Raw genomic sequence first — 144,179 nt, 5'->3', positions numbered from 1 at the left:
GCCATCTTGTTTCTGAAATGGAGCCTCAGCATAGATTTTTATGGCCCAGGATGTCACAGATGACCATAATGCCACTGAAGCACAGTAGCAAGGAAGACTGGTGCAATTGATGTCAATCCCTTACACAGGGTAACAAATGCTGTCCCATTTCTGAAAGAGGCAGATGTCATCTGCATAATGACAGTGCCACAGCCATGTTATATTCACTCCTATTCACATCTTTCTGCTGAGACTGTAAACCAACACCCTGTCTATCCTCTCAATTGGATGTAAAAGATACTACTGCACTTCAAAGAAGAGCAGGGGGCACTCCCCCCCCGGTTTTCTGGCCAAATATTTATCCCTCAACCCAGGTGATTAAATCAGGTTCTCTAATCATTATCTCTCTCTTATTTAGGAGGCCTTTTCATGTACAAATTGGCTCCCATGCTTCCATGTCAACAGTGATCACACTTCAGTAAGATACCTTTGTAAAGTGCTTTGAAGTGTCCTGACACTATGAAAGGTGCCATATAAATGCTGGTCACTGAACTTCCTAAACATTCAGTTCTTCAGGTGCCAACTCTTGGCATCTTTGATGTTGACCTGATTGTGGACAGGGCACTGTTTGCTTCAATTTATGAATGAGAGTAGTTTGAGTGCACATGTACAGCCTTTAATCATAGAATCACTACAGTACAGAAGGAGGCCATTCGGCCTATCGCGTCTGCACCGACCACAATCCCACTCAGGCTCTATCCCCTTACATATTTACCCTGCTAATCCCCTGAGAATAGAACATAGAACAGTACAGCACAGAACAGGCCCTTCAGCCCACGATGTTGTGCCGAGCTTTATCTGAAACCAAGATCAAGCTATCCCACTCCCTATCATCCTGGTGTGCTCCATGTGCCTATCCAATAACCGCTTAAATGTTCCTAAAGTGTCTGACTCCACTATCACTGCAGGCAGTCCATTCCACACCCCAACCACTTTCTGCGTAAAGAACCTACCTCAGACATCCTTCCTATATCTCCCAAAATGAACCCTATCGTTATGCCCCCTTGTAATAGCTCCATCCACCCGAGGAAATAGTCTTTCAACGTTCACTCTATCTATCCCCTTCATCATTTTATAAACCTCTATTAAGTCTCCCCTCAACCTCCTCCGCTCCAGAGAGAACAGCCCTAGCTCCCTCAACCTTTCCTCATAAGACCTACCCTCCAAACCAGGCAGCATCCTGGTAAATCTCCTTTGCACTCTTTCCAGCGCTTCCACATCCTTCTCATAGTGAGGTGACCAGAACTGCACACAATATTCCAAATGTGGTCTCACCAAGGTCCTGTACAGTTGCAGCATAACCCCACGGCTCTTAAACTCCAACCCCCTGTTAATAAAAGCTAACACACTATAGGCCTTCTTCACAGCTCTATCCATTTGAGTGGCAACCTTCAGAGATCTGTGGATATGGACCCCAAGATCTCTCTGTTCCTCCACAGTCTTCAGAACCCTACCTTTGACCCTGTAATCCACATTTAAATTAGTTCTACCAAAATGAATCACCTCACATTTATCAGGGTTAAACTCCATCTGCAATTTTTCAGCCCAGCTTTGCATCCTATCTATGTCTCTTTGCAGTTACAACAGCCCTCCACTTCATCCACTACTCCACCAATCTTGGTGTCATCAGCAAATTTACTGATCCACCCTTCAGCCCCCTCCTCTAAGTCATAAATCACAAATCATAAATAATCACAAAAATCACAAATAGCAGAGGACCAAGCACTGATGCTTGTGGCACTCCGCTAGCAACCTGCCTCCAGTCCGAAAATTTTCCATCCACCACCACCCTCTGTCTTCGATCAGATAGCCAGTTACCAATCCAATCGGCCAACTTTCCCTCTATCCCACACCTCCTTACTTTCATCATAAGCCGACCACAGGGGACCATATCAAACGCCTTACTAAAATCCATGAATATGACATCAACTGCCCTACCTTCATCAACACACTTAGTTACCTCCTCAAAAAATTCTATCAAATTTGTGAGGCATGACTTGCCCTTCACGAATCCGTGCTAACTATCCCGGATTAATCCGCATCTTTCTAAATGGTCGTAAATCCCATCTCTAAGGACCTTTTCCATCAATTTACCAACCACCGAAGTAAGACTAACCGGCCTATAATTACCAGGGTCATTTCTATTCCCTTTCTTAAACAGAGGAACAACATTCACCACTCTCCAGTCCTCTGGCACCATCCCCGTGGACAGTGAGGACCCAAAGATCAAAGCCAAAGGCTCTGCAATCTCATCCCTTGCCTCCCAAAGAATCCTAGGATATATTTCATCAGGCCCAGGGGACTTATTGACATTCAGTTTATTCAAAACTGCCAGGACATCCTCCCTCTGAACATCTACTTCCTCCAGTCTATTAGCCTGTAACACCTTCTCTTCCTCAAAATCATGGCCCCTCTCCTTGGTGAACACTGAAGAAAAGTATTCATTCATCACCTCGCCTATCTCTACTGACTCCATACACAAGTTCCCACTACTGTCCTTGACCGACCCTAACCTCACCCTGGTCATTCTTTTATTACTCACATAAGAGTAAAAAGCCTTGGGGTTTTCCTTGATCCGACCCGCCAAGGACTTTTCATGTCCCCTCCTAGCTCTCCTAAGCCCCGTTTTCAGCTCATTCCTTGCTAACTTGTAACCCTCAATCGAGCCATCTGAACCTTGTTTCCTCATCCCTACATAAGCTTCCCTCTTCCTTTTCACAAGACATTCCACCTCTTTTGGGAACCATGGTTCCCTCACTCGGCCATTTCCTCCCTGCCTGACAGGGACATACCTATCAAGGACACACAGTATTTGTTCCTTGAAAAAGTTCCACTTTTCATTTGTGCCTTTCCCTGATAGTTTCTGTTCCCATCTTATGCCCCCTAATTCTTGTCTAATCACATCATAATTACCTCTCCCCCAATTATAAACCTTGCCATGCCGTACGGCCCTATCCATCTCCATTGCAATAACAAAAGACACCGAATTGTGGTCACTATCTCCAAAGTGCTCTCCCACAACCAAATCTAACACTTGGCCCGGTTCATTTCCCAGTACCAAATCCAATGTGGCCCCATTGTTGGCCTATCCACATATTGTGTCAGGAAACCCTTCTGCACACACTGCACAAAAACTGCCCCATCCGAACTATTCGAACTACAAAGGTTCCAATCAATAATTGGAAAGTTAAAGTCCCCCATGACAACTACCCTGTGACCCCCACACATATCCATAATCTGCTTAGCAATTTCTTCCTCCACATCTCTATTACTAGTTGGGGGCCTATAGTAAACTCCTAACAACATGACTGCTCCTTTCCTATTTCTAACTTCAGCCCATATTACCTCAGTATGCAGATCCCCCTCGAAGTGCCTTTCCGCAACCGTTAAACTATCCTTGATTAACAATGCTACTCCTCCACCTCTTTTACCAGCTTCCCTACACTTAGTGAAATATCTATACCCCGGAATGTCCAACAACCATTCCTGTCCTTGTTCTACCCCACGTCTCCGTAATGGCCACAACATCGTAGTCCCAAGTACCAATCCACGCCCCAAGTTCATCTACCTTGTTCCGGATGCTTCTTGCATTGAAGTAGACACACTCCATCCCACCTTCCTGTCTACTGGTACCCACCCTTGACCTTGATACCTTCCCCAATACCTCACTACCCTCAACACTGGCTTCCAGACTACAACTCCTTTTCCCACCCCCCTGACAAATTAGTTTCAACCCCCCTGAAGAATAAGGACAATTCCTTATGTCCAATAAACCTAACCCACATATCTTTGGACTGTGGGAGTAAACCAGAGCATCCAGAGGAAACCCAGGCAGACACGGGGAGAACATGCAAACTCCACACAGACAATGACCCGAGGCCGGAATTGAACCCAGATCCCTGGTGCTGAGAGGCAGCAGTGCTAACCACTGTGCCACCACATCGCCCCAATGTTTGTATTTTGCTTACCTCTTCCACATTGCATTCGAGTTTCACATTCATGTTAAAGGAGTACGTTAGCCAGCTGTTTGGGATTCCAGTATCACTGGATTTCTCCCTGATCCAACCTGTTTTCTTTCTCTCACCAGCAATATCCAACTCACAACAATTCGAAGAATAATCACCTAGCTTCATCTCTCCAATGTTATAACTCTCTTTCGTGTTTCTCCCCCTATTGTAAGTGGTCTTGCCTCATCTCAAGTTGTCAGCAGTGCAAATCCATGCAGTCTTTTCTGCCTTTGGCTTCCACTGCCAGCCCATGGACAACAAAATAAGGAAAGGTGGGGCTTGAAACACTGCTGAGAAGTTCCGTGTACAGTGCATTCCTGAAGGAAGTGGAAGCAGAATCTTTGAATATTTTTAAGGCTGAGCTGGATTGATTTTTGATTAACAAGGGGCTGAAAGAACCATCGAATCATAGAATCTTAGAATGCTACAGTGCAGAAGGAGGCCATTCGGCCCATCGAGTCTGCACAGATCACAATCCCACTCAGGCCCTATACCCATAACCCCATCTATTTACCCTATCTAGTTCCTCTGACATGAAGAGGCAATTTAGCATGGCCAATCCACCTAACCAACACATCTTTGGACTGTGGGAGGAAACCGGAGCATCCGGAGGAAACTCACGCTGACATGGGGAGAATGTGCAAACTCCTCATCGACAGTGACCCAAGGCTGGGAATCAAACCCGGGTCCCTGGCGCTGTGAGGCAGCAGTGCTAATCACTGTGCCACCGTGTCGATTATCAGGGGTAGGAAGGAATGTGGGATTGGTGTTACAATCAGATCAACCATGATCTTATTGAATGGTGGAGCAGGTTCGAGGGAACAAGTGACCTACTCCTGCTCCCAATTCATTTGTTCATATGTTTGTATACACCAAAGGAATTGGTGAAGGCTACAAAAGATCAGTTTTCCACTGAATGATTCTTCTGTGATTTGTGAAGATCCTCCCTGACACATAAAGCCAGGAATTATAGACTCCCAACAGTGCAGGAGGAGACCATTCAGCCCATCAGGCCTGCACTGACCTCAATCCCAGCCCATAACCCCACGTATTTACCATGCTACCCCCTTGACACTAAGGGCAATTTAGCATGGCCAATCAACCTAACCTGCACATCTTTGGCATGTTGGAGGAAACTGGAGCACCCGGAGGGAACCCAGGCAGACAGAGAGAATGTGCAAACTCCATTCAGACAGTGATCCGAGCCAGGAATTGAACCCAGGTCCCTGGCACTGAGAGGCAACAGTGCTAACCGTTTTGTCACCGTGCCGCCCACCTCAATCATATTAGTGGTAGGTCCAATTATGGCGACAAATTTGGGAATGAGAATTTTATACATGAGTACATGTAGATATCAACTTATCACGTAAGAGAAACTAAGGCCCCATTTATCATCTCAGTGTATGATAAAGATCCCTGGACCCTATTTGGCAGAAGAGTAGGGAAGTTCTAACTGTTGCCCTGGTCAAGGTTCCCCTTCAAATAACACCACACAACGATCATTTGGTTATCATCACATTGTTGTTTGTCGGACATTGTTGTGCACAATTTTGTCACAATGTTCCCCACATTACAATGATAATTATGCTTCAAAAATACATCATTGGCTGTAAAGTGCTTTGGGATGTCCTGATGACATAAAAAATGTGATCTAAATGCAAGTCTTTCCCTTTCACACTGGCAACGTTTTGGATGGAAACAGGCCCGTGTTTGGACGTGCCGTGGAAAAGCCATGTTAAATACAAAGGGGACGGGAGAAGGTACAATTCAGCTTGCAGCTAAAGTCGGGGATTAGTGCTGCTCAGTTCTCACTTGCTGGCTTACTCTGTGGGAGAGATTTCCCAAAGTTGACTGAAAATTGCAACAATGTGAGTAAGCCAGTCGGAATGGGTTCTTGCAGAAACTTACTGCAATCTGCTGTTTATAGCTGAATAGTACACTGGCAGTTATTTCTCGGTTGCCGCGGATGGTTTCTTTCCAAACAAGTGATAAAGTTGAAAGACAAGGTTCGCGATTCAGCTTGAATGCCTAATTAAAATCATTGTTGGCGCTCCTCCATCTGCTGTTTTATTGCCTCCCACTTTGGAAATGTCCATTCTTTGAACCTTGCTTTTCTGCATAAGTATTACTCTTCTGTGTCTCCAAGGCAACAAGTAACTTCCCCAGACTGATCACCTTAGCTGTGCTCCAAGTGATGACACCTTCCCAAGGCAACAGCCCCTATTAATTAAGCAATCTGTTCATTATTTAAAAAAAAGTCTAAAAGCTTCAGCTTAGCAATTCATGAGATGGCTTCCTTAGAAAGCTGCTTCAATAAGAATGTCTTATTAGTACACATCATGCATGCACTGTCAATTATTGTGGCATCTGAGAGAGCATTTGTGTTTCCATTATGAACGAAGGAAGCACAACAATAAAGGATTCCTTAAGGAAAATAAATGCACTGGAGTAAGCCAGAACACAGTAATAGGATCTATTGATGCAAGATGTAGCGTACTGTGGAATGTGCCTTTTGAAAATGTATGTACCAATACCTCTTCAATGAGTTTGACGCCTTTGTTAAATAATGGACAGAGGAATCTCATTCAAATGCACTGACGCATTCATTCATATTGTCCCACACATGTACCCATTTGCAAGTTCATTTGTACATTCTTATAGACACATCCTTCAGTAAATCCCTTGGGAGATTGGGCAGACAGGATCTTCCCCTCTAAATCCTTGTCAAAAGCTGTTTCTTAAGTTTTTTGTCATAAAGAACAATTCATAAAATCCCTACAGTTCAGAAGGAGGCTAATCGGCTTATCCTCCTACACTGGCAACAATCCACCCAGACTCTATCCCTTTGACCCTTCATATTCACCTTGGTAGTCCCCCTAACACTAAGGGGCAATTTAGCATTACCAATCCACCTAATCTGTACATCTCTGAAGTGCAAGAGGAAACTGGAGGACACAGAGGAAACCCAAATAGACACTGGGTGAACGTGCAGACTCCACACAGTCACTCAAGGCTGGAATTGAACCCAGTTCCCTGGCACTGTGAAGCAGCAGTGCTAACCACTGTGCCATCATGCCACCCACAAACATTTGTGGTAATCAATCCTATCATTTCACAAGGAAGTGGGCCAGGGCTGCGTTTTTCTGTGCCTGCTCTGTTCTGCAGGTCGACATTTTGTCAGCCTGTTTCCAATTTAACTATAACTTTTTTGTATCCTGCGTCTCCCTGATAATGATTGGCACCATTTCAAAAAGCTCATCCCTGTTTTCTGGTGCTTCAGCTCAGCTCAAATCACTGCCTTGGTTGGTGATAACCTTCAAGTTGTCAATGGGCTGGATTAGTGTTGAGTCTTGTGGCTGAACTGAGACAGTAATAAAGGCGAAGCCAGGATTATGATCTGGTTTATGACGGTTCTTGTGTTTCAGAGGATATCGTTGCATTAGTAAAAGATAAAAGTGGTCACTATGCATTCTGACCCATTTTCAGGCCCAGAATAAACATCACGATTTCTCAGCAGAAAGTTTATCAGCAGGCAATAGAACATTTGACGCAGTGGCACAGTGGTTAGCACTGCTGCCTCACATGCCAGGTTTCCTCCCACAGTCCAAAGATGTGTGGATTAGGTGGATTGGCCATGCTGAATTGCCCCTTAGTGTCCTGAGATGTGTAGGTTAGAGGGATTAGCAGGGTAAATATGTGGGTTTACGGCTTGGGTGGGATTGTTGTCAGTGCAGACTCGATGAGAGGAATGGCCTCCTTCGGCATTGTAGGGATTCTATGAACATATTTTTGCTTGTTTGTAATTGATAAAAGTTATTGTTAATTTTCCTTAGTCTATGTTAACTGTATTCTTAAATAAAGTTTATTTGATAAAAGCTCCTTAGTGGGTTATTTGAATCGTACCTGAAGTCAAACATCTCATGCTCACCGTAGGCAAATTCAAATTGCAAAACGTATGCTCCAGGCGCACTTCATAAAACACTTTGGAGTTTCCGAGCTGGATTATGACAGTCCCTGGAAAGATGGAAAACAAAAGTGCTTCTGTTTATAGAAAATCTCAGTGAGATCATGCTTTTACATCCAGGCGCAGTCTGAAAGGAGCCAGACACTCAAACAGTAGGAGCGTACGGCCCCATTTGCAATCTCATACAATGCTCTCCTTGGTGAGCTTTGAGGTTGGAGTTGTGACTGCATCAATTGAGGAGTTGTTCCCCAATTATTCCCTGGCCAGAAATGGCATTTCTGTCGACAATCCTTCCTCCCCCCGCTTCCAGCACCTTCTCTTACTCTGCATGGCCTCCCTTCATTCTCCCAGTCGTGCTCGATTTTGAAATTGAAACTCTACCAACCTTTCATGCCTTGGAAGCAGTTTCTTTCAGTGCAATTCTACAAGAACAGAGAAATACTTCAAGCTGCTGGGAGTGGGTGGAGAGTGGGGTTGTGTTACACCTGGTCCTGGGTAAGATACTCTTAAGGAAAATTGTGCAGATTCGATGGGCCAAATGGCCTCCTTCTGCAATGTCGGAATTCTATGGTTCCTCTGTGCTCTATATGCAAATCTTTAAAACAATGTTCTTGTTATAAGTTGAAACTGAGTGTTTTATTCAGATTAAACATCGTGGTTTACCATTGTCTTGAGGGCTTTTACATAATTATAGCAGACAAACATTAGTCAGCTTATTAAATAGTAAATATAAAGTTTAAAAGATGTGTCTGGATTGTCTGGAAATAAATTGATTTCTGCACATTGATATACTTGTACAGATTTCAATTAAAACCGCACGATCTATAGAGTAGCCATGGTCCTCACCTTCCTGTATGCATCAGAAACATGGACAGTGTACAGCAGACATATCAAATCCCTGGAGAGGTTTCACCAACGTTGCCTTTGCAACATCCTGCAAATCTACCGGTAGGGTAGGAGTACTGATGTGCGCGTCCTCTTCCAGGCCAATATCCCCAGTATCGAGGCCCCGGTCACATTCAACCAGCTGCGATGAGCGGGCCATATTGTACACATGACACAAAACTTCCAAAACAAGTGCTCTACTCTGAGGTCCGCAACAGGAAGCAATCATGAGGAGGACAGAGGAAATGCTATAAGGACATTCCCTAAATAAATGCAACATCCCCATCAACACATAGGAATTGTTTGCCTTAGAATGCACAAACTGGAGAAGAAGCATCTTCGAAGGCGCCAATCATCTCAAGCATCACCAGGTAGAGCGCGCAGAGGCCAAGCCTAAAGAGTGGAAAGAGAGCACAGAATTCACCCACCCACCTCACCAAACACCCCCTGCCAGACCTGTGGCAGAGTCTGCGGCTCCAGGATTGGACTATGCAGCCACGGCAGAACCCATGTCCCCAGAGTGGAAGCAAGTCATCCTGGACCCTGAGGCACTGTCAAAGAAAAAGAAAACAGAGGGTGTGACATCAGAGAAGAATATCCCTGTTGTACAAATCACCAGTCGAAGTGGAATGATGAGCACATTGGGGCAAATCCAAAGTGAATTTTATATGTCGTGAAAGATACACAATCCGTATAGAATAATCAAATTTGGATTTATAGTGTGGTCAAGGCATTGTTTTGTTAAGTGTTGCATATTTTATTGTCCAAAATTACAGTTACACCAGCAATCAAGAAGTGTTACTGTAACTCATAAAAGGTCATGATTCCTCCAGTTGTGGGAGGCTAACACAGGGCATTGGCTGGAGTGTGCAATTGGAAAATTGGTCTCAAATCTACATTGCACATGAACTTTGAACATTACCTCACTGATTCTGCATGCCGTCATAACTTTGCATAGTGACCTTGTACCTCAAACCCCATTTTCGAGCATTAGGTAGGTCCCTCACCTCGAGAGAATGGATGCTATGAGGCCCAGTTTAGCTGCCATAGTTTACTGCCAAACCACATTTACCGAAATCCTTTATTTCTACTGTTATAATTCTGTCTTTTCGCAATGTGACTACTGATTCTCCTTTCTCAGTGTTCCTCTACTTTTTTAAAGAGCCTGAAGACTGGAATATGTTATTTCCAGTCAGACCCACCTTGTAGCCCGGTTGCTGCATCATACAATTCAGTTAAATTTGTGCTTCTGAGTCACTTCCTATGCCATGTGTGCTTGTGAGTTGACTCTACCCTGTCCTATATTCTCTTGGATCTCTGCTGCCCCCCTCCTCTTCCCACCAGGTGTCAAAGTTGGGGGGCTTTGTGAAGACTTGCTTGGTACCCGAGAAGATGGTGCTTCCATTATTCCCTCGTGGGGAGGCTTCTCTGCAGGCCCGCAAGGTAGTCAAAGAGGCAAGGCAAGGGCACTGATTCTTACACGGTCATCATTACCCCTGTACAGTCTGTCTCCTTCTACTGCCAACATTTCTCAAGCTGCTTTCAAAAGTTTCTTCAATCTGAGATTCCTTCGATAACACCAATGTGCCCTTTCCATCACTGTCTCCATTGCTGCCACATGTTCTGCGATGGGTGCTGCTGTTTTGGACTACTTTGTTTTTTGACAGACTTTAGACATACTCTGGTATTTGCTTAACACCTTGTTAATCAGTACTGCTCCTAAGTAGCTTATAGGGTAGGCACGTAGCTCTTTAATATGATTTCAACCTCTCCCTTGAGAGTCTAATACATGATCGACTAGTGTCAGTGGTACATCATCATCGACATTACACATTAGCATTGCTAGCCTTTTCTACAATAGCTGCTGATGGCTTATCCTCTTCAGCTAGAATGGTCATATATAGTTGATGCCAGTAATTCATTTTTGGCCTCCTCCTCATCACTAGAGACATGCCACACCTCAGTGCATGGATTCATCTCGTCTGTGTATGGTGATAAAGCTCAGCTCTAACTTGCTGCCACCTACAATGGCCTGATGCCATTTTCACATGGCCAAATTTATGTCTGCGATCAAAACTGAATGAGACAAACTTTCCTTTAGATGATCGTTGGCTAAACTCAATGGTCTAAGTTTTGCTTGGGTGCAGGTGATCAATGTTCAATGTCCTAAATGTCCTTTATTTTTCCATAGGTCCAGACCTCATCAGTGCCTTATGGTGGACAACAGGGGCAGCAAACTTTATTTAGAGGTTGTGAGGTGACATTGAGGCGATGGCATTGTATTGTCAGAAATGTGTGTGAAGGAGATGGTGCCCTGGGACTGAGATGGAAGCTGAGCCTTGCAAGTGTAGCTAAAGGAGTGTTGAACCAAGGCCTTCCAGGTGTCCCTGCCTCCCTGAAGGTTCATCACATCTGCCAGCTCGTCTTCATCCTCTGCCTGCCTGGGCTCCTCATCAGATCCATCTGAGGAGTCTTCCTCTGCACTTGGAGGCAATCACACTGATTGTATCTCTCTTCTGTCTCCGTCCCAGGGTGCTGGAGTGATGTCATGAGGTACCTTTTCAAGGGATACCCTTTGTCACCCAGGAACCAACTATCCAGCCAAGCTGGAACCACGCACAGCCTTGGCACCTGGAAGTGTCACAGACCGTATGCATCATGGGAGCTGAAATGCAGATGATCAGGTGATGGGGGGAGGGTCTATAATTGACCCGGGGGCCTGTTAAGGAAGAATGCCCCTTGCTTGTTACTAACCCGCTCAGGGAATCTGCCAGGCTAGCAGTATGAGGTGGGCCTCCCCTGCTGCCGGTTGAATTCCAGCAGCAGTGGATGAGGTCCTTAAGTGGTCATTAATTGCCCAGATAGGGGCCTCACTTGGCCCACTGGCAGGTGGGTCAGACCCACCACTGGTAAAATTGCAGTCAGGACAGGGCAGGTGGGAAGACAGCAAGATAGATCACTTGCTGCATATAACAAACTCCCACTGCCTTCAAACGTGCTGGCGGGCAGACTGGGAGGAGTGCTTGAAGAGATAAATTTGCAAATCTTTGCCCACAGCAAGTTATCCGATTTGGCTGTTGTGAGGTCATCTGTTAATTGCTGTTGTTCTTCCTTTCAGATACAATTTGAATTAAACTGCATTTATGAATCCTCAAGGGCTGTGCCGGGTTGATACATATTTGAAAAACAAGCAAAGAGCACCACATGAAGAAAATTGGTGATCACTACCAAAGGTTTATTTGACCATCTGTAAACATAAGCATTTGTCAGCGACATGTGTATTGTTCTAAGTGTATATGAGGTTTTAATAGGGAAGGCGGTATCCTAGTGTTATTATCAGTAGACTATTAATCCAGAAACTCAGCTCATGTTCTGGGGACCCGGGTTCAAATCCCACCACAGCAGGTGGTGGAATTTGATTTCAATAAAAAAAATAGCTGGAATTAAGAATCTACTGATGACCACGAAACCATTGTCGATTGTCAGAAAAATGCATCTGATTTATTAATCTGTTTTAGGGAAGGAAATGTGCCATCCTTACCTGGCCTACATGTGACTCCAGAGCCACAGCAATGTGGTTGACTCTCAACTGCCCTCCAAGGACAACTAGCGGGGCAGCACGGTGGCACAATGGTTAGCACTGTTGCCTCACAGCGCAGGGACCCGGGTTTGATTCCCGGCTTGGGTCACTATGTGTGGAGTTTGCACATTCTCCCCGTGGCAGAGTCATCAGGAGTATTATACAATAAATGGCAGAGTCATCAGGAGTATAGAAACACAGAGGGACCTAGCTGTGTGATGTGCATCAATTGGACACGAGGCTCGAAGCTTCAGTAAAAGAAGGCTTTCATTAACTAACAATGGAACTATCAGAGCTTTAACACACTATTCCAGACTGAAGGGGTCCCGTCCGAGCAGGGAGTGTTATACCTCTCCCAGGAGGCGGAGCCCGACTGGGATGTGCCACAACAGTAACAAACACAGGTGTAACAATCCCACCCTAACCCAACAGCAACATTAGTACAATCCCACAGTAACCTATATACATCCCTGTAGTACTGGCCAGCCCTGGCTCAGTACTATCCAGTGGGAACCAACGATGGTTCACCACAGTGTGCAAGTCCACAAATCCTTGAAGGTGGCAACACAGGTGGAGAAGGTGGCGAAGAAGGCATATGGTATGCTTGCCTTTATAGGACAGGGTATGGAGTATAAAAGCTGGAGTCTGATGATGCAGCTGTATAGAACGCTGGTTAGGCCACATTTGGAGTACTGCGTCCAGTTCTGGTCGCCGCACTACCAGAAGGACGTGGAGGCGTTAGAGAGAGTGCAGAGAAGGTTTACCAGGATGTTGCCTGGTATGGAGGGTCTTAGCGATGTGGAGAGATTGGGTAGACTGGGGTTGTTCTCCTTGGAAAGACGGAGAATGAGGGGAGATCTAATAGAGGTGTACAAGATTATGAAGGGTATAGATAGGGTGAACAGTGGGAAGCTTTTCCCCAGGTCGGAGGTGACGATCTCGAGAGGTCACGGGCTCAAGGTGAGAGGGGCGAAGTATAACTCAGATATCAGAGGGACGATTTTTTTTTTTACACAGAGGGTGGTGGGGGCCTGGAATGCGCTGCCAAGTAGGGTGGTGGAGGCAGGCACGCTGACATCGTTTAAGACTTACCTGGATAGTCACATGAGCAGCCTGGGAATGGAGGGATACAAACGATTGGTCTAGTTGGACCGAGGAGCGGCACAGGCTTGGAGGGCCGAAGGGCCTGTTTCCTGTGCTGTACTGTTCTTTGTTCTTTGTCTGCGTGGGTTTCCTCCGGGTGCTCCGGTTTCCTTCCATAGATCAAAGATGTGCAGGTCAGGTGCATTGGCCATGCTAAATTCTCCCTCAATGTACAGGCGCTGGAGTGTGGCGACTCAGGGATTTTCACAGTAACTTCATTACAGTGTTAATGCAAGCCTATTTGTGATGAATAAATAAACTTTAATTTTGCTTTGCTAGGGATGGACAATAAATGCTGGCCAGCCAGCGCGCCCATGTCCCATAAATGAATTAAAAAAAAATCTCAACTTGTGTTTCAGAAAATACTTCATCTCCTCCACCCCCTCTTGTGCTCGAGTTGCTGTCCCACAATTCTTAAATGGACAGCAGTTGCATTGATGTTTATAACAAGCCACTGTGGCAATGTCAGAGCCGAAAGTTTCTTGGCAGGCTACCCTTGTATATATTGCAGCCTTTCAGAAAGAACAACATGATGGGAGCCATGGTTTCATTATTCATACCTGCCAGCTGAGCGCATAAAAACTTTACTGTCCTCGCTCGCAAAATAACCATGATGAGTCAAAGGCGACTGAAGGAACAATTCCACTCTTGGTACAAGCTGTGCTCTGTGTTGATAAATTACCACTTGTGAAAAATATCGAAGGTTAAAAGGTTACTGGGAGCTTGGAAGAAAAAAAAAAGTTGGAGCCCTGAACTGACATTGCAAAAACATCAGTCATGACACTCCGCTAACTAGCCTTGGAGTTAATTCAGCCCAAGTCGCGAGAGACTATTTTTAATATAACTTACCAGGAAATGCATTGAACGGAGCGTAAAAACGTGTCAGATTTTCAAGTTCCTTTTTGTTTACCATAACAAGGTCATTCTTTGTCTCCCCACTTCAGTCCCAGCTGAATACATGAAAAGTACACAGCTGCTAGTAAATTACAAAATCACTGAAAGGTCTTCATCGTGAACCATGACTAAAAAGGATGCTGACTCAATGGAGTTACTCACCGATGTAACCTATTAATTGATGTCAGTTGAGTGACTCTCCTGACCCGACTGTCAGATCTGAAGGAGACCATGAGGAGGTATTAAAAGATTTATCTGTCCCAGCAAATAGAGGATTTTAAAAGTTGAATTGGTAGAATAAAGAGAAGCATTACATGCTGAAAGTACACGGCTTAGCAGTTGCAGTCGGATTCTGTTTGCAGGATCCTATCTCACACCGGTTCCCACTCATACGCCACTTTTGTCCTCATCGATTTATCTTAACTCCCAGCGCCCTACATCTCCAATTGAAAGTTCTCTTCTTCGTGCTTAAATCCCTTCACGGCCTCATCCCTGCATATCTATTGTACCGCGAGTTAGCACCGCTGCCTCACAGTGCCACAGATCCGGGTTCAATTCCAGCCTTGGGTAATGTCTGTGTGGAGTTTGCACATTCCCCGTGTTTGTGTGGATTTCATTTGAGTGTTCTGGTTTCCTCCCACATTTCAAAGATCTGCAGGTTAGGTTGATTGGCCGTGCAAAATTGCCCCGAGTGTCAGGGGGGCTAGCAGGGTAAATATGTGGGATTACGGGGATAGGGTTGGATTGTCGTCGATACAGGCTTGATGGGCTAAACGGCCTCCTTCTACACTGTAGGGATTTTAGCCTATGAGCTTCTCCAACCCTGCAAACCAACCCCCTTACCCCAGCCATTATCTCTGTTAATCTGACTGAACTCCGATAGATTTTCCTCTTCCTTCACCTCTCCCCTCTTAAATTCGCCACATTTTTCCAATGCCCTGTCTTCCTTTAAGACTCTTTCAACCCCAACTCTTCAACCATGTGTTTAGTTGCCCGTCCTAACATTTCCTCTTTTGGCCGGGTATTCATTTTTGTTTCCTTATCACCCCGTGAAGCGTTGAAGAAGTTTTCTTTTCAGTGAGACGGCAATAAATGCTGTGGTCAAACTTGACCAGGAGTATCCAGGTTAGGTCTGGATTAAGTCAGCTGTATTTTGTGTTCTTTGCTTGAAGTTGGACTGTAAAGCTAGGCTTTGCGCCTAATGTCTTCACAGAATACCACATCATGCTATGGAGCAGAAAGAGGCCATTCAGTCCATTGTGTCTGCAAGTGTTCTCAGAATGAGCAATTCATTTTAGTCTATGTTTGAAGTTGCATTTCACCAAGTCTCTTGATTGTATGTCAAGCATAAACCTCTGTATCTCATCTTGGCAAAGAAATGAGAACTAGCTAGTGGTAAAGTGTGTCAAATCCAGCTATCTGAAAACCAAACATGACAGCTGCCGTGTATTGCCATTAAGTGAGTAAAATAACTTACCAGCTTGTTTGTCTCGGTGACGCACTGGCATGGTGGCATGCGTGGACTAATTACCAGCTTTGTGCACCGGCCTTTAGTGGTCTGAGTGATCCCTAATCCTACCTGACTGGTACCACACAATATGGTTCAGTTCAGAAAACAAGCTTGAGGATGGAATTCTGCGAACAGTTAACAAAAAGGATGATTGGGCCCTGGATTTCAATGTAACAGTCTGCTGAGTTAAAGACTGAGAATAAGGGGGAAAAAAACACCAGGGTTGAGTTCTGATAATACTAAGATGGACAAATTCTGCTGGTCTTGTTACATTTATTGACTTAAATCTTTGTAAAGATGCAATATGACAAATATAGTTGTGAAGCAAGGTGAAAAGTCGATGTGTATGATTTTATTTTAAAAAGTTTACTAATTTATTTTTATCACAAAGTAGGCTTACATTAACACTGCAATGATGTTACTGTGAAAATCCTGTAATTCAACACTCCGGCATCTGTTCGGGTACACAGAGGGAGAATTCAGCATGGCCAATGTATCTAACCAGCACACCTTCTGGATTGTGGGAGGAAACTAGAACACCTGGAGGAAACCCACACAGACACAGGGAGAATATACAAATTCCACACAGACAGTGACCCAAGCCGGAATCACAGTATTAGCCATTGTGCCACCATGCCGCCCGGTGATGTAATAAATTATTTTGTTAAGCATTCATGACGTTAAGTTGGTGTAAAATGGATGTAAAGCCATTGTAAAGAAATCTTCAAAGTTGTGAAGTTTTCTTTTTTTCCCAAAATGATAGTTGTTAGGTAATAGATGTAGTTTAAGATAATTTATGTTTCTATTTGTATATATTGGGCATAAGCTATAACTTTAAGTTGAAGCTTTACATTTGAGTTAATTTATATTTCTGCAGTTGCATATTAAGGAAACTTGAATTTTAGTCTCACTTTTAAAAATACCATATTTCAATGAGGTTTCATGACATTAAAGTGGGGAAAAACTATGCTGTTATCCCCTAAAAAGGGGCACACAAAGACAGCAAAAGCAGTTTCAGTTCAGTTGGTGACTATGCTCTGAAGTGGAGGCAACAGTTTAAGTCTCTCTCTAACCAATTGCTGAGGAACGCAAGGCTAGGAATCTTAGATGAGTTGCTCTAAGGTTAAAGTAACAGTTAATGTCAAGTGAGTTCTGGATCTCAAGGGAGATACCAAGATCTCAGTAGTCCACTGGGAGAGCAAACTGCAGGGAACAGGTCCAAAAGGCAGAGACTTATGTCCACGAACAAGAACAGGAATCTGGAACAGATTCTGTTCAGTGAAGTTAAGAGGGAGGAGCAAAGGAAGACTCCAGTTTAAAAGATAGGGCTGCAATGAATTGGACTTGCTAGAAACCAGTGATCCAGGGAGACCAAAAGGTTGGTAACTCCTTACTACAGGCCTGTGAAACAGTGGTGTTCTGTTGACGTGGTTGGGTATCTGAGAGATTGTATGGAAGACAAAGCTTGAATGCACTTCGCGCTTCAGTGCAGAGGAACAGCAGAAGAAGAGGCTGAAACACTGGAGGTGGATTCTTGGTGAAGACATCTGAGAGAAAGCATCATTTGAGAGGAGGTTTCAAGGTGTGTTGTTCAAGAGTAGAGATTGGAATCTCTTGTGTGAAAGACAGAGTTCCAGTGAGACCAGTTGGCTCATGTTGTGACAAGCATCTGGGGTGGGGGCAGTTGATGGGAGATCCACGGAAATTGTTTTGGGTGACATATGTCACTTGGTTTCACAGTGTGAGGTGTCTGACCACAGGTCACCTATTGGTTTACATGGACTGTGCACTGACTGAGAATATGATAGATTTTGTTACTTGTATACCTCTGTAAAAGGTATAGTCGAGATTGAAGGAGTAACATGTTATTTTTCAGCTTTACTTGTTCAGTAAATGTTTTATTATTTCATTAAAAGTTCCTTAGCAGACTTCTCTGACTCTGTTAAGTAGCTGCTTCCCACATTTCTAAGCAAAATATAAAAATTAGGATCTATTAAGTCAGGTTCCCTTCTGGGATTTCAGTTATCCAGCTGTAACATCAGCTGGGATCGCAACAATGAACATTAGAAATCTAAAATAAAAACAAAAATGCTGCAAATACTCAGCAGCTTAGGCAATATCTGTGGTGAGAAAAACAGAATTAATGTTTCAGGTTGGTGGCCTAGGAACAGAATTGCAAAAAACAAAATAGAAGGTAAATGGTCTGAAACATGAATGTTGTTTCTCTATCCACAGGTGTGCCTCACCTGCTGAGTATTTCCAGCATCTTCTGTTTTTAATATTGAAAACTACAAGTTATTTAGAGAAGCATCTCAAACTAAGCATGCAATTAAATGTTCTGTCTCAATTTAATATCATTACAGAGAAATTGAGAGCCTGGAACATTTTTGATCCATATAGAAAATGTTTTATGAGTTAAGTATTTGTTTAGATTCAATTTCAATTCAAACCCTAAAGAAACAAAAATAATCTATCAATGCTATGAAACATGTATCCAATATGTACCTGCAATAACTATGAACCATTCTCATGCAATGTCATTCTTATGCCATGCCTGTTTTATATATTCATTTACCTATCCGTGTACTTTTAGGAGGGAGCTCTTCTGGCACAGTGGTTAGCGTCCATACTTCTGAGCCAGAAGCTTCAGGTTTGAGTCCCACCCCAGGACTCAGACATTCATAACGTGGCCAAACAAGTTGATTACCAGCCTGTACATCCTTCTGATACGACTAAGACAGGCAGTAAAAGTGGGTGAATTTCCTGATCAGCCATCTGCAGAAGGCAACAAACCACTGCACTACTTATCAAGCATGACTAAGGTCGTGGACCTATATAGAGGCCGATGCTGAGCAATGTTCTTGTCAAGCATGATGCATGATCCATGATCATGCACCAGCGTGGAGGTCCATGCTGATGAATGCCCTTCAGGACATGGTATGTGAAGCGAGAGAAAAGGTAGATTTTTCCCGTCCCACCCACCAGGGGTATGGTAGCGGGTGGGACATGGTCCATGCAAACGTCCGTTGACCTTGGGCAGGGTTTTCCGACCGTGTTCGCCCAAGACCAGAAAATCCCACCCAGAGAGAGAGTATTCTTCGGAAGCGCATCCCTAATCAGAATGGTGCGGGCAATGGAATGTAGCTGAGGTTCCATTCGGAACATTTCTATTGAGGACAGAGAGCAAAGAGCATGCTTAACCTCTTCCGATTGCTGCCCCGTGCCACATGTTGTACATAATCTCCTGCAAGAACAGGAACGTGAGGTGTTTTAGAAATGTGCTTGTCATTGTTGAAGAATGCCGATATTGTGTGAAAGGTGTCCAGTGTGGGGAACAGTGGTGGGAGCAGAAGATGCTGTGTGGGAGTAGGGGGAGAAAGAGAAGTAGCAAATTGTAGCAGAAAAGAAAAATGGAGGAATATTCAAAATATTGCAGCTGCAGCTGTGTGGTGACAGCTATTTAGATGATAGGCAAGATTATTATCTTTGAAAATGATCAGTTCATTAAACATGTCTTCTGCATTGCAGCCATATCCGAGAAACTAAGCTCCTGGCACTGGATTCCTCAGAATCCTCTTTCCAGCGGCAGAGGATGTGTTGTCTGGGAGGTTTTTGGTCCCTTGAAAGAACAAGATCTCTCTCCCCCTTCTATCGACAGCATTAATGAGGGCCAAGAAGGACATATTCAAAAATCTGAATGCTCTCGTAGAATTGTAGAACCCCTACAGTGCAGAAGGAGGCCATTTGGCCAATTAAACCTGCCACGACAACAATCCCACCCAGGCCCTATCCTCAGGGTGGCACAGTGGTTAGTATCACTGCTTGACAATGCCAGGGACCCGGGTTCGATTCCCAGCTTGGGTTACTGACTGTGTGGAGTTTGTACATTCTCCCTGTATCTGCGTGGGTTTCCTCCAAGTGCTCCGGTTTCCTCCCATAGCCCAAAGGTGTGGAGGTTAGGTGCATTGGCCGTGCTAAATTCTCCCTCAGTGTACCCGAACAGGTGCCGGAGTGTGGCAACTAGGGGGATTTTCACAGTAACTTCATTGCAGTGTGAATGTAAGCCTACTTGTGATTAATAAATAAATAAACTCATGTATTTACTCTGCTAATCTTCCTGATACTAACGGGCAATTTAGCATGGCCCAATCAACCTAATCTACACATCTTTGGAGTGTGGGAGAAAACCAGAGCACCCAAAGGAAACACACACAGTCACAGCGAGAATGTGGAAATTCCATAAAGACAGTCACATTCTCCCCGTGTCTGCGTGGGTTTTCTCTGGGTGCTCTGGTTTCCTCCCACATTCTGAAAGACATGCTGGTTAGGTGCATTGACCTGAACAGGCACCGGAGTGTGGCGACAAGAGGAATTTCACAGTGACTTCATTGCAGTGTTAATGCAAGCTTCACTTGTGACTAATAAATGAACTTTGCTTCACCCGAGCCCAGAATTGAACCTAGGTCCCTGGTGCTGTGAGGTAGCAGTGCCAACTACTGTGCCACTCTTATACCTTTTCTGCCCCTTTTGTCCTTTCGAGGATATTTCCCAGCAGTCTACAGCCAGAGTGCACCTTCCCTTTAATAGGTTGTCTAGAAGTGTTAAAAAACTGAAAATCCAGCATCACATGAACATACTTGTTTTGTGCTAATTCTGAAAAAGGGTGTATGTCTATGGGGTATCACTTTAAATTGGAATAACAGAGATAGCTAGCTGTTAAGAAAGATACCATGTCATGTTTAAGTCTTATAATTGGTAAAAGTTATAGTGATTATTTTTGTTATATTCTAACTCTGTTCTTAAATAAACGTTGTTTGATAAAAGTGTCCTTGTGGGTCACTTGAGTCATACCTGGAGTGAAACATTTTATGCTCACCCATGCCAAATTCAAATGTAGAAATTTAGGGTCTAGGCTAACTTCATAAAACACCTTGGAGTTTCTGACTTCAGTCTTAACATGTCAATAAAGTTGAAAAGCTGACATTGCATTTTGAACCTAGGGGTTACTTGCTTATTAAAGCATAAGTTTTTAAACCAATGCAAAACTGGAGTGAAATTGGTCTCAGTAGTCACTCAAAATTGTCCATAGAGAATTAATAGCCTGTCCTTAAATCCCATTGACTTTTTTTGACATTGCCTTGCCACCTATGCCATTTTCCATCAATATCCATTGCACTTTATCATATCTAATTCACAGTATCATGAAGAATTTTAGGTTGGGGATTCATAATTCACTGTTTCACCAAGGATTTTAGCTTTGGAATTGCTGATGGATTGCCAATCATGGGTTAACTGAACATTTGTTCAGCTTTTTTGAGAAGTATAAACGAAGCTCTTTAATTCTTGATCATACTAATTTCAATAAGTACTACGCAAGATCTTTGAAACCCACACAGTGAGACACAATGAGACATTCAATGAAGAAGCGCATTAATTATTACAATGTAAAGTACATTGAGCATCCTCTTAGCCCCTTGAAACAGCAGAAGAGGAGAGCAGTTAATAATGGAAAAGCTCCTCCACAATGTTATGTTCCAAACAAAGGACAGTAAGCTTCAACAATTAGACTCTGGAGGCCGAAGAGCAGGCACTGATAGCCACCTCTCTAGTCCAACCCCATTGTACCCTGAGTACTTAATTGTAGCTGGAATGACAAAAAATAAGAAAGAAAAGGTGTCTGCTATATATGCAGAATCTGGAATAGTGCCAAGAAGAAGATCATAACAAGTTTGAAGAGAATATCTGTCATGAATAAACATATGACGTGTAATCTTCATTTACATGTTTCTCTTTTCATGCTGATGCTAATGATTTTTAATGGAAGTTTACCAGATGCAATACTGGGATAATTGATCCAGGTGCATTGGCTATGCTAAATTCCTGCTCAGTGTACCCGAACAGGCGCCGGAGTGTGGTGACTAGGGGATTTTCACAGTAACTTCATTGCAATGTTAATGTAAGCCTACTAGCGACACTAATGAATAAACTTTAAATAAAGCCAAACAACTGTTATCGATGATTGGAGTTATTTGGGAATGTGTTTTGATGTCCAGGCGCATTGAACATGTTGGGGGGTGGTTATGGGGGTGTCCAATACTCCGTGGGAAACCCAGAATCACAATAAGCACATCTGTCAGTGGTTTTCTCACTCAGCCACCTCATTATCCTTTTCCTTCTGGGGTTTATACCCAATTAACAGCAGTGAGCATGTTGTGGACCTGCATGGTGTGATCCCAGCTCCAATATTTAAAGTCGTAATCCAGGGATGCACCTTGAAGGAGAATAGAATTGGCCATCAGAGAACACCAGGAGAGCAAGGAAACTGGAGCGACTTTTACAGATCATGCAACTGGCAGCAAAGAAGAAGCACTGGAGATCAGTGGAGGTATAGGCCGGAATTTTACCGTCATGTTCGCAATGAGAATTGGACCAGGCGAGGAGTGGACCATGGAAAGATCCGTTGACCTTGGGTGGGATTTTACGGTTTTGGGATGAGTAAAATCCTGCCCATAGTGTCCCTGGCTGCCAGACATTGGGTGATGGGGAGCTCCCAACCCCTTGGTGACAGAATTAAATAAAAGACACCACATGACACTGCTGTAGTACACACTCAGCGCAATGGAGAAACGAGTTCCAGGATTTAGATGGCATTACAGTGAAGAAATAGTCCCATAATTCCAAGTCAAAATGGTCTGTTGTCGTGAAGGATATGGTGGATATAGTGCTGCCATGTGTTGCTGACAGCTGAGCCAAGGACATTGCCTTGAGGAACCCCTACAGCGATGTCCTGGAACTGTGATGATTGACCTCCAACAACCTAAACAACCTTCCTCTCTGTCTGACTCTGTTGTATGACTCCAACTCATGGCAAAATTTCCCTCTGTTTCCCATTAACTTTATTTTTGCTAGGCTTCCTTGATTCCACACACAGGTAACAGCTGAATTGATGTCAAGAGCTGTTTGGTTTTATTTATTATTAGTGTCACGAGTAGGCTTACATGAAGTTACTGTGAAAATCCCCTAGTTACTGTCACCAGTCCTTACCCATTGATTGTAATTTTATTTTCCACGTTTGGACCAGGACCGTAATGAGATCAGGAGCCAATTGGCCCTGGCAGAACCCAAGGCACATGATGAAATAATTGGCAAAGGAAATGGGGACAACTCTGTTGCTTGACATCTTCAAAACCACTTTCAATTATTTCCAACTAAAAGTTTTCATTATCAAGGGTAATATTTCAGTTGGTCATGCCTGCTTTAACTGGCACTACTCATAAAATGTTCATGAATATGTACGTTAGCCTGTGATGCCTACACAATTATGGCACAACTGAGCATTAGTGAGCAGGTCATTTCTGTGCAAGTGCAACTTGAAAGCTCTGTCGATGACACCTTCCATCACTTTGCTGATGACCAAGAGGAGCCTCACGGGGTGAAATCACAGAATCAAATGGAATTATGGAATTTTTACAGCACAGGAGGACATTCAGCCTATCTTTTCTGCCCCTGCCCTCTGAATTAGCAATGCAGCAAGACACACACGTAGACAATTTAGCACGGCTGATCCACCTAACCTTCACATCTTTGGACTGTGGGATGAAACTGGAACACCCAGAGGAAACTCACACAGACACGGGGATAATGTGCAAACTCGATGCAGACAGACACCCAAGGCTGGATTTCAACCTGGATCCCTGACACCTTGAGGCAGCAGTGCTAACCACTGCACCGCCATGCCATCCCCATTTAACTGAAGCATAACTTGCTGACTTTGTAACAGATCGCCTTGGTGTCCAAAATCTCCCACATTCCACAGCTACAACATAACACCTATCCTGCCATTTTAACTTACGTTATTTAGTTAACTTAATTCAATTACTTACTTAATTAACTTACAATAATTTCAATGTATACCACACCTCTCCTCCCATCACCCCGCCCCCGGCACAAAGTACCCAATTTCCATGTGAACCTAATTTAGTCTCCGTCTCCGTCTCACTCTGGTGTACTCACCTATTTCCCTACATGCCCCTTACTGAGCGTGAGCTTTGAAAAGTCTATCTCTTTTAAATAGGCTCTGGTGAGGCATTAGCTAGTTTAGCATCCCAATAAAGTAATTAACATCAGACAAACCAACTGCATTCAGGTGATTGATAGATAACTGCCACTCTGGGCATTTTTCTGTTTAACAAGCTAACTTACTTGAAGGTTAGTACTCTGTCAGATCTTGATTCCTAATTTATAATTAAACCTGAAAAAGACGAACCAGAACTTATTAGGCAAATCTATTACTGGTCTCATGATCTCTGTTTCACTCAAGTGTTGTGAACTGTGACCTCGCACACTCCTTATTCTATTCTATAGGCTATTATTTTCTCCCCCATGCACTTCACTTTAAATCATGTTCTACCCATTCCGATGTAAAGACATTTCTCCTAAATGTCTGGATTTATTGATGCCATTTTCCAGCCTCTTGCTTTTTGCTCTACGACCAGTGAAAACATCAACTTTGTACCTACCTTATCAAAGCCCTGCATACTTTCCAAAATGTCAATTAGATCACCCATCAGCCTTCTGGAGAAAAGCACTCAAGTCTCCTTCTTCACTTCCTTGCAATTATAGCTTATTTTTTTCCTGGTCTCACCCTTATAAATTTTCGTTGCACCTTCTGTATTTTTTTAATGCCTTTTTGGAGACCAGAACAGAACGTAACATTCCAATTCTGGTCTAACCAAGGTTCTATTCAGGTTTAACATAGCTTCCCAGTTTACTAAATCTATTCCTGTCGGATTGAAACCCATTGTTTTGTTTGCAATCTTATCGCAACAGCATCTGCTCTTCAACTGTACTTGTTTGACTTTGAAGAGCTTTGGGGCATCCTGAGTTTGAGAAAGGTGTTATAGAAGATAAAGCCTTTTCTTTTATATCAAGCTGCATTTTGATATTTTGTTCTCTTATGCTGTTTCGGAATGGAACAACAGACCCTTGCCATAGTTAATGCCCCCCAGACATTACAGAATCTGTTCTGCCACCTCTTCATCTGCCAAACGCCGGTGCAGCTACAGACACCTTGAAGGATGAAGAAACCGTGCTGAGGAAACAGCTGAAGATGAGCCATACTGCACGGGTTTCGACAAGCAAATAGTGATGGCTACTGAAGAATGGGCACCTGCTGTCATAGGTCCAGGACAGTACTGATCTCTGTTACCTTCTAATACCTCCTAATTAAGACCTCATGTTGACTGTATAGAATTAGAGATTGCTGTCCAAGCAAGGTCGTCTGTCAGGGTTACTTGTGTCAATGTAAATGGTCCATCAAGGGCAAGGTTGGGGTCTGCTACTGGACCTGTGGAGTCAAGAGTGAGTGTTGTTTCTTGCCCCCACTGCAAAGTGTGCAGGGGAAGCTCTACAAATCTGCAGCAGAGCCCCCTCAGTGGCAACGGACATAGACATAAGTGGGAGCATCTGTCACAAATGCTCACAGTGCTGTTATAAAGACGTTGGGCTCTAATCGTAAAGGCACTCTCTGGACTGGTTCTAATGTGTTTGGATATTGAATAGAGACAATAATGAGGCAGGGATGAATCCCATAATTGTCCAAAATCTGCCTATTAGACAAATCAGTGGAATTATCCAGGGAGTGCTCAGCAGCAGGGCACGCACACAATAATAATGCCATATTCATCTCATCAAGCAGTCCAGCACAAGTAACGGAAGTGCCAGGAAGTAAGCAGCACCAACAAGTTCCAAAAACACTGAACAAAATTGACAGATGCAGTGTATTGCAAATGCACATTTTTTTATCCATCAGTGTCACAAGTAGGCCTGCATTAACACTTCAATTAAGTTACAGTGAAAATCCCCTAGTCGCCACACTCCAGCACCTGTTCAGGTACACTGAGGGAGAATTTTGCATGGCCAATGCACCCGATCAGCATGATTTTCAGACTGTGGGAGGAAACTGGAGCGCCTTGAGGAAACCCATGCAGACACAAGGAGAACGTACAGACTCCGCACAGACAGTGACCCAAGACTAGAATCGATCCCAGGTCCCTGGTGCTGTGAGGTAGCAATGCTAACCACTTTGACACCGTGCCGTGTTAGCATCAAAATTAAGTGGCAATAAGCTAGAATGAAAAACTCTGTGGTCAACCATCGTACCATCACTTTCAAATATGGATTCTCTTGGGATAAGCAAGAGATTTGATATTGTACTTTGCAAATAAACCATAAGCAAAAAGAAAATGCTCAACAGAAGATTAATTATTCAGATTCATCTCTTCAGACTGTTGTGAAGTTAGTGTTTGTAAAATTGAAAAAGGTATTTTTTTCTGTACTGGAGAGATGCAAGAGCATGCCGTACACAGACTGAAACACTGTATTGAGAGACTAGGCAGTAGTGTTGCAAGGCAACAGGCCGCTTTTGAAGTTTGCACAATCAGTTTAAACTAGGCATTTGAATAACAGCATCCTATCAGATTTGAATTTGATGTTTTGGTAACCTGTAAACCAGTCCTATTGTGGGGATTTTGGTGTGTCTTCAGGGGTGTATCAGCCAGCTCCCAGCTCCAGAGGGCCAGACAGCAACTGCCTCTGCCAGCAACTGCCTCTGCCACAGCACACTTATGTCTTAAAAGAAAGCCTAATCTTGATAGTGAAGACAGAAGAAATCAGCAAAGAAGATAGAAGATTCCGGAAGATAAAAACCTGGTTGTATTTTGAGAGTGACTAAAAATTCTATTCTTCTTGTTAATAAGTGGGAATTGTATTTGTCTAGAGAGCATTCCATTAAAATAGTGTTTTGTTCAGTTTGTTAATAGTTTAACCTGGTCACTGTTAGATAAAATAAAGTGTTACTTGTTGCTTTTACAGAGAGTGTCTCAGGTAGTTATTTTGATTTAACCACTAAAAGTTGCTGAAGCACAGATATTGCCCCTTCTCACACACTCTTTAACAGATTATGAAGGGAGGTACTCCTCTCTGAGTGGTTAAGTATCAGTTCTCAGAGAGGGGATCAACCTTCCCCTTCGGAACAAGACCAACAAGTAAAATTCCAACCTCTGCTGCAACATGCAACTGATATCGCCAGTTGAAAAGCACTTCATGCCTTAGTGTCGCGACGTGGTTTAATTGGCTGGCAATAATAAGCTAAACTCACCTAATACGAGTGTGTACTGACACTGAGCAGCATTCAGTGTATGATTAGAAAATGTGCACCGCTCCACACTCCTGATATCACTGCTCATAACACTCAAATAACTCTGTAATGGCAAAAGTCATTTGGAGATAATATGCCATCAGGATGAAATATATTATAGTGTATTTTCTCATGTGCTTCTCTCCCACAAATTGTTGTGATTCTCTTGCCCATCTTAAAATTAGAAGTAAATTAGATTTTTTTTAATAGTAAATTACGCTGATGACAACTTTAGATATTAACTCTATTAAATAATTTGGAAAGATAGAGTCATGGTGCTTATAGTGGACGTTATTACTTCCCTTTTAGCAACATTTAAAAATTAATTGCTACGGAAATCAATTTTGAAAATATCTTTAATTATAATTGGCCTCTTTTCATGTTACAGTATCTGTGACTTGCTGGCGATTCCATTTTCTTTGTCACACTTATTTTGTGGCTCAGTGCCTGTGGTGTATTTCACCAATGAGGAGCAATTTTCTTTTCATAACTTAGAAATGCTGATGGAAGCATTTGGGGGGATACTCACCACTGCGTCAGCAGACATTGACCCAGTGTACTGTGAAACTAGTCTCATTCGTCCTGTGTCATGGAAAAATTGAGAGGAAGGGCGGCATGAAGGATGTGTAATGAAAGTATAAAGTAACACCAGATTACACTATTGTAAGTGACTGAACTGTATGCCTCTTGAACCTGGGGACACAGAGCGGAATATTCTGGCCGCGCTCACCCCAAAACCGGAAAATCCCGTCTGAGGTCAACGGACTTTTGCATGGTCCGCCCTCCACCCGCTACAATTCCCGTGGCAGGCGGAACAGGAGAATTCCCCTCACAGCCTCAGAATAAGGGGCAAGCCACTTAGAACTGAGCTGATGAGTCCAAATATGTGTGGGTTGGGTGGATTGGCCATGCTAAATTTCCCCTTAGTGTCAGGGGCACTAGCAGGGTAAATATGGAGGGGTTACAGGGTTAGGGCCTGAGTGGGATTGTTGTCGGTGAAAACTTGATGGGCCGAATGGCCTCCTTCTGTGCTATATGATTCTATGATTCTTCACTCAGAAGGCAGTGAATCTTTGGAATTCTCTACCTCAGAGAGCTGTGGAAGCTCAGTCATTGAGTACGTTCAAGATAGGGATTTACTGTTCCTCCGTAGGATAAAGATAACAGATATGCTAAATATGTTTTAATGTCTCCTAACTTTGTAAGTTAGCAGGAAAATAATGTTGACTAACATTTGGCCTCAAATCTAAAAGTCCTCCCCTACATATTCGGGGGGTTTGGTGTATGAATTTTGATGGTTTTGCTCATACTTGCCTTCCAGTAGGCTTTTTATTGTGCACACATATCACATTGAAGGTGTCAGCCATATCGGTAGTAAAGCAAAGGAGAGAGAGTCAAGAGGTCGAGCAAGGGTCAAAACAGGAAATAGTTTCAGTTCATACTGCAACATAAATACAACATCAAGTTTCACCATGCTGGATGTTGGATGTTGGAGAGGAGTGTCATCTGAAGAAGGAGGACCACTAGAACCTCTTCCCAGGCATTGTGTTTACCACAGATAAGGAAGCTAGTTAGATCTCATCAATGGGTGTGGCATAATGAGTCCACATGGGAATTGCCTTGTGGGAGAGTCAAGGAGCAGAGGGGGCTTAATCTGAGTGTAAGGAGTCATCCATTTAAGACGGAGGTGAGGAATCTGTGGAATTCTTTACCACAGAGGGCTGTAGAGACTGGGTAATTAAGTGTGTTTAAGGCTGAGATAGACAGATTTTTAATCAGTAAGGGAATCAAGGGTTATGGGGATAAGGTGGGAAATTGGAGTTGAGGATTATCATAAGAGATCAGTCAAGATGTGATTGAATGGCAGAACAGTCTCAAAGGGCCAAATGGCCGCCTTCTGCTCCTCCATCTTATTGTCTTCCTTGAGCATTGTCCTTCTCAACAGGAGTAACTACAATGTAAGGTTGACAGAAACTCTGTTCATACATTGCCTCCATTATTTTGCCAAGGAATCGGTTCTGATTGGGACAACTACTATACATCCTGAAATATGAGTCAGGAAGGAAGCCACAGATTAATTATCTCATCTGCTAGCGCCAAACCTGTATCCAAATACAGGGGCGGCACGGTAGCACAGTGGTTAGCACTGCTGCTTCACAGCTCCAGGGACCTGGGTTCGATTCCCGGCTTGCATCACTGTCTGTGTGGAGTTTGCACATTCTCCTCGTGTCTGCGTGGGTTTCCTCCGTGTGCTCCGGTTTCCTCCCACAGTCCAAAGATGTGCAGATTAGGTTGATTGGCCATGCTAAAATTGCCCCTTTGTGTGCTGAGATGTATAGGTTAGAGGGATTAGTGGGTAAAATATGTAGGGATATGGGGGTAGGGTCTGGGTGGGATTGTGGTCAGTGCAGACTCGATGGGCCGAATGGCCTCTTTCTGTACTGTAGGGTTTCTATGGTTTCTATGAAAGAACAACAGCAGCACTGGCCTGTGAGTTAAAGTACAAGTGTTAAGATCACATGAAATTCAAGATCAAGGCTGGTGAATATGTTTCACCTTTCCAAGGAACATGAAACCTACCGACTACATTCACGTGGCCATTCTGACATTTGTGCAACATGTCAGGTCATTCATCAATATAAATGCGTTCGATGAATGGATCAATATTAGTTGTGGAACTGCTAATAATGAATTCTACATATCAAAGGTAAACTTTTTAGGGAATGCTCACATGGAAACATAGGAACAAAAGTAGGCCATTCAGCCCCTCGAACCTGTTCCACCATTCAACTCGTTAATGGCCAATCATCTACCTCAATGCCACTTTCCCATGCAAATCCAGTAACCCTTGATGTCAAGTGTACCTAGAAATCTATCAATCTCTGTCTTGAACATACTCAGTGATGGAGCTTCGCAGCCCTCTGAGGTAGAGAATTCCAATGATTCACTACCTTCTGAGTGAAGAAATTCTGCCTCAACTCAGTCCGGATCGGCTTGCCTCTTATTATGAGACAGTGTCCTCAGGTTCTAGAGGCAACAAACTCATATATTAAAGGGTTCATGGATTCCCAATTTATTCAGTTAACAGACTGACATTATTGGGCACTTGGCTCCTCAGACATCAGGGATCATCAGACCTCCTTTACCCTACAGCAAAACAGCCAACAATTATATACATGCAAGAAGCAGAAATCACATTGAACAGGCATTTACATATTCAGACAAAGATTGGGAATTTGGGATCAAATTGGGTGCATTGCAATATGCCTTAGAGAGAATTAATGCAAAGAGGAATATGTATCTTTGTTAATGAGAAGTAACAGTAATTCTCAATAGAGGAGGAAGAGGAGGACATCAAGGAGATTCCAAAGACAGAGTAGCTTCTGCAGGCTACATTGCTCTGATTGCAATGTTCTCCTTTTAATGAATGCCTCGAGGTTATACTCAACTTTCTGTTCCTTTCCATGAAGAGATCCTTATTACAATAATTTATTGTCGCTTCATAGTAAATTATAAAAAATTATATTGTAAAATCTATGCCTAAAAGATCCAGTTTCATTTTAGAGCCTGCTTGAAGGTCACAAATGGGTGTGATTAGCAGAAACTTGCAATGCTGATGAATGCTGGGTGGCATGGTGGCACAGTGGTTAGCACTGCTGCCTCACAGCGCCAAGGACCCGGGCTCAATTCCGGCCTCGGGTCACTGTCGGTATGGAATTTATACATTCTCCCCATCGGGATTCTATGAATTGCACTGTAGGGATTCTATGAATTGATCTGAGGACGTGGACAGTTCTGGGTGGTGAGGCCACCTTCTTGAGCAATGTCTTTTAAAGCAATGTGATAAAGATTGCAGAAACTCAATTTGTGATGAGCGTAACTTGAACTTAAAATTCTGTAACTTTTTGTGTGGGTTAAGCTGATTTTGATCAATTGTGACAAAATAACAAAGCAATCAAGCACAAACTCCAGCCTTCTGTAACTATGCTTCTCATTTACATGACTGATGTCTTACTTACAAATTAATGATGCTGTATTGTATTGTATCCACATTATTGCTTTTGACAAAGTCTCACATGGCAAATTATCATGTAAAGTTAAAGCGCATGGGATTGCAGGTAGTGTCTTGAGATGGATAGAAAGCTAGTTAGCAGACAAGAAGCAAAGAATCCAATTGGAAAAATTCAAAGCAATCAGACAGAGTCAACATGGATTTGTGCAAGGGAAATCATGTTTAACCAATTTATTGGAGTTCTTTGAAGGAGTTGCATGTACCATGGATAAAAGAGAACCTGTGGATCTACTGTACTTAGATTTCCAGAAGGTATTTGATAAGGTGCCACATTAAGGTTACTGCAGAAGATAAAAGCTTGTGCTGTAGGAGTAACATATTGGCATGATTGAAGACTGGCTAGCTAACAGGAAAGAGCAAAGTGGCATAAATGGTTATTTTTCTGGTTGGCAAGGTGTGATTAGCGAACATAAGAACATAAGAACTAAGAGCAGGAGTAGGCCATCTGGCCCCTGGAGCCTGCTCCGCCATTCAATAAGATCATGGCTGATCATCTCATCGACTCAGCTCCACTTACCCGCCCACTCACCATAACTCTTAATTCCTTTACAGTTCAAAAATTTATCTATCCGAGCCTTAAAAACATTTAATGAGGTAGCCTCAACTGCTTCACTGAGCAGGGAATTCCACAGATCACAACCCTTTGTGTAAAGAAGTTCCTCCTCAACTCACTTCTAAATCTGCTCCCCCTTATTTTGAGGCCATGCCCCCTAGTTCTAGTTTCACCTCCCAGTGGAAACAACTTCCCTGCTTCTATCTTATCTGTTCCCTTCATAATCTCATATGTTTCTATAAGATCTCCCCTCATTCTTCTGAATTCCAATGAGTATAGCTCCAGTCTACTCAGTCTCTCCTCATAAGCCAACCCTCTCAACTCCGGAATCAACCTAGTGAATCTCCTCTGCACCCCTTCCAGTGCCAATATATCCTTTCTCAAGTAAGGAGACCAAAACTGTACACAGTACTTCAGGTGTGGCCTCATCAGCACCTTAAGCAGTTGCAACATAAACTTGCTATTTTTAAACTCCATCCCTCTAGCACTGAAGAACAAAATTCCATTTGCCTTCTTAATTACCTGCTGCACCTGCAAACCTACTCCTTGCAGTTGTTGCACAAGGACACCCAGGTCCCTCGGCACAGCAGCATGCTGCAATTTTTTATCATTTAAATAATAGTCCATTTTGCTGTTATTCCTACCAAAATGGATGACCTTACATTTACCAACATTGTATTCTATCTGCCAGACCCTCGCCCACTCACTTAGATTATCTATATCCCTTTGCAGACTTTCAGCGTCCTCTGCACACTTTGTTCTGCCACTCATCTTAGTGTCATCTGCGAATTTTGACATACTACACTTGGTCCCCAACTCCAAATCATCGATGTAAATCGTAAACAATTGCAGTCCCAACACTGATCCCTGAAGCACACCACTAGTCACTGATCGCCAACCAGAAAAACACCCATTTATCCCCACTCTTTGCTTTCTGTTAGTTAACCAATCCTCTATCCATGCTAATACATTAACCGTAACACCGTGCACCTTTATCTTATGCAGCAACCTTTGGTGCGGCACCTTGTCAAATGCCTTCTGGAAATCCAGATACACCACATCCACAGGTTCCCCATTGTCCATTGCACATGTAATGTTCTCAAAGAATTCCACCAAATTCGTCAAACATAATCTGCCCTTCATGAACCCATGCTGCGTCTTACCAATGGGACAATTTATATCCAGATGTCTCACTATTTCTTCCTTGATGATAGATTCAAGCATTTTCCCTACTACAGAAGTTAAGCTAACCGGCCTATAGTTACCTGCCTTTTGTCTACCTCCTTTTTTAAACAGTGGTGTCACATTTGCTGTTTTCTAATCTGCAGGAACCACCCCAGAGTCCAGCGAATTTTGGTAAATTACCACTAGTGCATTTGCTATTTCCCCTGCCATCTCTTTTAGTTCCCTGGGATGCATTCCATCAGGACCAGGAGACTTGTCTACTTTTAGCCCCATTAGCTTGCCCAACACTACCTCTTTCGTGATAATGATAGTTTCTCGGATCTCACCTGCCATAGCCTTCCTGTCATCAATTTTTGGCATGTTATTAGTGTCTTCCACTGTGAAGACCGACACAAAATACCTGTTCAATGCCTCAGCCATTTTCCCATTTCCAGTAATTACATCCCCCTTCTCATCCTCTAAAGGACCAATGTTTACTTTCGCCACTCTTTTTTGTTTTATATATTTGCAGAAACTTTTGCTATCTATTTTTTATATTCTGAGCTAGTTTACTCTCATAATCCATCTTACTTTTCTTTATAGCTTTTTTCGTGGCTTTCTGTTGACCTTTAAAGATTTCCCAATTCTCTAGTTTCCCACTAATCTTTGCCACTTTGTATGCCTTTTCTTTCAATTTGATACCCTCTGTTATTTCCTTAGATATCCATGGCTGATTATCTCTTTCTCCACAGTCCTTCCTTATCACTGGTATATACTTTTGCTGAGCACTGTGAAAGATCGCTTTGAAAGTCCTCCACTGTTCCTCAATTGTTCCACCATAAAGTTTTTGCTCCCAGTCTACCTTAGCTAACGGCTCCCTCATCCCTTTGTAGTCTCCTTTGTTTAAGAACAAGACACTGGTATTGGATTTTACCCTCTCACGCTCCATCTGTATTTTAAATTCAACCATACTGTGATCGCTTCTTCCGAGAATATCCCTAACTGTAAGATCATTAATTTTTCCTGTCTCATTACACAGGACCAGATCTAGGATAGCTTGCTCCCTCGTAGGTTCCATTACATACTGTTCAAGGAAGCTATCGCAGATATATTCTATGAACTGTTCCGCAAGGCTGCCTTGACCAACCTGGTTTGACCAATTGATACGCAGATTAAAATCCCCCATGATAATTGTTGTACCATTTTTATATGCATCAGTTATAGAAAATACAACATAGAACAGTACAGCACAGAACAGGCCTGTCGGCCCATGATGTTGTGCCGAGCTTTATCTGAAACCAAGATCAAGCTATCCCACTCCCTATCCTTTTTTTAACTGGTCGGTGCAACATCGTGGGCCGAAGGGCCTGTTCTGCGCTGTAATGTTCTATGTTCTATGTTCTATCATCCTGGTGTGCTCCATGTGCCTATCCAATAACCGCTTAAATGTTCCTAAAGTGTCTGACTCCACTATCACTGCAGGCAGTCCATTCCACACCCCAACCACTCTCTGCGTAAAGAACCTACCTCTGATATCCTTCCTGTATCTCCCACCACGAACCCTATAGTTATGCCCCCTTGTAATAGCTCCATCCACCCGAGGAAATAGTCTTTGAATGTTCACTCTATCTATCCCCTTCATCATTTTATAAACTTCTATTAAGTCTCCCCTCAACCTCCTCCGCTCCAGAGAGAACAGCCCTAGCACCCTCAACCTTTCCTCATAAGACCTACCCTCCAAACCAGGCAGCATCCTGGTAAATCTCCTCTGCACTCTTTCCAGCGCTTCCACATCCTTCTTATAGTGAGGTGACCAGAACTGCACACAATATTCCAAATGTGGTCTCACCAAGGTCCTGTACAGTTGCAGCATAACCCCACGGCTCTTAAACTCCAACCCCCTGTTAATAAAAGCTAACACACTATAGGCCTTCTTCACAGATCTATCCACTTGAGTGGCAACATTTAGAGATCTGTGGATATGAGCCCCAAGATCTCTCTGTTCCTCCACAGTCTTCAGAACCCTACCTTTGACCCTGTAATCCACATTTAAATTAGTCCTACCAAAATGAATCACCTCACATTTATCAGGGTTAAACTCCATTTGCCATTTTTCAGCCCAGCTTTGCATCCTATCTATGTCTCTTTGCAGCCTACAACAGCCCTCCACCTCATCCACTACTCCACCAATCTTGGTGTCATCAGCAAATTTACTGATCCACCCTTCAGCCCCCTCCTCTAAGTCACTAATAAAAATCACAAAGAGCAGAGGACCAAGCACTGATCCCTGCGGCACTCCGCTAGCAACCTGCCTCCAATCCGAAAATTTTCCATCCACCACCACCCTCTGTCTTCGATCAGACAGCCAGTTACCTATCCAATCGGCCAACTTTCCCCCTATCCCACACCTCCTCACTTTCATCATAAGCCGACCATGGGGGACCTCATCAAACGCCTTACTAAAATCCATGTATATGACATCAACTGCCCTACCTTCATCAACACACTTAGTTACCTCCTCAAAAAATTCTATCAAATTTGTGAGGCAAGACTTGCCCTTCACGAATCCGTGCTGACTATCCTGGATTAATCCACATCTTTCTAAATGGTCGTAAATCCCCTCCCTAAGGACCTTTTCCATCAATTTACCAACCACCGAAGTAAGACTAACCGGTCTATAATTACCAGGGTCATTTCTATTCCCTTTCTTAAACATAGGAACAACATTCGCCATTCTCCAGTCCTCTGGCACCATCCCTGTGGACAGTGAGGACCCAAAGATCAAAGCCAAAGGCTCTGCAATCTCATCCCTTGCCTCCCAAAGAATCCTAGGATACATTTCATCAGGCCCAGGGGACTTATCGACCTTCAGTTTATTCAAAACTGCCAGGACATCCTCCCTCCGAACATCTATTTCCTCCAGCCTATTAGCCTGTAACACCTTCTCTTCCTCAAAAACATGGCCCCTCTCCTTGGTGAACACTGAAGAAAAGTATTCATTCATCACCTCGCCTATCTCTACTGGCTCCATACACAAGTTCCCACTACTGTCCTTGACCGGCCCTAACCTCACCCTGGTCATTCTTTTATTCCTCACATAAGAGTAAAAAGCCTTGGGGTTTTCCTTGATCCGACCCGCCAAGGACTTCTCGTGTCCCCTCCTAGCTCTCCTAAGCCCCTTTTTCAGCTCATTCCTTGCTAACTTGTAACCCTCAATCGAGCCATCTGAACCTTGTTTCCTCATCCCTACATAAGCTTCCCTCTTCCTTTTCACAAGACATTCCACCTCTTTCGTGAACCATGGTTCCCTCACTCGGCCATTTCCTCCCTGCCTGACAGGGACATACCTATCAAGGACATCCAGTATTTGTTCCTTGAAAAAGTTCCACTTTTCATTAGTTCCTTTCCCTGACAGTTTCTGTTCCCAACTTGTGCCCCCTAATTCTTGCCTAATCACATCATAATTACCTCTTCCCCAATTGCAAACCTTGCCCTGCCGTACGGCCCTATCCCTCTCCATTGCAATAACAAAAGACACCGCATTGTGGTCACTATCTCCAAAGTGCTCTCCCACAACCAAATCTAACACTTGGCCCGGTTCATTTCCCAGTACCAAATCCAATGTGGCCTCGCCTCTTGTCGGCCTATCCACATATTGTGTCAGGAAACCCTCCTGCACACACTGCACAAAAACTGCCCCATCCGAACTATTTGACCTACAAAGGTTCCAATCAATATTTGGAAAGTTAAAGTCCCCCATGACAACTACCCTGTGACCCCTACACATATCCATAATCTGCTTAGCAATTTCTTCCTCCACATCTCTATTACTATTTGGGGGCCTATAGTAAACTCCTAACAACGTGACCGCTCCTTTCCTATTTCTAACCTCAGCCCATATTGCCTCAGTGTGCAGATCCCCCTCGAAGTGCCTTTCTGCAGCCGTTAAACTATCCTTGATTAACAATGCCACTCCTCCACCAGCTTCCCTACACTTAGTGAAACATCTATTCCCCGGAACGTCCAACAACCATTCCTGTCCTTGTTCTACCCACGTCTCCATAATGGCCGCAACATCGTAGTCCCAAGTACCAATCCACGCCCCAAGTTCATCTACCTTGTTCCGGATGCTCCTTGCATTGAAGTAGACACACTTCAACCCACCTTCCTGTCTACCGGTACCCACCCTTGACTCTGATACCTTCCCCAATACCTCACCACCCTCACTGACTTCTGGACTACAACTCCTTTTCCCACTCCCCTGACAAATTAGTTTAAACCCCCCTGAAGAGCCGTAACAAATTTCCCTCCTAGGATATTGGTGCCCCTCTGGTTCAGGTGCACCCCGTCCTGTTTGTACAGGTCCCACCTTCCCCAGAATGTGTTCCAATTATCCACGTATCTGAAACCCTCCCTCCTACACCATCCCTGCAACCACATGTTTAACTGCACTCTCTCCCTGTTCCTCAACTCGCTATCACGTGGCACCGGCAACGTATCAGAGATGACCACATGTTTTGTCTTGGCTCTCAGCTTCCAGCCCAGCTCCAGAAATTCCTGCTTTAAATCCCCATCCCTTCTCTTACCTATGTCATTGGTACCAATGTGTACCACGACTTGTGACTGTTTCCCCTCCCACTTCAGAATCCGGAAAACACAGTCTGAGACGTCATGGACCTTGGCATCCGGTACGCAACATACCATCCGTGAGTCTCTTTTGCTGCCACAGAACCTCCTATCTATCCCTCTAACTAACGAGTCCCCAATAACTATTGCCCTCTCGCTCTGCCCCTTACCCTCCCGAGCCACAGAGACGGACACAGTGCTGGAGATCCTCTCACTGCGGCTCACCACTGGTATGTCATCCCCCTCAACCGTATCCAAAGCGGAATACTTGTTGCTAAGGGGAACGACCACCGGGGATCCCTGCACGGACTGCTTCCTCCCAGCCCCTCTCACCGTCACCCATCTGTTTTCATTCCTCGGAGTAACTGTATTCCTAAAGCTTCTGTCTATGGCCACCTCTGCGTCCCTAATGATCCTAAGTTCATCCAAGTCCAGCTCCAGTTCCCTAACACAGTTTTGGAGGAGCTGCAGATGGGTGCACTTCCCACAGGTGTAATCAGCAGGGACACTGTCGTCGTCCCTCACCTCAAACATAGTGCAAGAGGAACATAGCACTGCCTGCACACCCATCCCCTCTAGATACCTTGCCAGTACCAGGTAGAAACAGCAAAAATGAATTAAACTCACTCCTGCTCACCCTGTCCCCGAAGCCCTGTGAGCCAAAGCCTTATAGCTCACACTCTGCTTCCCACTCACTACGCTGCCCGCTCCCGACGCTGCCCGCTGTATACTGCAGCCTACCTTTTATACTTCACGTGCTTAAAAAACCCTTCCCAGACTCCTTAGCAGCCCACTTCCAGTTTTCACTTTAAACTTAAAATACTACTGCAAAAGTAAAGGCCAAAAAAAAAACACACACTAGCTGACTAATTAAATAAATAAACAATTCAATTAATCTCTCACCAGCACTGCTGCCTCCAATCACTCCCTCTCAGCTTGCTCCAGTGGAACAATGAGGGGGAACCTCCCAGGTAACTGACTTTTAAAGTTAAAATAAAAACCCTTCCCAGACTCCTTAGCAGCCCACTTCCAGTTTTCACTTTAAACTTAAAGTACTACTGCAAAAGTAAAGGCCAAAAAAAACACGCACACTAGCTGACTAATTAAATAAATAAACAATTCAATTAATCTCTCACCAGCACTGCTGCCTCCAATCACTCCCTCTCAGCTTGCTCCAGTGGAACAATGTTATTTCTTTGTTTATTTCTCGCCCCACCATGATGTTATTATTTGGTGGCCTGTAGACTACGCCTATCAGTTACTTTTTCTCCTTACTATTTCTAATTTCCACCCAAATGGATTCAACCTTTTTTTCCATAGAACCTATATCATCTCTCACTATTGCCCTGATGTCATCCTTAAATATCAGAGCTATACCACCTCCCTTACCTTCTTTCAGTCCCTCTGAATAGTCTGATACCCCTGGATATTTAACTCCCCGTCGTGACCATCCTGCAACCATGTCTCTGTAATGGCCACCAAATCATACTCGTTCGCAATGATTTGTGCTGTCAACTCATTTACCTTGTTTTGAATGCGACAAACATTAATGTAAAATGCCCTTATGCTAGTTTTTGTACTTTCTTTTTGAATTCTAACACTTCCATTGACAACATCTCCTGAGTTCTCCTTCCTTTTAACATTTTTCCTCATTTTTGATGTAGTTGGAACCTTCTCCCCACATTTTGTCCTTGCTCCCTCCTTCTCTGACTCCTTACAAAGGTTCCCCTCCCCTCGGATGTTTAAACCCTCCCCAACCGCTCTAACAAACACTTCCCCTAGGACATCAGTCCCAGTCCTGCCCAGGTGTAACCTGTCCAATTTGCACAGGTCCCAACTCCCCCAGAACCGGTCCCAATTCTCCAGGAATCTGAAACCCTCCCCCTGACACCACCTCTTCAGCCATGTATTTATCCGATATATCCTGTCATTTCTACCCTGACTAGTACGTGGCACCGGTAGTAATCCTGAGATCACTACTTTTGAGGTCCGATTTCTTCCTCGCTCCCTGTATTCTGCTTTTAGGACCTCATCCCTTTTTTTACCTATGTCGCTTGTACCAACGTGTACTCCGACCACTGGCTGTTAACCCTCCCCCTTCAGAATGTCCTGCAGCCGCTCCGAGACATCCTTGACCCCAGCACCAGGGAGGCAACATACCATCCTGGAGTCTCGTTTGCAGTCACAGAAACACCTGTCTATTCCCCTTATAATTGAATCCCCTATAACTAGTGCACTGGCACACTTTTTACCTCTCCCCTCTGCAGCAGCACCCTCGCACAGTGGTTAGCACTGCTGCTTCACAGCTCCAGGGACCTGGGTTCGAATCCCGGCTCGGGTCACTGTCTGTGTGAAGTTTGCACATTCTCCCTGTGTCTGCATGGGTTTCCTCCGGGTGCTTCGGTTTCCTCCCACAGTCCAAAGATGTGCGGGCTAGGTTGATCGGCCATTCTAAATTGACCTTAGTGTCCCGGGATGCATAGGTTAGAGGGATTAGTGGGTAAATATGTGGGGATATGGGGATAGGGCCTGGGTGGGATTGTGGTTGGTGCAGACTCAATGGGCTGAATGGCCTCTTTCTGCACTGTAGGATTCTATGATTTCATGGTGCAACAAGTTTGGCTGCTGCTGCTTTCCCGAGAGAGGTCATTCCCCTCAACAGTATCCAAAGCCGTATATCTGTTTTGCAGGGGAATGGCCACAGGAGATTCCTGCACTACCTGTCTATCTCTCTTGCTCTGCCTGGTGGTCACCCATTTCCTTCCTGCCTGCGGAGCCTGAGCTTGCGGTGTGACCACCTCTCTATACGTGCTATCCACGATACTCTCTGACTTGCGGATGCTCCACAGTGTCTCCAGCTGCCGCTCCAGCTTTGAAACTCGAGCTTCCAGGAGCTGTAGCTGCAGACACGTCCTGTACACATGCTGACCCAGGGGACTGGACCTGTCCCCAGCCTGCCACATGGAGCAAGAGAAGCAAACCACGGCTTGGAGCTCTCCTGCCATGTCTTACCCCTTTAAATTAAACTTCTGAAAGATGTTTTGTTTCAGATTATATCCAATTCTCTAGGGCCCTTCTTTCCTGCTCCTTGTTACTACCGAGTATAACCTTTTCAAACTATAAACCACAGAAATTACACGGAAACATTATTGTAGTGTACAATAACTACAATGCCAAGAGCAAAAAGAAAAAATAACACTTACTGACCAATCAGCACTCTCCCTTGTAGCCCCTGCTGCCTGCTTCACCTAACCCCCTGTGTTTACCCAACTCCAAAAGCACTCCTCACAGTCAGGCAGCACTCACTGTGCAGTCAGAGCAGCACTCTGAGTCCACTGTTTTTATAGGCACAACTTACAAAGCCCTGGAACTGGTTTTAATTCATTGTACAAGCAACCAACCAAGTTCAGTTAAGAACTGACTCAGCTGATTCCTGTTGCAGGAATGCACTAAAATGCAGCTTTTAACTTCCCAAATAAAAACTAATTTAGCTCACCCTGAAAGCAAGTTTAACGACTACTTACCTCCTTATAACTTACCACTCACTGTGTTCACCCAACTGCAAAAGCACTCCTCTTAGTCTGGCAGCACTCACCGTGCAATGGTGTGCTATAGGGATCAGTCATGGGGCTTCAATATTTCACAATTTCTATAACTGACTTAGATGAAGGGACTGAAGGTGTGGTTGCTAAATTTGCTGATGACACAAAGATAGGTAGGAAAGTAACTTGTGGAGAAGAAGAAAGGAGGCTACAAAGGGACAGGGGTAAGGTTAAGTGAGTTGGCAAAAATCTGGCAAATGGAGTATAATGTGGGAAAATGTCAACTTGTCCATTTTGGCAGGAAGAATAAAAAAAAACCTTATTATCTAAATGTGAAAGATTGTAGAGCTCTGAGGTGCAGAGGGATCTGGGTGTCCTAGTGAATGAATCAGAAAAGGATGGTATACAGGTACAGTAAGTAATTAGGAAAGCTAATCGAATGTTATTGTTTATTGTTAGGGGAATTGATTGCAGAAGTGGTGAGATTATGCTTCAGTTGTGCAGGGCATTAGTGAGATTACATCTGGAGTATTGTGCATGCTAATAGTCTTGTAATCTAAGGAAAGATGTAAATGCATTAGAAGCAGTTCAGAGAAAGTTTATTCGACTAATACCAGGAAGGGGCAGATTACCTTATGAGGAAAGATTGAAGAGGTTAAGTCTGTATCCACTTGAGTTTAGAAGAGTAAGAGGTGGCTCGTTCAAAACATTTCAGATCCTGAGCGATATTGACAGGGTGGATGTGAAGAGGATGTTTCCTTTTGTGGAAGAATCTAGAACTGGGGGTCATTGTTTAAAAATAAAGGTTGCTCATTTAAGATGGAGGTGAAGAGAATTATTTTCTCTCAGAGGGTTGTGAGCCTCTGGAAGTCTTGTTCCGGAAAGGCAGTGGAAGAAGAATCTTTAAATATTTATAAGGCAGAGCTGGGTAGATTCTTAGATAACAAGGGGGTGAAAGGTTATCTGGGGTAGCAGGAATGTGGAGTTGAGGTTACAGTCAGATTAGTTATGGACTTATTGAATGGCTGAGAAGGTTTGATGAGCGACTCCTGTTCCTAATTTGTACATTCACACTTATGTTGCAAAATGTAAACTTGAAGGGCAGATAACATTTGCACAGGAAATCAGGGATAGTGTTAAAGACAAAGAGATTTTTTGGGCCAATTTATAAAATATAAATAGGTCCAAAAAAGCAGCAAACCCGAGGACTGGGAGAAATGTAAAATCCAGCAGAGGAGGACAAAGGGTTTAATTCAGAAAATCAAATACAAGAGGAGGCTTGCAGCAAACATAAAAACTGACCGCAAACCTTCTATAGATATGTGAAGAGATAAAGACTGGTGAAAACAAATGTAGGTCCATTACAGTTAGAATCAGGTGAATTCATAATGGGCAACACATTTTTATAAATGACTTGGAGGAGGGGGCTGAAGGATGGATCAGTAAATTTGCTGATGACACCAAGATTGGTGGAGTAGTGGATGAGGTGGAGGGCTGTTGTAGGCTGCAAAGAGACATAGATAGGATGCAGAGCTGGGCTGAAAAATGGCAAATGGAGTTTAACCCTGACAAATGCGAGATGATTCATTTTGGTAGGACTAATTTAAATGTGGATTACAGGGTCAAAGGTAGGGTTCTGAAGAATGTGGAGGAACAGAGAGATCTTGGGGTTCATATCCATAGATCTCTGAAGGTTGCCACTCAAGTGGATAGAGCTGTGAAGAAGGCCTATAGTGTGTTAGCTTTTATTAACAGGGGGTTTGAGTTTAAGAGCCGTGGGGTTATGCTGCAACTGTACAGGACCTTGGTGAGACCACATTTGGAATATTGTGTGCAGTTCTGGTCACCTCACTACAAGAAGGATGTGGAGATACTGGAAAGAGTGCAAAGGAGATTTACCAGGATGCTGCCTGGTTTGGAGGGTAGGTCTTATGAGGAAAGTTTGAGGGAACTTGGGCTTTTCTCTTTGGAGCGGAGGAGGTTGAGAGGAGACTTGATAGAGGTTTATAAGATGATGACGGGGATAGATAGAGTGAGCGTTCAAAGACTATTTCCTCAGGTGAATGGAGCGGTAACTAGGGGGAATAACTATAGTGTTCATGGTGGGAGATATAGGAAGGATGTCCGAGGTAGGTTTTTTACTCAGAGAGTGGTTGGGGTGTGGAATGGACTGCCTGCAGGGATAGTGGAGTCAGAAACTTTAGGAACATTTAAGAAGCTATTGGATAGGCACATGGAGTACTTCGGGATGATAGGGAGGAAATAGCTTGATCTGGGTTTCAGACAAAGCTCAGCACAACATCGTGGGCCGAAGGGCCTGTTCTGTGCTGTACTGTTCTATGTTCTATGTTCTAAATGAATAGTATTTGTATCAAATATATTTTGCACTCTGGTTTGATAAGTGAGTCACTTGTTCCAGTTACTAACTACCCTCCAATTCACAGTGTTGTGTTCTGTGCCTGTATGCCATTGTAATGTAAGTGTTAGGCAGAGCAAGGGTTAACATTGGACTGGAGAATAGCACTGTTAACAGTATGATGCATAGAGTCACATGGGCAATAGCCTCTGAGAAAACAGACTAGAGAGAACCTCTATAAACAGCCTCCCTTCATGGAACATCTCCATGCATGACCCTTCTTGGATCTGTAAATAGTTTAAAGACTATCAAAAAAGGGTTTGTATTCAAATATATATATCTTAAGATCTCCTTGCTGAGACACTTAAAGAACCCACAATATAACACATGCTGGCAACGAACATCACCATACCGCAAGACACATAGCCCTGTGAGATAATAAATACAAACTCAACAAGGATGTATGGCTTTGTTGCATGTCCAGTGAGGCAAATAACAAAGAACAAAGAACAGTACAGCACAGGAACAGGCCCTTCAGCCCACCAAGTCTGTGCTGACACAGATGCCTCTCTAATCTAATATTTTCTAGCCTCTACATGGTCCATATCCCTCTATTTCCTGCCTAATCATGTATCTATCCAGATGCCTCTTGGATATTGTTAGAGAATCTGCTTCTACCAGCAGCACATTCCAGGTATTCTGTGTGAAAAACTTTCCCCTTACATCTTTTTTAAACTTTCCCCCTCTCACTTTCAACCTATGCCCCCAAGTAATTGACCCTTCAGCCCTGGGAAAAAGACTCTGACTATTCACTTGATCCAAGCCTGCCATAATCTTGTCCCCGCTCATCCTCCGACGCTCCAATGAAAACAATCCAAGTTTGTTCGACCTTTTTGCATAGGGAATGTCCTCCAAACCAGGCAACATCCTGGTACATCTTTTCCGTACCCTTTCCAATGCATCAACATCCTTCCAGTAGTGTGGCGACCAGGATTGTACACAATACTCCAAGTGTGGCCTAACCAAAATCTCATACAGCTGCAACATGATTTTCCAATTCCTATACTCAGTGCCCTGACCGATGAAGGCCAGCATGCCATACGCCTTCTTGACGATAGGGCAGGCAGCCTTTATTCAGTCAATCTCTCCCCTGACAAACCAGTGGGAAATTCGGCTACCACTGCTTTTTTCAAAATTTCAAGTGGCTTCTCGAGTAAGAATCTGAATTGTTGCCTGCTGCAAACTGTGATGATATTTTGCACCGTTGTGAGGTTTATTAAAGTTGAGGCCTCGTCTTTCATTCCCATGACGAAATAAAAGGGAAGAAATAAAATAAATAAATTTATATACCAAATTACACAACCTCAATTGGATGTAAAATATTCTCTAATACTTTTTGAAAGAAGAGTTGGGGAGCTCTCCCAGTGTCTTGAACAATATTTATCCCTCAACTAACATCACTAAATCATGTTATCGAGTCATTGTCACATTGTTATTTGTGGGACATTATTTTGCACAAATTGGCTGCCAAGTTGTCCACATTTCATGATTCATCTGATCTTGATTTTAAATTTCTCCTCCAATGTGCATTACAGTCAATGAGGTTTCTTCGAGGTTAGTCAATATTGCAGTACAACAGCACTTCAGAGCATAATTAATATAATAAAGCATCCAAGGCACCGTAAAAGGGCAATTTCTAAACAAAATACAACACTGTGTCACAGAGGCGATACTAGGTCAGTTGACAAAAGCTTTGATCAAAGGAAAATGAAGTAAAGAAGCAGAGAAGTGCAGAGAGGGAACTCCAGAGCTTAGGTCTTAGGTAACTGAAGGCGTGAATCAGGAATGCACACCTTCGCTGGGGAGGTGGCTGAATAGCGAGGGCCTGTCATCGGGTCATAGTCATGGAGGTTTACAGCTTGGAAACAGGCCCTTTGGCCCAACTTGTCCATGTCCAGTTTTTACCACTAAGCTAGTCTCAATTGCCTGTGTTTGGCCCATATCCCTCCATACCCATCTTACGCATGTAATTGTCTAAGTGCTTTTTAAAAGACAAAACTGCACTCGCCTCTACTATTACCTCTGGCAGCTTGTTCCAGACACTCACCACCCTCTGTGTGAAAGAATTGGCCCTCTGGACTCTTTTTCCCCTCTCACCTGAAACCTCTGCCCTCTTGCTTTAGATTCCCCACCTTTTGGAAAAGATGCTGACTAGCATCTTGGGTGGCACGGTAGCACAGTGGTTAGCACTGCTGCTTCACAGCTCCAGGGACCTGGGTTCGATTCCTGGCTTGGGTCACTATCTGTGTGGAGTTTGCACATTCTCCTCGTGTCTGCGTGGGTTTCCTCCGGGTGCTCCAGTTTCCTCCCACAGTCCAAAGATGTGCGGGTTAGGTTGATTGGCCATGTTAAAATTGCCCCTTAGTGTCCTGGGGTGCGTAGATTAGAGGGATTAGCAGGTAAAATGTGTAGGGATATGGGGGTATGGCCTGGGTGGGATAGTGGTCGGTGCAGACCCGATGGGCCGAATGGCCTCTTTCTGTACTGTAGGATTTCTATAATTTTAGCCAGCTGACCTTTGTCCTTCATTATTTTACAGACCTCTGTAAGATCATCCCTAGGCCTCCTAAGCTCCAGGGAAAAATGTCCCAGTTTATCCAGCTTCTCCTTATAACTCAAACCATCAAGTCCTGGTAGTATCCTAGTAAATATTTTCTTCACTCTTTCCAGTTTAATTATATCCTTTCTATAATACGGTGACACAGTATTTAAATATTTATTGGCTTCCCACCTGCTCTGGCCAGGAACCCAATCAGCGCAGACAGCATGGCCTGGGAGGGTCGCAGTGGGTTTCACCCACTTTCCCGCTGACTCCTGATTCTTCAGGCCAACGCGAATCGTGATGGGGCAAACGGGCCTGGAGAATCCCTCCACAGATACTGCCAGACCTGCTGAGCTTTTCCAACATTTTCTGATGCGTTTCAGATTTTCAACAGCTGCAGTATTTTGCTTTTATTTTACTCATTTTTTTACATGCTGGACTCTTTCTGCTGTGATGTCGCTTTAAGAGAGAATATACTAATAAATAGCCAGGATGTAAATTATGTCATCAGCAGACGTCGTTCAGAATTGGTTTCATTTTATTTTAGCTGCACGTGGTGTGAAACAGTTACAGCTGTAATTTCTTGTTAACAATAGCTGTTGAAACTTTATAGCATATCTGTCTGCTGAACAATCCTGCAGTTTTACCTTCAAATAAACCAAATCTATATTTAGCTTACCACTCCTGCATGAGACTGGCAATTCTGTTTTAAGCAAATTTAGAAAGACAACACTTTCCAAGCTGACATCGGCCATACTGCCCATGCCTGCAACAGGTAGTTATAGGATCATAGAATCACCACAATACAGAAGGAGGCCATTCGGCCCATCGAGTCTGTACCGATCGCAATCCCACCCAGGCTCTATTCCCATCACCCTCATTTACCCTGCTAATTCCCCTCACACTAGTGTCGATTTAGCATGGCCAACCTAACCCGACTGTGGGAGGAAACTGGGAGCACCCCAAGAAAACCCACACAGACTCGGGGAGAAAGTGCAAACTCCTTACAGACAGTGACCCGAGGCTGGAATTGAACCTGGGTCCCTGGTGCTGTGAGGCAGCAGTGCTAACTACTGCGCCACCATGCTGCCCCAAATTGTGAACTGTGGGTCAATCGATGTCCCACGGCATGGTACATTGGGGAAACTATGCAGATGCTACGACAACGGATGAATGAACACCGCTCGACAATCACCAGGCAAGACTGTTCTCTTCCTGTGGGGCAGCACTTCAGCGGTCATGGACATTCAGCCTCTGATCTTCGGGTAAGTGTTCTCCAAGGCGTCCTTCACGACACACGACAGCGCAGAGTCGCTGAGCAGAAACTGATAGCCAAGTTCTGCACACATGAGGACAGCCTAAACTGGGATGTTGGGTTTATGCCACACTATCAGAAATCCCCACAGCTTGCCTCCTGGACTTGCAGAATCTCACCGGCTGTCCTGTCTGGAGACAATACACATCTCTTTAACCTGCGCTTAATGCTCCCTCCACTCACATTGTCTGTATCTTTAAGACCTAGTTGGCTGTAGGAATTCGCATTCTAATCAGTATTCTGAAACTTGATTTTGTGTCTCTGTGCCCTGTTTGAGAGCAGATATCTACTCCATCTGACGAAGGAGCAGTGCACTGAAAGCTAATGGCATTTGCTACAAGTAAACCTGTTGGACTTTAACCTGGTGTTGTTAAAACTATTACTGGGTCAATCACTGACCCAGAGTTCACAACTGCACTGGGAGTCAGCAGGAATGGGCTGCAAGTTTTGCTAACACAACAGTCAGTTCAAGCTAATTTCAAGGCAACTGCCAGTGAGGCAGCAAAACCTACATGAAAATATATAACTTCCAGTCTCTGGACGCAGGCATACAGGCACATCAATTGTTATCCATTTGTGAAAAAGTTATCTGCTCTTCAAATTTACATTTTGCAGCATAAATACAAACATACAAATTAATAGCAGGAGTAGACCACTCAGCTCCTCAAACCTGCTGAGGCATTCAAAGGTCCATAACTAATCTGATTGTAACCTCAACTCCACATTCCTGCCTACCCCTAATAATCTTTCACCCCCTTGTTATTTAAGAACCTAGCCAGCTCTGCCTTATAAATATTCAAAGATTTTTCTTCCACTGCCTTTTGAAGAACAAGACTTCCAGAGGCTCACAACCCTCTGGTGAGTTATCACTACCAGAATAATCTCCACATCTGTGCTTTTTGTTTGGCACCTGACATTATACCTACAGACTGTGCCAGTTCGCCATCCTTCTGCTTTTCGGAGAAGCAAGGCAAGGCAGAGCCTGAATGAATGGGGACAGGAGCTACCCTCTCCGCATCTGATTTGGAGCATTTCTCTGCCTGAATGGATGTACAGCTTGAGGACCAATAGACACATCATAGGGCAGACCATTAAAGTGCTCAAACAAATATTTCCATTTCCATTGCAAGGAAAGCATGCCAGGAACATACCCAAAAATGAAAAGCCAACATGGTAAAGCTCCAGGATTCCATGCGTGCTAAACAGAGGAAACAGTGTGCTGTAAACAAACCAATAGATTGGACCAAAACTCTCCTGTCCTGCACTCTCAGTCATGAATGTGGTGGAGAACTAAACAATTCACCACAGTCCAGCACGTGAGTGATAAGGACAATGTTGAAGTAGTTGCAGTATTTTCAGCCAGAAGTATGGCTACAACACTGGCATTTAAACAGAATGGAAAACAGACTACACATCTTCTGTCTATAAAATACAGGACAAATCCAATTTGGCAAATTGTCACCCCATCCACCTATCGGGCGGCACAGTGGTACAGTGGTTAGCACTGCTGCCTTACGGCGCCTGGGACCTGGCTTCGATTCCCGGTTTGGGTCACTGTCTGTGTGGAGTTTGCACTTTCTCCCCGTGTCTGCGTGGGTTTCCTCCGGGTGCTCCGGTTCCTCCCGCAGTCCAAAGATGTGCGGGTTAGATGGATTAGCCATGGTAAATTGCCCCTAGACTATTCATACAAATATTGTGGCTACAAGAGCAGCTCAATACTGGGTATTCTGCATTGAGCGAATCACCTCAGGTGTCACCACAGCCCATCCACCACTTCTGAGGCACAAGTTAGGAGTGTGACAGACTTGTCTGGGTGAGTGCAGCTCTAACACCACTCAAGAAGCTCAACTCCTTCCAGGACAAGATAACTACATAGATTGGGACACCATCCACCACCGGATGCACTTATTCCCTTCACCATGTCTGCAGTGTATACCACATACAAAATGTACTGTAGCAACTCACAAAGGCTCTTTCAACAGCATTTCCCAAACCCCTGACCTCTACCCCGTACGTGGAAGGACAAGAACATGAAGTGCATGGGAACACCATCATTTCCGAGTTCCCCATTAAGTCACACATCATCCTGATTCGGAATTAACCTTGGTACTTCTTCATCTTGTGAATGAAGTAAAAAAAAACTACAGAGACTTGGGTGAAGTTCAAGTACTCTTATAATTCAGCATGCAATCTCTCATTACAGAAAGTGTGATCAGAATCTAGCAAAAGTCATGATCAGCCCAACTCAGTTTTTATTTTACCCACCTGCCTCTTTTAACCTTTTATACTGCAACACCAATTCTTAATCATCGCTATTTCTGTTTTTTGTGTTCTGTTTGTGTTGGGTCAACAATGAGCCAAAGCAACTCAAGCCAGCATGTCCAATAACTGCACTTTATTTGGCATAAATCTTTTTCTTTATATATGGTAACTTACATATCTGGCAGTTTCCGTTTTCAGGAGTCATAGAATCACTACAGTGCAGAAGGAGGCCGTTTGGCCTATTAGGTCTGTGCCGACTCTCCGACAGAGCATCTTACCCAGGCCCCATCCTTGTAACGCCATATATTTACCCCATTAATCCCCTAATCTACACATCTTGGGACACTAATGGGCAATATAACATGGCCAATCCACCTAACCTGCACATCTTTGGATTGAGGGAGGAAACCGGAGCATCCAGAGGAAAACCTTGCAGACACGGGGAGAATGTGCAAACTCCGCACAGTCACCTGAGGCCAGAATTGAACCCGGGTCCCTGGTATTGTGAGGCAGCAGTGCTAACCGCTGTGCCAACATGCCGCCTCCATGGTGCCATTGTTTCATAGCCCAGCTTGCCACCTTTATAGAAGTTGAACAACTTCTCCAGATATTCATTCAGTTTTCTTCATGTAGTTGCTTTCTATTCCAGAGTATCAGTTTTGATTGTAACTTCCACAGTTCAGAAGACAACTATATTATTAATTATAGAACGGTATCTAAGAATCGTAATTTAATGACAGGGCACAAACAGTTCCTCAGAGCTCCTCATGTTCCTTTGCTGTAGCTTTGTCACAAGTGTGGGAGAAACTCTATTTGTACACATAAACCTGGCTCTCAGCCTTGTTCCTGGCAACGTTATGATAAAGGAGGAGGAACCACTCTGAAAAAAATCCTGGTTTGTGTTTTCCAAATATAGCAGCAGTCTGCCAGGCTTCCTGGGGAAGTGGAATCTTATTTCACGGGGGATGCGTTGGAACAACCCCTGGTTTGATGTAAAAGATCCTCGCTGCAACTCATAAATGATTTGGGATTTTAACATCGAATTTACTTCCTAAAATTGTCACAATTTGCACAGTATTTACCATGTGAATGATTTGGCTGATAAAGGTTAATACTCAATCCTAAAATTATTTGTTTGCCTGGCCTTTCAAGTATATATGTTACCACATTATCTTTTCAACTCCAGTTGGCTGAATAAGAATTTTCTTTGATGCATTGAGTGGATAATCAACTGTTTATTTAGTAGAAACCCAAAATAAGAAATGCCAGAACATTACCTAACTGGGAGATTAGACAACAGGAATCGTCTGGCTGTGGCGCTCCACAGGAAAGGTGGCTTTGAATTTTTAAAGTTTATTACGGTTAATGACATTTTATCTCTAGGGCCTGAATTAAATTCTAGCATAGACTCTGCAATGGAAGTGTCCTTTGTCTGTTGGCTGTAAAAGCTGACTGGGCAGAGCTATAATTTGGGGCTGGAACTTCCAGGGAATGGCAATCAGTCGGATCACCATTCCGCACCTTATTACTTACACAGGCATGGCGCAGCATAAGTTTGGAGTGTGATGGAATACCCCTCACTTGCCTGGATGGGTGCAGTTCCAACAACACTCAAGAAGCTCAACACCATCCAGGACAAAGCAGCCCCGCTTGATTGACACCACATCTACAAACATCCATTCCCTCCACCACCACTAGCAGCATTGTGTTCTATCTACAGGATGCACTGCAGCAATTCACCGAAGATCCTGAGACAGCACCTCCCAAACCCATGACTACTTCCATCTCGAAGGACAAGGCTGCAGATACATGGGAACACCATCACCTGCATGTTCCCCTCCAAGCCACTCACCATCCTGACTTGGAAATATATTGTCGTTCTTTCGTAGTCGCTGGGTCAAAATCCTGGAATTCCCTCCCTAACGGCATTGTGGGTCAACCCACAGCACGGGGACTGCAAGGATTCAAGAAGGCAGCTCACCACCACCTTCTCAAGGGCAACTAGGGATGGGAAATAAATGCTGGCCATGTCCATGTCCCATGAATGAAAAAAAAATCAGCCCAACCATCCACTTAGGCCTCCTCAGAAAAGTGCAGTGCACCAGATTCCCGAGGTCTTTAGCCTATGGCAGGAGAGTGGGTTAAAAGGATACCATGTACTCTTTTCTTTAACATTACTAGCAGCCACTTTGAGAAGCCAAGGAGAAGGAGAAGACAGGTAAGTGTGTAAGGCAAGTGTTGTAGAATTGTGTTGGGGGAGGGGGGGTGGGAGGGGGGTGATCTGATTGTGGAGGATCAGGTGGCCAGTTGGTGGGGTAGAATTGGTCAGGGTGCTGGGTGATCCGTCAGGAGGGGTAGAATGGGTTACAGGGTTCAAGTGCTTAGTTAGGGGGGTATTTGGTCAGTCAAAATGGGGTAGGGTGTGTAGGGATGTCAGGTGTTCAGTCGGAGGGGGGGTGGTTCGGGTGGTCAGTCAGGGTTTAGAGGTAGTCAGGAGGGTGGACGGGTAGTTGGGGGCCAGGAGAGTAGTCAGGTGGTTGTGAAGGTCGTTGGGGAGTGGGGAGTAGTTGGGGCCCCAGGAGGATTGTTGGGGTTGAGTGGGGAGGGTGGTTGGAGGGTGTAATTGGGAATCCAGTGGGAATATAATTAAAGACCTCCTGCCATATATTCCCCCCTCTATATTTTCACACGCCAACGAGGTTTACAACAGGTTTACCCAGATGTGAACCTGTCATGGGAATCCCCCGGGGGTGGAAGAGTGAGTATGGGCCCCAGTGGGAGAATGCACAGTCATGCAGTGCCTTGCCAATGCCCCCGCCACTGCCCCCTGGTACAGGTTGGCACTGCAGGTTGTCCTCTAGCCCTGCAACTCTCCAAGATCTCTGCTCCTCCAGTCCTTGTCTCTTGTGTACATCTCCAATGTTAATCGCTTTCTCAATGGGGGTGTAAGGTTAGGTCAGTATTAAATTCGTGCAGGAGTTAGAAGAGGGTTTAATTCATCTAACTTTTCCTGGGTAACTATTCAGCTATGGCAGTCTGCACCATCTGGAATCTATGATTTAATTTGGAGTCTTGGGTGGTTCCTATTGCAGGGTACTTGCTCATTGGAAGTCTTACCTTTCCAGGAGATTCCTGTGCAGTCCTTGCATGGGGACTTCCAGCGTGCTCCCCACCAACCCAGAGATCGCAAGTTATAGGCCAGTCTCTAACTGATCACTCATTGGTAAGCTACATGATGTTGGCGGGACAGAATAATGAGTGCTTTACATTGTTTCTGAGTGTGCTGTAACTGTCGCACAGTCTGTTTTAACCCTTATACAGTGGACAAATAACTACGAGTAGACGTCTTATTAGTACAACCAATATTTATTTAAACCCACACAATCAATAATCACCCACCCAACCAACGATAAGCTATCTTACAGGAAAATACTAAAGTTCAAGTCCAATACAAGACCTTGACTTAACTTTGCGTAACTGGCAAGTAGCCAAGCAGATATTGCCCTTTATCTGTGCGCTGGTCTCGGTAGTCGTCTGCATAGTCTGGTCCTTTGGTCTGGTCTGGCACTCTGGCTCTGGTCTTCCTTCCTTCTCGGGTGTGATGGCTCTCCTCGTGCTGGTCGTCGCTGGTGATGTTCACCGTTGTTGTAGCTCATTCGTGGGATCAGAGAGAGAGAGAGAGCGAGAGAGAGAGAGAAAGAGTGAGAGAGCGAGAGAGAGAGCGAGATCCAGGGGATCCTGGATTCAGGATTCAATCCTGGACCGGGGAGCGGCGCGGGCTTGGAGGGCCAAAGGGCCTGTTCCTGTGCTGTATTGTTCTTTGTTCTTGTTCTTTGAGAGAGAGAGAGAGAAAGAGTGAGAGAGCGAGAGAGAGAGAGAGAGATTCCTGGTTGTGCAGCACCCTTTTTACCCCGTTGGGCTTCGCGCCCCTTTTGGCCATTGCCAATCAATCAATCAGGACTTGATCACCCTGATCGATAAGAGTCCAATCAGGTGCTGCCACACCGATCTCTGGGTGTGTACCCAACGGCCATGTCTGTAGGTGCTGGAGGCACATAGGTCACATACCTCCCTCCCAAATAAGGGGTCACGGTGCCCTTAAGTCTGGTAAACAACCCAGTGTGACCAGAAAGTCTCTTTTGTCCTGGAGATGATCCATATCCTGTGTATTCACACGTCTGAGTTGCAGCCTGTTTGTCTCTGTCTTTTAAACTGCAGCCTGTCGTTTTAGTTCTTGCCCAATTGTCCCAGAGTGCTTTACAAAAATCGCCATTTTAGATGGCCTGTTTGGCCACAGTCCCCCCTTTGATCCTGAACGCGAAGCGTGCTGGACCACAAACTCAGGACCAGTATCTGTCAGGAATTCCCCAGTCACTCAACAGTCAAGCAAGGCTCAGGCATTGGCATGCACAGTGATAATACATTCCTACAACACATTCCAGAAGCTACAGACAACAACACTCTACAAATACAAACAACCACATATTCTAAGCCCCATTATTACAATAAGCTAATTACCCACAAATACAGACAATCTGATGTTCTAAACACCATTTTAGGTTCAGAGTTATGCACAGGACAGTAATAAATCATTGATACAGATGCAAAAGGGAAATAACATTTAAATTAGGATTTTGGAGGGTCATGCACCAAAAGTGCTGAAGAGGTAGGTTTAACTCTCCAAAGTATTTGTTATTTAAAAATAATCCAAATTTGCATAATAAACACTTGTTGTCACAGTTACAATTTTCGATTTAAACTTCCAGAGTCACAGCTCAAAATCTATCTCCTTCTAGCGTACACATGCCATGTTCTTTTATGAACCAATTAACACAATGTAACCAAAGTACAAGTTAGAAGTAATTTAAATGATTTTCTAACAGTTTAACAAATTATAGAGCAAACTCCTCCATCATTCTGTCTACTTTACCAATTTTATTTATGAATAACATGATTTGCACAAATGGTTTATTTGTTCCTCTTTTAAGCATTTTAACTCCTGTAATCCCAAATAACTAAGTACTAGGAAAAATCATTGACACTCTCCAGAGCCCTTAACTTTTCAGAAAAATTAACTCCCAACTTATTAGCATTTACATACATTGAACTGAACAAACTTTACATGTGAACATGAGGATTACCACAGATAACATTTACTCAGTATAGGAAAGTCACAAAACAAACAGATATTACTTTGTAAAATTATCTCACATTCAAATGGTTACATCATAAACTGAGAATATGTTTCAATGCATCCCTCTTTGAAACACAAAACCCATACAGACTCTCTTTCTATTACCCTTTATTTGTCAAAAGTAAACTTATTTACCTCTTTAGAATTTAGGCAACTTCCCATTTATAAGTTGGTTATTTTGTGCGCTCAATTTATTCTATCAATTAACTGTCAGAAACTGTAACGCTTAAGCGTAACCAATCACTTTAATTTGAAAGTTAACAGTGAGAAAATCTGAATGAGCCAAACTCTTCAAGTCTCAATTATCACTAGGTTGTGATAAACAATCTTGGAGTCTTGAAGCTGCTAGATTGTTATTCACGAGCTATCTATTTAAAACAAAACACAAAAAATACATTCGGCTTGGAGCCAAATGAATTAATTTGGTCTCAAAACCTGTCAAATTAAAAACAAAAACAAAAATAAAATTTACAACCTCCAATGTATATAATTTTTTAAATTGCCAAATTAGGAACAGAAGATGGTGAAATCTCTGCCAGTTAAAAAAACCCACAAGAAATAAAACACATTCCAATGTGATGATGTCACGATTTCTTCAAAACAAAGGAAAGAGCACATGGTTCCCTCCAAGGTTTAAATCCTTTCTTAACAAAATTTGAACCCAGGATCATTCAAAATTCAAATTGGTTATTTCAAACTTCAATTTACGTACTTTGATTTTGAAATTTCAATTTACTTTCCAAAAATTGTGTTCAAAGTAACGTCCCACATATATATATATTATTTCTGTATTTATATTCTATATCTCTTAAGCACAATCATGGCCATTGATTATATTCAAAAAGTTAAGGAATTCCAAAAATGTATTTCAATTTAATCCAATCCAATTTCCAATTTTTATTTAAACTCTGTATCAAACCCACTGTTGTAAAAGCACAATTAGGGGAAGAACATTAAAACATTAAAGCAAACAACAACAAAAACATCCACGCAACCACTTTATTAAACACACACAGACACACATGGAAGCTTCCAACATTCATTCCACAGCACTTCCTCTTTCATTCAAACTTAACATTTTAAATTGGGATGAAAATAAAACATTTAAAGAAAATACAGAAAATTGATTAAGACAGTCGCTTTCATTCTTCTTTCTTCCAAACTGTAATTAAACTCAAAAACAGAAGTAAATTCAAGAAATCTTATACTTCAATTATAACAGTTTTAACACTTCCTCAGCCCCTTTGAAGTTAAACCAAAGTATAAAGCATTGCATTTATTGCCCGCAATAAATACTCCACAAGAACAAACAGGCTTTAACAACTCCTGCTATCAATCTAATGCAACAACAACCACCTACATTCAACAAGCAACCAGACCACACAAACACACTGGAATACAAAAACTACTCAAATTATTAGCTCAACCTTAGATTTTCTCTAATCAATTTTCCATCTTGCCAATTACTTTATAATATTTCCCTAGTAAGTTGAGAGAACATAGTTCCTTTCTCTCAAAATTCTGTCACACACACTGCACACTCCTTTTTTAAAAAAAGGACCACTTGGGGTTCTTTGTGATGTTAGTGAGGGTGTAAGCTCCTTACCCCACATGGTTTGTTTTAATGGGGTTCATGGGCATAACATTTTCTAATAACACAAGGCTATCCATTGATGAAGATGGTTAAGTCTGGATTCAGAACTACACACAGTGGTGGGATTCTTCAAAACATTCATTCCTTCCCAATCAACAACATCTCCTGGTAATTCCATGCCTTCCTTGTAACTAATAGTCACAGGGTTCATCAGACCAGGGGCAAATTCTAAACTTATTGTGGGATTAGGTGCCTCCGGAAAAGGAGATGGGGTCCCCAGTCAATGCCACGTGCAAAATGGGCATACTTTTCCAGATACAATCCACAACCGAATCCATAAACACCATCTCCCTCAGACTCAACTGTCCCAAATATGGACAACATCCCTATCTGTACTGGCAACTGAGATTTTAATTGATTAATCTCCTGCTAGAACTTGGAGTAATCAGAACTTTGATTCTTTTCACTCACTTGATATACTTTAAACTGACTCATAGACAATATGGTCGTCGCTGGCGATGTTCACCTTATTGTTTTGTTCCTGCTTATCTACTTTTCCACAAAATTACTTATTTTCTTCTCTTAACTTCTCAACTAACTCTCTCATAAGTTCTAACTCGTCTTTTAACTTCATTTTCTCTGACTTCTCACTCTGTAACTCTTCTAAACTAATAATCACACTAACTTTACTCAGTTTCAACAAACATTTTCCTTTATCTCTGTTTCTCTCATTAAAACATCTCTGACTCATGGATCCCAGATCCAAAAACTCACTGTAGTATTCTACCCATTTCTCTAGGCATAGTCTCAGGAGAAGAAGTGACTGAAAGGGTACAGTGCCTGCTAATTTACCAATCAGTCCCTAGAAGTCAGTTGGTATCAAGGGTATGATGAACACCCCCTCTCTACTCCAGAGTTAGGTTTGAGCCTTGCCTCATGGTCGACAATAGAGCTCACCCTTCCCCTTGACTAACCTTACTTCAAAATCTCACTTCTAGATTAACTAAGGAAGGAAGACAGGCGTTTAGCCCGGGAACAATGCTCATGCTAAAAACAAATTAATTCCTCCTCCCCCTACGCCTGGCATATCAGGAACATGAATCAATCCACCTCCCAAAATACTACCGAAAGATAGGTCTTTAATCCCACTCACGGCCGGCTATAGGGTTACCACCTCCCCTGTTTAAACTAGTTCTATCGTTATTTCATCGCATTAAATGAAATGCCTGGATCACTTTTAGCCACTTGACAAATAAAAGGTTCAATCTTGGGGTAACAGTACTTGCCTCTTATTGAGTACTGTCTGGGGTGCCACTCTGTTATATGTCTTTAATTTAAACACTTTCCAAGCATTCCAGTTTAATGAGACAAACAAGAACAGTAATTCAATTATTTATTTAACACTTCTAGTGCCAAATCAAACACAAACAGTTGCAACTCATTAACTCTTTACTGAACTTTAACTCTAACTGAACATCAACTTTCAACTAAACTTTCCTTAGATCATCCCAATACTTCTGCCCTCGAGATCCCGGTCCCGTCTCAGTCTTGGCGCAAGATTCTGCCCATAGGGGCCACCCTTTCTTCTTAATATATTCCCTGATTCTTTTTTCCCATATGGGACACTTCTCTGTCTCTGTGCTGTTTCCTGCCATTCTATATTTAATGACAAGGGGTAGGGAGTCGATCGGACTGCGGGTACGGCTTTGGGCTATGTTCCGGTCCTAATCCTTCTGGATTCTAATACAAACTTACAGAGTTTACCCTATCCTCCTTGTTAGGAAGAATGCATGCACAATAAACAATTTCCCGAAAGCAGTTATTTGTCCAAAAAGGAGTTTACACCTGTCGGCTCTGAGTTTTAAATAACCATTCAATATAGATCCTGCGGGGTTCGATATCAGAGCAACAAAGTTACTTCTTATCGAGCCCACAAAGGGACGCCAATTGTTGTGCCTCTTATTTGCCGCACAGTTTGTTTTAACCCTTATACGGTGGACAAATAACTACGAGTAGACGTCTTATTAGTACAACCAATATTTATTTAAACCCACACAATCAATAATCACCCACCCAACCAATGATAAGTTATCATACAGGAAAATACTAGAATTCAAGTCCAATGCAAGACCTTGACTTAACTTTGCGTGACTGGCAAGTACCCAAGCAGATATTGGCCTTTATCTGTGCGCTGGTCTTGGTAGTCGTCTGCGTAGTCTGGTCCTTTGGTCTGGTCTGGCACTCTGATTCTGGTCTTCCTTCCTTCCTTCTTGGGTGTGGTGGCTCTCCTCATGCTGGTCGTCGCTGGCGACGTTCACCGTTGTTGTAGCTCATTCGTGGGGTCAGAGAGAGAGAGAGTGTGAGAGAGAGAGAGAGAGCGAGAGAGAGAGAGAGAGAGAGCAAGAGAGAGAAAGAGATTCGTGGTTGCGCTGCACCCTTTTTACCCCGTTGGGCTTCGCGCCCCTTTTGGCCATTGCCAATCAATCGATCAGGACTTGATCACCCTGATTGATAAGAGTCCAATCAGGTGCTGCCACACCGATCTCTGGGTGTGTACCCAACGGCCATGTCTGTAGGTGCTGGAGGCACATAGGTCACATACCTCCCTCCCAAATAAGGGGTCACGGTGCCCTTATGCCTGGTAAACAACCCAGTGTGACCAGAAAGTCTCTTTGATCCTGGAGATGAAACAACCCAGTGTGACCAGAAAGTCCCTTTGATCCTGGAGATGACCCATATCCTGTGGATTCACACGTCCGGGTCGCAGCCTGTTTGTCTCTGTCTTTTAAACTGCAGCCTGTCGTTTTAGTTCTTGCTCAATTGTCCCAGAGTGCTTTACAAAAATCGCCATTTTAGATGGCCCGTTTGGCCACAGTAACTAACTGAGAACCTTTAATGCTGATCGCCGTCTGAAACGAGAAATTAGAAGACTTCCATTTTCTCGTAGCTTTCTGCCAATAAAAATTATTGTGGAGTTCCATGTCACTTGCTGCCACTCTCTTGACACCAAAAAATGAAGAACTCTGTGCAGATTCTCTTAAAACTATGGTTACTGGAATAATTTGCAGTGCCAAAAGGTTACTCTGCTCCATGAAGCACAGTTTGAACAGTAGGAATGAAAAATCTAAATGACCATTCATTTAGTCAAGCAGCAAGCGTGATGAGGAGAGAACACCCAAAATGCACGCTGACATGGTGCAGTGACTGTTATTAATTGGATCTGGTGTCCAATAATGACCTTTAACTACTTGTTGGTCATCCCATGTTAACCTTATTGTAGCCCAGAAAATTGCTCACTTAATCTAAATTGCTAAGAGTATTGACGCCCCAGTGACTGAAAGCACAGTCGTGAATGGCAGTGGGGAAACTATAGAAGACATTCATCTCCATTGCTTTAATATAATTTTTTATGCTTTTCCACATTTCAGTTCAGACTTTTTACATTGTTTGCAGATCAACTGCTCGTTACATTTGTAGTCTTTTAATTTAAACCACCCATTGATTTTTGTAATTCCGTGTGGGAATACGTATTGGCTGGTTATATGGCTGGTTATCTCACAATATTTTCCTTCAATATTCAGCATAATCAATTGCGAAATGCCTTGATGGCCTGTCTTAGATTTTATAAAAGGATAAATTAGCTGCGAGTTTGACTGCTATCACTTGAGCACTTCTGCGATCAATTTTCTGATAACACTTTAATCGTCTAAGACTGATCGACTTTGGAATTGTATTGCAGTTCATAAAATCTATTGAAGGAGTTCAGTTGGTGTGATACAATCAGTGTACGGTTTTGGTTGTAGGAGCTCATCATCTTCCAATTCAGTTAGATTGGTAGACGTGCAATGTAGTTATAGGAATAAAGGTAAATAACCCATTACTGTTGCAGTTGATGGGTTGCCGATGTCTTCAAAGTCTTTGAAAATGCAGCCCATGTTGAATACATTCATTGATCTATTGCTTCTGTGTTAGTGTTAGCCCTTCAATTGGAGCAATATTTTCCAATCAAATTGTACTACCCTTTCCCATAGTCAACAATCAGCAATATTTATGTCTGTCTTCGGATGTTTCAAGTGATTTTCGGGAAAAAAAAACTGACACCGAGCTATAGAGGAGATTTTAAGATAACTGACACAATCTTGGTCAGAGGGGTAGCTTTTAAGGAGTGTCTTAAAGGAAAGGAGACAGAGAGAGATAGAGAAGCCAAGAGGATTAGGGAGGAAATGCCAGTGTTCAGGGCTCAGGCAGCTGAAGGCACAGCCTCCATTGAGAAAGCGATTAACATTGTAGATGTACACAAGAGACAAGGACTGGAGGAGCAGAGATCTCGGAGAGTTGCAGGGCTAGAGGACAACCTGGCAGTGCCAACCTGTACCAGGGGGCAGTGCCGGGGGCATTGGCAAGGCACTGCATGGCTATGCCCTCTCCCCCTGGGGCCCATACTCATCTTTCCATGCCCGGGGTATTCCCATGACAGGTTCACATCTGGGTAAACCTGTTGTAAACCTCGTCGGCGTGTGAAAATACAGAGAGGGGAATATATGGCAGGGGGTCTTTAATTATATTAAAGTATATTTAGTGCTTCAAAATGAGGTTCTCGCCCTTTGTGAGGGGTGGGTTTAATTGCGGAACGCGATCTCTCTGAATAGAAATTTCAGCCCATGTCACTGTTCTCTCTGACTGTGAACGTGGTTTCAAAATTGTCCCCATAACTTTATTTCTAATGTTACTCCTTAAAATTACCTTTGGTTTCCTGACTATGTTGATTTTGGCCTCTCTCTTCCTTTTTATATATTTAAAGAAGCTCTTGCTGTCTATTTCTGTATTCCTTTCTAGTTTATCCTCAAAGTTTATCTTCTCCCACTTTATTATTTTGTCATCTTTTGTTGGTTTTTAAAAATTTACCAATCCTCCGACTTATCACTAATCTTTGCCACATTATGGAGGAGATTCTCCCAAAAAAAGTCTAAGTGTCGAATGTGCGTAAAAACTGGAGTAAATCCTGTTGGTTTTGTCAGCGGGAATTTCAAAATGAATCTTCCTCACTCTGTGCACTGCAGAGTGCACGCGTGTGAATCACTCCAAAAATTAGTAGGCGTGGCCTATTCCCACCAAAGAGGCTGGCAGCACAATGCTGAGCGAGCCACGGCGCATGTGCCGATGTGTCATGGTGGATATTGGCGCACGCGCAGTAGCCCCACACAGCCGGCCTCCCGATTGCTGGCCAGCTCGATTGCTGGCCAACTCCATGACCCTTGCATCACTGGCCATGCCCCCATGGAACGATCGCTGGCCAGCCTCGAGTGCTCCCACCCCCTAACCCACTGCAGTACCGACCACCCTCTTTGCAGCCCCGAAATCTCCCCCTCCCCAAAATGCAGTTTTAAACCCCGCTGCAGTGAAACACTTCTGGCAGGGTGAGAGAGGCTAGCGAGCCTAGAGAATAATTTATGCAGCTCTGCCCTAATTTCTGGTGTGGAGTTGACGGTATGGGAAATCCGGCTGCCAGAGACTTGCCAGCAATATTCAATGCCTATTTGCCAATCTATCAACCATCATTACACACTAACTTCTCCATTGCTCCAATTATCGTGTGTCAAATAAAGTGGCGAATCAGGTAATACTCAATAAGGATAATGCTGTATCTCAACGCTTCTTCCTTTCTTCCTTCTCAAGAAGCATTACGCAAAAGAATAGGCAGAATACCTTTTGGACACAGAACCACTTAAGCACTGCTTTAAATATTTATTACGTACAAGTGTGTGGATGGTCTTACTGTCATGCAGCACTGTGCTTCCATTTACTGAGGCTACATGATTTATGGGCTTTTTCAGCAGAATCGACTCTCCTTCTGTGCACTCGCTTAGTGACTGATGTCAGTGAGTTAGCAGAATCAGTGAGATATTCTTCGGAGTCAGGTGGCTTCTTCAAGCTGGTTTTGACATTTACAGCTACTGACTGCCACACGTCTGTCGCTGTGGGGTCTGTTTCAAGTTTAAGGACAGCTGTTCTTCTTCAGTGCCTTGTCGTTGTAAGTCTCTGTCAACCTGATTGGAAGATGGTTGCCTCCAGGGAGACAGCAGCATGGCATACTCACATGACTACGGAAGGTCTAATGTGACATTAGAATGATTACTTTTCAGAACCAAAACAAGATCTGTCTGTCTGTTGCTGCCCGGCATGTGTAGAATCCACCTTACCCTCGGGGGTGGCAGAAGGGAGACGGTGAATGCTTACAAATGGAAATTACAGGTGCGCCAGAGGGAAATAAACTTGCCTGGCTCCAGGATAGAACAAAGGAATGGGATTGATTAGATTCATAGAATCCATAGAATAGCTCAGAAAGAGACTATTTGGCCCATTGAGCCTGCGTCAGCAACAATCCCACCCATGTGCTATCCCCACAACCCAACGTATTTGCCCTACTAATCTCCCTGACACTAAGGAGTAATTTAGCACAGCTATTCAACCTAACCCACACATCTTTGGACTGTGTGAGGAAACCAGAGGACCTGGAGGAAACCCACCCAGACACGGGGAGAACGTGCAAACTCCACACAAACAGTGACCCGAGGCTGGAATTCGAACCCAGGTCCCTGGCGCTGTGAGGCAGCAGTGCTAACCACTGTGCCTCCGTGCCGCCCCAACCACTGTGCCTCCGTGCCGCCCCAACCACTGTGCCACAGAGAGTCTCAGTTAATTTGATGGGTCAAATGGCTGACACAGGGATATGCAAATTAGGAGCTGGAGTAGGCCACTCAACCTATCCAGCCTGTTCTACCATTCAATAAGATCGTGGCTGATCTAATTTTAACCACGATTTCACATTCCTGCCTACCCGCAATAACCTTTCACCACCTTTGCCTATCAATAATTGATCTGTCTCTGCCTTCAAGAAATTCGAAGGCCCTGCCTCAATTAACTTTTGAGGAAGAGAATTCCAAAGGCTCCCAATCATCGAAGAGAAAAAAATGTTTCCTCATCTTTCTTTCAAATGGGTAACCCCTTAATTTTACAGGCTGGATGGGTCAAGTGGCCTACTCCAGCTCCTAATTTTGCACAGTGGCCCTTAGTTCCAGACTCTCCCACAAGAGGAAACATCCTTTCCACTTCCACCATGTCAAGTCCCCTCAAGATCTTATTTCTTGCAATCTGTGGTATAATGTCTCTACGACCCGATGGAGGGCATTCCAGATAGCTGAGGTTCCACCATGGCAACAACAAATTGTATCTCTATGGTCCCTTTAATCCTTTTAACATGACCGTAACACAGTAAAAATGCCTCAAGGTGCTTCACAAGAACATTATCAGATAAGGAAATTGAAAGAAAGCCATGTTAAGAGTTAGTAGGACAGATGATAAAAGGAACTTGAAGGAAAGACATAAATGAAGGCAGAGAAGTAGAAAAGAAAGAGATTGAGGGAGGGTACTACTGAAATGAGGACCTATGCTGCTGAAGTCATGGTGCCAATGGCGAGTGATGAAAATTCAAAATGCAGAAGAGACCACAATTGGAGAAATACAGACGTTTCAGAGTGTTAAAGAGCTGGCAGAGATTACAGTGATAGACTGGGATGAGGCCATGGAGGGAAGCACAAAGAGACTTGGGAGTCCTGGTTCAGGATTCTCTTGAGGTTAATGTGCAGGTTGAGTTGGTAGTTAGGAAGGCAAATGCAATGTTAGCATTCATTTCAAGAGGATTAGAATACAAAAGCAGGATGTGCTGCTGAGGCTCCGGTCAGACCACATTTGGAATATTGTGAGCAATTTCGGACCTTGAAAAGATCTGCTGGCCTTGGAGAGGGTCCAGAGGAGGCTCACGAGAATGACCCCAGGAGTGAAAGGCTTGACGTATAAGGAGCATTTGAGGACTCTGGGTCTTTGCACGATACAGTTTAGAAGGATGAGGGGGATCTCATTGAAACTTACAAAATACTGAAAGGGCTGAATAGAGTGGACATGGGGAAGGTGTTTCCATTAGGGGGAGAGACCAGGATCTGAGGGCACAACCTCAGAGTAAAAGGACAACTCTTTAGAACTGAGGTAAGGAGGAATTTCTTCAGCCGGAGGGTGGTGAATCTATGGAATTTATTGACACAGAAGGTTGTGGAGGCCAGGTCATTGAGTGTATTTAAGACAGAGATAGATAGGTTCTTGATTGGTAAGGGGATCAAAGGTTACGGGGAAAAGGCAGGAGAACGGGGTTGAGAATCAGATCAGCCATGATCGAATGGCGGAAAAGACTCGATGGGCCGAATGGCCTAATTCTGCTCCTATATCTTATGGTTTTATGATTTGAAAATGAAGACAAGAACTATTGTCCGTAACTTCCTGGCTCCCCAACATTGGATTTTGGGAGAGAGGTACCCTTAAGAATAAATAACTTCTGCTGGATAATTGTGCTGGCTGGCAACCATCTGACAAAGCAATTTAAATGGTTAACTTCCAATGGTTCTGCCAGTATTACTCCCATAATTTCTCTGAAAGAGTTAGATGTTTGACCCTCCCCTATGTCCGGCCCCTGCAACCCACCCATCGCTATCCAACCCTCCCGCAACCCAACCCCCCTCCAATATCTAGTTGTCCCCCAACCCACACTCTCCCAATCTCCAGCCCCCTGCTCCTACCTGATTTCCAGTCTTCCACTCCCTCTGAATCTCCAAACCCCCCACCCCCTCCTTGGTCTCTGATCCCTGTTCCCACCCTGATTTCTAACACCCCTGCCACTCCCACCATGCAATCCAACCCCTCCCCCATCCCCCCATCCCAACCCTCTCACTTACCTGAGACACCTACCCTCTCCCTTGCCTGTTATTTTCAATGGGGCCTTTAAACCCACCAGCTGTTGCCATAGGCAAGGGATGTGTCCTACTTCACTCTCCTCCTTTTGGACTTCAGGGCTGCAGCTGGGGACACTCTGCACTGCCTGAATCTCAGCCAGCTGAGTCAGGAAGATCGGGTGAGACAGACACTTAATTTTAGCACAGGTATATGGGTACGAGTGGTAATCTGACAATCTGAGGAAGTTGTCACCCATTGTGTGTCCAGACAGGGTGCCAATCGAGGTCAATGAGCACCTCAGTTCACTTTAAATAACTGGCAAATGATTTGCAATTAATCCCCACGATGCTTTCCTTGTAGCTGACGTTGCTATGAGTGTAAATTGGAGAATCACTCCGACACTGTTGACAATGTGTTACGCATATTTTTTATCATGCCTGTGAGAGTAGAAGGGTTCTTGGACATTCCTTGGCAGAGGTCACCAAACATGTTTCTAATAGGGAATCATGTTCTGTGTGTACATCCTTTCAATTTGACTTGTGTAACTACCTCCTCCTCGGCATTTTGCTGTGTACACTTGGGAGGTTCCATTTCATTGTCCAGCAAAATGGAACCACATCTGCCTCAGCAGGCCCTGCAAGGTATGATGTGAACATTTCTGGCCCTTCCATCCTGCTCCTTGTTTTGCTTCCGTACTCTTTGTTGGCTTAATATAAAATGATTCAAAACCTGCCTCTAGAAACAATATTGCTTTATGCCTCTCATCGGACTTATGGAATGCTGCAATACCTCCATCTCACACCTTTACCGTTGCAAATTCTCTATCGCATCTGTGATATATGAATGTTGGGGGTTTGGAGTGCGTACTGCCCCTTTAGAGTGTGGGTCATGTGACCTCTGGGGAGGATTAGCTCCTTCCAGAGTGGAAGCCGATTACGCAGTCTCAGATTTGACTGTGGGTAGTGCACAAGTGTAATATGGAGTTTGCCAGTGTTTAAGTGTACTCGGCCTACTTTGTACTTCTTCTTGCACACGATTTGCCAAATACATATATAATGGAATCTTAGGATCCCTACAGTGCAGATAGAAAGCCATTTGGCCCATCGAACCTGCACTGACAACAATCCCACCTGATAATTCCCCTGACATTAAGGGGTAATTTATCATGGCCAATCCACCTAACCTGCACACCTTTGGAGTGTGAGAGGAAATTGAAGCATTCAGAGGAAACCCACGCAGACACGGGGAGAATGTGCAAACTCCACACAGACAGTGACCCAAGGCCGGAATTGAACCCGAGTCCCTGGAAGAGTGACATATACACTAGAACCTCATTGTTTAATAGCAGTGGAGTAATTGGAAGAACTGGCTACTACCAGTTGGCATTTAATGAAATATAATGGTTTATTTACAAACAGACATTTATATATAACATTGTGAAAGTATTCTCTCGCTTTCTATATATATAGGGAGAAAGTACTTTCACAATATTAACACTTCCTGCTCTAAGATCTATTCTGGCTGTAAAAGTCCGCATTCTGCAACAAGATCTCCTCACTCCTTCCCCATTGGGCAATCGGGTCACATGGTCCTCTCAATGTACACCCCTCAAAGGGGCCAGCGACTATAAGTGGCGAGTAGAAAATTACAGGGAGCCTGACCCTTACAGAGTGCTAACTCACGTTCCACACTGGGTGTCACCACTGCCTTCTCAAGGGGTGGGCAATAAATGCTGGCCTTGCACTTGACAAATGATTGCACACTCAAGAATCTTTCCCATTAAAGATTTTCTTAAAAAAATAACTTTAGACCATGGAAAACATCATGATTAATTTGCTATGGTTTGGATGTTATGTTGCAGGGAATAAATTCATTTTCACATCAAATTATTATTTGGGATCACACAGGGGGCTAAACATTCACTAAAAACTAAGGTTGCATTAATTGGAAACGGCTTTGATTAAAAAAAATTGAAGACCTCAGGAACAAATTATTAAAAAGAAAACCATCAGAGGACAGTCAACCATCCTTCCAGGGACTACGATAATTATTGTAAATCACATGCAATATCTAGAGATTAACATTTTTAATTCTTGTGGCAATTAGGCTTGTACCATAAACACATTTCAAAAGCAATATTCATGTTTCATCATGCCAAAATGACAAATCAAGAAACACTTACTGTGTTAATATGTAAGAGAAGACATTGCTTTAAAGTCTGGTAGCACACTTCTATTTTGTGATTAATATGCATTTAGAAATATATTATATATATAATATTGTTGGCAATAATTGTTTTCCTTTCCACCATCACCATCTTAAAGATTTGGAATTTCTTTGTGATAAAAACACTGTATGATCTTTTCGCAGCTTCATTTTCAATTCCAACACCCTCCCCCACACTGTAGATTGCTAATTGGGAATCAAGCTCAGTGCCAATTGCGGAGAAAGCGATTCACTACATGAATATACATCTCTCTACTGTTCATCACACAGGAAAGAATAGCTCTGAGCACTTTACAATTATTGAAAAGGGAGCGTTGGAGAAAATGAGGAAGGAAAGGGGCTATTATTTTCAAAACTGATCCCACGATTTTAACTTCACACCTCTCGTTTCTTCCCTCTGGTCCTTGTATTTTCTTTCTCTGACATCTCTTTCCGTCCCTACTAATTCTTTATAGTTCTGATGCTAATTGGCTCGTGTTAGCTTGTCTTGTCTTCCAACTTGTCATCCTCTCCCAACTGACCTTTTACACCATGCTTAAAGTCTTGACAAAATACACTCGCTGCTGTGGGGATGACAAAACTTGCATGCCATATTTGTGGCTGAAACAAATTGTATATTTGGATCAACTTAAACACTGCTGACATTCAGAATTTTAATAACCTTCCTAGAATTAAAGCAACCAAAGATAAAGGCAAACTCCAATCGTGATTTTCCTTTTAGCCAAGAAATGGAGAGACATGTGCCAATGGATCCATCAGCTCCTTGAAGGGGAAACAACAGGCACAAGGAGAGGCAAAGGGTGAGGTAAGAAGATAACTATTCAAACAACATTCAGAACATAAAGTTAAGTGGCAGAGTCAATGGAAGAAGGGGTGGCATAGTGGCACAGTTGTTAGCACTGCTGCCTCACAGCACCAGGGATGTGGGTTCGATTCCCAGTTTGGGTCACTGTCTGTGTGGAGTTTGCACGTTCTCCCTGTGTCTGCATGCGTTTCCTCCAGGTGCTCGGGTTCCCTCCCATAGTCTGAAAGACATGCTGGTTAAGTGCATTGGCCATGCTAAGTTCTCCCTCAGTGTACCTGGTGCCAGAATGTGGCAGCTTGGGGATTTTCACAGTAACTTCATTGCAGTGTGAATGTAAGCCGACTTGTGACTAATAAATAAACTTTGCTTAAGTGCAAGCACACAGATACCTGTCAGTTTAGAGATAAATTTAATGATCTGTGGAAAACAAATGGATTCGCTACAAACTAAAAAGTGCTCAGACCCTGAAATTAGAGTAAGAGTATAACGTGTTGATGTGTAATTATCCTCTTCACTATTTTAGCACAGCTATCAGCTCATTTGTTTTAATATGGTTAGTGCCACTTCTAAAATAGCAGAGAGGGGAAATTCCAATGAACTCGTTAAGTGTTCCTTTGTTAATAACCCTTAGTGTAATTTCAAGGCTTCGAATCCAAACTGCAAATTATAATGTTGGTAGACAGTACAGGTATGTAAATAGAATAGTAAATGTTTGCAGCATACATTGCCACTGGAGTATTTGAATACTACAGCCTGAGGACAGAATGAGTATGACACAACATCCCAAAGCACACATTTTGAGCAGTTATTTCCTGTCTTTATTCCCTCGGAAAAATGATTCTGATTTTTTTGATTTTAGCTTTTGTATTAACTTTCTTTCCTTTATTTCTGATTGCTTTCTTTCCATTTGCATTGACTTAAATTTCATACCAACTCCACCATCCAGGAGCTTGGCCACCCTTGGTCTCTTTATCACATGGAACTTCAAAGCCTCCAAGAACTCAACTGCTGATAGAGATCCCTCTGATAGGATATTTTCTTATCTTCTTCCTTCAACACATCTCCTGGCAGCTCAATCTCTCTCCAGTTTTATTTTCTCCCCCTATGGGGGAAAAAATCCCTTCTAATTTACTCATAAAAATTGCCTCAAATTTGTCACGGACCTATGTTCGATTCCCGGCTTGGGTTGTTGTCTGTGCGGAGTCTGCACGTTCTCCCCGTGTCTGTGTGGGTTTCCTCCGGGTGCTCTGGTTTCCTCCCACAATCCAAAGATTGAGTTAGCTGGATTGGCCATGCTAAAATTGCCCATTAGTGTCAGGGGGACTAGCTAGGGTAAATGCATGGGGTTATGGGGATAGGGCCTGGGTGGGATTATGGTCGATGCAGACTATATGGGCTGAATGGCCTCCTTCTGCACTGTATGATTCTATGATTCCATAATTTCATCCATTCCCTAGTTTGTCACTCAAGATAATACTAATGCCTGGATCTCTCATCTCCAGCACCGCCTCAGTAATGTGTCACAGGTTGACATTTTTGTTCTCCCACTATTTTCAAAATTAATAAGAGGCCCAGCAAAGCATTCTTCAGAGGCACAGCACTAGGTATCATATCATAGAATCATAGAATCCCCACCATGCAGAAAGAGGCCATTCGACCCACCAAGCCTGCACCAACAACAACCCCACCCAGGCCCTATCCCCGCAACCCCACATATTTACCCTGCTAATCTCCCTGACAATAAGGGACAATTGAGCACGGCCAATCAACCTAACCCACACATCTTTGGACCGTGGGTGGAAACCAGAGCACCCGGAGGAAACCCACGCAGACATGAGGAGAATGTTCAAACTCCACACAGGCGTTACCCAAGGCCGGGAGTCGAACCCAGGTCCCTGGCACTGTAAGACAGCAGTGATAACCACTGTGCCACCATGCTGCCCCGTCTTCACTCTTGAGTTCCATTCTAAATTCACTGGCGATTTCATTCTATGTTGTGTAAGATATTGCAGAATGTTTTTGTCGATATTAAAAGCACTCTGTATGAGAGTACATGCAATTCTCATCAATGGCATCAATGAAAGGAAGAAAAGGCAATGTCAATGGTAGCAACATTAATAAAATGTAGAAAGTCCTCTAGAATCTGATGTACTTTGTGCCTAAGTTAATTGTTTGATTTACATTACAGTAACGATAAACCGGAACATTTCTTACAATATTTCAAAATATGTGATTGACATTTTTTGAAAGAAATCTTTTTTAAAAACTGCGCTTACACAACACCTTTTGTGATTGCAGGACATCTCGAAACATTTGTAAAGCCAATGACCTGTTTTTGTATGCCAGCTAAGAATGTATTATAGAAATTGAACATCAAGGTAATAGAGGTTCGAATGGAGAGTCAGAGGCAATGGGAAAGAGACAAGGAACTGCAGAGAGCAGATTTCCCAAAAGAACAATGGAATGTTCCAGAAACCAGAAAAAAAGAGTTCCTGGAAGTCTGTAAAGTCATGAAGGGAAAAACACACAAAATTTGACAAGTTCTTGTTCAGGGAAATTCAAATAAAATGCCAAGAAAGGGCTGTGCAGGAACCAAATTTAAAGTTGGCTGAGAAGCCAGATATCTGGGATAATCAGAAGGTTGGTGACTCCTTAATGCAACATATGAAGCAATGGTGTTCTGTTGGCATGGCTGGGTATCTTTTTTTTATTCATTCGTGGGACATGGGCATCATTGGCTAGACCAGCATTTATTGCCCATTCCTAGTTGTCCTTGAGAAGGTGGTGGTGAGCCGCCTTCTTGAATCGCTGTAGTCCATGTGCTTGTGGGTTGACCCACAATGCCGTTAGGGAGGGAATTCCAGGATTTTGACCCAGCGACTGCAAAGGAACTGTGATATATTTCCAAGATGTGGAGATGCCGGCGTTGGACTGGGGCGGCACGGTAGCGCAGTGGTTAGCACTGCTGCTTCACAGCTCCAGGGTCCCGGGTTCGATTCCTGGCTCGGGTCACTGTCTGTGTGGAGTTTGCACATTCTCCTCGTGTCTGCGTGGGTTTCCTCCGGGTGCTCCGGTTTCCTCCCACAGTCCAAAGATGTGCGGGTTAGGTTGATTGGCCAGGTTAAAAATTGCCCCTTAGAATCGTAAAATGCGTAGGTTAGAGGGATTAGCGGGTAAATATGTGGAGGTAGGGCCTGGGTGGGATTGTGGTCGGTGCAGACTCGATGGGCCGAATGGCCTCCTTCTGCACTGTAGGGTTTCTATGATTTCTTCTATGATAAACACAGTAAGAAGTTTAACAACACCAGGTTAAAGTCCAACAGGTTTATTTGGTAGCAAAAGCGGCTTTTGCTACCAAATAAACCTGTTGGACTTTAACCTGGTGTTGTTAAACTTCTTAATATATTTCCAAGTCAGGACAGTGAGTGGCTTGGAGGGGAACATGCAAGTGGTGGTGTTCCCATGTATCTTTTTTTTTGGTAATTTATTCCCTATCAAAAATCCAATTCAAAACAGATCCAACCTGACAAGGCAGGCTGTTCCTCCCATCTTGGGCTCAATCAAACAAGGTCCAAGCTGACAGGATGAGGCATTACACACACCTCCCGGGATTGATCTGAGCCTCATCTTAGCCAAAAGGCCCAGATGACTTTTAAAAAATTGCTTCAGGTGAGGCCTCAGTATAACCTCATTGGCCAAGACCAGATGCAAGATCAAAAATTACACTCGATCTTAGCCAAAAGGTCGAGAAGCGATCAACCTGCCTGAGCACTATCTCTCCCCTGCCCCATGTACCTGCTGCCCTTGTCTTTCTAGCTAGAAGTGGTTGTGGGTTTGCAAGGTGCTATCTAAGGATCTTTGGTGAATTTCTGCAGTGCATCTTTTAGATAGTGCACGCTGTTGCTACTGAGCGTCAGTGGAGGGAGTGGATGTTTGTAGACATGGTGCCAATCAAGTGGGCTACTTTGTCCTGGATGGTGTCAAGCTTCTTGAGTGTTGTTGGAGATGCACCCATCCAGGCAAGTAGGGGGTAATCCATCATACTCTTAACTTGTGCCTTGCAGAAGGTGGATAGGCTTTGGGGAGTCAGGAGGTGAGTTATTCGCTGCAGTATTCCTAGCCTCTGACCTGCTCTTGCAGGTACTGTGTTTATGTTGCTAGTCCAGTTGAGTTTCTGGCCAATGGTAATCCCAAGGATGTTAACAGTGCGGGGGGGGGGGGGGGGGGGTTCAACGATGATTACACTATTGAATGTCAAGGGGCAGTGGTTAGAGTGTCTCTTATTGGTAATGGTCTATGCGTGGCATTTGTGTGGCATGAATGGTACTTACCACTTGTCAGCCCAAGCCTGGATCTTGTCAAGATCTCATTGCATTTGGTCATTGATGAAGCAGCTGGAGATGGTTGGGCCTAGGATACTACCACGAAGGACTCCTGCAAAGGTGTCCTGGAGCTGAGATGACTGACCCTCCACAACCACAACCATCTTCCTATGTACCAGATGTAACACCAATCGGTGGAGAGTTTGCCCCCTGATATCCATTGATTCCAGTTTTGCTCGGGCACCTTGATGCCACACTCAGTGCAGCCTTAATGTCAAAGGCTGTCACTCTCACCTTACCTCTGGAATTCAGCTCTTTGTACATATTTGAACCAAGGGTGTAATGAGATCAGGAGATGAGTGACCCTGGCAAAACCCCCATGTGCTGTTTTGGGAGGCATCTGTCATTTGGTAGAATGTGGGGTGTCTGATCACATTTCACCTTTGTTTTACATGGGTTTTGTACTTATTGTGATCATTAGAGTATAACATAGATTTTGTCATGTGTTAACCTTATAAATCTGTAAAGGTATGATTGGGATGAATATGCGATAGTTAATCTTTTCTTGTTCAATAAGTATTTTATTATTTTGTTACAAGTTCATAGGTAGTCCTGTGACTCTGTTCATCCATATATCTGAACATAAAATAAAAGTTTGAATGTATCAGACTGGATTGCCTAACCTTTAACCTGAGTCTATACCCTAACCCTTTCAAAGTATTCATGAACATTTGCATTGTCAGCTGCAACTTATCTTTAACTGGCAATAATCCTGTGTTCTGACACTTACTAAAATGGTGTTGCAATCATATATTTCAAAACAATATTTTTCTTTCAAAATATGGAAGGACATTATTATTTGGACTCTTGTATCTTTTAAAGAGTGTCATCAGTTCATCTTGGACTGGGAACAAACCTGCCTATTCCAAGAAATCAGCTGAACAACAGAGTACTTGAGAGGGAATGAGCTGTTTGTTTGCACAGTAATAATTTTACTTGATTGGGAAAAACAAACTGGCAATAGCTCCTGATTTATTGGAAATCACATGGCAGAGATGAGCTTTAAGTTCTGGATCTGTTATTTTTGAAATCATGTGTTTTGGGGAATAGGCTTAGAAGGAAGACTGCCCTAATTTTCTCTCTCCCTGCCTTGCCTGAAATATCGTGTGTGGTTATCAACCTGCAGCCAGAGAATCCTCACCTGGTATTATTTATCTGCCTTTGGAAACCTGCAATGCTGAGTCAAGAAGAATTGATTCATCTTTATATTCCTACTGTCACCCTCCCCCCGACCCCCTGCTCCCACCTGCCACACCGAGGCTAATTTGTTGAGAACCAGTCTGCACACGAGCGAGCTCCAGATGGACAACATTGAAACTCTGCAAAATTATCCTTTATTTTGTAAAGCTAATCCCCAAAAGCCTATCTCTGCAGAGACCCTATTACTTTGTTCTTTATTTGTTTGCAAGTGTGTGTGTGTTGCGGTATTTTTTTAAAGGGGTAGATACTTCCAGGGTGCAATTGTGTGTTAATTAGTTCATTCAACTTGTTTTAACAAAGGATGTTTTATAATAAATCAATCATTCTGAGTTTATTGAAATAAAGCATGGTTAAACTCTTTTATTTAACTTTTTATTTATCTTTTAACAGCAGCAAAAGTAAATAATTGTTTCACGTTATGCTTTGACACAGTGCTTCTGCCATGAACACATTCTGACCTCCTAACGTGCCACTATCAACATCCTTCTTAACCATGATCACCACCATTTACATTCTCTTTGTCATTTTGCCCATGACATCTTTGTCAAACTCCCCTTGGTCTCCACCTATTGCTGGCCCTCTATCCCGCCCCACAGCTACCCTCCCCAGCTCCCCCGCCGCTCCCTCATCACAACAGTATAAACCTCGTCTTATTTTCAATTGTCTTCAGCTCTGACAAAAGGTCACCCAGACTCAAAGTGTTGGCTTGATTCTCTCGCCACAGGTGCTGTCAGATCTGCTGAGATTTTCCAGCATTTTCTTTTGTTGTTTCAGATTCCCGCATCCGCAGTAGATTGCCTTGATGTAAATAATTGGTGATTTTGGTGAGTGAATTAAACTTTTAAGTAAAGTTTATTGATTAATCACAAGTAGGATTACATTAACACTGCAATGAAGTTACTGTGAAAATCCCCTAGTCACCACACTCCAGCACCTTTTCAGGTCCACTGAGGGAGAATTTAGCATAGCCAATTCACTAACCAGCACATCTTTCAGACTGTGGGAGGAAACCCATGGAGACACAGGGAGAACATGCAAACTCCACACAGACAGTGACCCAAGCTGGGAACTAAACCCGGTGTCTGGAGCTGTGAGGCAGCAGTGCTAACCACTATGCCGCAGTGCCACCTGTGCAACAGTGCAACCTGCAGAGTAGTGGGGCTGGAGAAACTGCACACTCCTCCAATCCAGGTTATAACAATAGTTAAGTAATTGTTCATTTGCTGTTGGGTACTGAAGCTCCTAATAATAACTGCTTGTGACACATTAGGATCGGTGTTATTGTCACATTGCCATCTGAATTACTCAGCCCAATTTGTCAGAAAATGTTTCCAAAGCATTCCAAACAGATGTTTTATCAATCCCCAAACTATTTTAATATTCTAATTCAAACATTGAACATTGTACCGAAGATTTGTATTTGTATCTATGATTACTACAAGCTTATCGAGATCAATGAAACATATTACCAATTGCAACAATTATAGAACTCCCAGAAAACTCTGCCGCTGGAGGGTCAGAGACACAATGAAAGATTGTTTCCTCAAGTGCCTTTGAAGGCTGCATCAGTCACAAAACGAATATTTCAATCAGGACAAAAAAAATATTTATACTTGTTGTTTCTCAGTGGCCGACCAGACAAATTATTTTTCTGCACATTTTGTAAATGCGCCGACCCCAGTGATTGGGGAAAGCATGAAGAGAGGGAGGAGAGATTTTTGATTTGATTTGATTTATTACTGTGACATGTATTAGTATACAGTGAAAAGTATAGTTTCTTGCGCATTATACAGACAAACCATACCGTCCATAGAGAAGGAAACGAGAGTGCGCAGAATGTAGTGTTACAGTCATAGCTAGGGTGTAGAAAAAGATCCACTTAATGTGAGGTAGGTCCATTCAAAGATGTGAACTGCAACTTTAAGATCATGTGCAACTTTTTTTTAATTGTACAGTTGTCGGTTTCATCTTTGCTATTATGAAAACGGGTACATTTTTATCTTCATAGGCAGGTAAAAGGAATTTTTCTGCTATTGAAGAAGTCACCCAAGTTTCATTCCATCTGGGACACTCACATTAAGCCATGAAATATGTTGTTTGAAGATATGCAAATTAACTACTTTATTATAGCTAACTAATTACTTGCTGAAAGAAAGCATGCTAGTGCACTGAAGTGTGCTTTTATTCATTGGCCCATTAAATCCTGTACTGCCATATTTACTCTGTACTATGTGAAAAAGAATATCACAGGCGATAACGTTGCTGTTGGGCAAAGCTGTGATATGAGTTGTTCAAATTCCATTGCAAGTTGTAATTTAAGCTGTTGAAAATGATGCTCCTCTCGAAATCTAATTGCCCCTCAACATAGATTTAGGGACGAGAATGGTTTATTCTGTCCCGGAAAATTCTTCAAAATTACATCAGCAATAGTGAGTCCCTTAAAAGCTTGGAAAAGAGAAAATCTGCGACTGTAGGGGGTAAACCTCAACTTCAGGGGTGGGAAAACGGTCAGCAAGAGATGGACATCTCATTAAACATCATAGCCATTGATTTTGTGACATTAACTTTGATGATGAGTAAAATTAGACGAGCGTTTACAATGAACTGCCAATTCATATTGCCATTTTGTCCTGTCAAAGTTCAATTTTATTGTCTATGTAAATTAATGCATCTGAGGGGATGGGACACAGTGGGGGGTAGAGGGTTGTTTCTCAACCATTTGTTTTGCTTTTTTGTTCCTTCCTATAATTGTTCAGTTTAACCAGCTGGTGTTATTTTTAATATAAGTGCTTTTGATGTGCCATTCCCATCCGTTAGTTGTTGAACCAAGTCCTAATTTTGCCAAATTCAACTTTTAGACGTACTGTTGTTTGCCAGCTTCTGAGCTTCCTCTGGCAGCCAAATTAAAAATGTCTGGAAAGCAGCCCAGACATCTGTTAACAAACCAATCTACTGTTCATCAGAGAACAGAAGCCTGTCAATCCCTGGTCCATATGAATGGTGACTTTGAGGGAAAATGGTCCAGAATGGAGATTCTGCACAGTTCAGGTCAATTTTAACCACATTATCTGTCTTCAGGCAACTATCTTTGGAAACAGATTTTTTTCGAAGGACAGTGCAAAAAGTTGAATGACAAACATAGTAACCATATTGAGCATCTTCTCAAGGGCAATAACGGATGGACAATAAATGTCGTCGGCCGAGCCAGTGACACCCATATCCCATGAAATTATTTTTATTCTCTCCTGGGACACCGGTGTCGCTGGCTGGTCAGTACTTATTGCCCATCCATAGTTGCCTGAGGGCAATTGAGAGTCAACCACATTGCTGTGGCTCTGGAATCACATGTAGGCCAGACAAGGTAAGGACGGCAGATTTCCTTCCTTAAAGGACATTCCCCAAAGGACCGATAATTGACAATGATTTCATGGTTATCAGTAGATTCTTAATTCCAGATTTTTTTCATTTAATTCAAATTCCACCACCTGCCGTGATGGGATTCGAACCATTACCCTGATATCAATCTATCCCATTCAGCTGCACTTTATTGCTCCCAGTCTTCAGAACGACACGAGGGCAGCTTACTCAGTGTCACCGTCTGTCTCTGCTGAAGTTCTAGGGCAAGGGAGCTTTCTACTGTAACACACTCCAGCTGTAGCCATACCAGTCGTAGCTCCAGCTACCCTGTCTGCAGCCACATTTTCCCTCCACAAGGCAGAGAGAAGATGGCAGCTAAGATACTGGTGGAAAGAGATAAGACCCTGAACACAGGTCGATGTGTAGACAGCCAGGTATCACTAGATGTGCGAGCAGCAGTGCCTCATGAAGCTCTGCCAACATTGCCATCCTCATGGTGCAAAAAGCCATCATGTGGAGATGCCGGCGTTGGACTGGGGTCAGCACAGTAAGAAGTCTCACAACACCAGGTTAAAGTCCAACAGGTTTATTTGGCAGCACTAGCTTTCGGAGCCCCAAGCCCCTTCTTCAGGTGAGTGAGGACTCGTGTTCACAAACAGGGCATATAAAGACACAAACTCAATTTACAAGATAATGGGTGGAATGCGAGTCTTTACAGGGAATCATGTCTTAAAGGTACAGACAATGTGAGTGGAGAGAGGGTGAAGCACAGATTAAAGAGATGTGTATTGTCTTCAGCCAGGACAGTTAGTGAGATTTGCAAGCCCAGGCAAGTCGTGGGGGTTACAGATAGTGTGACATGAACCCAAGATCCGGTTTCGGCCGTCCTCATGTGTGTGGAACTTGGCTAACAGTCTCTGCTCAGCGATTCTGCGCTGTCGTGTGTCATGAAGGCCGCCTTGGAGAATGCTTACTCGAAGATCAGAGGCTGAATGTCCGTGACTGCTGAAGTGTTCCCTCCCTGATTGGAAGGGAACACTCCTGCCTGGTGATTGTTGAACGGTGTTCATTCATTCGTTGTCGTAGCGTCTGCATGGTTTCCCCAATGTACCATGCCTCGGGACATCCTTTCCTACAACGTATCAGGGAGACAACATTGGCCGAGTTGCAAGAGTATGTACCGTGTACCTGGTGGATGGTGTTCTCACGTGAGATGATGGCATCCGTGTCGATGATCCGGCACGTCTTGCAGAGGTTGCTGTGGCAGGGTTGTGTGGTGTCGTGGTCACTGTTCTCCTGAAGGCTGGGTAGTTTACTGCGGACAATGGTGTGTTTGAGGTTGTGCGGTTGTTTGAGGCAAGAAGTGGGGGAGTGGGGATGGCCTTGGCAAGATGTTCGACTTCATCGATGACATGTTGAAGGCTCCGGAGAAGATGTTGTAGTTTCTCCGCTCCGGGGAAGTACTGGACGACAAAACACGACGTGACTAAACACGTTAAAGAAGCCATCCCCTCTGGACAAGCCCTCCGTATACAGAGGGTCTGCTCAGATGAGGAGGATCGCAACAGACACTGAAAGATGCCCTCATAGGAACAGAATATGGCATTCGACTCATCGATCGACAGTTCCGACATGCCACAGCGAAAAACCCCACCGACCTCCTCAGAAGACAAACACGGGACACGACGGACAGAGTACCCTTTGTTGTCCAGTACTTCCCCGGAGCAGAGAAACTACGACATCTTCTCCAGAGCCTTCAACATGTCATCGATAAAGACGAACATCTTGCCAAGACCATCCCCACACCCCCACTTCTTGCCTTCAAACAACCGCACAACCTCAAACAGACCACTGTCCACAGCAAACCTCCCAGCCTTCAGGAGAACAGTGACCATGACATCACACAACCCTGCCACAGAAACCTCTGCAAGACGTGCCGGATCATCGACACGGATGCCATCATCTCACTTGAGAACACCATCCACCAGGTAACGGTACATACTCTTGCAACACAGCCAACGTTGTCTACCTGATACGCTGTAGGAAAGGATGTCCCGAGGCATGGTACATTGGTGAGACCATGCAGACGCTACGACAACGAATGAATGAACACCGTTCAACAATCACCAGGCAGGAGTGTCCCCTTCCAATCGGGGAACACTTCAACAGTCACGGGCATTCAGCCCCTGATCTTCGGGTAAGCATTCTCCAAGGCGGCCTTCATGACACACAACAGCGCAGAATCACTGAGCAGAGACTGTTAGCCAAGTTCCACACACATGAGGATGGCCTGTCTATGAGGCAAGTGTGTGAGATGTCAAGATGTTGAAGGGCATTGTAAATGTTGTACGGATATGTGAGTTGCCTGGAAACAGAGGAATGAGTGTAGAGAGAGGAATGAGTAGAGAGAGGATGAGTGTAGAGTGAGTAATGAATGTAGAGAGAGGAATGAATGCAGAGAGAGGAATAAGTAGAGAGATGAATGAGTGTACAGAGGAATAAGTAGAGAGATGAATGAGTGTACAGAGGAATAAGTAGAGAGATGAATGAGTGGAAAGAGAGGAATGAGTGGAGAAAGAGCAATACATGGAGCTGCAGGTGTTTTTAATTCATTCACTCATGGAATGTGGGTGATGCTGGCTGGGGCATCATTTATTGCCCATCCCCAAATGCCCTTAAACTGAGTGGTTTGCTAGGCCACTTCAGAGGGCATTTCTCATTGCTGTGAATCTGGTGTCACTTGTAGGCCAGACCCAGTAAGGACAGCAGATTTCCTTCCCTAAAAGAACCAGATGAGTTTTTACAACAATCACTTCATGCTCCTCATTCAACTTTTAATTCAAGATTTTTATTGTAATCTAATATGATCATCTACCATGGTGGGATTCCAACCCGGATTTGAACTCTGAGTTTCTGGATTACTTACCTGGCCACAATACCGCAATGCCACCACCTTCCTAGGTGTGCTGATCTGAGGAATGCTGTATAGGAGAATGCTGTGCAAATCAAGGCTTGGGACCTGCCAATGTCACACAACTCGCCTGTTATGACCTCCTGAGGTCCTGGATTCTTATGGTCCACCATCTCCAAGTAAGACAGGACAGACTGCTGATGCTAACTCCCTCATTATTCCTGTGGTTGCTGCAGTGAAAAGAAATCCAAGTCCTCTGAAGCTTCTCTGAAGCATGACATGGTCATTATGAATAGAATCCTTCCATTGAGAAAATGGCACTGTTATCATTTATCCCACCTACCTGGCCTAATTTGTCAGGATACCTATAAATGGAAACTTAACTGCTTTGTTCTGAGAAAGAGCAACTGAAAGGCTCACCACTCTAGCAAATAGGTTGGTGACCTATAAACGATCCCTATTTGCAAAACAAATTGGAGTCAGGAAAACTTGGCCTAATGTGTTTCAAAGCCTAAGATGGAAGTTCCCACTGATTCAAGTGATTTCAGAATATATCCGTCTGTGGGGATTTCAACAACACAGCCTTGGAGAGGAACCAAGGTATCATTGACAGCAACGTTTGGATTTCCACATTTTGTCTCACTGTAAAAACCCTCAGTAAGGTCACATACTATTGAATGAGAAGAAAATGGGTTACTAACAGTGTGCTAAGTTAATAATTACTCCTGCACAATTTCTTTGGTTCTGAAAAGCTAATTTTATATTTGTTGCAGGTCAAGTTTCCCCGAATTCTCAGATTTCGAAAATAATAATCTTACCTGCCGTTCACACCACACTCTCGCTGCAGCGAGGTCGGAGAATCTGATGGCCAGCCGTATCTCCGTTCACTGCAGCGGGGTGGGAGAATCCCGCCGGCGTGAATGGTGATAAGGTTCCGGCCAATGGCTTTAATAAAGTCTGTTTATGATATCCCAGTTTCTAGCTTAATCCCATCTGTATGACCCACACTTTATCTTGCTGTCTGTAAAACAAATAAAATGTGAAGGCTTATCTGTGGATAATCAGCAAGTCTAGATGTCAGAAGTTGCTGTTCGTTTCACATTGTAATAACATCGAATGCTAACAGTTTCATTGACATTACAACAGAAAAATCTGTGCCATTATTTCAGGGGCGCACATTAATCTATCTTTCTGATTGGCAAATGAAAGCTAATCCAGAAGAGACTAAACCACCTCTGTGAATTCTATAGTACAAGCTGTAAATGTAATCGATACCTTGCACTGATTTCAAGCAGTAACCTTATCTCAACGCTCAAACAAGGCGATAAAGCTTCAGGCAATCAGACTCTCCTGCTTTGATATCACCTGTATCCCTTGCTGAGACTATACATTGCATTCACTCCAGCAGTTTATTAAACCCCACATATTAGAAGCGTAAAAATCAATTGTAGTTAATATTCAAAAAATGGAATGTGGTACAAATTTTGGCAAACAATTGAATCAGCTGACAGCTGAAACTTCCATAAAAAAATAGATCTTCTAAAAAATTATTTTAACTCCCTTTTATTGGACTTAACAGGTCGATTCTAATATGTTAGAGGAAGTGAAGGTCGATTACTTGTTGTGGTGCTTTTATTCTGAGGCATACCACAGCATTTTGAAAAAAAAGAATTTAATTGCCGCTGGGGGCGATTTTAGCATTTTTTTTTTGAAGTGCTGGGTGGACTTGAAAATGGGAGGATTTCAGATCCACCTTTTGGACGTATTTTCAGCTCCCACTCCCCACCACCCCCCCACTCCCCGCCCACCCCTCCGCGCACTTTGCCTGAAAAATTTTGAGCAAGTCTGTTGCTCGCTGCAGAAGCCCAAGGGCAGGACTTAACACGCCCGAAAGCCTGCAGAGGGAGGTAGTGCGCATGTGCAGAGCTCTGATGCTGCACACGCGCATTAGCAGCAGCAGGGGTCTGACAGAAAAGAGAGAGCTGTCAGGCTCCTGTGAGTACAAGCAGCCTCAAGCAGCTCCCCCCTGCAATCGTGGGAGCCCACGGCTGAAGATACAGCCCCCGCAGACCTTCCCCTGCCACCCAGACCAATCATGGACCCCTCCCCCCACCCCAACAATTGCAGACTCGCCCTCCTCCCCCCACCGATCGTGGACCCACTGCCCTCCCCCCACCAATTGCTGTAGAGTGGCAGAGGGCCCCCCTCTCTCCCTCCCTCCCCCACTGATCTCTGCAGAGTGGCAGCAGGCCTCTTCTCCCTCCCTCCCCCCACTGTTCTCTGCAGAGTGGCAGCGGGCCCGTCTCCTTCGCTCCTCCCCAGTGATCCCTGAAGAGTGGCACCGGGCCCCCTCCCCCGTTACCCCCTCCCCCACAAGCCTCTCCGCATTAGCCCTGCTCCACTGCCCCCCCCCGCATTAGCCACCCACAATGGCCCTGTCTCCATTAGCCCCACCCTGGCACTGCGCAGTGGGCATTTCCCAGGTGCCAGACTGGCATTGCCCAGGTGCCAGGGTGGCACTGCTATCTGACACTGCCTAAGGGGCACTTCCCCCTTGCCCTCGGCCTCCCTGGGGAGCCTCAACGGCCTCCGATTCTAATGGCAAGGCCAAGTCAACTGCTCCCTGTTCATGGGGAGCATGTGTCTATTCCTCGCCGGCGAGAATCTTTCCTGGTGAGGTCATAAATGGGCGCCAGCTCACTGAGCAGATGTAAAACAGCATTTAAATAATTTTAAATACATTAACTTGCCTCTCGCCCATTTCCGGCGAAAGGCTGACCGCGCCAGAAATCCGGCGCTCGTAAAATGGTGGCAGTCGCGGAAACCGGCGCCAATCGTGCTGAGTGCTTTACGCCCCACTTATCACCACATCGCACGCGAAAAGGGGTACAATGCAATGGTAAAATTGCCCCCTCTGTGCCATAATTCCGGCAATTTCTGAGTTGGATTGGATTTCTGCCTACCACTTACAACCTTGCACACTAACCCGCTTTCTGGGCAATTTATGTAGTGGAGGGAAGTCTGCAATGTTTGATCTAACTGGGGCCCCACCTCACATGGAGGAATAAACTCAAGATAGAGTGAGTGGATTAATTAGTGGAGGGGAATACTGCTTTGATGTTGCAAATAGTCCTCAAATCCTTAGCATTTCTGGTGTCCTATGACAGTTTATGTGGTAAGTTTTTACAGTCTATTTTGTCATTGCTGAGCTTAGCCTTTATTACATGGGGCAGCAAGGTAGCACAATGATTAGCACTGCTGCCTCACAGCGCCAGGGACCTGGGTTTGATACCTGACTTGGGTCACTGTCGGTGCAGTGTCTGCACGTCCTCTCTGTCTCTGCATGGGTTTCCTCCGGATGCTCCAGTTTCCTCCCACAGTCCAAAAGATATGCCAGTTTGGTTCATTGGCCGTGCTAAATTCTCCCTCGGTGTAACAGAAAAGATGCCAGAGTGTAGCGACTGGAGAATTTTCACAGTAACTTCATTGTAGTGTTAATGTAAGCCTACTTGTGACACTAATAAATATAAAACACATTATTTTGTTTGGAAGCAGTGATCACTCAGTTCCAAGTGTTCATCTGCTTTCAGCTGAAAGTTTGCTCTGTTGGACAGCTAAATTTAAAACTTAATGTTGCCATTTCTACATGTTCACTGTGTGAACCTGCATGATATGATCAATATTATGTTCACATCATGCGTTAAGAAACAGGGTGCGATTTCACCGGCCATTCATGGCACGCTCTCGCTGCAGCGAGGTCGGAGAATTTGATTCCCAGCCAAATCTCCATTCACTGCAGCGGGATCGGAAAATCCCACTGGCGTGAATGGTTGTAACATTTTGGCCACAGTCTCTCTGGTCTGAATTTTTCACCCATTCGACACGTGCACACAGCAGGGATGATTGGAGGCTAGGAACGCATTCCTGGCCGTGGTCGGCCCCGGAGAGCTATTTCACGCTGGCTGGCCTATTAACGGCATGGAACACAACTCTGTGAAAGGCTGAACAGTGCCAAGGAGGACAGGAAGAGGGTGAGTGCCAGGAACAGGGGGAGTGCGGACTGGCATTTGTAATGTGTTCTATCGGGGGACAGTCGCTGCAGAACTGACTCAAGGAGTTGCATGCAGACCTGTGAAACGGATGTTAACACAACGCCGCGGGTGTGTAGGCAGAACAGTCAAATGCAGACCTCTGTCCCCTGACATGTTTATGAGTCTTATTTCAACCGCAATCGCTCATCCTGCCCTGGATCCAGGTTGCAGCTAAAACATAAACGTTCTCTGGCTAATCAGCCTGCCTGCCAACTGTAAAATCAGATGGGCCATGTAAAATTGTGTTCAATCGGCCCCTCAATGGCTAAATTTCCTGCTTGATTGCCAGCAGGCACACGTCTGGCTCGCACGGCGATCAAAAGATTGCGCAAATGTGCGATGGCATCAGGATGCACACCCGACACCTCCTTCCACGATTTCACAGACTTCCCGGCCTGGTGTGTACCCACTTAAGCAATTTAAAATACTGGTCTATGAAATTGTCCATTTCTTTTATTGTTTTTAATTTCCCTCAGACCTCTGCTTGTCCTTTATCTGCCTAAATCCGGGATATTAAAATACCCCATAAAATACCTAGTATAAGGTTTTGCTACAATGTCAATGAATGCATTGAACCGTTGAAAGCTAAGAACTTCTACCTTTTGGCAGCTGTGTCAAATGGGTTGGTTGAATGAACACAAACACCTTTTCATTTTTGTCAAGAATAATATGGGAGAGTTATTTACCGTTGTAATCCAGTTTGCATTTTGTAGTAATATTTCATGACCAAGATATTATATGCCTCAAAGTCAATGAAGAAAAATAAACTTACCGTATTTTTTGAAATTTATTTACCGCACTGTAAACAGGCCATTTCCCTAAATAGATCCAGACAAATGTTCATGCAGTAAATAATCCATAGCATCTAACTCTATCAATATATCCTTCTCAGAACATTTTCAAATTTCAATTATAATTGCGAACCTACAAGCCCTTGTTTAAATTCCTGCAGTGTTCAATGGTTTGATTGATCTGTGTTTGATTGTGTTGATCTGCTTTCTGATCTATCTAACTGTATTTCACTTCTTAAGTCTGTGAGTGGAGCTAGAAAGCTAAGGAACCTGAGAAAGTTCCAGAAAACCCAGAGATTTGAGCTGAGTCAATGTGTGTTGGAATCCTATAAGTTGTGAGATATAGATTTCGAACAAATGTCATAAAATCATAGAATCCCAACAATGCAAAAGGAGGACATTCAGCTCATTGAGTCTGCACTGACTCTCTGACCGAGTAGCTTGCCCAGACCCTCTTCTCGTCATATCCCTGCAGGTTTGCTCCAGGTGCTCCAGTTTCCTCCCGGTTAAAATCAGAATCCTACAGTACAGAAGGGTGCCATTTGGCCAATCGGGATTGCACCGCCTCTCTGATAGAGCACCTGACACAGTCCCTATCGCCATAACCCCAAATCTTTACCCCACTTATATCTTGGGACATAAAGAGGCAGTTTACCATAGCCAATCCACCTAACCTGCACATCTTTGGATTGTAGGAGGTAACTGAAGCGCCTGGAGGAAACTTGAGCAGACACAGGGAGAACATGCAAACTCCACACAGACAGTCACCCAGATTGAAAGTGAACCCAGATTCCTGGCGCTGTGAGGCAGCAGTGCTAACTATTGTGCCGCCTTGTCATCTGTGCAATGTTCTGAGATGAATCAGACATGTAAGATATACTGCCAAATAAATAAAACAATTAGGATGGTTGAGACTAGTTTAATTTTACCAACTCCAGAATTCCTTTAATTGCTAGGAGTTGGGGCACAAGACCTATTTGTTTGCTATGGGGATGGAAAGTCCAGATGTAGTAGCTATCCATAAGAAGGTGATATGTATACATTTTCTTGGAAAGCAGACCAATAAATATTGGATTAACTCATAAAAGATATGTCTACATCTACTTCTACAGTTAATGCTCTCCATCGGGGGTCCCAGGGAAATGCTGAACGCATCAAACAATACATGACAGCATTGGGGAAATTGACTTATACATGTAAATTTGGTATATTAATTGTTAGGGACCAGATCAGAAACTCCAAGGTATGTTATGAAGTTAGCCTAGACCCCAACATTTTTTTAAATTTTGGCACCAGTGCGAGCATACAGTGTTTCGCTCCAGGTATGAATCAATTGGCCCACTCAGAAGCCTTTATTTAAAAAAAACTTTATTTTTAACAAGACAAATAAAATATAACAAAAAAATTTTTTACCAATTGGTAATACTTAAACATCACCAGGTATAATTCTTAACAACGATCTATCTCTATAGTTCCAATGTAAGCAGTATCTGTATAGACATAAATCCCTCCTCAGAATCAGCACAAAACAGATATGCTCACATGGGTGCTATGTTTCCAGCCTTTTAATATCTGTGGATAGATGTAGAAAGTCACCTGGCTCCTGACTCTCACACAGCAACCTCCAGAGAAAGATTCAGTCCTAAACTGCAGAATCACAGACAAAGAGACTCATTTCCTGGCAGATCCCATTCTCAAAATCCAGAGAGAAAAAGAGACACAGAAAAAGTGGCCTCTCCCTAAAGATCCCAAGCAGCAAACTGAGCTTGATTTCTCTGTGTTTTTTTCATTCATTCGTGGGACATGGGTGTCACTGATTGGCCAGCATTTATTGTCCACCTCTCGTTGCCCAAGGGCAGTTGAGAATCAACCACATTGCTGTGGTTCTGGAATCATATGCAAGCCAGACCAAGTAAGGATGGCAGATTTACTTCCCCTAAGGGCATTAATGTATCAGATGAGGTTTTCCAATAATCAACAATAGCTTTATGGTCATCAATCGATAATAATTCCAGATACTTTTTATTTAATTCAATTTCCACCATCTGCTGTTGCAGGGTTGTGGTGGGAGTCGGTGCAGACTCGATGGGCCAAATGGCCTCCTTCTGCACTGTGGGATTCTATGAAGTCCCCGCACATCACTGTCTATCTACATTATACTATAGTTGGATTAATAGTCTAACGATAATACCACTAAGTCTCGCTCCACCCAGTCACATGATTTTACTGTCGATCAACCCAATTGAGTCCTACTCTGCAAAACCCCAGGGGAAAACACTATAAATAGCAGAATAACATTGGTACAGATTAAAACAAACCTTCTAGCAATTAAGACCAATTATGCTGCTACAGCAACAACAGAGGCTGCAAGTTACAGACCAAGTGGCAGCAGTGTTAGAACAGTCTATTAAAAGAAAACCCTGGACAGAAACATGACTCAAATACATTGCTAAAGGCGCAGTATCATCCACCAACCTATAAATGAATTAATTGGAAAGACTTCAATTCCACAGATTAGGGAATGTCTCCTCACGGAGGATTATGATGTAACCATTGAACAAGCCATGACCTTGGCAGTTCAAATCAATGATGTTGATCACAGATGGATGCTCAATGAGGGGAAGCGCCTGTAACTAAAGGTATATGGCTGGTGAGTAGGAGCCTTCATGGTGATGTGCAGGCTGTCAATGGCTCCCTCTACTCTGGGGAAACCTGCAATTGCCACAAACCCTTCGGCTCTATCTAGTTGATTCTGGCCATCCAAAGAGATGGAATTCCCCATCCATCAAAAGATAGCATCAGTGAAGACCTTGATTCAGTGTTGTACAACAGGATGTGTTACGCCACTGAGGTCTCTACATGCTGCCTAAAAGGACACTGAAGTTGATCATGGCAGTAACCTTCAAAACTACAAACGTTGGGTGCCTCTGTACATAATTGGAGGAGAAATCCCCTGTAAGCATGTCACTGTGGCTCTTGATAGCCTGAACCATCTCTTGCATTGAGTCTCTGACATTTTCAGATAACTTAATCTCTGCTTGTCGCTTTTATAGGCTGTATAAGACCTTTTTCACACTCTGCTGAAGATGTCTCATGAATCTCATGGTCTGTGACATAGCTCTGGCCCCTTCATGCACCTCCACCTCTACCCTTCTTCCTCTCATTTTTCTCCTCATTAAAGGTTATGTTTCCCACCAAGACCACTTTTCCCATCATTCGCAGATACCTTATTGCATGGGCGACATGGTGGTTAGCACTGCTGCCTCACAGCGCCAGGGACCCGGGTTCAATTCTGGCCTCGGGTCACTGACTGTGTGGAGTTTGCATGTTCTCCTCGTGTCTGTGTGGGTTTCCTCCGGCTGCTCTGGTTTCCTTCAACAGTAAGAGTTTTAACAACACCAGGTTAAAGTCCAACAGGTTTATTTGGTAGGAAATACCATTAACTTTCGGGGCGCTGCTCCTTCGTCAGATGGAGTGGAAATCTGCTCTCAAACAGGGCACAGAGACACAAAATCAAGGTACAGAATACTGATTAGAATGCGAATCCCTTCAGCCAACCAGATCTTAAAGATACAGATGATGTGAGTGTGGAGAGCATTAAGCACAGGTTAAAGAGATGTGTATTGTCTCCAGACAGGAGGCAATACCTTCAACAGTCTAAACAATTCCTTCAACAGTCCAAAGATGTGCAGGTTAGGTTGATTGGCCGTGGTAAATTGCCCCATAGTGTCAGGGGGCGAGCAGGGTAAATACATGGGGTTAAGGGGATCGGGCCTGGGTGGAATTGTGATCAGTGCAGACTTGATGGGCCAAATGGCCTCCTTCTGCACTGTAGGGATTCTATGATTCTATACTCTGGCATTTTGCCAGGAACAAAAACAGTAGAATACTCAGCAGCCATAAAAGTCCTCTAACTCATACCATTTTAAAATGGATACTAAATTATTCATACATAACATTGGTGGAGCCCTGACTTTTAAGCTCACCTGCTGGCCATTTTATGCAAAGCTGGTGAGATGAACTCATGAATAGAACCTAATGTTACCATGCTCACTCATACATCTCGAGGTGTGGGAAATTATTCTGGCCCATGTGTGTGTTGAAATCCTATGATTTCTAAGATATTTGTAAGTATGATAAATAAAACTGTTGTAGATTTTGAACTTCTATCTTCTCTGCATTTTTCTCAGATGAAGCAGGCTTCCAAAATATACAACATAACATGGAATACATAACAATTCCACCCATGGGCAAGTTTTATAGTTTTGTACATCTTGGGTAGGATATTCCGGAAGGACTCATCCCGAGTCCGGAAATTCCTGAGTTCAATGGACCTTTGCATAGTCCGCCCCTGCCCGCTCCAATTCCTATGGTGGGTAGGACAGGAAAATTCTGCAGTTTGTGTTAATTAGATAATTCAATATTCGCCGTCTTTATTCAAGTTACTATGACCACTAACTTGAAAGAGTTCTTTGATAACTAACATAGCAGAGCAATAAGGGTAGTGTGGTAAGGAGGATTTTTACAGGTGTCGGGATGACGTAGGCAGGTGGGTGAAATGGATGTACATATGGCAGATGAAATCTGACACAGAGAAACATACAGGCCGGGATTTTACCAACTCACCCCGCCGATCGGTGGGTGGAGCGAGCCGGTAAAATCGCCAAAAATCAGGATCACGCCCGATTTCTTGGTTCTCAAGATTTTACGAGAGTCGGAGTTCAGGTGAGGTCAGCCTCTCCCGGAAATGGGAGAGAGGTTGAATAATTTATTCAAATTTACTTAAATGGAGATTTGCAAATGTTTAGTGACTCCGGTGCTCAATCGTCCAGGCTCACGTGCCTTTATGGCCTTGCCGAGATAGGTTCTCTCCAGCGAGGCAAAACTACCCTGCTCCCCATGAACGGGGAATAGTCATGTTGGCCTCGCCAGTGGGACCCCAGGCCAGTAAGGTCCCCCAGGGAGGCAGAGTGCAAGGGTGGTGCCTGGGCAATTCCCAATGGGCAGTACCAGGAGGTGGGACCTATGGGGTGGGGACTGAAGGGGATGGGACCTAAGATGGTGGGGCCTGAAGGGTGTGAGACCTGAAGAGGGTGGCCCGATTGGGGAGGAAGGGTGTCCACCGTGTGTTCTTCAGATGTGACCGGATCAAGGAGGGTGGTGAGGCGGGGGGGGGGGGGGGGGCGCTGGCAGCTGCACACACTGCAGGTGTGATCAGATTAGGGTGGGCGAGGTGTGATCGATCTGGGTGGCAGGAAGAGGGGGACGGCAGGGACTAGATTTCTGTGCGTTGTGGGTCTCCTGATTAGCTGCAGGCCCCTGTGATTGCGGTGGGGGGGAGAGTTTGTGAGGCTGCCTGCAGCAGCAGGGACTTAGCATCATAGAAACCCCACAGTGCAGAAAGAGGCCATCTGGCCCATCGAGTCTGCACCGACCACAATCCCACCCAGGCCCTACCCCATATCCCTACACATTTACCCACTAATCCCTCTAACCTACACATCTCAGGACACTAAGGGGCAATTTTAGCATGGCCAATCAACCTAACCCGCACATCTTTGGACTTGGCAGCTCCCTTTCTGTCAGAACCCTGCTGTTGGAATTGCGCATGTCATAGAGTCATAGAGGTTTACAGCATAGAAACAGGCCCTTTAGCCCAACTAGTCTATGCTACCCTTTTGTTTAAACCCCGAAGCTAATTCCAATTGCCCGCATTTGGCCCATATCCCTCTATACCCATCTTATCCATGTAACTATCTAAATTCTTTTTAAAAGACAAAATTGTACCCACCTCTACTACTACCTCTGGCAACTTGTTCCAGGCACTCACCACCCTCTGTGTGAAAAAACTTGCCTCGCTGGACACTTTTGTATCTCTCCCCTCTCACCTTAAACCTACGCCCTCTAGTTTTAGACTCCCCTACCTTTGGGAAAAGATATTGACTATCTAGCTGGTCTGTGCCCCTCATTATTTTATCGTCCTCTGTAAGATCACCTCTCAGCCTCCTACGCTCCAGAGAAAAAAGTCCCAGTCTATCCAGCCTCTCCTTATAACTTAAACCATCAAATTCCAGTAGCATCCTCGTAAATCTTTTCTGCACTCTTTCTAGTTTAATAATATCCTTTCTATAATAGGGTGACCAGACTGCACACAGTATTCCAAGTGTGGCCTTATCAATGTCTTGTACAACTTCAACAAGACGTCCCAACTCCTGTATTCAATGTTCTGACTGATGAAACCAAGCATGCTGAATGCCTTCTTCACCACTCTGTCCATCTGTGACTCCACTTTCAAGGAGCTATGAACATGTACCACTAAATCTCTTTGTTCTGTAACTCTCCCCAAAGTCCTACCATTAACTGAGTAAGTCCTGCCCTGGTTCAATCTAACAAAATGCATCACCTCGCATTCTGTCACCTTATTCTGTCAAAAAGCCAATTTTGTATCCATTTAGATACCTCATGCTGGATCCCGTGAGATTTAATTTATGCAGCAGCCTACCATGCGGTACCTTGTCAAAAGCCCTGCTCAAGTCCATGTAGACAACATCAACTGCACTGCCCTCATCTACCTTCTTGGTTACCCCTTCAAAAAACTCAATCAAATTTGTGAGACGTGATTTTCCACTCACAAAGCCATGCTGACTGTCCCTAATCAGTCCTTGCATCTCTAAATGCCTGTAGATCTTGTCCCTCAAAATACCTTCTAACAATTTACCCACCACAGATGTGAGGCTAACTGGCCTGTAGTTCCCAGGCTTTTCCCTGCAGCCCTTTTTAAACAAAGGCACAACATTTGCCACTCTCCAATCTTCAGGTACCTCACCCGTGACTATCGATGATTCAAATATCCCTGCTTGGGGACCCACAGTTTCCTCCCTAGCCTCCCTCAATGTCCTGGGATATACCTCATCAGGTCCTGGGAATTTATCTACCTTGATGCCCTTTAAGACTTCCAGTACCTCCTTCTCTGTAATATGTACACTCCTCAAGACATCGCTATTTATTTCCCCAAGTTCCTTAACATCCATACTTTTCTCAATAGCAAATACTGATGAGAAATATTCATTTAGGATCTCACCCATCTCTTGTGGTTCCGCACACAAATGACCTTGTTGATCCTTAAGAGGCCCTACTCTCTCCCTTGTTACTCTTTTGCCCTTTATGTATTTCTGGAAGCTCGTTGGATTCTCCTTTGCCTTAACTGCCAAAACAATCTCATGTCCCCTTTTTGCCCTCCTGATTTCTCTCTTAACTCTACTCCTACACATCCTATACTCTTCAAGGGATTCACTTGATCCCAGCTTCCTATGCATGTCATGTGCCTCTTTCTTCTTCTTGACCAGGGCCTCAATATCCCGAGTCATCCAGGGTTCCCTACTTCTGCCAGCCTTGCCCTTCACTGTAAGAGGAATGTGTTTACCCTGAACCCTGGTTAACACACTTTTGAAATATCCGCCACTTACCAGACGTCCCTTTGCCTTCTCACAGACTCCCCCAATTAACTTTTGGAAGTTCCTGCCTGATACCATCATGTGCAGCATCAGAGGTTTGCATGTGTTCACTAGCACCCCCTACAGACTGGCTGGCGAATTAAGCCCAGCCCACTGCCAGCAGCAGCTAGAAACAGTCTACACCACTTTTTCAACGTCTAAGTACGTAAGATTGGGCATGAAAACTCACCCAAAAAATGGACCAGGAACTCTCCCATGTTCACGTTAGCTGGACACTTTGAATCATTCTCGTAAAAATGCGACCAAAGTGATTAATTTTGTTTGCTCAAGAAAGGAGAGAAAGTTTGAATTACGTGGCACCACATTAAAGACGGTACAATAATGCAGAGAGCTGGAGATGAGCAGGCACACAACTTTGAAAGTGACAGGGCAAGTTGATAAAATAATGACACACACAATCCATTGTTTTATCAATAGAGGAAAAGGAGCGACAAAGTTATGCTAAACAGAGTTTTGTTTCTTATCCTTGGGGCAGAGAAGATTTAGGGGAGATTTGAGAGAGGTGTGCAAAATCATGAATGGTTTTGACTGGAGTAAATAAGGAGAAATTGGGAATCTTGCAATGCACTGTTTGAAAGGCTGGTGTAAGCTGGTTCCGTCATAACTTTCAAAGGGAATAGATAAATACTTGGAGTGGACAAAAAAATTGCAGGGCTATGGGGAAAGAGCAGGGGGGTCAGACTAATTGGATAGCTCTTTTAATGAGTTGGCACGAGGATAATGGGCTGAATAACCTCCTTCTGTTCTGTATCATTCGCTAATTCTATGAATAAAGATGCTTAGTTTTATTTGATAGATATCCAGCGGATAGTGTTTTGTGTATGCACAGGTGGTAAGAAATCTTGGCAACTCATACTGGCAAAATGCGGATGTATTGCCTTCAAATGTCCTGGCATCAAATGGAATTCCTTGCTGCTGATGTCTATTTGGAAAATGTAAGCTTTATAGCACTATAATATTGCACACTGTTTGGTAGCGGTACCATTGACAGAGCACTGATAGCAGACAGCACTTAGTTGTACAGCCCACATTCTTCACAATCAGACAAAGTATACAGCCCTGTACATGACTACATAACAACATGATTACTGCTCTTCTGACTTAATGTTGATCATCAAAAGTATCCCAGCAGCTTTCTTTACCCTCTAAGCTAACATCAGATAGAATTCCTACATTCATTGAGTCCCTACAGTGCCGAAGGAGGCCATTCGACCCATCAAGCTTGCACCTGCAACAATCCCACCAAGGCCACCTATCCCAGTAACCCCATGTATTTACCCTGCTGATCCCCCTGACACTAATGGGCAATTTAACATGGCCAATCAACCTAATTCGCACATCCCTGGAGTGTGGGAGGAAACCAGAGCACCCGGAGGAAACCCAAGCAGACACGGGGAGAATGTGCAAACTCCACACAGACAGTCACCCGAGGCCGGAATTGAACCCGGGTCCCTGACGCTGTGAGGCTGCAATGCTAACCATTGTGTCACTGTGCTGCCCCAATTCAAAATTTGTCTTTGCCATAGTTATTCACAGAAACACTGTGAAAGGTCAAACTGCAAATGATTTTCCACCACTTCAAAAGCTTTTTGTTCCTTCTTCTTCATCACAAGAATATGGTACTTCAGTGGAATACAGAATTGCAGCATAAATATGAGTGTATATTAAATAATCAATTCTAAGTCTTTCTTATTGAAATAAATCTGATGGCATAAATTGGGAACCAGGCATGATTGCTGATGATTACGCAGTGTTCAGTTGAAATGCTTCAGATAACAAAACAATCTGTGCCTCCGTGTAGCAAGAGGTGGTAAACATTCAGGCTGGTGCTGGTAAGTGGCAAGTGATGTTCGCAACGTACAAATGCCAGGCAATGACCATCTCCAAAAAAAGAGCGTCCAGCCATCTCCTCTCGAGACTCAACAACAATGCCATAGCTGAATTCCCCACTATCAAACATTTTTGTGCACATCATTGACCACAAGCTGAACTGAACCAGCAATATGACTATTGTGGCTACAAAAGCAGGTCAGAGGCTGGGAGTTCTGCAACAAGTAACTTACTCCCTGACTCCCCAAAGCCCTTTCACCATCCAGAAGGTGCAAGTCAGAAATCTGATGGAACACCGTCCGCTTGCCTAGATGAGTCCAGCTCCAATAACATCCAGGATGATGGAGCCCACTTGATCAGTGCCAAATCCACCATCTTAAACATTTGTCCACTCTACACCTGGCGCAGTGTCAGAATTATGTAATGCAGCTACTAGTCAAGGTTCCTTTGAAAGCACCTTCCAAACCCTCGACCTCAAGCACCTAGAAGGACAAGGGTAGCAGCACTCCCCTGCAAGTCACTCACCATCCTGACTTGGCAATATATTGCCATTCCTTCACAGTTGTTGATTCACAGGAGTGGATCTACACCAGATGGACTGCCGTGTTTCAAGAAGGTGGCTAACCACCGCCTTCTCAGTTAATGCAGAAGGGCTTGGGCAATATGGCTTTCGCAATAAATAATGGACTTGCCAGCAATGGCCATAATCCAAAGAACAGATTTTTTAAAAGGCCAAATATCTGTAAACAAAAGACTTTCATTGTTATATCATGTCAAGGTTCTATCTAGTTGTATGTTTTTCCGAAATAAAATGGGGATTGCTATTTATTAAGGGTTGAACCAGCCATAAGCTTTCTTTTCAAACAGTTCTATAATGTTAACTAAGGGAGTCTATTCTTTTTGGACTCAGATAAATAGCGATATAAAGAAAATTCACAACTATCTGTGTCTTGAGGGTTAAATGGAATTGCAACGCTGAACATTAATCAGAAGAGTCATGGCTACAATTGGTGCACTATTGCACTTTGTTGACAACATTTCATCTCGCTACTAAAAATTGATTGTAACATTTTAATGATACTGTATTTTACTGTAAATTGAAATTTACTGCAAATTGAAATTGCTTCCTGAGACAGCTCAAAATGAACTTCTCTTTTGCAGTGTAGCTTTCAGCTGCCTGTAACATAAGATAATTTTGTTGTGTCGATTTAACTGAATCATTATAAGGACTTTCCACAATTAATTACTTTCGATGCACAGAAACTATGATATTTCAAGGCATTCCACCCATTCTTTTCCGAGCACTGGCCCACAAACAGGCCATCAGGTGACGAATGACCAGTCTAGATGGTCAGCAAAGCGATGTTGACCAAGGCACCAGGACAATTCCTTGTTATTCTTTTTGATTCATTTACTTGGGAAATCGCCCCTAACAATGGCTGGAATTTTCCGGCTGTTCACATTAGCAGGATGCACTCTCTGCTGAGGGTTTCCTGGTGGCAATAGGATGGCTTCAATGAGAAATCCCAATTGACGGCGACAGGACCACACCACCTCCCATTGCCGAGGAAAACACTGAGAGGAGGCCAGAGAATCCTGCCAATGGTGTGTGTGTATGTGTGTGCATGTGCACGTGCATGTGTGTGCATGTGTGTACGCATGTGTGCACATGTGTGTGTGTGTGTGTGTGCGTGCATACACGCACACGCCCTTGAACTTTTGTTAAGTTCATTTCAGAGAGCAGTTTCGAGTCAACCACATTATTGTGGATCTGGAGTCACATGTTGGCTAGACTAGCTAGCTAAGGACAGCAGATTTCCTTCCTTAAAGGACATTAGTGGATCAAATGGGTTTTAACAACAATTGATGATCGTTTCATGGTCACCATTACTGAGATTAGCTTCCAATTCCAGATTTATTTTTATTAATTTGAATGTAATTACACTAGCTGCCATGGTGAGATTTGAACCCATGTCTTCCTAGGCCTCTGTATTACTAGTCCACTAACCATCTCTGATTCTTCCTGTTTCATCCCAAAAACTTCACACTCAAACCTGGCTGAGTTGCTGATGCACCTCTAACATTCCCCTTCGCAACAATAGACCCCAGGGTTCAATACATATGCAGCATCACTGCTCCAATTCCATGATGTTACATGATATCAAGGACGGTATGGTGGCACGGTGGTTAGTGCTGCTGCCTCACAGCACCAGGGACATGGATTTGATTCTGGCCTTGGGTCACTGTCTGTATGGAGTTTGCATGTTCGCCCCGTGTCTGCATGAGTTTCCTCAGGTGCTCCGGCTTCCTCCTGCAATCCACAGATGCGCAGGTTAGGAGGATTGACCATGTTAAATTGCCCCTCAGTGTCCCAGGATGTGTGGTTTAAGGGGGTTAGAGGAGTAAATACAGGGGTTATGGGGGTAGGGCCTGGGTAGGATGCTAAATCAGAGAGTCAGTGCAGACTTAGAGGGCCAAATAATTTCCTTCTGAATTGTAGGGATTCCGGAGTATAATCCTGGACGATTTGATTTCATTATAAGTATATATATAAATACTAATGAAAGTTAATATGGGCTAGTTAATGCTCAAAACATTCATGTTTTAAATTTTGTTTATAACTTATTTGAATTCTTAAAGTGATCAACTTATGAATTATAATTAACATGAATTCTTTGGTGCTGTTGGTTTTTATTTTATTCTGTGTGGCAGTCCTTTTTGATTTCAATTCAGCTCAAATCATGCACACACATCAGCCCCTCCAACATCACCCATGTCAAAGTCAATTCCATGACCATTGACCTAAAATATTGGTCTCAAAAATTAAATATTTACACAAATATGTGGAGTAGTTCAGTCATTAATGAAATAATGTCACCATACGTGTGACAGAGCTATTTGTGATTTTGTCACCAGCAATCTGTGAGTTCACTGTCACTCCATCTCTGATCTCTCCATCTCCAATTGAGTGGGACAATGATTTGCTACTTATCTCCATGGTGGCCTCCTCTGCTTACATGAGCTGGACAATTTGGGATGGGTTACCTTTTGTCCTCTCCTTTATATTTTGTGCTCTCTTTTCCAAAAAAGAAGAAAAACAGATTTTCAAGTGAAAGATGGTCAGCTATTCATCTAATGCATGTAATGCATTCGGTATAGGGTGGCATGTTGGCACAGTGGTTAGCACTGCTGCCTCACATCGGCAGGGACCCACGTTCAGTTCTGGCCTTGGGTGACTGTCTGAGTGGAGTTTGCACATTCTCCCCGTTTCTGCATGGGTTTCCTTCGGATGCTCCTCCCATAATCCAAAGATGTGCGGGTTAGGTGGATTGGCCATGTTAAAATTGCTCCTTAGTGTCATGGGGATTAGGAGGGTAAATAGAACATAGAACATTACAGCGCAGTACAGGCCCTTCGGCCCTCGATGTTGCGCCGACCTGTGAAACCAATCTAAAGCCCATCTAACCTCCACTATTCCAATATCATCTATATGTTTATCCAATGACCATTTAAATGCTCTTAAGGTTGGCGAGTCCACTACTGTTGCAGGCAGGGCATTCCACGCCCTTACTACTCTCTGAGTAAAGAACCTACCTCTGACATCTGTCCTATATCTGTCACCCCTCAATTTAAAGCTATGTCCCCTCATGCTAGCCATCACCATCCGAGGAAAAAGGCTAAATATGTGAGGTCACGGGGATAGGGCCTGGGTGGGATTGTTGTCGGTGCAGACTCGATGGGCCCAATGGCCTTCTTCTGCACTGTAGGAATTCTATGATCATGGTTATAACTGATCACTACTTCAAATCCTTTTTACGGATTTCTTATTCACCATTACAGCTCTGGCTTCAGATCAATCAAAGAAAATGTCCTTTGTTCTTAGCATATAAACTGGTTTGATGCCTGACTTCTCAAATCTTTATGAAGGTACTTCATTGCAATGCACAATTTGCAATCTCCTGTTGACTCAGTTTATTAATAAATGCCATGTTGTAGTTCACTTAATTCACAAAGTTGACAATCCATTCATCCGCTGAGTAGAGTTTTTTAAAAGGGGTACCAGTCACTGAGATCAAGTACACACTTCGAATTTTATGTAAGTGACAATTAGTCAAGTCTAAAAGACTTGGTCCTTCAGACCTTTAACTTGGGACTCTTCCACCTTGACTGAAAATGACTCGTGCTGCAGTCAGTTAAATGTATTGAGTAGAGAATATTATAGAAGGATCTCTTCTGTGGTCCTCCTACTGCTGCCTTCGATGGAAAATCCGTGACTGGCATACTCTAATCAAAGCTTCAAAGTCCAGGCATGCCTTACGCTTCTCCAGTTGTGGCTGGCTGAGTTGTAAAGAAGGATAGTGCAGTTACCTCTTTGGCCTGTGGAACTATTCAGGAGATTGGCTGAGAAATCAGTCAGGAATATTTGAAAAGGCTTCAATGAAATAAAAGATAAGAATTGTTGCTCATGTCGGAAATGTGAACACAGTGGTGGAAAACAAATTAGAATCATATAGCAGCTCCATTGCTGTCTGAAAAGATAAACGATCCATGTGATAAAAGGTGAAAGCTCTTTTACAGGACTGAGCAAAACATAGAAAGGAAGAAAAATCAACATGTAAACAGATCCTGTAAACAGGTAATAAAATCAAAAAAACAAGTGTTATGGTTCAGGTCACAAACTCCAAAGTGTTTTATGGAGCCCACCTGGATCATAAGTTTTGCATCTTGAGTTTGGTGAGGATAAGCATGATATGTTTCACTTCAGGTATGATTCAAATAACCCCCAGGGAGCTTTTGTCAAACAAAATTTATTAAAGAATATAGTTAACATGTATAGCAAGAAAAGTAGCATGAACTTTTATCAATTACCAACAAGAAACAAACCAACCACTATAATGTAAAACCCTTAACAAATATATCTAATTTGTTCCAATCAAACCAAGCCCACAGACGAAAGACCCTTCTTGCAGGTTTAACACAGCAAAGACTAACGCTCACATGATACTGCACTTGAGTCCTTTGGGTGAATGCTGTGGGACTCTTGACACTCAGAACAATTTGAAGTCAGAGCAACAGGGAGAGACTCTGGTCAAACCACCAACAGCAGATACTCCCCTTCAGAAAGGCAAGACTTTGCTTTCACATAACCAGCAGAATTTCCAAACAAAACAGGGAGAGAGAGAAACACTTCTTTCCAGCTTGTCCATTCTAAAACTCAGCATTGACTGCAGCCAAACAGAAAATGAAACCTTCTCCTGTCACCTGACTGCCAACCAGTTTTCCTCCTATCAACGCAAGGGTCATAAAACGAATCTCAGAAAGTACCGGAGCCCCCCATTTAAGCCACTTAAGTAGCAATTAAAAGACATCGGGTAGACAGCTTGGCAGCAATGAGGAACACTCAGCTATGAGAGCTCCAGAGATCATGACTTAAAAAAACCTTTCATAAATGTACACTAATGTCACACCAGATAAAGAGGAAACGTGGATGATTTTACATTTAAATAATTCTGCAGGCAGGTACGTTTGTCTGAAAATATCAGCAGTTGAAATGGTTAGCTATGTGGGAAATGAATTGAGAGGCTAAAAATTCAATTTCAGCTGAAGCAAGTCCACTGCAATATAAGGAGGTTCAAGAGGTTGAATATAAGTCAAAGAAACATCCAGGAGAGAGTCATAGGATGAGATAGAACAACAAAGGAAAACCAGCTTAGCTTGAGTTGGGAGACAATATGATGGCAAGATGCTTAGAAACAAATGATAACAATAGTTGCTCACAGAACACCACAGAACATTAAAAAAATGTGAGGAAAACAGGCATAATAAAGGTATTGGCAGTGTTCAAGGCAATGACAAATGATTCAATCAAGAATTGCAGAGTTCCACACACCCGTATTATAAATACAGTATTATCAATAGAATCTGCCATGCTAAAAAGCGAATTGCACATTTAAATGGAGTGGACAGCTGCCTTCAGCGGTAAGTGCCAACAAAAGGCTAAGCACTCCCCTGCAGAGAGATAGGAGCAATCAGAGGGTGAATCACTGTGACACAAGTTATAGACTGGCATTGAAGAAGCTCTCTAAATAAATTACCAATCCACCATCTCAGCTATATAACAGCACACAGAGTAGCAAGAGGAAGATAAGTAAGAATAATTATGTGCATTGTTTATACATTGGAAATAGTTATCTATATATTTATGTTGCTGTGACGGTGGAATCTACCCTTCAATTCAAAGTCTAGAGGGCATAACTGATTTATTACATTTTACAATTCAACCTCCTTATATTGCAGTGGACTTGCTTCAGCTGAAATTAAATTTTTAGCCTCTCAATTCATTTACCACATAGCTAACCATTTCAACTGCTGATATTTTCAGACAAACGTACCTGCCTGCAGAATTATTTAAATGTAAAATCATCCATTTGGATGATGGTCTGAAACTTCACAGATCATCATGACTTGATGGAGGCTCAGAAAGGTTTTCTGTTGATGCTTCACTAGTAAAAATGTTTTGGGGTGTTTTATAACATTACAAATGCTCTAATGCAAATAGTTGTTCTTGGTGAAATATTCGGGATGATGTATGTCACAATTATTAAGGACCCATGCGAATTACACCTCGGTGGTAAATATCACTCCATTTTGTGAGGTACATTATTGGTAAAGCTATTGTTATGATCCAAGGCCAAATAATTTTTGAAAAGAGATATGAATTTCCCAATGACTTACGAAAAGGACCACACAACATTTCACATTTTCATAACTTTTACTGTAACAAACCAGCTCAAATAAACATTGACTCAACAATACTTATCAGTCAACTAATAGATTAAACCCTTTAACTGGTGGAACACTCCATGCCTTATATAGACATTATACCCCACTCTTCATAGATATTTGAACTTAAATTTGGTGTCCAATCCTCCAGGGGTTAAATGGATCCCTTTTCCCTACTCAACTAAGGTGAATCATCAACTTTTTGAGTATAACTGAATGAATTCCCTCTTCTAGGATTTCGACTGCTGATTCCATAGTCTCTAAATTTTCTCAATCCCAATCATTTTCTCAAACATGGGTTCAGTTTTCACCAGCCCTTCACTCAGTGATTAAACCAAGGGCTGCCCTTTTCGATGGGCACGGTGGCACAGTGGTTAGCACTGCTGCCCCACAGCACCAGGTACTCGGGTTCGAATCCCGGCTTGAATCACTGTCTATGCAGAGTCTGCATGTTCTTCCCGTGTCTGCGTGGGTTTCCTCCCACAGTCCAAAGATGTGCGGGTTAAGTGGATTGGCCATGTTAAATTGCCCCTTAATTTTAGGGGGACCAGCTCGGGTAAATGCACGGTTTTATGGGGAAAGAGCCTGGTTGGGATTGTGGTTGGTGCAGACTCGATGGGCCAAATGGCCTCCTTCGGCACTGTAGGATCCTATGACCGCAGTCTCTGTTGTGGGTTCTTTTTTTCCAGCTCCTTCAGTCTGACTCTGGGTGGCAGTAAGGTAAGTTGCCTTTTTCTTTGAGTCCAGGTGTTAAAGCTCACATTTGACTTTGAATAAGTTTCAGTTCATCTTTTGGTCTCCAGAATAATCAGATCACATTGGATTGTCTCTGGGCAAACTTAATAGGAGGTCACATGCTCTTCTCCATAACTCTATTTTATTAAAGGAGGCAATAACCTAACCAGCTTTTAAAGCCTTTCATTCATGAAATTATTCAGATTCACGTTCAGATTTGGATAGGTGCAGGGAACACGAGGGTCGAGGCTGGAAAATATTGCATTTAAGGGATGCAGACAATTAAATGAAAGTCTCAGAACAGGAGACAGAAACCCTTGTGGCTTTAGGAAAGGCGCAGAGGGCATTTCAGCCGATGCAAGATGAAAGGGATAAGAACTGTGAGAAACAGGGAAAAGCGAGGAAAAAGAAATCCAATATGAAGGTATGAGTTGGCAGGAAAACGTTGATGGACACCCAATTTTCTGTTGTGTGTGAACTGTGGGCAAATTTTCTCACCAGTTAAATTTTTCTTTGAAAATTTAATGTACGTTTTATTCAAAACTTCATCCTTTCAGGTTGATAGTGAGAATAAACTATCCAGATTTGAAGCCATTGCAAAATTGAAATTATGCAAACAACATGTCCACGCTACATTTAAAACATTGCAACAGGCGTTCCATTAAAAGTTAGTAACTGGGCAATGTCTCCTGCAGTCCCTCAGTTATGGTTCCTATGTAAGGATATAGTCTCATATTTAGTTTACTGACATGACTTTAGTCAGGCAATTGAGGTGGGCCTGTTAGAATATGAACTCCCTGATTAAGGGCCAAATTGATGGGCCAATCAGGGAACCTCTTGCTTTTTATTTAACCAGGAGTGTCAGTTCCTCTGGGAGTCCTGGTGTAGACTGCTGACTGAAAGCACTCCTTATGCTGTTGCCAGACTTGTGAATGGAGGGATTTTGTTGAAGGGACTTCTGCCTCCGAGGACTTGCTACATTTACCCAGATCAATGAATGATAAAATATTCCTATGAGCTTTGATTTGAAAGCCCCTCTTCCCTCCCTCCATGTACTGATCAGGTTAATACTTTTAACTGCTCACATTTTTAGAAGTCCATTGTCTTTCCAGCCACATCCTCCAAATGGTTTCACAGCTGGCTAATCTGAGATGGGGTCCTGAGGTAGCCTTTCACTATTAACACTGGAAAGCTGGCCAAATTCAATTTAATTCTGAGAATTCTGGATTCACAGCTCTGAAATGTTTCAACAGCCCATTAATTAGTATGTGTGAAACATGCCAATGTTAAGTCAGCTGCAGAGACCAGGCTATAATGCTTCGACACAAAAGTTCACTTAGGAGACAGATCTTTGTCTGCAATTACAGATGCAGTTCTTGAGAACAAGCATTTTCTTTTATTTGGGGCACGTAAGTCCTTGCTCCATAATGTGCATTATAATTAATAAGTGTGGCCACAGATTAACAAGAACATGCTGATTTTTGTGTATTCTGTAAACATCTGATGTAAGTGTGTACTTTGGTTAATCATTTTGTGCTAAGGGAAAGAACACCAGAGGCTAAGTAGATAAGGTGGACATCAATGCGGCCAACACAGGAGAAATGTCTCAGTACCGCATTGCAGAGGATTACTGGCATTCGATTACTGCTTCTGTGTTGTGTTGTCTGTGGTTCTTCTTCCTCATTGTGCCTTGTTGTGCTCCTTTTGCCTTGGTTTTTGTTCAATGAACTTCATATCAATGCTTCTCGCAGCATGATGCATATCGTCACATTTGTGACTGCCTCTTCAAGGACGTGAACGCAACAGTCAACAGGAACATCTATCCATCTGAAGCTCTACCAATGCAAATGATTGCTTGATTAGGACTCCAGTCCAGGATTAGTCTTGTTCTACTGCAGTTTTCTCTTGGTACATGACAATGCACGGCCTATGGCTCCAAGGTTCAGCTGTTGAGTTGTCCCTGGCGAGCAGCTTATTATTTTTTTGGCTACTACAAGGGAGAGCTGGGGGCGGGGGCTATCCCTGCTACATCAAAATAACAAGGCTCATTAATACAGCTGCTTCCTGACCTGACAATGGTTGGGCAGGAAAGCTTGGATGTTTAATTTATGTTCTTCTTTCTCTCTCTTGCCATTATAAACTGAAATGAATATTGCAGCTGTATTGGTCATCCATTCCAATTCAGCTTGGGCATGATGAATGCCAGTGGATAATTGAAGCAAATGGAAAACAATACCATGGTTGCCAGTAAACCCTTATTGGCATTATTGACCGATTCACAGCAAAATAATGATATTAAATTACTGATAATAAGATTTCTTCTCACAGGACAGGAGATCAGAAAAGTGTTAAAACTACACTTGGTTTTGCTTCTCTTAATCCTATCTTTCTTGAATGCTAGAAGCAGAAAATATTCCTGAATGATCTTTTAGTGCTTTGCAAGAGACTCGACAATCCAAGGGTCAGACAAATGAGCTCTTGGTGCAGATTGTCACTGGCTCTGAGCATGGATCTGACAGATGGTCATTATGATTGGAAAATTGAACTTCCCCATATTGACTGCTACATTCAGTCCCCATTCCAACACTCCCGGTAACTGAGACTCCTTGGTGTCAGTGCCATTCTGCAAAATATACTTGCAAATGTTTACAAAGACTCCAGTTACAACAGCCATGCAAATGTTTCTGACAAACCATGTAATTGACATATGTTCAGCACTACGTTCCATCAGCTGAAGATAGAGTGAAGCTGTGGGCTGGACTTCCTAGGACACCAAATTCCCTACCTCTTGACTAAAAAGGGTGGTGCCTGCCCAGGTAAGAACACCTACGCTGCAGCCATTTAACAGTCAGTTGGCCATTCATAGACTCGAGGCAAGGTTGCTGAATCATAGACAGGAAGTCATTCCTCAGAATTGTCGGCAAATCAGAGGGTGGTAGCTCTCCAATAGCAGGAGTGCCACCAAGACAGGTAACCACTGCCGGTACCACACTCAGGTGATGAGAAGGTGAGCTGTACAAGATCATGTTCTAAGTATTTGGCAGTCTCGCTGGGTGTCAAGTTGGTTGACCTGGGAAGGTGGAGGGTGGTTGGGGGTCGAGAGGCCATGGGAGCTGGGAAACCTAGAAGATTAAATGTCAGCAGTGGCAGAATGAGGCCCTTACGTGAAAATTAATTGCACACTTAAGGGCCTCAATTTGCCCACTGATAGGCGTGCTGTGCAATGACACACTTACAGTTGGTAAAGTTGTAGATGAGGTAAGAGTTGTTAGGTGGGCATATTGGATTTGCACATTCCCTCAACTTCAAACCCATTGGTGAGTGAGCATAAAGTACAGCACTGAGAGTTTTCTAACCGTATCTATCTTTTCTTTTGTTAACATTTTTCAAAAGCCACTCCTGAAAGACAGTTTGGTACACCTGAGTAGCAAGACACCATATGATAAGAAGTCAATGTTTGAGAAAGGTCAGATGTCTCTCCACACGATTGATTGAGTGAACATCGAGCTGAATAGCTCTAAGCAACAGATTAAGAGTGGCTAGACTTCACAAGTAACTATCTTGTCTTTTGGCTCTGAAAGTTAGGCAAACAAGAAAGGACATACAAGGGAGAAAAATTACAAGTTGAAACACGATAAGCTCACAGTGAATGATAAGATAAGCCGAAACTTTACCAGCACACCCGCCCTGGAATCGGGACAGGTGAGACTCGTAGAACGGCATTCTCCATTGGCCTCGGGTGGGATCTTACAGGCCTCGGGCAGGTGCGCTGGTAAAATTCCAGCTATACTCTTCAAAGAAATAAGATGTGAAAATGAGATAACTTTCCTCAACTAATTAAATTGCTTTGATTGAATTTATCATCATCTTGGAATTGTATTAAATCTACTGGTTCCAATATGAGGACTTCAAATATTTTTCCTGTGGTCAGTGCTTGGGACTACTCTCAAGACTGAGAGTTTATTCCCCGTAAACCAAAATGTGACCTTATAAGTGGAGCATCTGTTAATGTTGCATTGCCTGTGAGTCAAATCTTCTTACTTGTTACTTTGATCTTCTCAGTGGAATGAATAAAAGCCCTCTCATGTTTGCCTAGCCTTTGGCTAAATGAAAGAGTAGAGCACTCTATGCAGTCTAGGCTAGGGGCTACAGATCAAGCTTTTTTCAAATTAAAATTAAAAAGTAGGACCACATCAAACGCAGATTTACCTGATCACAGGGTTTTTAATTCATACATTCTTGAATATTAAAATGACACAGAAGATCAGACGTTTTGCTAACTCACCTAAATAATGCCAACCCTAAATCAACATCCATTACACAAATTTATGAATAATGCTTTGATTGCTCCAATGGGACCTTCATATACACGCTTCTTCTTGGGCTGTTCTACAGTAGAAGTGACGAGTTGAGAGAAGCCTACAATTAGACTCAGAGTAGGCAGCTCCGAAATACCATTCCAGTGGAAATCAAAGGTATCATTTTCTGCCTCTCAGAAAAGCATCCCTAGACATGGTTATGCTACCCTCCCACTTCCACATAATATATACTCACAACTGAGTAGCTATGCTGTGAGGCAAAAGTAAATAACATGATGCTCTCTTATTACTTACTCATACTTGCAGAGTAACTCTTGTTCAATTATTTATCTTATCAGGGTTGATTTGGTTGAAGTGGCTTTCTTCTGTCCCATAAATGCAACCTGACCCCATTGCATATTCATCAGGCACAAAACCTCGACATTTCCAATGCTGATTGGGGTGAGGGGGGAGCGGGGGAGTCGGGCGACCTCAGTTGGTGGGGATGGAAATTTAGGATGGTATCTTCTTGAGGTGTAGGCATGTCAGGAACAGAGAAACGGCTTAGGTTTAAATTGTTGCTGCTTTTAACTGAAAATTTTGCAATTGATTGCATTCAGGAAATTCAAGCATTCCTGAATTTTAAATCTTAAATGTGCCCAATGCCCTTAATGGTGAAGGTGCCCCCCTTGTGCCCAATGTCATGCAATGTATTTCCTTTATTTTCCTGATCTCACACAACGGCCGGAGAGAATTCTCCGGCTGTTCATGCCCCGTCGCCACTGCAAGCAAGGACAGAGAATTTGGCACTCAGCCAAATCTCCGTTGATTTGATTTGATTTGATTTATTATTGTCACACGTATTGGTATACAGTGAAAAGTATTGTTTCTTGCGCGCTATACAGACAAAGTATACCATTCATAGAGAAGGAAACGAGAGAGTGCAGAACGTAGTGTTACAGTCATAGCTAGGGTGTAGAGAAAGATCAACTTAATGCAAGGTAAGTCCATTCAAATATCTGATGGTAGCAGGGAAGAAGCTGTTCTTGAGTCAGTTGGTACATGACTTCAGACTTTTGTATCTTTTTCCCAATGGAAGAAGGTGGAAGAGAGAATGTCCGGGGTGCGCGGGGTCCTTAATTATGCTAGCTGCTTTGCCGAAGCAGTGGGAAGTGTAGACAGAGTCAATGGATGGGAGGCTGGTTTGTGTGATGGATTGGGCTACATTCACGGCCTTTTGTAGTTTCTTGCGGTCTTGGGCAGAGCAAGAGCTATTCCAAGCTGTGATATAACCAGAAAGAATGCTTTGTAGGTTGCATCTGTAAAAGTTGGTGAGTGTCGTAGCTGACATGCCAAATTTCCTTAGTCTTCTGACAAAGTAGAGGCATTGGTGGGCTTTCTTAACTATAGTGTTGGCATGGGGTGACCAGGACAGGTTGTTGGTGATCTGGACACCTAAAAACTTGAAGCTCTCGACCCTTTCTACTTCATCCTCGTTGATGTAGACAGGAGAATGTTCTCCTCTATGCTTTCTGAAGTCGATGACAATCTCCTTCATTTTGTTGTCATTGAGGGAGAGATTATTGTCGCCACATCAGTTCACCAGATTCTCTATCTCATTCCTGTGCTCTGTCTCGTCATTATTTGAGATCCAACCCACTACGGTGGTGTCATCAGCAAACTTGAAAATCGAGTTGGAGGGAAATTTTACCACACAGTCATAGGTGTATAAGGAGTATAGTAGGGGGCTGAGAACACAGCCTTGTGGCACCGATGTTGAGGATGATCACGGAGGAGGTTTTGTTACCTGTCCTTACTGATTGTGGTCTGTGAGTTAGGAAGTTCAGGATCCAGTTGCAGAGGGAGGAGCCGAGGCCCAGGCCACAAGTTTGGAGATGAGTTTCATTGGATTAATGGTGTTGAAAGCTGAGCTCTAGTCAATAAATAGGAGTCTGACATAGGTGTCTTTGTTATCTCGGTGTTCCAGGGTTGAGTGCAGGGCCAGGGAGATGGCATCTGCTGTGGACCTGTTGCAGCATAGTGAACTGCAGTGGACCCAGGCAGTCTGGGAGGCTGGAATTGATTCGTGCCATGACTAGTCTTTTGAAGCACTACATAATGATGGATGTCAGAGCCACCGGACAATAGTCATTAAGGCACGCTGCTTCGTTTTTCTTTGGGGTGATACTGGGATAATTGTCTTCTTGAAGCAGATAAAGACCTCAGATTGTTGTAAAGAGAGGTTGAAGTTGTCTGCAAATATCCCTGCCAGCTGATCCACACAGGATCTGAGTGCTCGTCCAGGTACCCCTACCGGGTCAGTTGCTTTCCGTGGGTTGACCTTCTGGAAAGCTGCTCAGTTCATTGTGGCAGGACGGGAGAATCCTGGCAGTGTGAATGATGTGGAGATGCCGGCGTTGGACTGGGGTAAACACAGTAAGAAGTTTAACAACACCAGGTTAAAGTCCAACAGGTTTATTTGGTAGCAAAAGCCACACAAGCTTTCGGAGCTCTGTGCCCCTTCTTCAGGTGAGTGGGAATTCTGTTCACAAACAGAGCTTATAAAGACACAGACTCAATTTACATGAATAATGGTTGGAATGCGAATACTTACAACTAATCAAGTCTTTAAGAAACAAAACAATGGGAGCGGAGAGAGCATCAAGACAGGCTAAAAAGATGTGTATTGTCTCCAGACAAGACACGAATGGCCAGAGAATTCCAACCTGCAGCTGGCCAATTCGTACCTCAGCGCACATTACCCAGGTTAAGTGGTTAAACCGGCAGAATGCATGCTTTAGTATCTAAATTCTGTCTGCCTTCTGTACCGCTTAAGCTAGTTTTGATTAATTTGCTTCGTGCCTTTCGTTCGTGATCGATTTGATGATATTGTTTTACTGTCTAGGAAGTTCTAGAAATACAGCTGCCGTTTTTCAAGACAAACTGTGAAGACAAGCAGATGGAATTAGGCAGTGGCAAGAGATAAGACCAAAAAGCTTGGAAGAAACAAGAAGCAGGATTACCTGTGTCATGACAACAAGAAATAATGACTGAGTAAGATCTACTTATAACTGCACCAGCTAACCAAGAATATTACTTTTATTCATTCATGGGACATGGGCATAGTTGGCTGGTGAGCATTTATTGTCCAACCCTAGTTGCCCTTGCAAAGATGGTGGTGAGCTGCCTTCTTGAAACGCTGCAGTCCACAGGCCATGGGTTGACCCACAATGCCAGGGGAGGAATTCCAAGATTTTGACCCAGTGACTGCGAAGGAAAGGAGATATATTTCCAAGTCAGGATGATGAGTGGCTTGGAGGCAAACTTGCAGGCGGTGGTGTTGTCATGTACCTGCTGCCCTTGGCCTTCTCGATAGAAGTGGTCATGAGTTTGGAAGTCTTAGGATCTTTGGTGAATATTGTTTTTTTAAAAATATACAAGAAAAACCATTGACCAAAGATGGATACTAGTGATCACCTCTGGTATTGCAAGTTGACCGCATTTCTGGAAAGTTCCTGTGTGCCATTGGCAAATCTGTTCTGAGGTGTTACATTGAATTTTGCACCTGGGCATGTAAAGGTCCACTTCAAACAGGGATTCTTGAAAGGAAGGCATTAAAAATGCAAAGTGCTAGACTTTTAATCCAATGTAATTCTATCAAGACAGCTGGAATAGCCACCCAGCTAGTTGCACCCCACGAGACACTCAAACCCATTTGGGGGAAAAAATGAACCCATATCGTGTTGGTTTCTACTACCTCAAAATGTGTCAAAAGTTTATTGGGATGAAAGATCAAAAACTGTGAATACTTAGTCTCCAACAATGGACTGTGAAACATGTTAATCAAATACTTCCTGGAAATATATAAACAGGAGGTTTAAGAATTATTTTTGGAAAGCTGCAAACAGAGAAATCTTCAAAGCCAACTGGAAAAGAACTGTTGAAAAAAGTGAGGAATCTGTTATGCATTTGAATTCAATGCCTTTGACCTTGTCAGCAGGAACATGTTGGGGGGAATTTTCTGCTACCATTTTCTGGGTGTGGGGGGTGGGGGGGGGGGAGGTGGGGGTGGTGTGGGGAACAGGAATGGCTGAGGGGGTTGAGAATCAAGCGGAAGTTCCAAAATGGCTTTTAGGCTGTGGGATTTTCCCAATCGATTGTCCCCGCCCCTCCACATAAGAGGAAACCCAAATTTAAAATTCAGGATACCCATTTGCATCAATTTAAATCTCATTATCAATGCTTTACGTCCAATAGTCTCCCCATATTAAGTTGTCCGTTCAACTTGGTGTGAGGGTACACTGATGTAAATCCCAACAGGTTCCCCACGGAATGCACCTGGGGAACAGAATCAGGCGGAAGTGCACAGTTGAGCACAGTCCCCATGGGGAAGAGGGTATTGAGAGGAACTGACAGGGGGCAATTCTATGGGGCAGTGCCAGGGGATGTTGCATGGGGGGGGGGTGGTTCCGTGTTGGTGGCGGGTGGCAGAGATCTATGAGGGAAGTGCTGGGGTAAATTCTGTGGGGGGATTGGGAAGAGTTGTGTGAGGAAGTGCCAGGGGAGTGAGGGGCAGGGGGAGTGAGGACAATTTGGTTGGCGAGGTTGGGGAAGGTCGTTCTGTGACAGGGTGATGGATTCTGTGGAGGTGGGGGGGCATGGGGATTTTCAATTTTTATTCATTTATATCAGGGTGTCTTTTAACCCTACATTACTGGTGGGGCAGGATCCACCAGTATGACGTTGTACTCCACCCCTTGCATTTTCTTTTGAGTCAAGTGTTTAAAGTTACGGCAGGAGAACTCGGCAGTGCAGCCGATGTGTTGCCCTCTGTTTTTTTTTAACCATCCTCGATGGCACTTTGCCAAAAAATGCCAAAATTACACCCCCCAACACTGCCCACCTGGAATCCTCGGCATCATTTCTTCTTTTCCATGAGATCCTACACATCAACAATGGAGTAAAGCACAAAAAAAGGTTTATACAATAGGCAGTCTGGTTTGTATCTGACCTGATTTTGTTGTCCAAATGTAGTGAAAACAGGATATCCATTTACTAAGACCTGTTTCCCATCTGGCATGAAAAGATAAAATTACCTGCTCATCTTGTCCCTATTCGTCACCTTTGAAAGCTATTAAATTTCCTGGTTCCCTCCCGCTAACAGGAAAAAATGAACCCCTAAGATTCCAGCGTTCCAATGGTCTTTGTGTTGTAATTCAGTCGGAGGGGGAGAGATTGGTGAAACCCCTGGAGAAATAGTACAAATAGCAGCTAAGAGCACAGCAGCACTGATCAGAATTTATTATCCATACGGAAAGCTTCAGAATATCAAATAGGAGTCCTGTACATCCAAATGGAATAAGACATGCATCGACAGGATGGGAAGGGATATAAGGACACATCAAGCACAAGCTCAAGCTTAAACTTAAGCTCCGCAATATCAGTGCTGATTCTAAGAAAATCTGGAGGCTGATTGCACAGACTGGTATGCAGTAATACCTGACTCCCTTCTCTGTTACAAACACTAGTGCATTGATCTCCTGAAGGAGAAAAATCAACAGTGAAAATGTTAGCAGGAGCAGCATAGCTTGCCTGCCTTGTATCTCCAGATCGATTTTGTTTCCAACAAGAGATGTCAGGCTAAAAATGGGCACCGCATGATCTACTACATCCCCAACATGACTTCATGGGGAGTGCATGCACACTTTCCCATCAAAGTCTGCTACCTTTATTAATGCCTTAGGATAAACCAAAAAAGACACCCTTTATCCACATTTCATGCAGCCCATTTCTGATGTATGCTCTGGCAATGTCCCAGTCTTCCTTCACTTACCTTTTTAGAACTCCATCCACAGCAGTCTCACTATTAGAATGATGACAAAGACCCACTATCCAGGGTTCCTTAGACGTCACCATTTGTGTGACGGTTAATTGCCTGAACTCCAATATGTCTAAGCAGTCAGTGTAAAACACTAAGTTTGGTAGTTTTTGCATTGGAGACCAGGTTTCTCTTCAGTGATTTCACTGATTTCTTATGAGCTTAGAATGTGAATAGCTCACCATCGGACCAAAAATGGGGGAGGCGATAGCCTAGTGGTACTATCGCTAGACTATTAATCCAGAAACTCAGCTAATGTTTTGGGGACCCAGGATCGAATCCCACCACGGCAGGTATCTGAAACTAAGAATCTACTGATGACCTTGAAACCATTGTTGATTGTTGGAAAAACCCATCTGCTTTACAAATGACCGTGAGGGAAGAAAATCTGCCATCTCTACCCGGTCTGGCCTACATGTGACTCCAGAGCCACAGTGATGTGGTTGATTCACAACTGCTCTCTGAAATGGCCTTGTTGTCTCAGCTGTTCAAGATGGCAACTCACCACCACCTTCTCAAGGGCAGTAGGGATGGGCAACAAATGCCAGCCAGTGATGCCCGTGTCCCATGAGTGATTTTTTAAAAAAAATGGATTACAGATGCAAACGCAGGCATTGTTTGGAGTTCGAGTCCTCATAACTGTTTGTTGCTCAGAATTAAAATGTCTACCATTCGACCAATATTTGAGTGCACATGTGGAGATTGCAATTTTTCAAACATTTCAACATTTAAGCATTGGTATTGGTGTTGTTAACCTGATGGACTAGTGGAGTCTAATTCCAATTCTCTTCCCGCACCTAGTGCTGCACTAAGGCAGACTTTTGTCTGTTTCCCGGATCAGGTCACTAGTCTGTAGACTCGGGCTTATAGCTTGAGAGACACCACTCCACATCAAGTGTTGCTGACCAGGAGGCTCTTGCGCTCTTAACCGCTAGTCATTGCCGTGTTTGGAAGGATTTGCAGCTTCAATCAATATGCATTATGAAGGCGGCATGGTGGCACAGTGGTTAGCACTGCTGCCTCACAGCACCAGGGTCCCAGTTTCAATTCCAGCCTCTGGTCACTGTCTGCGTCGAGTTTGCACGTTCTCCTTGTGACTGCGAGGGTTTCCTCTGGGTGCTCCAGTTTCCACCTACTCTCCAAAGATGTGCGGGTTCGGTGGATTGGCCATGATAAATTGCCCCTTAGTGTCAGGGGGATTTGCAGGGTAAATGCATGGGGTTACGGGAATAGAGCCTGGGTGGGATTGTAGTCAGTACAGACTTGATGGGCCGAATGGCCTCCTTCTGCACTGTAGAGATTCTATGATTGAAGACACCTTCCTTAGCCATCGAGTCCTGGGGTGGGACTCAAACCCAGAGCTTCTGGCTCAGGGTAGGAACCACTGCACCATAAGACCTACCAGTGGAGTAAATAATTCAAATTATTGTGTAAATATCTCAAGTTACAGCTTAACCTAAGGATGCATTTACAATACAGCTACTAGTCAGGCTGCACTCTGTTTTCATTGCTTGGCTTTGCCTGACTGAAACATGATCTTGCCCGAGAGAGTGCTCTGCAGATGCTTTTTTTTGAAGCAGACTTGCGCAGAACTCTCTCACAGCCCTTCACAATGTAAGCATTCAGAGAGCTAGCAGGGAAGAATTATTGATCTTTCAAATTTTAAGTCAAGATCTGGTAGATTAAAAAAAATGCCCAAAGGTCTAACCTATCCTCCGAATACTTTCTAAATGGGGTTTGCCACTGCATTGGATTTACAGTCCACACATTGTTAACCCAAGTAAGATGAGGGTGCCCCTCTTTAGCAACTGCAGTCTGAAATCATCAGGCCTAAATCTGATTTTATGCTGCAAGTTTACCATTAACATGAAGCAGATATTGTTTGTTACAGGTAAAAATACATTCCAAATTCATTCATGTTTGTGTTGCTGCTCCAATTTGAGCTTGTTTCTTTTTATCAATATCCAATTATTACAACACAAATTCTCTGTATCCATTATCTGTAATATTTAGTCTGCAGTTATAATTTAGTGATACACCACACAAGAGAATGCAGGAATTATTATTGTATGCAGAACATTTTGGATACATTAGGATTTTCCCTATTTTCTTGGGTAGACAAGAGACATATGTTTGATGGATTGAACTTTCATTGTATTAACAGTGATTTTGGTGACTGGGACATAGAAACATGGAAAACAGGAGTAGGAGTAGGTCATTAGGCCCTTCGAGCTTGCTCTGCTATTCAATATAATCATGGCTGATCCTCTATCTCAATACCATACTCCTGTGCTCTCCCCATACCTCTTGACACATTTAGAGTTGAGACATCTATCTATTTCCTTCTTAAATGTATTCAGTGGACTTGCAGATAGTGAGGAACATTGTCAGAGGCTACAGAAGGATATAGATAGGCTGGAAATTTGGGCAAAGAAATGGCAGATGGAGTTCAATCCAGATAAATGCAAAGTGATGCATTTTGGTAGAACTAACGTTGGGGGGAGCTATACGATAAATGGCAGAACCATAAAGGGTGTAGGTACGCAGAGGGACCTGGGTGTGCAAGTCCACAGATCCTTGAAGGTGACGTCACAGGTGGAGAGGGTAGTGAATAAGGCATATGGCATGCTTGCCTTTCTAGGACGGGGCATAGAGTATAAAAGTTGGGGTTTGATGTTGCAGTTGTATAGAACGTTGGTTTGGCCGCATTTGGAATACTGCGCCCAGTTCTGGTCGCCACAGTACCAGAAGGACGTAGAGGCTTTAGAGAGAGTGCAGAGGAGGTTTACCAGGATGTTGCCTGGTATGGAAGGGCTTAGTTATGAGGAGAGATTGGGTAAACTGGGGTTGTTCTCACTGGAAAGACGGAGGATGAGGGGTGACCTAATAGAGGTGTATAAAATTATGAAAGGCATAGATAGGGTGAACGGTGGGAAGCTTTTTCCCAGGTCGGTGGTGACGTTCACGAGGGGTCATAGGTTCAAGGTGAGGGGGGGGAGGTTTAACACGGATATCAGAAGGACGTATTTGACACAGTGGGTGGTGGGGGCCTGGAATGCGCTGCCGGGCAAGGTGGTGGAGGCGGACACACTGGGAACGTTTAAGACTTATCTAGATAGCCACATGAACGGAGTGGGAATGGAGGGATACAAAAGAATGGTCTAGTTTGGACCAGGGAGCGGCGCGGGCTTGGAAGGCCGAAGGGCCTGTTCCTGTGCTGTGTTGTTCTTTGTTCTTTGTTCTTTGATTGCTTGCATTTCATCAGTGCCCAGTCCAAAGTCAATGATCGTAACATTCCAGCAGTGAGGAAAGTCTTGCTTGTGGCCAGTTCACATGAAAATTAGTGAAGGTGTAATGAGTTATTTTCCAATATGTGCAAGCAAGAGAGCACGCTAGCACAAAATCACATCCTTTAATTCAAGGTAGCCTCACTGAGCTGAGCGATCCTGCCTTCGCATATCTTTCACATATATACATTTCCCAGCAACACTCATTGAACAGGCATTAACCCAGGAATCTAACTGACCTTTGCTCTCATAAGCATGAGGTCAATGGCCCAGCTGCATGGTCACCAGGGCTGAGACAAACTACTTCAGTTCAAGATGGCGATTGAAGCTGGTGCCTCCAACCCTTCAAATCTGCCACAGTCCATTCAGCCTTACGAGTTATGGGTAAAGATTTTACTTGAAATTCACATTCTTCATACAGCAGGTAAACTACATATTTAAAATATTCAGTGTAACTGGTCTCAGACAAACTTGTGGGTGACCTTCGATCTTTGACATCCAATGAGAGGATAATATCCATACTGCCATTTATATGTGGACTGTGAAATCACGATTTTGGATGATTTCAGTATTCATCTTTTGCAACATAGCAGGTCACGAAATGCAAAATCAGATTGCACTGTCCTTGTTCACGGTGGAAGAAAAGAACAGCGAATTCAAAATTGTGGCCTGGGGGTGGGGAGGGAATGTGTGGGGAGGTGGTTAACAGTGCTTCACTTGAGGATCTAAAATTTTAATTAATGTACTGTGATAAATGGCAGTTATTTTTAATAACTGCTAAACCTTTGGCTTCACCGCCTCTCCTGTTCTGGGATGCAGCCAAGGCAAACACATGTGGTGCAATTATTGCACTCACTTCTGCTAAACAAAAACGCAATCAGCTAAAAGGTAGAGTTCTGGAAAATAAAAGGTGCAAACGGAACGCAGGATGGACGCACATTCAGCTTTTTGCTGGGCAAATGAATTTCTCTCTGCAGCCCTGAGTCAAAGCGAAACACTTTGGGCGGAATTCTCTGGCCGCGCCCGCCCCACCGAAACCGGAACAATCCCGTCCATGGCCAACGGACCTTTTCACGGTCCAGCTCCTCCCTCACTACGATTCCTGTAACGGGCGGCATGGGAAAATTCACCCCTTTGAATCGTTTTGCATTCAGGAATCTGGACAGAAAATTGGGGTGGTGGGTCGAGTCGGGGCGGGTGGGAGTGGGTGGGGGTGGTATAGTAGGTGGAGAGTGGGGTGCAGGGAGAAGGGACATCCTGGGCTCACATGACTTTCCAATCTTTGGTTCAGGAGCATAATAGAGTCAGAGTGACATTTAAAGACTGCTGTTCCTAATGGTTTGCTAATTATGTTTGTATTGCCAGAGCCCAAGTTACTAAGAAAGTACAATCACAGCAAAAATGCAATAAACAAAATGCTGGTGGATCAAGCAAACCAATGATGTGCAGCTAAATACAGACAGAAACACTAATCTCCCTGAAATACACAAATTCTCCAATGTAAATGGGTATTATGTTTTGTTCGATATAACATTTGGCAAGACATTTCTCCCATACTGCTGTGAAAAGTGTGTGTTGTGCTTCATACATTGACAAAAGTCCAGGATTCTAGAGTCAGGCACTTGCTTTTCTGCTGGTCGAAAAAGACAGCCTCAAGTAACTATTGTGCTAAATATGCATCTTTAAGATTTTTGCAAGACATTTACATCCAACGAGTGAAGAATTAAACAGCTTATTTCAAAGCACTTGGCAGCAGACTTTTAGGTTGGATCGTGACTCACAAAAATAGTTAGGTTTGGTTCAAAGATTAAAATTCAAAAGATCTGGAACTAGAATCGAACCCCATTCAAGCCCACCCACTTCCAGATTTTACCAGATGCAGGATGAGGAAAGAGGCTGTGTGGCTTCATTTTAACAGGGAATCTTTTTTTAGTTTCAAGCGACTAGGTTTTGCGAAGTCAATGGAAAGTCAACTTGTGAAAGGAGGGCAGAAGAACAAAACCCCCCTACAACCCCAATGCCACCCCCCCCCCCCCCCCCCCCCCGTAGCCCCGACCACCGCCCCCCACCCCCACCCCGCCCCTGGCAGGCTTAAACCCCCACCCCGATATCCATCCCTGATTGCTGACCTCCTGCCCTCTGCCACTGAACCTATGCAGCGCATCAGCGGTACCCCCCCACCCTCACCGATCTTCCCCCCAGAGGCCCCAGCCCTTCTGGACCCGTCCTCTTGGCCCTGCCCGATGCCTGAACATGTGCCCGGGCATTGCCATTTTGACCCTTGGACAATGCAGGGGGGACTGGCTGGCACTGCTAGGCTGGCAATGTCCAGGGGGCACCCCCCCTTACCCTTGACCTCCTGGGGGGCCTGCATGGCCCCTCTTCACTCCAGCGGGGTCAGGCCGCCAGCTCCCCACAAGTGGGGGGCTGTTGTAACCCCCGCTGGAGTGAAACACTCTTGGCGGGGGTGGGGGGAGAGGCTAACTCAAACAAAACAAATCTTTGATGACTACCTTGCATCTGTTTGACTGCCCCACTGAGGTTGCCAGTGTCATTTGGTTCTCTTCGAAGTTAGTTCTTTTGGACTGGGCATGTAAATCATTTGGACATATATTGTCGTCGATGGATTTGGTACATAAAGGGCAACTGCGGGACCGAGCACAGTGACGCCCACACAGTGATGTAGGAAGACACGTGACCAAGCGCCAGAGTCAGTCTGGCAATGGACACAGCTGGGTTGAGGCCTGGGGTCAGCTCCATCCTGTACCTTCTGCTGTAAATAAGTACATAGTTCAGAGTTCTTGAATAAAAACCTGCTGTTAACTTACACCACACTGGAAGCCCACTTCATGGTGTCTGAAGAGGGCTCTTCATAACCAAGCATTGGTCACAGAGTGCATTAATTTTGTGGTGGGAAGCCCAATGGAATTGGGCCCTGCCCGAATTTGGAGGCTTGAATTTGTCTTCCTTCCTTTCCGCCACTGAAGATACACCAGGGCCCAGTGTTCTTCTGTCACAAGTACCTGTGCCTGGGCTGGTACAGGTAGGTGTGCCAGCTGCTTGGTGGAAATGGACAGTAACCATTTGGGCCAACTGAGATACCCAGCAGCCCGTTCATCTTTCCCATCATGTTGGATGACAGCCAAAGTTATAGAAGAAAACCTCAGAACTTACAAATATCAGTCCACAAAAAAAATTAAATCTGCCATTGTTAGACATCAGTTCCTCGCTTACAAAATTTGGCAAGACTGTCGCATCATTAAAGGCAATCTGCAGTCCGTATGAAGATAGCAATGACACAGGCACCTATTTATAGCAGATTCACATTGCTAAGAGTGAAAACCCGGTTTGTATGAGATCGAAGCCGAGCAGTAATTCAGAATACTGCCAATGAGCAGAGAGCACCCGAATTCTAGATTATCAAGAAATCACAGATTCCCTACAGTGCAGAGGGAGGCTTTCGAGCCTACACCAAGAGCAAACCCACCCAGTCCTTATCCCCGTAACCTCAGCTATTCACCCTGCTAAACCCCCTGACACTAAGGGGGAATTTAGCATGGCCAATCCACCGAACCTGCACATCTTTGGACTGTGGGAGGAATGATGTGGAGATGCTGGTGTTGGACTGGGGTGAACACAGTAAGAGTTTTAACAACACCAGGTTAAAGTCCAACAGGTTTATTTGGTAGCAAATACCATTAGCTTTCGGAGCGCTGCTCCGAAAGTTAATGGTATTTGCTACCAAATAAACCTGTTGGACTTTAACCTGGTGCTGTTAAAACTCTTACTGTGGGAGGAAACCAGAGCACCCGAAAGAAACTCACGCGGACATGGGGAGAACATGCAAACTCCACTCAGAAAACCAAGGTACGGTATACAGTGGTTAACACTGCTGCCTCAGGACCTAGGTTCAAGTCCGGCCTCAGGTGCCTGTGTGTGTGGCGTTTGTACATTCTCCCCGTGTCTGCGTGGGTTTCCTCCGGGTGCTCAGGATTCCTCCAACAATCCAATGATGTGCAGGTTAGGTTGATTGGCTATGCTAAATTTCCCCTTAGTGTTAGGGGGATTAGCAGGGTAACTACATGGGGTTATGGGGACAGGGCATGGGTGGGATTGTTGTCAATGCAGGCTCGATGGGCCGAATGGTCTCCTTCTGCACTGTAGGGATTCTATGATTCTAAGGCCAGAATTGAACCCATGAGCACAGAATTACTGCCAGCATAAGACAGGAAAGTGGACGTGAGGAATGTCGGATGAGCCGTCATTCTATCAAATGGCAAAGCAGGCTCGAGGAGCTGAACAGCCTTCCCCTTTGGTCTTATCGTCTTATAAGCCATTTGACCAACAGATAATTTCCAGGTCTTAATGAATTGGACTTGGTGTCATTTTATTTTTAAAAGAGTTATATTTATGTTCCTTCCCACTCGTTGAATATTGCTATTACTGCTGTTGGGTTGTTTTTTTTCCAGTTTTTCAGATTTTGGGCTCAGCTGTGATTTGAAGCAAACCTTTTTCTCATTATTTGCTCCTGTGTCTTAACTGAAGGTTTCAACATCTGCACAATCACATCAGATTGTGGACATTTAAATAGGAGATCAACAGTCATCGTGCTGTTGATGTTTTGTCCTTTAAGCAAAGAACAAAGAAAATTACAGCACAGAAACAGCCCTTTCGGCCCTCTAAGCCTAAACCGACCATGCTGCCCGAATTAACTCAAACCCCCCATCCTTCCGGGGACCATATCCCTCTATTCTCATCCTATACATGTATTTGTCAAGACGCCCCTTAAAAGTCACTACCGTATCCGCTTCCACTACCTCCCCTGGCAATGAGTTCCAGGCACCCACCACCCACTGTGTAAAAGATCTGTCTCATACATCTCCTTTAAACCTTGCCCATCGCACCTTAAACCTATGCAGAAATATGTTCCTCATATTTTCTTCCCAGAACATGTCAAATTGATTCATTTATTGCAAAAAGGATACTCCAGAAGCAATTTTTTTTTAAAATCTGCTTTTCTTGCTGGTGAGATTTTAACTTTAACATTAACAATAGTAAGTTCAAATGATGACATTTAGATTTCCATTGCCGATTTAAGTTTTTGATGCTGATTATTGGTACGAGCCTCACCGAGCTACCTATATGTTTGCCTCTATGACCGGAATCTTACCACCGTTCACGCTGGCAGGATTCTCCCACCTCGCCGCAGTGAATGGAGATTTGGCTGGCCGCCAAATTCTCTGACTTCACTGCAGGGGAGTGTGGCTTGAACGGCAGCTAAGATTGCGCCTTATGTCTTTATCGCCGAGCTAAGATAATGTAATTAAGAAAAGTAGGAACTTGGTCTGCTAAGCAGCATGGGCCAGTTTACTCCTCATGCTGAGGCAACGTGTATATATATATATATATATAATATATTTATATATATATAATATATATAGCATGTTTAACATCATTAAACTTTCAAGAACAAAATCTGACACTGAGCCACTTAAGGACACATTCGAACAGATTACAAAGAAAGCTTGGTCAATGAGAATTTCAAGAATATCTTAAGAGACAATAGAAAACTGCAGAGGGGTTAGGTAATAGCCGATGTGTCTACAAATTGTGCGGCATTTAAAGTCGAGGATGCTCAAATGGCCAGAATTAGAGACAGGGAAGACAATTACATAGAGAGATTTAAAAATAAGAATGAGAATTTTCAAGTCAAGGCATTGTATAGCTGGAAGAGAGTGTGGGTCAGCAAGTATCGGGATGTGATAGGTGAATGTGATTTGATGCCAATTAGGACATGGGGGGGTGGCAGGGGGCTGGGGAGGGGGTTGGGGGGGTGGTTGTTGAGTCAGATGATGTAGCAAACATAGGCAGCGGTGGACAGGTTTTACTCAGCAAGTACTTTCTGACGTTGCAATTTTCTGTAAGTGCAGTTATGTCCAGGAAAGTCTTCAGAGCCCTGCTTCCACTTCCACACCACCAGAAGTTATTCCCAAACCTTGGGCTGGATTTTCCGGCCAAGCCAGCAGTGAGCATCGTTGCGGATGGGACGGGATGCGAAAATTTGGAGAGCGGCCCCAATACGGTCCCACCTGCGACGATGATCCCGGACTTTGTGCAGCATCATTTCCAATTTTGCAAATTGCCATTATAGTAGTCGGCCCTTTTAAGGGGCGTGCATTGGAAGGGTCATGTGATCCAATTGCCCAACAGGGAACAAGAGGGGGGATCCCAGGCAGAGTGCATGCTTTTACAGCTAGATTGATCCTAGAACTGAGAATAAACACCGATTATAGCACTGTGTATATAATTGTAAATAGTAATAAAGCCGTTGTTGTTTGACTGGTGGTTGGCAATTATTATCTTTACCACAGGCATCAACACCCTTTTACTTTAGTACAGGTAGGACATTAGTTAAACAGCAATTTGTTAACATGAGTATAAATACAAATACTTCATCTGCGTTTGAAAGTAATTTTCAGTGTGCCAGCTGGTTATTCAGACCTCCGCCATATCTGATTGAATACAGAGCTTTAACTGACACATGCATTCAGATGTCCAGAAGAGTGAGCTTGCTTGTTTCAACTGGGTCATTTAAAGAAGGGTGGGAAATTTGCCAATCTGATTACTGGGAGTAATTTAGACCTTGAGTAATGCAATGGAGATGCAGCAGCAGCAGAAGTGACAGCAGAAGCAAAGGCTCCAAGAATATTAAATAACCTGCATTTTTTTGAGGAGAAGGCTCTTCACATTCACAATTGCAAGACAAATAATCTAATGGTTGCAGAGAGAATGATCCTGGAGCATTGAGTTGAAATAATCAGATCCTCACGGTGTGTAAGCAGATTCATTTAACTTCACGCATTTGTGCACGGGGAAAACATTGAATAAGTCGTAAATGTGACAATAATTGTTCAGTTTATTTTGGATCCACAATTGAGTGTTGCACATTATGTGTATGAAACCTTATTCAGGTCTACGAAGATAATATTTTATTGTATCATCCATCTTGTTTGATTATTGTCATTGTGCAGGTAACATGCTCCAACTCTGGACCATTTCTTATTGTGTATTTGTGCTGGTGCAGCCATTTTGTGACCCTTCTTTTGGGGTGGATGCACCAACATGAGTAACTCATTACCAAGGTATTTTCTCAATTAGATTGGGGACGTGCGCCGAAATCTTGCTGCCGTTCACGCTGGTGGGTCCTCCCGAAGGCACACTCCTGCCGTGGGTTTGCCGGCAACAAGAGGTGCGTTCAACAGGAAACCCCATTGACCGTGGCGGGACCATAATATCCAGCCGCCAACAAGCGGCGCACCGCCTCCACACACCGCAGAGGAGGAGGAAAGTCCCACCCACTGGGTGGAATTTTCCGGCCGTTCATGCCAGTGGGATTCTATAGTCCCGCTGCTCTGCACGGAGATTTGGCTGAGCGCCAAATTTTCTTTCCTCACTTGCAGCGACAGCGGAGTAAACAGCTGGAAGATTCCGCGCAGTGTGTTTCAAAGAGAAGCCCAAAATGGGGTTCTCCCAATGATGGAATCAGGTGAAACTTCAATGTTCTATCACAATGGATGAGGCTGTGGTGTGTTAGATATTCTCCTTTTGTCTACAGTTATGTATTTTCTCCACCTCGGTCTCCCCTTCTTCTTTAATGGTAGTACAATGGTAGTAGGACGGCACAGTGGTTAGCACTGCTGCCGCACAGCACCAGAGACACAGTTTCATATCCTGGCTTGGGTCACTGTCCGTGCGGAGTTTGGACATTCTCCCCATGTCTTCGTGGGTTTCCTCCGGGTGCTCCGGTTTCTTCCCACAGTCCAAAAGACGTGCTGGTTAGGTGAATTGGCCATGCTAAATTCTCCCTCAGTGTCCCCGCACAGGCGCCGGAGCGTGGCAGCGAGGGGATTTTCACAGTAACTTCATTGCTGGTCAATGGCAAGCCATGATGTGGAGATGCCAGCGTTGGACTGGGGTGAACACAGTAAGAAGTCTCACAACACCAGGTTAAACTTTAACCTGGTGTTGAGAGACTTCTTACAATGGCAAGCCCCCAGATGTGGATATATATATATATATAATATGAAAAATAAATTAAGGACCACATGTGTTTGTCCATTTATTTTCAGCAATCTGTTAATGTAAGCCTACTTGTGACACTAATAAATAAACTTTCAACTCTAAACAACATCTTCAAGTTAAACCCTTCTCTGCTGTTCTTAATTCTGTGCTGTCACACATGGGTAAAAAAATAGAAAGATATACAACTACCTCAAACCACTGAGAACATATAACAAAATAAAGAATAAATATCTTTTTTTCCACAATGGACTCGGCTGAACTTACACGAGGTTGGGACCGAGGTCAGCTGTGAGTGCAGTAGGTTATGTTGCACTCCAGGGGCTGAGATCAGCTTCTGGGTCCAAATCTTGTGGAACTGACCACAAGGTCAGTGGTTGAGTTGGAAGTGAAAAGGTTGTGTGCTGTCAACTGGGTATCACATTCACTGAGTATGGGTCAAATCCAGCAACTGTTTGCCAGCAGCAGAGCAAGCAGAAAACAATAAGGGCATAACAGTGAGTAGTGAGCAATAAAAGGAAACATCGGGACCAAGGGAGATGTGCCTGTTATGTGGTTAGATTGCTGAAAATAAATGGACAAACGCATGTGGTCCTTAATTTATTTTTCATATTATATATACCCACATCTGAGGGCTTGCCATTGACCAGAAACTGAACTGGATTAGCCATATACAGACTGTGGCTGCAATAGCAGGTCAGAGGCGCTGCAATGATGCACTTTCACAGGCTTTATTTGAAACACAATAAGAAAGACTGTACAGAGGCCAGCAGCCCATACAGTTGCCCTAGTCTTCTATATATCTCCTGCCTAAGGTAGGACTCCACTCCCTGGGGAGATTCCACACTCTGTATTCCAATTGGTCACCCAGGCTAGGTGACCCTTACTCGGCTGTGTTGCCCTTAAAGGGACAATCACCACAAATCTCCACAGACTCGGAAACTTGTGGTATGTAACCCACCTCCTGACTCCCTGAAGCCTGCCCACCCTCTACAAGACATAAGTCTGGAGTGTAATGGGATGCTCTCAAATTGCCTGGATGGGTGCAGCTCCAACAACACGCAAGAAGCTTGACACCATCCAGGACAAAGCAGCCCATTCGATGAGCATCCAATCCATAACCATTCACTCCCTCCGTCACTGACGCACAGTGTGTACCATCTACAGATGCACTGCAAGAATTTGCCATGGCTCCTTAGACAGCATCTTCCAAACCCATGACTGCTACCATCTAGATAGAAGGGCAATGGCAGCAGACACATAGGAAACCAGCAGTTGGAAGTCCTCCTCCAAGCCACTCACCATCTTGACTTGGAAATATATTACCATTCCATCACTGTTGCTGGTTCAAAATCCTGGAACTCTCTCCCTCACATCATCGTGGGCGTTCCTACACCAAGTGAACAGCGGTAGTTCCAGAAGGCAGCTCATCACCACCTTCTCAAGGGCAATTCGTGATGGGCAACAAACACTGGCCTAGCCCACATCCCACGAATAAACAAAATAAAAACATGTCACAAAATTAGTCACATTATTACTTTTGTTTTGTTGATGTTGCCTTCTTGTAATGTCAGACCTCACAGTTCATTAGCTGAAACCTAAAAGAAAGTGAACTGCCCAGACATAGCCAGGGACTGTATCATCACAGAGCAATAACCAAACATCCGAATAACATGTTATAGAGAGTGCACAGGATGTCACCCCTTCTCCATATTTAACATAAGAACAAGGACTTAACTATAGAAGTGAGGTTTTGAAACTACACTCAGGCTGCAAGACAAAAATAAAAGGCCAAATAAATTCATTCCTACTTTTAAAATAAATTTCAAAGCCAGGAAATCAGATAAGTGCTAAGTTATTCAAACACGTTATTATTTTTGAAGCACAAACAGAAGCCTTTCTTCCAAATTAAGAGAGTGGGAGATAATATGCAAATACGAACCTCTTTCCAATGTTAAATACATCCATCTGTCCGTACTTTGCAAAAGTGAGAGAGAAACACTCCACACTATTGCTGCATAGGTTCATTGTATTTGGAGAGAATGGGTACTTCTTTAATTGCACCAGCTCAGCCACAGTTAGTTCCTGGAAATTGCAGTTCAATCTATCCATAAAGTTACTGCTGTAATTCCAGGGAAGTTACGATGATGATGTAGGAAGGACTCCAATGAAATTCCCAACTATCGCTGAAGGCTGCATTAGTGGAAACATTTTTGGCTCTGTATACATCTCATTGAAGAACCTCAAAACTATGAAATGACTGTTTGGCCCATCATGTCAGTGCAAGGCAACGCTAATCTCAATATCATTCATATCAAGTACGCCCCCTGTCACTCTCACAGTATAAGTCTTATCCGATTTTCCTTGCCTTCAGCCCTGGCGAAGGGTCATCCTGACTCGAAACATTAGCTCTTTTCTCTCTACAGATGCTGTCAGACTTGCAGAGATTTTCCAGCATTTTTATTTTTCTGTTTCAGATTCCAGCATCCACAGTATTTTGCTTTTAACTGCTCCCAGTGCCTTCCTCTTTATTCAGAACGTTGGGTAGGATTTTCCCACCTCCCCCCTCTGTGGTGCACGGTGGCAGAGGTGCTTGGCTACCAGCAGGATCTTCCAGTCCTGTGGATGTCTATGGCGTTTTGATGGCTCACCCCACCAGTTTAAAGTCCAACAGTTTATTTGGTGTCACAAACTTTCAGAGCACTGCTCCTTCATCAGGTGTTGGACTTTAACGTGGTGTTGTGAGACTACTTACTGTGCCCACCTTAGTCCAACACCGGCATCTCCACATCATAATTTCTTCTTGAAATCAGACAATGTTTTGGCCTCAACTGCATTCTGTGGTCGTGAATTCCACACATTCACCACCCTCTGGGTGAAGAAATTTCTCCTCACCTCAGTTCTCCTCACCTCAAACTACGAGGTGTTGGGCAAAGTTCTGGATTCCCCCACCATTGGGAACATTCTTTCTGAATCTACCCTGTCTAACTCTGTTGAAATTTTAAAAGTTTCTATGAAATCCCCTCTCACTCTTCTAAACTCCAGTGACTATAATCCTAACCAATTTATTCTCCCTTTTATGACAGACCTGCCATACCAAGAATTGGACTGGTAAACCTTCGCTGTACTCCCTCTATAGCAAGGACATGCTGCCTCAGATAAGGACACCAACGCTGCACACAGTACTCCAGGTGTGGCCTCACCAACGCCCTACACAGTTGCAGTAAAACATCCTTATCCCTATACTCAAATCCTGTTGCTATGAAGGCCAAAATACTATTTGCCTTCTTTACTGCCTGCCGTACCTGCGCGCGTACTTTTAGCGACTGATGCACAAGGACCCCAAGGTCTCGCTGAGTATCTACCTCTCAATTTTAACTCATTCAAGTAATAATTTATCTTTCTATTATTGCTACCAAAGTGGATAACCTCACATTTATCCACATTATGCTGCATCTGCCGTGCATATGCCCACATACTCAGCCTGTCCAAATCATGCTGAAGCATCTCTGCATCCTCCTCACAGCTCACCCTCCTGCCCAACTTTGTATCATCTGCAAATTTGGAAATAATATATTTAGTTCCCTCTTCCAAATCATAAATATATAATGTGAACTGGAAAATCCCCCTATTGTTTTCTTCTGCCTCAAATGATCCAAGGCTTTCTCTTTGAATTATTCCCTTGGGCAAAGCATTTCATGTTTTAACAACAACCTACATAAGGAAATTCCTCCTTCTTGTGATAAAGCTATTAACTTCTCTCAACTTCTGTCCTTTAGTTCAGAAAAGTCAGAATGTCATTTGTCTTGAGCAGGACTTTATATAGATATTGGCACTCTTCCCTGGGATTATGGATTTCCATAGAATCCCTACAGTGCAGAAAGAGGCCATTGGACCCATCAAGTCTGCACCTATTCTCCAAAAGAGCATCTTTTTTCATGAATGTGGATAGAAACTCAAAATGTGGAAGCCAAGTTTAAACCTAACCGGACTCTGCAATTTGTAAACTACAGAGGTGGAACAGACTGTATTCATGCAGCCAGACCTTAGACAATCAACTTCACATCGAACACAGACAGACCTGGAACTGCTTAGCCAGGTGCTGTTGTTTACACCTCCAGCGAACCTGCTTTGTTAGAAGAATGTTAACACAGTAAGAAGTTTAACAACACCAGGTTAAAGTCCAACAGGTTTATTTGGTAGCAAAAGCCACACAAGCTTTCGAGGCTCTGAGCCCCTTCTTCAGGTGAGTGGGAATTCTGTTCACAAACAGAACTTATAAGACACAGACTCAATTTACATGAATAATGGTTGGAATGCGAATACTTACAACTAATCCAGTCTTTAAGAAACAAAACAATGGGAGTGGGGAGAGCATCAAGACAGGCTAAAAAGATGTGTATTGTCTCCAGACAAGACAGCCAGTGAAACTCTGCAGGTCCACGCAACTGTGGGAGTTACAAATAGTGTGACATAAATTCTGATTCTAGGATCGCATGATAAAGACTCAGGAGGAAAAAAGCAGAAATATTTATGTGAAATAGTGTGACATAAACCCAATATCCCGGTTGAGGCCGTCCTTGTGTGTGCGGAACCTGGCTATCAGTTTCTGCTCCGCGACTCTGCGCTGTCGTGTGTCGCGAAGGCCGCCTTGGAGAACGCTTACCCGAATATCAGAGGCCGAATGCCCGTGACCGCTGAAGTGCTCCCCAACAGGAAGAGAACAGTCTTGCCTGGTGATTGTCGAGCGGTGTTCATTCATCCGTTGTCGCAGCGTCTGCATAGTTTCCCCAATGTACCATGCCTCGGGACATCCTTTCTTGCAGCGTATCAGGTAGACAACGTTGGCCGAGTTGCAAGAGTATGTACCGTGTACCTGGTGGATGGTGTTCTCACGTGAGATGATGGCATCTGTGTCGATGATCCGGCACGTCTTGCAGAGGTTGCTGTGGCAGGGTTGTGTGGTGTCTTGGTCACTGTTCTCCTGAAGGCTGGGTAGTTTGCTGCGGACAATGGTCTGTTTGAGGTTGTGCGGTTGTTTGAAGGCAAGAAGTGGGGGTGTGGGGATGGCCTTGGCGAGATGTTCGTCTTCATCAATGACATGTTGAAGGCTCCGGAGGAGATGCCGTAGCTTCTCCGCTCCGGGGAAGTACTGGACAACGAAGGGTACTCTGTCCACTGTGTCCCGTGTTTGTCTTCTGAGGAGGTCGGTGCGGTTTTTCGCTGTGGCGCGTTGGAACTGTTGATCAATGAGTCTAGCGCCATATCCTGTTCTTATGAGGGCATCTTTCAGCGTCTCGACAATCACCAGGCAAGACTGTTCTCTTCCTGTTGGGGAGCACTTCAGCGGTCACGGGCATTCGGCCTCTGATATTCGGGTAAGCGTTCTCCAAGGCGGCCTTCGCGACACACGACAGCGCAGAGTCGCGGAGCAGAAACTGATAGCCAGGTTCCGCACACACAAGGACGGCCTCAACCGGGATATTGGGTTTATGTCACACTATTTCACATAAATATTTCTGCTTTTTTCCTCCTGAGTCTTTATCATGCGATCCTAGAATCAGAATTTATGTCACACTATTTGTAACTCCCACAGTTGCGTGGACCTGCAGAGTTTCACTGGCTGTCTTGTCTGGAGACAATACACATCTTTTTAGCCTGTCTTGATGCTCTCCCCACTCCCATTGTTTTGTTTCTTAAAGACTGGATTAGTTGTAAGTATTCGCATTCCAACCATTATTCATGTAAATTGAGTCTGTGTCTTATAAGTTCTGTTTGTGAACAGAATTCCCACTCACCTGAAGAAGGGGCTCAGAGCCTCGAAAGCTTGTGTGGCTTTTGCTACCAAATAAACCTGTTGGACTTTAACCTGGTGTTGTTAAACTTCTTACTGTGTTTACCCCAGTCCAACGCCGGCATCTCCACATCAGAAGAATGTTACACAGACTTTGTGGCACCCAGCTCAGTAGGAGGCCAGAGTCATAGTGTGACAAGGACAGAACTTGGTAGTTGGAGGTTCAAAATCATGTTTTGCGATCTCCAAATATGGAAAGTTGTCACCTCATTGGAAATTCCTGCCCCTCCCTGATGCTAGTATTGAACAGAGACCACAGAATTCTTGAGAAGGAGGGGATAAAAGGATCAACCTAAAGCACTCCTCCCCCCAGTTCTCTTTGCTTTTGCATCTTCTTCAACAGCGTCTCCAGAGAGCACTCAAGATTGGCAGCTGAGCAGCAAAGCATCTCCAGCTCCTTGTACCTCGTGACGAGCATCACCAGAGTGACCAGACTCAGATCACCCAAAGACCAGAACCAGCTGTAGGCAAGAGGCGAAACCCAAATCAACGACACCAAATCCTGAAACATCAGCCAACCTTCAAAAACCCCTCGGAGCAGCCTCTCCCAGCTTATTGAACGGGTATCACCAATATTTTCAGACAAATAGTTCAAATACAGTGATAGGGACCTGGGGATTGGATGTTGCGAATCCTCAGAAGTGTGTGTCAGAAGTAGATAGCTAGTGTAGATTTGAAACTGTTTAGAATCATAGAATTCCTACAATGCAGAAGGAGGCCATTTGGCCCATTGAGACTGCACCAACCACAATCCACCCTGTACCTCCGTGACCTCATGTATCTACCCTGCTAATCCTCCTGACTCTAAGGGGCAATTTTCCATGGCGAATCAATCTAACCCTCACATATTTGGAGTGTGGGAGGAAACCAGTGCACCCGGAGGAAACCCACGCAGACACAGAGAGAACATGCAAACTCCACACAGGTAGTCACCCGAGTCTGAAATTGAATCTCGGGTTCTGGCGCTGTGAGTCAGCAGTGCTAACTACTGTGTCACTGTGCTGCCCCTTTACTTAGAGATTTTAGGCTTAGAGTTTACTGAGAAATTTAAGACTGTTTGCTGAAGCGTCCAGTGAAGAGATTGAATATTCTTTTTCCTTGATTAAAGTGTTCAATAAAGTTGTGTTAGATCTTCACCTGACTCTTGTTCCCTTTGTCTATCTCATGTGTAACACATCTGAGTTAAAAAGGGTTATTGCAAACTGGTCAAGGTTAGTCAGGGTACATTTACCCACTTTTCACTTTACAACAGGGAGGTGGCGTGAGAGGAGCATTGAGCTTACGGTGGAGGGGGAGGGGACATGCTGTGATAACATGTCTTTCCAATCTTTGGTTAAGGAGCATTGCAAGCCATAACAGTATCAGACTGACATTTAAAGACTGCTGTTCCTAACAGATTGCTAATTATCTTTGTGATGCCTAAGCCCAAGTTACTCAAAAAATACAACAACAAAACTGAAACAAATGATCAAACAAACCAATAGTGCTCAACAAAATATAGACGGAAACATTAATCTCCCTGAAATACACAAAGTCTCCAATGTAAATAGATATTATTTTGCATTACAACATTTGGCAAGGTATTTCCCCAATACTGCTGATTGGCCAGCAACTTTTGGTAGGTGCAACTTCTTCCCTGGCCCTGAAACAGATCTCAATGTCATAGAGTCTAAATGGTTCCAGTGGCCCTTTCACCAGGTCACTTACGGCCAGAGCTACTGTACAATCACTGGGCAATAGATCTTCTGCTTTTTCATAGGGTCATAGAGATTTACAGTATGGAAACAGGCCCTTCGGCCCACCTTGTCCATGCCGCCCCTTTTTCGTTTAAAACCCTAAGCTAGTCCCAATTGCCCGTGTTTGGCCCATATCCCTCCATACCCATCTTACCCATGTAACTGTCTAAACAATTTTTAAAAGACAATATTGTACTCGCCTCTACTACTACCTCTGGCAGCTTGCTCCAGACACTCACCACCCTCTGAAAATATTGCCCCTCTGGACCCTTTTGTATTTCTCCCCTCTCACCTTAAACCCATGCCCTCTAGTTTTAGACTCCCCTACCTTTGGGAAAACATATTGACTATCTAGCTGATCTATGGCCCTCGTTATTTTATAGACCTCTATGAGTTCACCCTTCAGCCTCCTACACTCCAGAGAAAAAAGTCCCAGTCTAACAAGCCTCTCCTTATAACTCAAACCATCAAGTCCCGGTAGTACCCTTGTAAATCTGTTCTGCAATCTTTCTAGTTTAATAATATCCTTTCTATAATAGGGTGACCAGAACTGTACACAGTATTCCAAGTGTGGCTTTACCAATGTCTTGTACAACTTCAACGAGACATTCCAACTCCTGTATTCAATGTTCTGACCAATGAAACAAAGCATACTGAATGCCTTCTTCACCACTCTGTCCACCTGTGACTCCACTTTCAAGGAGCTATGAACCTGTACCCCTCGATCTCTTTGTTCTGTAACTCTCCCCAGTGTCCTACCATTAACTGAGTAAGTCCTGCCCTGTTCAATCTACCAAAATGCATCACCTTGCATTTATCTAAATTAAACTCCATCTGCCATTCATCAGCCCACTGGCCCAATTGATCAAGATGCCTTTGCAATCCTAAATAACCAATCCTAGATAACATTCTTCACTGTCCACAATGTCACCAATCTTGATGTCATCTGCAAACTTACTAACCATGTCTCCTATATTCTCATCCAAATCATTAATATAAATGACAAATAACAGTGGACCCAGCACTGATCCTAGAGGCACACCGATGGTCACAGGCCTCCAGTTTCTGCTCACTTCACTCTGGTGAATGCTCATCAGTAATATTTAAAATCGGGAAACTCCCTCATAAACATATAGAGTCAGTGGTGGATTTTCCCAATGGGGAAATCAAGGAACTTAAGTCATAGTAGCTGCTTATAGAAATTGGGGCTCTTGATATTCTTAGGTGGCCATTTTCAATGGTCTTTCATGACACTTGCCATTTTTCTAGCACAAACTGTGGCAGTACATATGCTCCCATTACCTTTACCATAGTTAAATGAATCTCTCCAAAGATTTGGGTGAAATGCTCTTGTGCACATTGTACATTCTACACCAGATTGGCAGCCATGATCACATTGATGGCTGAGCAAGTTCGATGGGCTGAATGGCCTATTTCTGCTCTTATGTTCCTGGAGTAAGTTGCAAAATTGTGACAGAACAAAGCTCTGCTATACTTAGCCCCAGATTAGAAATCCCATCCCAAATATTGGAAACAGAGCCATTTATATTTCTGGTGTGGGCTACCCACACCCCCAATGTTTCATCAACAGCACACACTCTGCTGCCTGACCCACACTTTGAAGAAGGAGCAATGCCTCATAACTGTTCCTGAGCTCTCTCCAAGAAGAAAATACGATTTTTAAAAAAGACTTTTGGCTCACAATGGTGCCATTATGATACAAAATAATAGTTCAATCCCTTGTGATATCAATGACCTTCGAATAAATATTTTGCATATTAATGGACCATCAACACTTACAAGGAAAAAGTAATAGAAAACTTTCTATGTGACATGAATAAATGTTCACAAGAACAATAGAAATTCAGAGAGCAAAGTTCTGATTCTTGTTTTGGAATTCCTCCATAGAAGTTGGTCTCTCCCCTTCTCTGTCATGAACTCCAGCCCTGCAACTTTCCGAGATCTCAGTGCTCCTCCAGTCCTTGTCCCTGGCATATATTTCATTTAGGAGCACTAGGAGAGACAAAGGTGCCTGTGAGACAATGCTTAAGGTTGGTTAGTTGCCTTTTGTATGCAATTTGGAATGATTTAATTGATGAAATTGCTTTGGAATTACTATTTTGTGGTGACCTTTATTTTTTGCACTATGACCAAACAACGGTGGTCAGTGACAGAAGGAAGTTGTAGGGTGGGATTTTGTGGCCTTGCTCGTTCCAAAATCATAAAATCCTGCCCAAGGTCAACGGACCTTTCCATAGTCCACCCCTCACCCGCTTCGATTCCTGTGGCGGGCGGGACAATAAAATTCCGGCCAAAGTAGATTGTTGGCAAATGGGGATTGGGCTGTGGTTACTGGTATCACACTTGGATTAGTTCTTTATAGGTAAGTATAATTTATCTGGATTTTCATAAAGCCTTTGATAAGGTGCCCCATTGTAGATCAATCAATAAGGTCAGAGAATATGGGGTCAGAGGACAAGCGGCAGAATATATTGTGATCTGGCTTCAAGACAGAAAGGTCAGAGTGGAAATAAAGAATAGATATTCAGAGTGGCAGGAATTGGGAACTGGTGTTCTACAAAGGTACCTGCTGGGACCACTTCTGCTCACAATTTGGATCAATGATTTAGATTTTGGAATCACATGCACAATTTCTATATTTACGAATGGCACCAAATTGGGAGGGATCGTCAAAGCTGTGGAGGACCAAAACAAATTATAGGAGGGCATCACTAAACTTGCAGAATGGAAAAATAATTGGCAAATTAATTTCACTGAGATAAAGGTAAAGTAGTACATTTTGGTAGGAAGGATAGAGAGGTCCTTTATTACAAGGTGCAAGTATAGACAGAACAAAAGAATCTCCTACAAATATATCAATCATTAAGTGTTGCGTCAAAAATCAGCAAGGCCATAAAAAGTTATTCACACTCAGGTTTTATTTCTGGAGGGGTAAAATTGAAAATAATAAAATTATCCTAAACCTGTATTGAACTTTGGTGAGACCACACCAAGAGTACTGCGTGCAGTTCTAGTTGCCATATTTTAAAAGAGATATAGATGCACAGGAGAGGGTGTGGAGAAGATTTACATGGATAATGCCCAATATATGGAAACGTATAGTTGAATAAAGAAGGCTGAAAGAATAGAGGAACACATTAGGAGTAGGCCATTCAGTCCTTTGAGCCAGTCCCAGCATTCAATGAGATCATGGCTGATCTAATTGCAACTTCAACTTTACATTTCCACCTACTCTCAATTATCTGCCTCCCTCTTGCTTGTCAAGAATGTCTCTACCTCTGCCTTAAAATTATTCAAAGACTCTGCTTCCACTGCCGTTTGAGGAAGAGCGTTCCAAAGACTCACAATCCTCTGAGAGAAAAAAATTCTCCTCATCTCTGATCTAAATGGGAAGCCCCTTATTTTAATATCCTGGAACCTAGTTCTAGATTATCCTACAAGAGGAAACATCCCTTTCCCATCGACCCTATCAAGACCCCACATGATCTTATGCGTTCCAATCAAATTGTCTCTCAATCTTCTAAACCCCAAAGGATACAAGCTTATCCAATTTTTCCTCATCAGATAACTCTCCCATTGCAAAGGTTAGTTTAGTAAACCTTCTCTGAATTTCTTCTAATGTATTTGCATCCTTCCTTAAATAAAGAGACCAATAATGTACACAATACTCCCAGTAAGAAGCCTCACAACACCAGATTAAAGTCCAACAGGTTTATTTGGAATCACGAGCTTTGTCTGGCTTTGTCTGGCTTACCTTTGTCTGGTGAGTGGAGGTAGGTTCACAAACATAGCATAAATAGGCAAAGACACAATTACAAGATAATTACACATCAGAATGTGAAGAGTGGTTGGAATGTGAGTCTTTACAGTTCATCAAGTCTTTACAGGTACAAACAGTGTGCGTGGAGAGAGGGATAATCACAAGTTAAAGAAGTGTAAATTGTCTCCAGCCCATGACCCCTCAGATCACCCATATTACTCCATGCTACCTCTATCTCCCTCCATGAATCCTCTATATCCCATCACATCATCCATGCCGCACATGTGCCCCCATGTATCCTCCATACATTGGGTTTAATTCAACAGGAGGCCTGGTTCTGCCCCGTTAATTGCTCGATTATTATGATATTCAGTTGGGCCACCTGAAAATTACTGCCGCGGGGTCCACGCTGGTTTTGCAGTCAGAGGACAGGAACTCCACTATTAGCATTAAATTCTGTACATTACTTTTAGTGATTTCTGAATCTATACCCCATAAATCCCTTTGTTCCTCAGTCTCACCCCAAGGAATAGGTGACCTCTGTTATTCTTCCTGCCAAAATCTATCTCTTCACACTTACTTAGATGGAAATTAATTTCCCATTCAAATGGCTATTCCACAAGTTTGTCAACAACTTCTTGTGTTTCATCACAGTTTTCCACCGCATTAACGATATGCTCCAATTTGTTGTCATCTGCAAGCTTTGATATTGGCCTTTGAATCCAAGTCCAAATCTTTCATCTACCTTACTTCAATCATGCATAAGATACTGAGATCTTGGAGTATGCAAGTACAAAAGATTACTGCAAGCCAAGTATCCATCTGTTTATATTTGTAAATAAATGAGTAGATTTTCACCAATTTACATGAAAACATACGTAAACTCTTCAAAATCCATTGGCACAGAAATGAGATGAAACAAGCAATCTGCTTAAGTCAAGATAGGTAGCTGAAAGTTGCAGTGTTCTTTCTACTGGAGTGGGAGACCTTAAGCTGTTTAAAGAATTCATCTGTGCTTTGTGTTTTAATGAGCTCTCTGTCCCTTATTTGGGCATACAGAGCGCCAGGGCATTCATTATCACAACAAAAAATAGTCTTAAAAAAAAGACAACACAGGGTTATTGCAATCAGGATTTTATTTTACTGTAAGCCAGAGATTACTAAAGTAAACAAACTTTCTTAACCACAAATGAAGAAATGAAGGGGCTGCCAACGCAGTATTGAGCTGTTATTAAAAAGCCCACCACACTTTCTTTTTCTTTGTTCGCAATGTTATTTATGTTGAAATATTCTATTTAAAAGTGATAATAATTGATGAAACCCCCACATGTTAGAAAATCACAAATTATATTATAGGAAGTATGGAATATTAGATTTTGCAGGAAATAGAGCAGTTTGCTAAAATGAATCAACTTTGGAATCGGGAGAGGCAGTTGTGCATATATATTAATGTTTCATCGTGAGTAATTAAATGCTGCACCACTTATTTTAAGATTCAAAGGTCAACTGTTAGAAAGGTATTCTAATTATCATATCACTACCATATCCAACAACCAGTGCATTACAACAGCTATTAAATTACACTACTACCCAACACCCACCACACTACAGTGCCTAACAACAGTTAAGTCGCAATATCTAAGAGCAAAAACCATTATGCAACAGTACCCAAGAATAGTTATGCTACAATTTCCAACAAGCACTTCCCTACAATATCCAACAGCTGCTATTCTATAATACCCAACAATCTTTACACTACATTATACAACAAGTATTACAAAACTGCATCCAACTATCATTGCATTGCAATATCCAACAACTGCTACACTACAGCATTCAAAATCACCACACCTACAATACCCAAAAACTATTGTACTGTCAATAACCAAGAACAATTATGTTGCTGTGTCCCACAATCACAACACTATTGTATGCTTCTTCATGTCCATATGCCCTTTTCTCATTCCCTATGTTCTTATTTACAAGCATAGGAACTTGGCAATTGTAGAAACAGCCAAAATTCATTAAATAAGAAAAGCCTTTTCTTCCCAGGCCTCATCTCATACCCTTCAAATCTTTTCCTCTCCATACACATTCAATTGCCTCCTGTCTTAACTTGCTTAATAACGTCTCTTTGAAACAATCAATCCTTGTTTTAAAAATTCGACCTGACTTTCCTTTTTATTCCAACCCACAAAATTTGAACTTTTGTGCTGTGATGGAACTAATGGTTAGGTTTAAAGAATCATAGACATTTACAGCACTGAAGGAGGCCATTCAGCCCATCGTGTCCATACCAGTCAACAAAGAACTGACTACAATGAGTCCATTTTCCAGCACTTGGCCCATAGCCCTGGTGGTTATGGCAGCGCAAGATAATATCGAAATACTTCTTCAATGACAGGAGAGTTTCTGATGCAACCACCCATTCAAACAGTGAGTTCCAGATTCCCACCACCCTCTGGGTTAAAAAGTTTTTGCTCAACTCCCCTCTTAGCCTTCTACTTCTTACCTTAAATTTATGCCCCCCGGTTATTGACCCCTCTACTAATGGAAAAATTGCCTTCCTATCTACCCTAATTATGTTTCTCATAATCTTTTACACCTCTATCAGATTCCCCTCTTAACCTTTGTTGCTCCAAGGAAAACAGCCCCAGCCTATCCAATCTTTCCTCATAGCTCAGACCCTCCAGCCCACGCAGCATCCTGGTAAATCTCCTCTGCACCCTCTCTAGCACAATCACATCCTTCTAAATGCTTTGTGTAGGAACAAAAACATCAAAGACTCGTCGTATCATAACCAAGGAAGAAAATGGATTGGCTAAGGCCCACAGAACAGGATCACATCACAGTGTGAAAGCATACATGAGAAAAATGATGTGCAACAGGAATTAGAGATTGAGTGAGTTTTGGAGACTTGGACTGGAATTTTACCCTCTCTGATTCTGGGGCGAGAGAGGCTCGCAGAACTGAATTCTCCATTGGCCTCAGGCGGGATTTCATAAGCCGCGCCCGAACGAGGTCGTGAAATCCCGGCCTTGGAAATTGTAGGAGGAAAGCAGGAGTAAAAGCGACCCAAGAACTTTCATAGTTCTGAGGTGAGAAAGAATATTCTTTTATCTCAGCATGTGTTTTGATCATCCAGATGTGGGTCTAATAAATTAACCTTATCAGTTTGAAGCCCAAGCTATTTCAGCTCCTGGTCCTCATCTACATATTTCTGACTCGCTTTCCTGACCCCTATCCACCCCAATACAGGTCACAAGCAGGCTAGCTTCAAACATGTTGAACTTCCAGAGCTTAAAGGCTGTGGTGGGAATTCAGGGCCATTTCCCGGGTGACAAGGAGGGACCTCTGGACAGCAGAGTTCCAAGACTTTCCTCATGAAGCTAGCAGGAACACTTTTATTGTTCTTTGTCCTACAAAGGCTTGTTTTTTTAGCTTAACTTGACTGGTGTCTTCTTCCTGTAAAGGAGGCTCAATGAAGGTCCAGGGTAATAAGAGTATGTGACACTTGGGCTGTACTTATCTCTTTGAGGTGGATGTTCAGATAGCAAGGTTAGAAGCTAGCTCCATTCCCTGGACATTTTGTCCAGTTCTGTAGATGAGTGTAAGGCCCCCTAACCTTCATGCCGCATACCACCTCCTCACTCACCCCTCATTCCCCATGCTCTATGTCCACCTTGGCCCTGAGCCTTTTCATATTACTTTCATATCCACCATGTTCCCTTCGCCCCTCAATCCCCATTCCCACACAGCCACACCCTCTTCCCTCTTATGGTCTCTCACCCAGTATCCGCTGTAGACAGAACATTTGTGTCCCATAATAACATAGGGAATTGAGGTGCTCATGAAACTGTCAAGATAAAAAACAACTCATTCAAAATACACTTTGAAAACATAATCCTCTTCAGCGATCAGAAAACTTTCAAGATAAACAAGGGCTCATTCAAAAACCACTTCAAAATCATAATCCCATTAAGTGTTCATAAAACTGCCGAAGTAATCAAACCCATGGTCTTCTTGACAGATGTATGAAGAACTGCGTCTGAGCTGAATCCATTAATGGAGCTTGGAACTCAGCCAAGCATTCATAATAGCTTGTGATTGCACAGCTGTATAAACAAATCCACTGGAGCTAAGTACACAATGCATTTGAAGTCATTGAAAGAGCTCAGCCATCTGTTCAAATTTTAAAAAAGGGAATAGATGCCTGAGCTGTCATTCAATTCAAATATTAAATCACAGGGTACAAGTAAAACTCTCAAATCAGAATAGCAATACTGTTCAATACAGAAGAGTATTTAATCAATTGGAATGTAAACCCTAATGCTTCCAAATACATTTCACTTTCACAATGCTGGTCAGTTTGATTGAATTTATCCTTTAAGAACGAAAGCCTTTCATAAATCACTGTATTAAAATCATGTGAATTTATCATATGCTATTACATTATGACGTGAAGTTGGAAACTTCTTTTGAACTTATTGGTTAAAAATGTTCCTGACTCCAGACTCAGGTTCCTCCATGTTCATGACATCTCTGGTCGGTTGTGAACCATGTTCCGCTGGAAGAAACCCTGACTCCATGAAAATTGTGGGTGTTCTAAAATGTGGCTAGTAAGTTCAGGACTTGGGCTCACAGCTCTCCCCCTTTCCCACTCTGATCAACCACCCAGTGAAGGGAATGAGATCATGACCTCCACACATGCAAACCACAGGCCTCCATTTTGGGATGGGGAAATTTGGCCCCGACTGTCTTGAGTTAGTTAAATCTGATGTTTTTAATATATTGAGTACAAAATTTAGCTGACGGTGCTGTTTATTTTTGCTGAAGTACAGAATGTACTAAATGTACTAAATTATGACTGACGACTGAACCTTGTCGCCATATTGTGAAATGAGATAGCTTTGACAAATAAAGTAGAAAAAATGAGTCTAAGATAGCAATATAAGTGGGACAATGGCAAGAGAGTTGTATAATTGATGGTAAACAATCTGGCCATCTGGAGTTCTGTGAGGAACTTCCTCATTTCAAGGGATCACGCTCACAACAGCTCCTACCATGTCATAATGAATCATCAAGATATACATGATGAGACGTGTGTAAAGGGGGACACTGCAGGGACTAGTGGCAGAATGACCAGATGGTAAAGTGTGAAGACTGACTAGGCTCTATGCTTCTACCCAGAGAAGGAATGGATTAATGTTGTTGAAATTCTCTGTAAATGACTGCTTAAATAGATTAACTGGCTTATGTTTGGAATAAAGAGCCCTTGTCCCAATTCTAAAGAGACTGCTGAATTCGTACCTTCTTCCCTGCAATGTATTGTCCTTTATTGATTCTTATTTGCTCATGCTTGTGTTTAAGTGGAACCCTCCACGTATCCCAATTATTTTCATGTGTTTTTTTTTGGTATTGCACTGACCATCATTTATTTTGTTGAACAGTTTTCTATTAATGAGTTTGCAGTGCATTTAACCCTCTATCTGCTGTGGGTGAATTTGGTGATTCCCTCTCTTCCACTCTCTCATTGTTCTCTTCAGACGTATTTGTCCTTTGGTTGTCAGTTGTGATGATGAGCAACTATCTGAAATTTCACAACCACCTGCCTTTTCTCTTAATACTGCTGACTGATCTGAATTGTGATCACAGCATTTCCTCTTTTTAACTCAATTTGCTGACTCTTGGTTTTATCCTCCCTTTCTTCCTAGTCTTTATATTGGCTGGGTTTCTCTGGCCTCACGTTGCGTGTTTCTTGGCGATGGGAGGTGGTGCACTGTTCGCTAGTGGCGTGATTCTCTGGTTCCGCCACTGTCAATGGCATTTTTCATTGTAGCCACCCCACCCCACTGGGAAACCCACAGGCGGGGGTGCACTGCTGGTGGGACCAGAGAATCCTGCTGCCAGTGAACAGCTGGAGAATTCTGCCCATTGTGTTTGCTATTTTCATTAAATTATAACATCATGGACAGCTGCTGAGGTTGTTTTTGGGATCCATAGACATATCATGTGATCTGCTGATCTGAAAAACATCCCTAGTAGATATTGCTGTTTCTCTTCCTGCACCTAGCTGTGCAGAGGGCAGATTTCCATCTATTTGCCGAGCTAGTTTTTCCTAAAGCAGGTTACTAGCCTATCACCAGAAGTTTATAGCTTGATAGGCGCCACTCTGCATCAAGCATGGTTGACCAGGAGTCTCTTCCGCTCTTATCACCAGCCATTGGCAAGTGTTGGAAGGATTTTGCAGGTTAATAGACAACCTGTTTGGCTGCACCTTCTTTGGCCTCGATCATGGTCACTCATTAATTGGCCTTGCCATGCTGGCATGCAGATAGCTCTAATGATGGTACTCACTTGGCACACAGATACTCCAGCACCTGTTGTCAGCACGCCACTCACTAATTTCACCCTATTATCCAATTGAACCCATTGACTGTGACGAATGACACACACCATGCACCCAGAGTGACCCATGTGCTTTGTTTGTTACCAAACCAGGATGTTCCAGAGGAGAATGGGGAGCCAGCCCATCAAATGCGCCTCAATTCAGTGGCCAGGATCTGAAGCTCTTTGTACAGTGAGTGGCATGGGGGATATTTTGATTTGATTTGATTTATTATGGTCACATGTATTGCTATATAATGAAAAGTATTGTTTCTTTCACACTATACAGACAAAGCATACCATTCGTAGAGAAGGAAACAAGAGGGTGCAGAATGTAGCGTTACAGTCATAGCTAGGGTGTAGAGAAAGATCAACTTAATACAAAGTAGATCCTTTCAAAAGTCTGATGGCAGCAGGGAAGAAGCTATTCTTGAGTCAGTTGGTACACGATTTCAGATTTTTGTATCTTTTTCCCGATGGAAGGAGGTGAAAGAGAGAATGTCCGGGGTGTGTGGGGTCCTTGATTACGCTGGCTGCTTTTCCGAGGCAGTGGGAAGTGTAGACAGAGTCAATGGATGGGAGGCTCGTTTGCATGATGGACTGGGCTGCATTCATGACCCTTTGTAGTTTCTTGCGGTCTTGGGCAGAGCAGGAGCCATACCAAGCTGTGATACAACCAGAAAGAATGCTTTCTATGGTGCATCTGTAAAAGTTGGAGAGTCGTAGCTGACATGCCAAATTTCCTTAGTCTTCTGAAAAAGGAGAGACGTTGGTGGGCTTTCTTAACTATAGCGTTGGCATGGGGAGACCAGGACAGGTTGTTGGTGATCTTGACATTTAACAGCCTGAAGCTCTCCTCCTGTACCTAACCCATGACAGCTGCACATTCCTTGCTGGCTGTGTAACCTGGGCCATCTTTACCACAGTTAACCTGACATATAGTCAGAGAAAATGGTGCTACTCACTTGACAAGGGTCAGAGATGACTGGGGTCAGTTGCCTCCTCAGCAGTCTCATTCCCAGCAATGGCGTCAGAGGTGCGCCTTTCTAAAGGGGCCTCTGCATCCTTTGCATCCAGGCTCGTTTCCGACTCCATGGAGCCTTCAGAGTTGGTGGGCCTGTCTCCATGACGAACCTGCCTCTCTGGCATGAAATGGGGCAGGTAGACACCTCCATAATCGAGATAGGATTGGGGGAGTGTGAAACTTCTTGCCTCCCAATACCCATCTCCAAGATGAAAATCTGGCCTGGTATGTTTAAAATGCTGTAACTGGAGAAGCTTTTCGATTTTTGGCATGACTCGCATTTATGGCATAAAATTACATTAAAAAATAAAAACACAGAGCAGGTCTCAGTGAGGATACCTTTTAAAAAAACACAACAAGATTGCAATTGAAGGACCAGCAAAATAATTTTGTTTCCTGAAAATCTTGAGAAACTATTAAAAGAGCAAATACAATTGGACAGCACATCCAGTTCTGTGGACAGAGATTCACTCAGATGGAAGGGTTTGATGGACAATGTAGAAAGATCAAGGAGATTGGCCATATTGTAGTTACACAGGTAACTTGCTAACAGCCAAAAGTTCTATAATCTGATTATGCCCTGATCATGGGTGTCCGGGTGAATAAAACCTCACATTACATTGGTTTTCTGTAATTAAGAAGTGTGAGAGAAGCAACTAAGCTTGAATGGACACAGGATGATGAAGCGAAGCAACCAGTAGGGTTAAAGTTTCAACAAAGAGAAGAATTAACAGTGAGTTAACCCAAAGTGCTGTGGATCTGTGGAATTCCCTGCCCAGTGAAGCAGTTGAGGCTACCTCATTGAATGTTTTTAAGGCAAGGATAGATAAATTTTTGAACAGTAAAGGAATTAAGGGTTATGGTGAGCGGGTGGGTAAGTGGAGCTGAATCCACGAAAAGATCAGACATGATCTTATTGAATGGCAGACCAGGCTTGAGAGGCCAGATGGTCTTCTTCGAGTTTTATGTTCTTATGTAATACCCAGACCCAGAGAGAGAGAGAGAGAACAATTGTGGAGATTTGGCAAGGAGCCCAATCACAGAGCAGGCTTCATTCCGTAATTTAATAATACATTATTCGGCAATGACAATCAGAACAGTAGTAACCTGTAGGCAGGAGTTAGTTAGGCTGCTGGAGGAGATTTACAGTCAGACCAAGCATGAGGATCATGGGGCGAATGCTGATGAGTTATTTGCAGTGAGTTCAATTGCAACAGTGCAATCCTAATCATAAGCTTTGTAACACATCTGTGTGTTTACAATAGCTTATCACACAGAATAAAACTTCTATGTATGCATAATTCACTGTGATTGTACTTTTCTATGTTAACATAAAATATATTTTCTCATAGTGTATGAAGCAAAATAATTATTGTCAGTTTAGCAATGCTGCCCAATTCAGTGCCACCATGGGGGATTTTCCTGTCCCGCCCGCAACGGGAATCATAGCGGGCGAGGAGCAGACCATGCAAAGGTCCATTGACCCTTCCGGTCTTGGGTCGAGCACAGCTGGAAAATCCTGCCCCATGTCTGTCCAACTGGTCCTTTGAAGAACTAGTCCAGGTCCCAGCAGGAGTAGCCAGTGTGAGCGGTAGTACCGTTAATATTTGCAGGGGCATTTCATAAGTTCGTGCAAAGAAGTATAGGGGCCACAACGATTTTATGAGGCCCATTAAACTTCATACTACCTTCATATCTAGTCCTCACACTCAGATAACTCTTTGAAGATGCACTAAAGCAAGGAGCAGAAGCAGCTACCATACGATATTATGAAATGAAGGACTGTGAAAACAACATAAATGGTACATGCACAGAACAATAATAGGGACATAGATTTATCACGAAGTAAACCCGTGTGAATCATTTGGCAGGCAGCAAATCAAGATAACATGTAGTGGGTTGATGGGAATAGATGGCAGCTGAGGTAGAGTTGATGGAGCTACAGGCCAT

The sequence above is a fragment of the Mustelus asterias genome, chromosome 10, assembly GCF_964213995.1.
Source record: "Mustelus asterias chromosome 10, sMusAst1.hap1.1, whole genome shotgun sequence".
In the NCBI taxonomy this organism is placed as follows: Eukaryota; Metazoa; Chordata; class Chondrichthyes; order Carcharhiniformes; family Triakidae; genus Mustelus; species Mustelus asterias.
Note: the sequence above shows the minus strand (reverse complement) of the source record.